General features: G+C 43.3%; 2 protein-coding genes across 2 annotated transcripts in view; both read left to right on the forward strand.

The window, feature by feature from the left end:
• The first annotated feature begins 31,407 nt into the window (after positions 1–31,407).
• On the forward strand, positions 31,408–78,670 carry LOC111971669 (ATP-sensitive inward rectifier potassium channel 12-like). The gene is made up of 2 exons (XM_023998520.2): positions 31,408–31,686; positions 72,323–78,670. Exon 2 carries the CDS (start codon positions 72,511–72,513, stop codon positions 73,810–73,812), a length of 1,302 nt encoding a protein of 433 aa, XP_023854288.1. The 5' UTR covers positions 31,408–31,686; positions 72,323–72,510; the 3' UTR covers positions 73,813–78,670.
• Positions 78,671–143,830: 65,160 nt separating this feature from the next.
• LOC111971487 (transmembrane protein 11, mitochondrial) overlaps positions 143,831–144,179 on the forward strand; it is a 2,762-nt gene continuing 2,413 nt past the window's right edge. Inside the window, exon 1 of the mRNA XM_023998285.2 lies at positions 143,831–143,915. The gene's annotated coding sequence lies outside the window, so the exon portion shown is untranslated. The remainder of the gene's footprint in view (positions 143,916–144,179) is intronic.

Here is a 144,179-nt window from a genome sequence, read left to right on the forward strand (position 1 = left end):
TAAAGCCCTGAAAGAAATTGATTTTAAAAAATCCCCTGGCCCTGATGAACTAGACCCCCGCCTCCTTACCTAGCCGCAGACATCATTGCTCCTCCCTTAACATGTATTTTTAACCTTACGCTTGATGTTAAGGAAATCCCCAAGTTATGGAAATCTGCTTTTGTACTGCCTCTCCTGAAAGGTGGAGATCCCTCGCTACTTGACAACTATCGACCCACATCAAAATTGTCTGTACTGTCAAAGGTACTGGAGTCCTTAGTTAGTAGGCAGCTAAAGACCTACTTCCAAGAAAACAACATCTTAAATGGAATGCAATCAGGTTTTAGGTCTGGCCACAGCACTGTTGTTTCAGCAACATTGAAGGTTTTAAATGACATCCACTGTGCTCTTGATAAGAAGTTACATTGTGTGTCTGTTTCTATTGATTTGTCGAAGGCTTTTGACACCGTGGACCATGCTGTGTTAGTGCAAAGGTTAAAATGTTGTGGAATTACTAGAGTGCGATTGCCTAGAGTTTAAACGTTTATATCAGAACGTGATCAATTAGAATATCAACAACCAAGATATGCTAAGCCGCGGAATGGTTGTAAATCTGAATCCATAGAGGTGTGCTCACGTGTTCCGCAAGGTCGCTATTTTGGGCCCATTGTGTTCATTTGCTATATCAACAACATTGGGATCTTATTGAACAGCGGTATGTTTCACTTTTTATGCAGATGATACTGTTCTTTATTCAAGTGGTAGTAGATTTCGTTTAGCTTTTTGAAAATGCACCCAAAGAGCATTTAAACCTCTAACGAGCCTCTACCCGGGTCCGGGAGCACCCCCCACCCCCCACACACTGTTAGTATACATACCTAGCATAGCTTCACAAGAGAGATAGTAGCATCTAAATATCATTAAATCACAAGTCCAAGACACCAGATGTGAAAGATACATGATCCTTAGTGAATAAAGCCACCCATTCAGATTTTTAAAAATGGTTTTACAGGGAAGACAAAAATATTGTATACATCTTATTAGCTAAACACGTTAGCAAAAATACAACCACACAAAACTTACACCTCACTACACACTAAACTCCATCAGTTTCTTAACTCCTTCATGTGCTATCACCAATCGGTTCAACTAAGATAGTATATCCACTAACAAGAAAAAACCTCTTCGATGACAGTCGTGATAACATATTCATGGTATAGGGATTATTTTTTGTTAGAAAAAAGTGCATTTTCAGGTAGAAATCACAGTTTACAATTGCACCCACCATCACAAATCGACTAGAATTACTAGATAGAAGCACACGGTGTATGACAATTTACTCATCATAAAAACATTTCATAAAAATAGAACAAAGCATAGCAATGAAAGACCCAAAGTTCTTGTGTATCCTAGACCATATTTCAGATTTTCTAAGCGTTTTTTCAGCGAAAACAATAAATCGATAGTTAGCATACACTGTGCAACATTACCAAGAGCATACTGATTCAAGCCAAAGAGCGGCTATAACGTAATACCGCCAAATATATTTAATTTTTTTCACTAACCTTCTCAGAATTCTTCCGATGACACTCCTGTAACATCATTTTACAATATACATATACAGTTTTGTTCGAAAAGGTGCATATTAGCCATACAAAACGTGGTTACACAATAAAAATACTAGGAAATCAAGCCTCATATTCTGACGTCATCTATCAGAGTGATCTAGTTTAATTAAGCTAATCATATACTTGACTAAAAAAATACAGGGTTGACAGCAATCGAAAGACAAATTAGTTCTTAATGCAACCGCTGATTTACATTTTTAAAATTATCCTTACTTTTCAATACAGGGTTGGCCAAGTGAAGCTATACCAAACCAAAATGGCGAAATATGCGTTTAAAATATTTCGACAGAAACACGATTTATCATATTAAATATTGCTTACTTTGAGCTGTTCTTCCATTCAGATTCTTGGGCAATGTATCTTTTCTATGTTATAAACGTCTTTTTGGTCGCGATGTCCTCTGTCCTTCGAAATTCCACCAACCAACGACACACCGAAAACAGTGGTCCAAAGTTTCAGAGTGCACAACAAATAATGAAATATAAATTCCTTCAAAATCGCAACTAAAACTGTGATAAATAAATATGCCTACTAAAACGGGTCCAAACTTAACTACATTATGATTTTTAACAAACTATAACGACTGAAAACATGAGCTCGGAGAAATATTGCTGGTTAGAAAACGATTTGGAACGAGGCAGGTCCGATGTCCTTTCACGCTTCACGGCCACAATGAGAAAGGGGGTCTCTGTACATTTTTGGTCTTTATTAATGGCTGTGAAATGTCCCATCCCCATTCGATTCATTGAAACGAAGGATGACGTACAGAGCACCCAGAGGAAGACGTAGGCAGTGTCGGTTTTCTCATAGACAATTCAACTGTCGCCTTAAAAACAGACCCCAGATCAGAGGTAAAAATTTCTGAAATCTGAACCCTGTCATGAAAAGTGCTGTAGAAATTGTTCTGTACCACTCAGAGACAAAATTCCAACTTCTATAGAAACTAGAAGGTGTTTTCTATCCAATAATAACAATAATATGCATATTGTACGATCAAGAATTTAGCACGAGGCAGTTTAATTTGGAGACACAAATATGCTAACAGCACCCCCTATAGTTGCAAGATTAACATCATACAACAGAATCTGTATGATTTAAAGCTGATTCTAAATTCAGGTAAAACAAAATGCATGGTATTTTCAAATGCCAGGCATGTTTCAAATCATGTCATTGCTAGATTTGCTGGACATACCAAAGAGCAATTTAAAGTGTACAAATATTTGGATGTGTGGGTTGATGATAAGCTGATGATAAGTCTCTCACAGTTGAAGTGTACCTATGATAAAAATTACAGACCTCTACATGCTTTGTAAGTAGGAAAACCTGCAAAATCGGCAGTGTATCAAATACTTGTTCTCCCCACTGTATATGCAGGCCTCAGCCACTACCCTGAGAGCACTTGATTCAGTGTATCATGCAGCCCTCAGGTTCATTACACATCAGAAATGTCTAACACATCATTGTGATCTCTACAGCGCTGTTGGCTGGTCGTCATTGACCTTGCGTAGGCTTAAACACTGGTATAAACTGATTTATAAGGCCATATTGGGTAAAATGCCATTTTATCTCTGTTCTTTTTTAGTCCGGTCAGTAAATAAATATCAATTACGGTCCCATTCTGATATGCTTCTAACAGTACCAAAAATTAGAACAGGTCATGGTAGAAATTGTTTTAGTTACTTAGCACCGTGGTCCTGGAATTCTCTCCTGAACATTTTAAAATGTGATGATTTAGTTTTGTTGGTGGAGTTTAAACACTTGATCGATGTATATATCATAGAAGAGTGTAATGTTTTTAGGCCAGCTGTTTTTAGTCAAGATGTTTGTGTTTTTAATGTAATATGTAATTGTTATACTGTATGTGTGTTTATAGTTTTGTTTAATGTTGTGTTAGTGTATGTAAGTTGTTTTGTCTGAAACGTTGTTCCCCCTGCTGCTATTGGACCAGGTCTCTCTTGGAAAAGAGATATTATCTCAGTGAGAAAAAACCTGTATAATTAAAGGTAAAATTAAAAAAAATTAAAAAATCTAACTAGGCAGCCATAAGTACACTGTACAAAAATACACTGAATTAAATATAAACGCAACATGTAAACTGTTGGTCCCATGTTTCATGAGCTGACATAACAGATCCCAGAAATGTTCCACATAAACAAAAAGCATATTTCCCTCAAATGTTGGACACAAATTTATTTACATCCCTGTTAGTGAGCATTTCTCCTTTACCAGGGTAGACCATCCACCTGACAGGTGTGGCATATCAAAAAGCTTATTAAACAGCATGGTCATTACACAAGTGCACCTTGTGCTGGGGAAAATAAACACCAACTCTAAAATGTGCAGTTTTGTCATAACACAATTCCACAGATGTCTCAAGTGTTGATGGAGCTTGCAATTGGCATGCTGAATGCAATAAATTCCACCACAGCTGTTGCCAGAGAATTTATTGTTCATTTCTCTACCATCAGCCGCAGCCATCCGGACAGCTGATGAAACTGTGGGTTTGCACAACCAAAGAATTTCTGCACAAACTGTCAGAAACAGTCTCAGGCAAGCTCATCTGCGTGCTCGTCTTCCTCACCTGACTGCAGTTTGGCGTCGTCAAAAACTTCAGTGGGCAAATGCTCACCTTTGATGGCCACTGGCACGCTGGAGAAGTGTGCTCTTCCCGGATGAATCCCGGTTTCAACTGTACCGAGCAGATGGCAGACAGCGTGTATGGCGTAGTGTGGGCGAGCAGTTTGCTGCTGTCAACGTTGTGAACAGAGTGCCCCATGGTGCCGGTGGAGTTATGGTATGGGCAGGCATAAGCTATAGACAACGAACACAATTTTATTGAGGGCAATATGAATGCACAACAATGGAGGCTGCGGAGGGGAGGACGGCTCATAATAATGGCTGAAACGGAGCGAATGGAATGGCATCAAATACATGGCAACCATGTAATTGATGTATTTGATACCATTCCACTGATTCCGCTTCAGCCATTACCACGAGCCCGTTCTCCACAATTAAGATGCCACCAACCTCCTGTGATGCACAGAGATACCGTGATGAGATCATCCGCCTTCACGGCAGATGAATGGCACATCTGCCGTGAAGGCATGATGATCTGCCGTGAAGGCATCATGTTTCAGCATGATAATGCACGGCCCCATGTCACAAGGATCTGTACACAATTCCTGGAAGCTGAAAATGTCCCAGTTATTCCATGGCCTTTTTGATTAAAACATAACCGCTATTAATTAAATATGAATAACAAACTTATTTTTGCGTGGATTCCGCGACGTGGTTAGCTTTAAACAGCTAGGACCGCTATTTCTTGTCCCGGAATACCACTTCACAGACAGATTGAAGGCTGCTTGACAGAGACGCTACGCTGTTAGCCATGAAGCTAACGAAGTTGGTACCAGATGAGTTTTGCAATGGAGCCCTCTTTGTCTGAATAAATAAATTAATGGTTCCAGCGCTGTAGGAGCTATATCTAATACACTTTGTTTTGGGACAAACCGGATCACTCAGAGTTTCAATGCGGCAATTGTTTACTTGTCGAGGATTATAGGCTTGAGGTGGCTTCCTTGATCACGCAGGTTGCCAGCCTATGCAAGAAAATGGGGAAAACGCAGAGTGGAATGTTTACATTTTCTAAGCCGGTGGTTGAACGATGTTCGCGCTTGTTGGATGCATGTCCGCCTTGTCGTTTGTTGTTATCCAACTGTCCGGTGTTGCCCGGAACTCCCCCGTCTGATAGCGGAGTCGAATGAGCACAGCACAAGGAGAAAGGCAATTAACGATGGCCGCATGTCACGAGCCGTGGAAGCTGAAGACAGCGGCCTCCTGCAAAGCAGTCTACATTCCCAACGAGAGGCCCGGAGCGGATACAAACAACAAATAGTCTTGCCATCCTGGAGCCTGATCTTCCTGCACCTTCATCTGTGGGGGTGCCTGTGTCTGCGGCCGCAGTGCTACTACGATTTTGAAGTCGACAACCTTCCGCCCCTGCTCTGAATCAAGTGGGGCTTCTCCATCTGTCGGAGGCCTGCACCAGGCATTGGGAGCAAAGGGTTCAAGTTATCCTGCCTTTCACCCATCCATAAAGAGTTCTCCGAATCCTGTGAAGCGTGGGAGTGGGCGGATTTTCTTGATTTTCTCGCCATTCGTGATTTTGGGCAGCTCCATGGTAAGAAATATGACCATTCCTGGTGCTAAAACAAGGGTCCTACCTCGGAGCTTGAGTAAATTACATTGCTAAGCTGCTCCCGAATGTATTACATCAGGACATGAAAATCGATTCTATCGTAGTCCATGTGGGTAATGATATTATGAAGGGCAGCTCTGAACAGTTGAAACTGGATTTTAAAGAGCTGATTGGCTCTCTGCTAAACACGAACAAAAGACTCATCATATCTGGCCCTGTGCCCTCACTGAATTGTGGCATTGAACGCTTTAGCAGGATTCTTTCTCTTCACAACTGGCTACGTGATTATTGCAGCTCAATGGGTGTACATTTTGTTGACAATTTCGAAACCTTTTGGAAACAAAATACGTTTTATAAGGGGGATGGGATACACCCAAATAATGTGGGTTCCTGGATCCTTTCACAGAATTATAAGGCTGCGTTGAGACAATGACTTATCAATGACCCAAGCCCAGCTCAGTTAATCCCTACCGTTATGATGCAGTGTTGTCATAATGCTTCAGCAAATGTACATTACACCAGGGGCATTGGTAGACACATTGTAAGTAACCTAATTTGTGACTCACCACCTGGATTTGGTCTTATGTAGCAACATTTTAATTTCTGTTTTTTTCCAGCTACTTCCAGACATCAAAGAGAGAGAGAACAGGTCACTGAACATTACTCGCCCTAGCAGAGCTGGTTAGGCTGTTATGTTATCCAGAGCGTTGGTGACTTCAACTGTGCTGTCAGTAAATTCATAGCGTTTCGCGTTCAGAGCGCACACTGGACGCTCTGGCCAATAAGTAGGGTTGTTCCCGAAAGCTCTGACCTTACAACGACAGTCAAGCACGCAAGCTAACTGGCTAACATTGGCTAGCTACTTCCAGACACATAATGAGAGAACACCCCACTCTGACCATTTTACTCTCCCTAGCTGAGCTGGTTAGGCTTTTTTCATGTTATCCGGAGCGTCGGACTAACTGTGCTGCTGGCAACAATTGAATTACGCTTTGTTACCGAGGTTTACTGACACCGGACATATTCAACCGGTGTTGAGTGTTCAAAAATGAATCAGTTATCTTCTTATGGCTGCAGGGCGGTGCCGGTACACTTATGACAACAGCCCGTCCAAGTGCAGGGCGCGAAATTCAAAATATATTTTTTAGAAATATTTAACTTTCACACATTAACAACTCCAATACAGCAAATGAAAGATACACATCTTGTGAATCCAGCCAACATGTCCGATTTTTAAAATGTTTTACAGCGAAAACACCACGTATATTTATGTTAGCTCACCACCAAATACAAAAAAGCACAGACATTTTTCACAGCACAGGTAGCTTGCACAAAACCAACCTAACTAACCAAGAACCAACCAAACTAACCAAGAAACAACTTCAGATGACAGTCTTATAACAAGTTATACAATAAATCTATGTTTTGTTCGAAAAATGTGCATATTTGAGGTATAAATCATAGTTTTACATTGCAGCTACAATCGGAAATAGCACCGAAGCAGCTAGAACAATTACAGAGACCAAATTGAAATACCTAAATACTCATCATAAAACATTTCTGAAAAATACATGGTGTACAGCAAATTAAAGACAAACATCTTGTGAATCCAGCCAATATTTCCGATTCTTTAAGTGTTTTACAGCGAAAACACAATATAGCATTATATTAGCTTACCACAATAGCCAAAAACACAACAGCATTGATTCAAGCCAACAGTAGCGATAACGAATAAACCAGCAAAAAATATTAATTTTTTCACTAACCTTCTCAAAATTCATCAGATGACAGTCCTATAACATCATATTACACAATACATATATTGTTTGTTCGAAAATGTGCATATTTAGCGGCACAAATCGTGGTTATACAATGTGAATACTAGGCAAAATGCAATAACAATGTCCGGAGAAATCTTGGAGAGGCACCTAATCTAATCAAATAACTATTCATAAACGTTACTAAAAAATACATGTTGGACAGCAAATTAAAGATAGCTTAGTTCTTAATGCAATTGCCGTGTTAGAATTCTAAAAATAACTTCATTACGACATGCAGCTTACGTTTATGGTGAGAGAGCGCCCATAACAAGGGGTCCTTTGTCGGGAACAATCGTTGTTTGGTTTTAGAATGGCATTTTTCCCTCTTGAATTAGCAAGCACACTAGCCAAGTGGCGCGAAGCTCTCCTTCCTGAACAAACGCAGAGAACGCACACGCCTAACCCCCGAAAAAATTTCAATAATATGATAAAACTATATTGAAAAAACATACTTTACGATGATATTGTCACATTTATCAAATAAAATCAAAGCCGGAGATAGTAGCCGTCTATAACGACAGCTTTTCAGAAGGCAATACCCGGTTCCTTCTCGCGCCTTCCAGAAAACAGGAAATTGGTGTCACGTCATGCCAAGAGCTCTTATTCGACCTCAGATCAAGATATACACTCCATTTCTTCTCTCACTGCCTGTTGACATCTAGTGGAAGGCGTATGAAGTGCATGTAACTAATACATATCAAAGCAAATGAATAGGGATGCCCTGGAACAGAGCATCGATTTCAGATTTTCCACTTCCTGTCAGGAAGTTTGCTGCAAAATGAGTTCTGTTTTACTCACAGATATAATTCAAACGGTTTTAGAAACTAGAGAGTGTTTTCTATCCAATAGTAATAATAATATGCATATTGTACGAGCAAGAATTGAGTACGAGGCCGTTTGAAATGGGCACCTTTCATCCAAGCTACTCAATACTGCCCCTGCAGCCCAAAGAAGTTATTCTGCGCTCTGGCACACTAAAACGAGAGTCTTTTGTTAAGAAATGTAGCTAGATAGCTAGCTAGGTAAACAATGAATCCCAACACATGTCGTAACATTAGTTAGCCAGCCAGCTAATGTTAGCTAGATAGCTAAACAATGGAACATAATCACAACTCGTGACGTTACTACCCTGCATGAATCTGCAGGTAGCTAACCAACCAGGTGCTATGGCTATAACTAGTCAAGCAAATGCGTCTGAGATACGAAGAATAAGATCATACAGATAACGTTAGCTAGCAACCCAGCCAGCTAACGTTAGCTAGCTAACAGTACACTTGAATTGAAACCACTTTCTGTCAAAATTAGAAACGTGTAACATCTGAAAATGTAGCTAGCTAAACTATCATGGTTGGATGCGTCTCCTGTCTGATGCCATGCATGGTTGCCCTTAGTTTGACGGTGTAATCCAGACTGGTGTTTTCTCCATCTTCTTACCGATCATACTCGAATTCCACTGATTTCAAAACTCAGTCCTCAAGAAAGTGGAGAGCATATACATAACATTAGCTAGCGAGCCAGCCAGCTAACGGTAGCTAACTAATAATACACTTTAACTTGACATTAGGTTTATGCAGATTTACTACGCAATACATTTGACGCGATTACCTAGACATGCTGACCAGCTCCAATAGACAGACGCGTGGCTATATGGCAGACCAATCCAAACTCAACTCTCGGCATGTCCAGCCCACCCAGTTTGATAAGGCCCTTCTCCTCCGATTGCTCAGTTTGGCCAGGTGGCCAGCTCTAGGAAGAGTCTTGGTGGTTCCAAACTTCTTCCATTTAACAATAATGGAGGCCACTGTGTTCTTGGGGACCTTCATTACTGCAGACATTTTTTGGTACCCTTCCCCAGATCTGTGCCTCGACACAATCCTGTCTTGGAGCTCTACGGACAATTCCTTCGACCTCATGGCTTAGTTTTTGCTCTGACATGCACTTTCAACTGTGGGACCTTATTTAGACAGGTGTGTGCCTTTCCAAATCATGTCCAATAAATAAAATTTACCACAGGTGGACTCCAATCAAGTTGTAGAAACATCTCAAGGATGATCAATGGAAACAGGATGCACTTGAGCTCAATTTCGAGTCTCATAGCAAAGGGTCTGACTACTTATGTAAATAAGGTATTTCTGATTTTCATTTTGAATTCATTCTAAAAAACAGTTTTTGCTTTTTTTTTTGTTTAATACATTTTAGAATAAGGCTGTAATGTAACAAAATGTGGAAAAATAATATTTACATATTTTAAATAGCACATTGAAACAAAGCACAATTTTTAAATATGTAATATTTCACAAGATAACATTTCATAAGATAGGATTGAATATTATAATTCATTTATATTATTTCATGAACCAAACTGTCACGATCGTGTGGAGGAGAGACGGACCAAAACGCAGCATGTGGAAAATAAGCCATCTTCTTTTATTTTTTCTACGAAGATGAACATGAAACGAAACACTATTACAAACTATACAAAAACAACAAACGACCGTGAAGCTATAAACGTAGTGCGCGCACACACAGGCTACAAACGTTCAACATAGACAATTCCCCACAACCAGCTAAAGCCTATGGTTGCCTTAAATATGGCTCCCAATCAGAGACAACAATAACCAGCTGTCTCTAATTGAGACCCAATTMAGGCAACCATAGACTTTCCTAGATACCTACACTCAACCATAGACACAGCTAGACTACTATACTAAACATAAACCCAACTACTCTAATAAACCCCCTAAACCTTACAACCACCCTAGACACTACAAAAACCACATACATTCCCCATGTCACACCCTGACCTAACCAAAATAATTAAGAAAACAAAGAATACTAAGGCCAGGGCGTGACACAAACAGTCCAAACATCAGACTATAGCCTTTCTGTTTAAATCTAAATAATTTATTTAGGAAATATCCAGCCTTTGCTATTTTCTTCATTACCTTGCTGATGATTTCAAGTTGTATTGGATTTATTTTGATCAGTTATTAAAGAATGTTCGCCACAAGTTTCCCAGAATTGTTTGCCAGAAGTTCACAAATTGCCGCAAATTTATCGCAACAGTTTTCCACAAAACTAATTTGCATGTGAAAATATGAGCTTGCTGCAAATTTGTGGCAAATTGGCCAAATATTTGCCACAACTGTTTGCCAGAAGCCTATTTTTTCGGTAAGATAACTTACAATATCTTGGCACCCAGAACCAAATCAGCTAGGCAGTCACTGCTAACCAACCTCTTGTTTGTACAAATTGCTACTGATTAATATAACCGTGGCAATTCAGGCTCTGTAAAATAAATAAAACCTACATCTTTGGGGTGTGTAGCTGTTCCTTGCAGACACAAATCTGCGCTCCCCGTACTCTTGGCATTCATATCTCACTTGCGTGTGCGTGCGAACGTGTGTATTTGTTTGAGTCTCGATTGTTTCTGCATTTCGTTCCATGGCCACAGAGGGATTTGTTTTTACAGACAGCACCTTTAACTCTTGAGTAAATAAAAGGGCTGGAAGTGGGGGCCATTCATGAATGAAACTGATCTTGAGGTCTATCTCTCTCCCAACCAGTGAATCAGAGGTGATCTGCCATGCAGGGAAAACCAAGACGTGGAGCGGAGAGCGACCCTTCAGTGAGTTTTAGAGAGAGACCTTGCCTGCCATACTGCACAGTCCGCTGCTGTCATCACAAACACCGACCATAGACACCACGCAGAGCGCTGACACACACCAGTAGGACACATGCGTCAGACACTCTATCCTGCCTTCTCCAACACACTCCTCACAACCACTCTGTCTGATGGGCTGCTGCTAAGAGAAGGAGATTAGAACAGCCAAAAGCCACTAGGGGGGATCTGTATAAGAGACAAGCACAAACACACACAGAAACTCACACACACTTGCGAATACGCACAGACATACACACACACTCAGGCTGATTGTTTTAACGATATATGATATTTTGAACAGACAGTAGTTTTGCTCTGTTTTGTCTGACACACTCAGTTTTAAGTTGCCCTCTCTTTCCTGTCCTGGTCGAGAACATGGCCTTGAGATAAACACCTCATTAAAAGCTGAGTTTCTGGGTGAAATCGGTTCTGGTATATTCCTGTAAAATTTGAAGTGCATGGTCATGGATGGGAATTTCCCATGCAATGTGTGGACTCCCACGCATCCCAAAACACTTGCGTGATATGGGAATTTCTGTGATAGTAAATTCCCAACTATTCATTAACAAGTTTCTGGAAATTTCCGGACTCTGCACAGCACGTAAACTCTCAATGGCTGCAATGTCCATGTCTCCTTATTTATCCTGTTTTCATGTTTGCTACATTTATAAGCATGGTTTTGTCAGAGTTCTCTGGACATTTAGATAATAATAGTTTTCACATTCATTGAGTGTAGCCAAGCTAAGCTAGCTAACTTTGTCTGTAACTTCATGAGAACAAGATGGCATCTCGGTAACGTATAGCTAGCCTCTAATGTTAGCTAGCTTAGCGGTAGGTGCTAGATAGCCTACCATTTTGCCGTACTACAGTGGTTCTTCCTTTAAAAGTTACAAGCTTAAGGGCCTCCCAAGTGGCGCAGTGATCTAACGCATTGCAGTGCTAGCTGTGCCACTCGAGATCTTGGTTTGAGTCCAGGCTCTGTCGCAGCCGGCTACGACTGGGAGACCCATGGGGCGGTGCACAATTTTCCCAGCGTTGTTCGGGTTAGGGGAGGGTTTGGCCGACAGGGATGTTCTTGTCCCATCGCGCTAGCGACCGCTGTGGCGGGCCGGGTGTAGTGCACGCTGGCACGGTCACCAGATGTACGGTGTTTCATCTGACACATTTGTGTGGCTTCAATGTTTCCATGATGGGCTATTAGCAGGACAATAGACTCTTCATAGCCCGGCTACTGTAGTTGTGAAAATCCCCCCAACTTGCAATTTGTTACATTGTTGTATTGTCAATTTCTCAAGCCAAAACGTCTTGATGGCCTTCACCAGTTCACCTTTGCTTGTAGGCTTGGCAGAGTTATGGATGAATGTTTTCAGTTGATGCCAAACAAGTTCGATCGGGTTAAAATCAGGAGACCTACATGTAGAGATGAAAAATATATATTTTAGATATATATTTTAGATATACTGTTGGCCTACCCGAGGTGACATGAGTCTCACTAGTGTTGAGTAATGTGCTGTTAAAAGTGTTGTAGGTCTTTTATTTATTTATTTATTTATTTGTATTTAACCTTTATTTTACTACATAAAGGTCTACTTACTCTGCTGGCGTCTTGACCCAGTTTATGCCCTCATTTACAATGCAAACCTGGGCGGCAGAGTGTTTTTGTCACGACTTCCGCCGAAGTCGGCTCCTCTCCTTGTTCGTGCGGCGTTCGGCGATCGACGTCACCGGCTTTCTAGCCATCGGCGCTGCATTTTTCAAATTTCCATTTGTTTTGTCTTGTTCCATACACACCTGGTTTTCATTCCCTAATCACACTGCATATATTTAGTCCTCTGTTCCACTCCATGTCTTTGTGTGAAATTGTATTTATGTTATGTGGGTATTGTTACGTGCCATACATTTTGTCTATTGTTCCGTGCTTGGGCACATTTATGTACTTTTGTGCTTTCGTTGGACCGGAATAAAAAGTGCGCCTGTTCACTACACTCTGCTCTCCTGCACCTGACTTCACCTCCAGTACACACTCTTAACAGAATTTCACACCACCATTGAGTCAGCAGGAGCAGGTACCCCGGTTAGAGGAGTCGAGGGGCGCGTCCAGGAACACTCTTGGTGCCATGATGGATCGCGTTGTCCAGACCATGGACTGCTGGGAGAGACAGGAGGTCTCTCCAGTGCCTCGACCAGCGCAACCGGGGTTACCTCTACCCGTCTCGTCCGGAGCCAGTCCCAGTGGGATGCGTCTCTCCCCTCCCAGGGAGTAAGATGGGACGGCAGCATAGTGCCAGGGGTTCCTTTTACAACTGGACCTCTACCTGGCCACCGTTCACCCAGCTCCCTCGGGAATGGAGAGAGTATCCGCCCTCGTCTCATGCCTCTCGGGGAGAGCTCTGGAGTGGGCAAACGCTATGTGGGGAGAAGGAGATGTGGCGTTGGACCACTTTGAGGAGTTCATGGGGAATGGCTCTTCCATTTGAGGCAGGGGACGAGGAGCGCCCAGGAGTTTGCCCTGGAATTCCGGACCTTGGCCGCCGGAGCAGGCTGGAACGACAGGACCCTCATCGACCACTACCGATGCAGCCTGGTGAGGACGTCCAACGTGTGCTGGCCTGCAGGGATGCCACCATCACCTTTGACCAACTGGTGGATTTGTCCATCCGGTTGGATAACCTGCTGGTCACCAGCGGACGTCCAGAGGGGGCTCTGTTGGTTCCATCTTCCAGCACCCTTTCAAACCCTTTGCTATGGCAAGCCTACATAAGTTCAGGAGTAAACATTTGCTTCACAAGTTACATAAAAGTTGCATGGACTTACTCTGTGTGTAGTAATAGTGTTTAACATGAGTTTTGAATGACTCTCTCATCTCTGTACCCCACACATACAATTACCTGAAAGGTACCTCAGTCGAGCAGTGAATTTCAAACAACTTTTTTTTCGAAGGTCTTGGCCGATTTCTTTTGATTTTCCCATGATGCCAAGCAAAGAGACAGAGTTTGAAGTTAGGCCTTGAAATACATCCACAGGTACACCTCCAATTGACTCAAAGGATGTCAGTTAGCCTATCAGAATTTTCTAAAGCCATGACATCATTTTCTGGATTTATGTAAACTTCTGACCCACTGGAATTGTGATACAGTGAATTATAAGTGAAATAATCTGTCTGTAAACAATTGTTGGAAAAATGACTTGTCATGCACAAAGTAGATGTCCTAACCGACTTGCAAAAACTATAGTTTGTTAACAAGAAATTTGTGGAGTGGTTGAAAAACGAGTTTTAATGACTCCAACCTAAGTGTATGTAAACTTCCGACTTCAACTGTAACTTGCTGTTTGGGGTTTTAAGTTACGTTTCTGTATAGCACTGTGACATCTGCTGATGTAAAAATGGCTTTATGAATACATTTAATTGATTATCGACTCAAGACATTTCAGCTTTTAAATTCTAATTAATTTGTAGAAATTTCAAAAAACATATAATTCCACTTTGACATTATGGGGTATTGTGTGTAGACCAGTGACACGTAATCTAAAAGGAATCCATTTTAAATTCAGGCTGTAACACAACAACATTTGGAAAAAGTAAAGGAGTATGAATACTTTCTAAAGACACATTTTGGCAAAAAAAAATGTCCTACTCTAGTCCACATGTGCACTGACAGTATCACATGCAAACAGTGTTTGTATAGTGTTTGTGGGTGATACATCCAGTGCATGGAGTAATGGCCTGTGGAGCCCTCTTCAACCAGGTGGATGGAATTCAACTATTCCTTTCACAATAGCCCAATCTTGTAACGGCTGTCGTAGTCGTTCTCCTCCTCAGACGAGGAGGAGCATGGATCGGACCAAGATGCGGATTGGTAAGTATTCATATTTTAATGGGAAAACAACAAACACTACAAAATACAACAACCAACAAACGTGACTAACCTGAAACAGTCCTGTGTGGCCCAAACACTGACACAGGAACAAACACCCACAAAACACAGGTGAAACCCAGGGTGCCTAAGTATGATTCTCAATCAGGGACAACGATTGACAGCTGTCTCTGATTGAGAATCATACCAGGCCGAACACAAAATCCCAACATAGAAAATCAAACCTAGACCAACCCACCCAACTCACGCCCTGACCAACTAAAACAAATACAAAACAAAGGAAAACAGGTCAGGAACGTGACAAATCTGTCATTTCACAATATATCCAAAATTGTTTGGGAGAACTACAATCAAGTTAAGAGTGATACATGTCAAAGGTTGAAATTCCCCTTTATTATCTCTTGAATTATATGAATATGCAAGACTTTGATACATTTGTTAACTGTGCTCTATTGTTTTCTTTGTTTTTGCTTCTAGATGCATGGTCGAGAGTGCTTGCAGAGGATGAGAGAGACATTTGGACAGTAGTTATTGTTGACTTGATGAGTGATAAGGAGGATGGCCTGCAAAATGGAGAAACAGTGTGGTTCGTCAAGCCCCCCTACTTCCAGAGTGAGGTGTTCACTGCCCTTTGTCAAGATCTAGAGTCGCTTGGAGAGGGACCAGAGCTACTTGGCGAGCCACAGCACACAGGACATGTCTGTGGAATTTTTGTCGAGGCAACCTAGATCCCATGGACCCCTTGTATGTATTGTGGTGGTTAATTTCTTTACTATCAAATGAGGAGAGACAAACGTATTCCACAAGTCAGAGTTATACTTAAACTTAATCTTTAATGACTTATTAATAAGGGAGCAGGTCAATACAACGCACACATATAAAGTGAATCGATTGAGTGCTCTACGATAATGATGGCTGGTCATGGCTGGTCTACGATTCACGCTCAGATGATTTGTTGAGAGCCCCGAGACAAAAGTACAAAGGAATTTTATAGCCAACCTACATGACAAACAACAGATATATAGAATGGGTCACAAGGTTAAGACTTGTATGAAAGATACCTATAATACATAGCAGACAGTATCTGCTGTGTCAACAGTTTTCATTGTGTAGAGACCAGTGTCTGGCCCTCCGACTCCAAACTGGAACCATCTCTCCCTGGTATGGTATAGAACAGAAACGTTAACTCATGCTCTGGAATGCTCTTTAGGTTTTATCATGCAAAAGACATTGTAAATCTCCTGTCAGTGTTATCTCCCAGAGGCACATCCTCAGGAGAACACACACACAATATATATAATACTCTATTCTGTTGCTTAAAACAACCATTTGATGCAATAAAAGTATTATAACATAATTTTGCAATTTGTCCACCATAGTATGTATGGAGCATAATGTATTTACTGTTTTATTCACAACTTTTCAAGTACTGGTGATGAATCATGCATTTAGATTCTTGCATAGATTGTAATGGACACATATATGTGTAAAATACTTTTTTGAAGGTTGTACTGATTATGTTGAGCTAATGCTAAGCCATTTGCCAGCTATGTGTGGCGCCATGTTTGTTGACATCATACAATGCATGCTGGTTGTCACGTAAACATCTGTCAGACCAAAGATGTTGTAACAAAACGAGGTGAAGGGATGGTTTACCTGACTGACGTATGGCTCTTTCAAGACAACTGGGAACTCTGAAAAATACGAGGTTAAATCATGACATCAGTGATCTTCAGGTCGGAAATTCAGAGCTCTAGAAAGAGGTCTGAGATTCCGAGTTGGAATTCCAAGTTGGATGACCGTTCAAAACAAACAGTCTGACATTTTTTCCCCCCAAGTTCCCAGATGTCTTGAACGCACTGAAGTTGGAAGTCTGAGATTTCCGAGTTCCCAGTTGTTTTGAACGCGGCATCAGATTGTATCTCAGGTTTGCCAGCTCAGACCCCCCTTTCCAGGGGTTTTATTTTTATTTAGCTTATAAACTTATCCTGTGTTTGCCCCCCATTTATTGATAAATCCCCCATCATAGTCATATTTCCTGCATCATATAGCCCCACGATACCTTCCCCCATGTTTACCCCCATGGTCTTGAAACCCCCCCCAAACATCCCTAAAATGGTTTCATCCAAATCTGTCAACCTTGTTTAGCTTTCACACTACGGTTAAGCTAGGCAGTATGCTTGTATTTGGGGTGATGATCTGTGAGGTGATAACATTTTATTTGCTTAGTGATTTGTCAAAAACTGTAAACGACTTGTCAAGTCATGTGCTCTGGTTATTTTATACACTGTACATCGAAGACTTGTAATATGCTGAAAAGTGGCCAAACTAAAATGATATTTTTCAGGCAATGGTTGAAGCTATCTTTGACTTTGTTTATTTGGATCTTATAGTGAATGTTATTCTGGGATTAGGGAGTTTTCGCTTGTCAAACATAAACAAACATGGCTGCCATCATAAAAAAAATTATAGATTTTCTAAACAATAATACATTTCTCTGTTGTACTCACCAGAGATGTGGTACATTGTAAACAAGTCTAGCTGTTAGGTTGCTAACTTATGTTTTGTTTTTTGTCAGCGCAACCTGTTATTTAGACTAGTTTATGGAATGAGTTTGGCTGTGGATGTGTTCCGTGTAATGCTTTTACAATAAAAGGTGAAATTGAGGAATAAAGTTGTGAAGACCTTTATTTCCCATCAGTACAAAACATTGTTTAGATAATTTTCAGACAACAATGGTGTTTATATGTGTTTGTTGCATCATACGTTCTGTTGCTACTGTTCCAATCACATATTTGCGATGGTACGCTGCAGGGACCACTCAACAATGATCACAAATATGTGATTGTACTTATCAAAGGGTTAAAAACAACACAGTCTGAACTGTCTGTCCCCTCAGCGTCCATCTACCTGTCAGGAATGATCCATCACTGAAGAGAAATGACCATTTGGTCTCAGGAGAGAAGGGAGAGACAGAGAGAACACTAAGACAGAAATTATTTTGTGAGACCTGAGCTTGACTCACAAGGAAGCGTATGTTACCTGGATATGTAAAATTCAAAAGGCACGCGCACATCTGAGCTATCTTTGTTGCATGTGCATGGTAACAGTTGAATAAGATGAGAGAAAAGGAGAAACCTGCACACTGCTCTTGCTAGTATCACTGCTATTTATTAAGCTTTACTTAACGGCCTCAAGGCCTTCGTCAGCTCGAGCAGTGTGCGGGTTTCTCCTTTTTTCTCATACCTGGATATGTAAACACACAAGCCGACAAACAAAATCACTTGGTACACGCACACAGACACTAATGTACAGTATTTTGTGTGGCAATTGTCAGTCATTGCTTTCTTTTTTGTTCTTTTCTTTTTTGTTGTTCTTTTCTATTGTGTTTTTTTCTATGAAGTATGTTGAGACCTATGTGAAATTATATTAGCTTAAAATAGTTAAATAGATTTCATGTATTTCGATTCCTTCTTCAGCATAGCCAGGATTCGATTGTTGAGGAGAGTGAGGTGAGTTCAGGTCAGATACATCAACACCAGCAGTTCTACATGAACCAAATCAGCACTGTAGGAGATGAGTGGACCTGCTATTCCCAGATAATCTAATAATCATGTTCATAAAAGAACAGGCATGCACACACACACACACACACACACACACACACACACACACACACACACACACACACACACACACACACACACACACACACACACACACACAACACACCCTAATAGGAGCCTGTGGGGATTCTCTGTACTTGTACTTAGTCTGGGTCCTTTTGTAGCGGTGGACGGCTGAGTGGCACCTCCGGGCCAGCTGTGGTCCTCGACAGTCCTGGGTCCTAGTTAGAGAAGATCAGGCACATGCATGGGCTACCATGTCACAAGGAGGCCAACCCAGTAGAACGTTACGCAACAGGACCTGACGGAGCAACCCCTGAGGGCCGGTCACAACAAACAAAAGTGATGGAGAAAGATAGAGGGAGAATTTGTGTTTTATATTTGTCACCTTTTATTATTTTATTTGTTAAGCAGCTTGAAATGCGTTTGTTGTAAGAAATGTGCAATATAAATAAAGTTTAATTTGATAGGGAGAGAGAGTGAGGTTGAGAGAGACAGGCAGTCCTCGTAATAAGTGTGGCTGGGCTGACTGAAGTGCTGCTTCAAACACAACGGGCTGCCGAGGCTTCAAAGCACCTAAGATTCTCTCTGCATGGGCCCAGGGATGAGGAAAGAAATATTGACACAAAACTTACATCTCTGTGTGTGTGTGTGTGTGGTTGTGTGTGTGTGTGTGTGTTGTGTGGTGTGGTGTTGGTGTGTGTGTGTGTGTGTGTGTGTGTGTGTGTTGTGTTGTGTGTGTGTGTGTGTGTATGTGGTGTGTGTGTGTGTGTGTGTGTGTGTGTGTGTGTGTGTGTGTGTTGTGTGTGTGTGTGTGTGTGTGTGTGTGTGTGTGTGTGTGTGTGTGTTGTGTGTGTGTGTGTGTGTGTGTGTGTGGACGTGTTCAACTATACTTATGAATAGTAACAAGATAGCAAACAAAATTTGACCAACTGGGGACATTTTGTTAGTCCTTAAGGTAAGGAGTTACTGTAGGTTTAGGGTTAGGGTTAATGTTAGGTTTTGGGGTTAAGGTTAGGTTTAGGGTTAGGTGTTAGGTTTAGGGTTAGGGAAAATAGGATTTGAATGGAAATCAATTGTGTATCCCCACAAGGTTTGTTAAACAAGAGTGTGTGTTGTGTGTGTGTGTGTGTGTGTGTGTGTGTGTGTGTGTGTGTGTGTGTGTGTGTGTGTGTGTGTGTGTGTGTGGTGTGTGTGTGTGTGTGTGTGTGTTGTGTGTGTGTGTGTGTGTGTGTGAATGGTAAATGAGTGAGTTAGTGGAGTGATATGATATCTTTATGTCACTCACGTGTGAATTAATGGTGATGCATATGTATGTACAATGTGTGTGTGTGTGTTATTGTGAATATGTTAGTATCCTAACATATCTGACCTCAATGAGTCATCAGCTCTGTAAAGTGTGTTATGGAATGGCAGGTTGGACCGGGGTAGAAAGTGTGCCATCAGGACAAACAGCCGAGAGCCGGGCTGGTACTGCACACACGGCCTGCATCCCAAATGGTACCATATTCCCTACATAGTGCACTACTTATGACCAGAGCCCTATGGGCCCTGGTCAAAAGTAGTGTACTATATAGAGAGTAGGGTGTAATTTGGGACATGGCCACACATCCCAGGAAGTTATTTAAAGGGCTCCCGTCCTCCCCAATGCACCATGCAGGCTAAAATGGGCCAGGCAGGACCAAGCCCAGAAGACAGAGAGAGAGAGTCACACTCCCCAACTCTTTTCAGCAGGGCTTACTGTTTCTAATGTATTTAGGACATATTATTTAGTAGGAAAGAATGGTAAGACAGGTACTTTCTGTTACATATTTGAAATAATTCTTTGAGAAAGTGGGAAGTGGGTGTGTCAGTAAAGGGAAGCCATGGTGGTCAGAAATGTTTGGGGAAACAAAGAAACTGTTTAGAATTTAAAAGTGAGAACTTTCTCAAGGGATATTGTATTAATCGTTATAAAACACAATTGTAAATACCTGGTACTAAATGGTGCCTAGTGGTGCAAATCACAGCAAATCTAGCATTTGTCAATGAGAGCAGTGCAATGGTTTGAGGTCACTGTAGTGGGGGTGGTAGGTAGCATAGTGGTTAGAGTGTTGGGCCAGTAACCAAAAGGTTTCTGGATCGAATCCCTGAGCTGACAAGGTAAACATCTGTCGTTCTACCCCTGAGCAATGCAGTTAACCTACTATTCCCCGGGCGCTGAAGCTATGCATGTCAATCAGTGGTGGTTCTATGAGTATGGCTCCCCCCCCCCCAAAAAAGCACCGTTCTGCGCTAACTGTAAATTCTATTCAGACATCTGAAACAACACAAATAAATAATCATAACATTTAAAAAACTATAAAACTATATATAAAAATAAGACTCAAAAAGAAGTAACAGAAACAAGCATCAATACATTACCCAATGCAACCAAGAGTCAAGACTAAACTAATTCACCTTGGTGGTGTGCAGACTGGTTTTATATTATTCTTAACGATTTCACACAAACCAGAAAAAATTGCAACAATATGTCTGTAAAACAATATATTCACAGTATTATGAATTGTGGTTTATTTGGTAGCAATTCGTAGTTTGACCGATTTTTTATTTTTTTATTTCTTTATTTCTTTATTTTTTTGCGCAGGCGCCCCGTGCCGCCCCCGGTAAGATGCTGCCCTGGGCGGCTGCCCATGTCACCTATACCTATATCTGCCACTCATGTCGATTAAGGCAGCCCCCCACACCTCTCTGATTCAGAGAGGCATTCATTTGTACAACTGACTAGCTATCCCCCTTTCCCTAGTGCTTCTGCCAAGGTTAAAGACCAAAGTGGTTGTCCCTACACACACACACACACACACACACAAGCAGCTGCTCCTCCACTGCGATGGATGATTTTGGGGACAGGTGTTTCTCCCAGGGCCTTAGCGTGTGGCGTGTTTGTGTGTGTGTGGACATCCAGATGTACGGAAGACACTGCTGTATAGGACTCCCACTGTGTATCACGACGATTTTCCTGGCGTATCCTACCACTGTTCTGACAACATGGCAGTATGCACCGTAGCCTTAATGTTTTATATTTCCAGCTCTCCCGGTTTTAGACTTTGCCTCAGGTCTCCTTGTGAGACACAATTAGGAATAACTGGCTGCTCCTGTCTGGCACCTGTACATGATCAGAGAGAAGTGTAGAGGAACCAAGAAATATTGGTGACTGAGAAATAATAGAATAGTGGTTACAGAGAATGAATGGAAAAGGGAGAGGGCGAGAAAGAGCGAGCATGTGATGGTACTGCAGGCCCTTGGCTGAATCTGGAACATGGTCACCCATGGCTGACTGTAGGTTGGTTGGGCCCATCCCATGGTTAGGCTGCCCCTGGCTAGGGAGCATATGTCTGCACTGGGCTATCAGGTGTCCATATGGAGACTTTGTTAAATAATTACTTAACAACTCTTCTGTTTCACCGCACGTTTGTTCACCACAGGCCCACAGAGCAGTCATTTTACCGTTAAAGCTATTGTGGAGAGTATTAAGTTTTCCCTATTTACTTTTATTTTGTGTCATGACATAGCAAACCTTACCAAAATATTTTAATATTTCTTGTCTGAGCTCCTCTAACATTTATTTCATGACCCAACACACACACACCGTACCCACAAACATCGTACACACACACACACTTGTGAGTGTCCCTCCCTCAGTAGCCCATTAGGTAATATCAAGGCCTCCCACACGGATGTCAGTAATGAACCACAAATGTGAATCTGGACGATCTGGATGCGATGAGAGGCCGTCTCATTGGATGTCTAACACATACTGTATGTTCCAAACCCTACAGCAGCCCCCTGTTATCCCTCTGACTTGGGGCCTTAGAGAGGGGATGGAGGAAGAGGTGGGAGGGGTTATCTCATATACTTCCACAGGTCAACCAACTGGACGTTTTGAGTTAATTCAATTTCTAGCTTTATGCTGTTAGTTGGGCCAGACAGGAAGCAGCTCCCAACGGATGTGGGTGTCTAGGCTACAAAAGAAAAATCACAAAAGGTCAGAGGAAGAAGGTTGTGTGACCGATATGTGAGCTTAGTAAACAAGTGATACTGGCAGTGGCAAGTGCGGTGAAAGATTTCAGATACATTAGAGCAGACTAACAGGAATTGAAGGAGAAGGCTACGCTGCCCTTTCTACACACCTGTGCCCCTGTTTCAACATCAGTAACTTAATAACTCATGGGAGACCAAACAGTGTGTATTATTTCCTGATGGCTCTGATGCGATGGTAGCCATTTCCTTGACAGCACATAGTATCCATTGTTTAGATATTACTCTCACAGAGTTGGCTCTGAGGACAACTGAGAGAGTAAGAATACATCTGACGAGTGGAAGAGATGTGAGGAAGCTTATACAGTTGAAGTCGGAAGTTTACATACACCTTAGCCAAATACATTTAAACTCAGTTTTTCACAATTCCTGACATTTAATCCTAGTAAACATTCCCTGTCTTAGGTCAGTTAGGATCACCATTTTATTTTAAGAATGTGAAATGTCAGAAGAATAGCAGAGAATCTTTTATTTCTTTCATCACATTCCCAGTGGGTCAGAAGTTTACATACACTCAAAAGCCTTCCACAAGCTTCCCACAATAAGTTGGGTGAATTTTGGCCCATTCTTCCTGACAGAGCTGGTGTAACTGAGTCAGGTTTGTAGGCCTCCTTGCTCGCACATGCTTTTTCAGTTCTGCCCACACATTTTCTATTGCATTGAGGTCAGGGCATTGTGATGGCCACTCCAATACCTTGACTTTGTTGTCCTTAAGCCATTTTGCCACAACTTTGGACGTATTCTTGGGGTCATTGTCCACTTGGAAGACCCATTTGCAACCAAGCTTTAACTTCCTGACTGATGTCTTGAGATTTTGCTTCAATATATCCACATCATTTCCTCCCCTCATGATGCCATCTATTTTGTGAAGTGCACCAGTCCCTCCTGCAGTAAAGCACCCCCACAACATGATGCTGCCACCCCCGTGCTTCACGGTTGGGATGGTGTTCTTCGGCTTGCAAGGCTCCCCCTTTCTCCTCCAAACAACACTGATGGTCATTATGGCCAAACATTTCTATTTTTGTTTCATCAGACCAGAGGACATTTCTCCCAAAAGTACAATCTTTGTCCCCATGTGCAGTTGCAAACCGTAGTCTGGCTTTTTTATGGCAGTTTTGGAGCAGTGGCTTCTTCATTGCTGAGCGGCCTTTCAGGTTATCGTTATACTGTGGATATAGATACTGTCGTACCTGTTTCCTCCATCTTTAAAAGTTCCTTTGCTGTTGTTCTGGGATTGATTTGCAATTTTCGCATCAAAGTATGTTAATTTTTAGGAGACAGAACACGTCTCCTTCCTGAGCGGTATGACGGCTGCATGGTCCCATGGTGTTTATACTTGCGTACTATTGTTTGTACAGATGAACGTGGTACCTTCAGGTGTTTGGAAATTGCTCCCAAGGATGAACCAGACTTGTGGAGGTATACAATTTTTTTCTGAGGTCTTGGCTGATTTCTTTTGATTTTCACATGATGTCAAGCAAATAGGCACTGAGTTTGAAGGTAGGCCTTGAAATACATCTACAGGTACACCTTCAATTGACTCAAATTATGTCAATTAGCCTATCAGAAGATTCTAAAGTCATGACATAATCTTCTGGAATTTTCCAAGCTGTTAAAAGGCACAGTCAACTTGTATATGTAAAGTTCTGACCAACTAGAATTGTGATACAGTTAAATAATCTGTCTGTAAACAATTGTTGGACAAATGACTTGTGTCATGCACAAAGTAGATGTCCTAACCGACCTGCCAAAACTATAGTTTGTTAATTTTAACAAGACATTTGTGGAGTGGTTGAAAAACTAGTTTAAATGACTGCAACCTAAGTGTATGTAAACTTCCGACTTCAACTCTAAGTCCCACACATGTATGGACTGACTGCTAATGTCTCCGGCAGTGCTGTTGTTGACACTGAGGATGATAAGTAGCCTGGCATCCAAACTGATTTAGGGCTAGATTAAATCCATAGCGAGGAAGATCTGCGTTGTAGCGCGATAAACATTTTAAGGGAATTTCCGATTGAGTTGACATATGCCGTGTTTACCATGAATGCGGTCTCCGCAAACGCAGAAACATTGCTTTTAAATTTCAAACGCACTATTGTGTGGGTCTTCACTGTTTCACTTACAACGCTGACATTACCGAAGTCAGAAGATCAGACAACCAGGTGGAGAATCATGTGAGCACAGGTGCAGCTGGATGTTCCTCACTGAGACTTTGGCTGTGTCTGAAAATGTTAATATCTGTCTAATCATTGCCTCCTTTGTCCATGTTTTTTCAAAGAACATTGTAGGATTCAAGGTCCCTCCCTAATACCTCCTTCTATGAGCTTTGAGAGGAATTGAGGAAACAAGAACAGAGGAACCAAGGATTTGACAGCTATTAACCTTTTTTTAGACACAGCAGTTCCCAAATTGTAGCATATTCCCTACATAGTGGACTACTGTTGACCTATGGCTCTGATGCCAAGAATGGCGCTGGAGAGCCCGTTTACGGGTTTTACGGGCTGTTTTAAGATCTTAACTTTTTTTCGTACAAAATGTGTCTGCCATTTCCTATGCCCGAAAACGGCTTCTGGACATCAGAACAGCGATCACTAACCTCGATTTGAATTAAGAGTTCTACTTCAATGACTCGGAAGCTCTGAACATTTGGCTTACTCCGGACCAAGCCCTAATCCCTGGGACTCGAAAGAGGAAGAGACAGCGAAAAAGAGGCATGCGTGGCGGTCTCCTAACAAGATTACGTTGGCAAACAAATAGATCACCATTGCTCTGTGTTCTGTTGGCGAATGTGCAGTTACTGGAGAACAAACTGGATTAACTCTTGATTGAGACTATTCTATCAATGTGTAACGTCCTGACCAGAGTTCTTATGTGTTGTGCTTGTTTTAGTGTTGGTCAGGACGTGAGCTGGGTGGGAATTCTATGTTGTGTGTCTAGTTTGTCTGTTTCTGTGTTCAGCCKAATATGGTTCTCAATCAGAGGCAGCTGTCAATCGTTGTCCCTGATTGAGAATCATATRTAGGTGGCTTGTTTTGTGTTGGGGATTGTGGGTGGTTGTCTTCTRTCTTTGTGTTCTGCACCAGATAGGACTGTTTCGGTTTTCACATTTATTGTTTTGTTGTTTGTAGTGTTCAAAATTATTCTTTATTAAATCATGTTGAACACTAGCCGCGCTGCGTTTTGGTCCTCTCCTTCATCCCAGGAAGAAAACCGTTACACAATGGGACCTGAAGAACTATAATATTCTGTTTCTCTGAGTCTCGATTGAACAAGGACATTGATAATATATACAGTATCTTGCAGGTTTTTCCATGCATTGTCTAGATTGGAAAGCAGCCTCAGGTAAGACAAGTGGGAGGGGTGTTTCTCTTTGTTAACAGCAGCTGGTGTGCGATCTCTAATGTTAAGGACGTTTCTAGTTTTTGCTCGCCTGAGTTAGAACAACTCATGATAAGCTGCAGACCAAACTATGTACAAAGAGTTTTCATCTATATTGTTCGTAGCTTGTCTATTTACCACCACAAACCGTAAGACCGGACTCAATGAGCTGCATAGGACCATAAGCAAACAAGAATGCACTTGTGTTCAGGGACTTTAAATATATATTTTTTTAACCATTATGTAACCTGTGCAACTAGAGGTGGCAAAACTCTTGACTCCACACACAAACACATACAAAGCTCTCCCTTGACTTCCTTTTGGCAAATATGACCACAACTCCATCCTTCTTTTTTCCTGCTTACAAGCAAAAACTCAAAGGAAGTACCAGTGAAGCGCTCAATATGGAAGTGGTCCGATGAGGCGGATGCTACGCTACAAGACTGTTTTGGTAGCACAGACTGGAATATGTTCCGGGATTCATCCAATGGCATTGAAGAGTATATCACCTCAGTCATCGGCTTCATCAATAAGTGCATCGATGACGTTGTCCCCACAGTGACCGTACGTACATTCCCAACCAGAAGCCATGGCTACAGGCAACATCCACATCGAGCTAAAGGCTAGAGCTGCCGCTTTCAAGGAACGGGACACTAATCCGGACACTTATTAGAAATCTATGCCCTCAGACAAACCATCAAACAAGCAAAGCGTCAATACAGCATTAAGATTGAATCCTACTACACCGGCTACACACTCATCAGATGTGGCAGGGCTTGAAAACTATTACGCACTACAAAGGGAAACCCAGAAGCAAGCTGCCAAGTGATGCGAGTTTACCAGACGAGCTGAATGCCTTTTATGCTCGCTTCGAGGCAAGCAACACTGAAGCATGCACGAGAGCACCAGCTGTTCTGGACGACTGTGATAACACTCTCAGTAGCCGATGTGAGCAAGACCTTTAAACAGGTCAACATTCACAAGGCTGCGGGGCCAGACGGATTACTAGGAAGTGTACTCAAAGCATGCGCGAACCAACTGGCAGGTGTCTTCACTGACATTTTCAACCTCTCCCTGACCGAGTCTGTAACACCTATGTTTCAAACAGACCACCATAGTCCCTGTGCCCTAGGAAGCGAAGGTAACCTGCCTAAATGATTACAGCCCTGTAGCACTGATGGCGGTAGCCATGAAGTGCTTTGAAAGGTTGGTCATGGCTCACATCAACAGCATCCTCCCGGATAACCTAGACCCACTCCAATTCGCATAATGCCCAAACAGCTCCACAGATGGCGCAATCTCAATTGCACTCCACACTGCCCTTTCCCACTGGACAAAAGGAACACCTATTTGCGAATGCTGTTCATTGACTACAGCTCAGCGCTCAACACCATAGTGCCCATGAAGCTCATCATTAAGCTAAGGACCCTGGGCCTAAACACCTCCCTCTGCAACTGGATCCTGGTGATAAGGGTAGGCAACAACACATCTGCCACGCTGATCCTCAACACTGGGTCCCCTCAGGGGTGTGTACTTAGTCCCCTCCTGTACTCCCTGTTCACCCATGACTGTGTGGCCAAACACGACTCCAACACCATCATTAAGTTTGCTGACGACACAACAGTGGTAGGCCTGATCACTGACAACACACCAAGACAGTCATGAAGCGGGTACGGCAATGCCTATTCCCCCCCAGGAGACAAAATATTTGGCATGGGTCCTCAGATCCTCAAAGTTCTACACCTGCACCATCGAGAGCATCCTGACTGGTTGCATCACCACCTGGTATGGCAACTGCACGGCCACCGACCGCAAGGCACTACAGAGGGTAGTGCGTACAGCCCAGTACATCACCCAGTACATCATCCAGGACCTCTATACCAGGCGGTGTCAGAGGAAGGCCCAAAAAATTCAGCCTCCCTAGTCAAGACTGTTCTCTCTGCTACTGCACGGCAAGCCATAAGACTCTTGAACAGTTCATCAAATGGCTACAAGGACTACTTGTATTGTCCCCACCCCTCATTTTACGCTGCTGCTACTCTGTTAATTATCCATGCATAGTCACTTTACCTCTACCTACATGTACATATTACCTCGACTAACCGGAGACCCCACACATTGACTCTTGTACCGGTATCCCCTGTATATAGCCTCGCTACTATTATTTTATTGTTGCTCCTTAAGAATTTTTTAATAAAAATGTACTGCATTGTTGGTTAAGGGCTTGTAAGCATTTCACTGTAAGGTATTCAGCGCCTCTGACAAATACAATTTGATTTTAAGTTATCGTTACTTATTGTGTATTTATTCTTTTTTATCTTTCTACAATTTTAGATTTTTCTCTCTGCATTGTTGGGAAGAGCCCGTAAGTAAGCATTTCACTTTAAGTCTACACCTGTTGCATGTGACAAGTAAAATGTATTTGACCTTATGGGCCTTGGTCAAAATAGTGCACTAAATATGAAATTGGGTGTCATTTGGGAAGCATCCTGTGTCCTACTTTCCCCAGCAGCATAGGTGTACCTCGTCATAGCAACAATCTGAGAATGACCTAGGCACAACTGAGTGATGAATGACGCAAGAGGACCATGCCTTGCTGTGTGCATATGCTCTCTGTGTAACCACTAAATCACTTTCACTAGTCTAACCCTGCACAGCGAGGGGAGGGGGAGCACAGGTGGGTTTTCTGTGCGTGTTAATGACTAATACAAATCTGTGCACCCACTAAAACCGTATTTCCAATTTCGGTAAAACATCTGTCTTGCTCCCATCAAATCTCAAAACATGCTTGATGGTTTATCATCCAGGATGCGCATTTCATAAAGGCTCAACATTCTCCAGTGAAGTCGTTAATGTAAAAGCCTCGACCAATTCTTGCGATTTCAAAATTACAATTCACTTGACTTTATCATAATGTTATTTGACACAAGAATTGTAATTGCAATGCTGCTTACCGCCACATGCTCTCCTTACCACATTGAGGCATTTTGAAAATGTAACTTTTTCAGGGACAATACTGGATGTGAAACCTTACTGTATTCTAGCTGGTGTTGTGCTCTCCAGCATTCCCTTTCACTCTTACATAAGGGGGGGGGGGGGGGGGGGGGTTGGTCAAGATTTTGGACACTGTTATTTTCGGTATGGTTATCGGCATACTAAACACCCCCCGTTGTTCGAAAGACTGCGTTGCCTAGTTGAACAACTCCTGGGCAGGCGGGGGGGAGGGGGTCAGAGGGGAGGACAGGGGGGGGGGGGGGGGGGGGGGGGGGGGGGGGGGGGGGGGGGGGGGGGTTGTGTAACAATTGTGAGTACATTTTTATTTGGGATATGGCCTCACCTCCCAAACACTCCCCACTGAGCCAGAAAGGTCAGATCATCCACAGAGATCGCCCGGACAGGGGGGCGGACAGGGGATAGGGAGGCAGACGAGGGTAAGGGGGGGGGGGGAGTTGGCAGGGGTGTGGGAGTAGACAGCAGGACAGGGGGTAGAGGGGTTGAAAGGGTATAGCTAGGGGTGGACACGGGCTAGCTAGGAAGCAGACAAGGAGAAGGGTGCAGGGGATTGGACGCACACGACTGGGCTTGGTTTTCCCCATGCAAAAAAGTACATGCAGTGAGCAAAATAACATTTGAAATAGCCGGTACGGCATATTATATTTTCCAAGGCAAGTTTGCACACACAATAGTGTCACAACTCCATGTCCTATACTTACGTAGATACCCTCTCACTCCTTCTCTCTTTGCCCCTTATCTCGCACACAGACACAAACACATGTGTGCGCTCACTTGCGCACACACCGTGATGCTCGAGAGATTATGATGAATTACGCTGTGAGATCAGGTATGATTTATTAGTCTCTCTTTGTGTGTGTGTGTTGTAGGGCCCTATTCTGTCAGTGGAACAATCTGCTCCTCACAGTATATAATCCAGACTACCAGTCAGTTGCCTCTCTGGGATTACTACCAGATACAGCTCTCCTAGCACTGACACACAAACACACCCATGCGCACACACACATAGACACACACACACACACTCACTCTCATACAGCGCAACCCCTCGTGTTTGATTACTGTAAGTTATTAATAGAACAAGACCACACCACCTTAACCCCAAGACAGTTTTCAAGGTGGTGGCATAACAAAAATGCATATGCACATGCACGCACACATACACAAACAAACATCTGCAATCTATGTAAGTTTAAACTGGCAACAAGAAATCAACCAACACATGTATGACTACAGCAGCAGGTAGTGCAGGTAATGGACTGCGTATTTTTTGTGTATAAACTTGTGTGTTTTGGACTCTGCAATATTATAATTAATGTCTATGTATGGTGTTAAGGTCATTGCAAATGTGTTACTTAATGTGTGTTCAGTTGTTTGTGTACACTGAGCATGAGGCTGCCTCTCAGTGCCAACGCAGTTCTTCGGGAGCGGACGAGCGCATAGTCTGCAAATGCCAACTACATTGACACAGACGGAAAGGGAGAGAAAGAGAGAGGGAGGTCGAGAGGGGGCAGTGAGTGCGCAAGAGAGAACTGCAGCAGAACTGGATCAGATAGCAGAGATAGACAGAAAGAAGCGGGGGGTGACTGTATGGATTGGACAAGGTTGGGGGAAACGTTGATTTAAACGAGTGGACCCCTCCAGAGAGGAAGAGATCCCCAAAGATTGTTCCGACTGGAATATTATGCTTTTTTTTGTTGCATAAAATTGTTACCTAGAGAGGTTACAATTGGGGGTTCTGGTCCTTTCCAAAGGGCTACTTCCCTTCCCAATTTTCCCATATACCTGAAAACGAGAGCACACAGAAAGAACCCAGGGCACCTATCGAGTGCGTCTTGGTGGAACAGGTGTTTTGTTGTGCAGCGATACGGTCCCTGTCCTGTCACTTCGTTGTGTAGACACATTTTCTGAACGGCGAAAGAGACCAGTGACGGCCGGGACTGATCGAGATGAAGAACCTCAGCGGGTTTCTCCGGTTCTGCCCCACTCGGATGGAGTGGTTCTACCCGTAAAGGATCTGAAGAGAATTAGCCAGAACCCAGCAGAGAACATGCTACAGTTTGGCTAAAGAACCTTAGCGAGCAGAAGGGGAACTGGAAAACCTNACAGGTGTTTTGTTGTGCAGCGATACGGTCCCTGTCCTGTCACTTCGTTGTGTAGACACATTTTCTGAACGGCGAAAGAGACCAGTGACGGCCGGGACTGATCGAGATGAAGAACCTCAGCGGGTTTCTCCGGTTCTGCCCCACTCGGATGGAGTGGTTCTACCCGTAAAGGATCTGAAGAGAATTAGCCAGAACCCAGCAGAGAACATGCTACAGTTTGGCTAAAGAACCTTAGCGAGCAGAAGGGGAACTGGAAAACCTCTGTACCAGAGCAGTTGGAGAAAGGGAACTTTAACTGGAACAAATAGGGATCATCACAAGGTAAGCAGCTGGACGATCAGACTGGCATTGATTGACACCTGTAATGGAATTAAATCACCACCTATTTCTTCAACAGCTGTCTAGTGCAGATTAGTTACCCTGAAAATCTGACAACTGACGTTTTGGATGTAGCCTACATTCTCTGCTAAAATAAGTTGTTGTACAGACATACACGTTTATAATCATGTTATGATAAACATGCATATTGTTCTGAGGGCCGTAAAGGGTCAGAGAGGAGTCTAAGAGAACAGTATGGATATTCATATCTCCGGTATGGTTCGCTGCTGGCATCCTAGCAACTGTATTGAGCAGCTACGGTGTGAACCACACCAGCAGGCACAGATGAGGTTGTCTACCTGCTGTTTATCTGGGACATAACGCATTGAACCTGGGGCAACATGCCAATGCTTAAGCTGTTGTAAAACTGTTCTGAACCTGCAAGGGACTAATGGGAACACACTGAGACCATTGACAAGGACAAAGCTTGAATTCATAGTCACATACAGGTACAGATATCTAGGCTATTAGTAAAGAGTCATTCTCCTCTCACTAAACAGTCTAAACTAGACAATTATACTAGGAATTAATGATTCAAAGGCAATCATTATCAGTAGCTGGAGAAATTATATTCTTCCTGGGAGAAATGTTTATATTTTTTGTGTCAAGTAAAATATATTGAACATTTATAACATTTAAATGTTTAAATTTTTGTTTAAATTTCTCCCAGGAACAACATTATTGAATAGTTCTCATGGTTTTGGAGCTGTTTGATCCAAATATTTTGAGTAAATAATAGTATATACTTGTTTTGTTTAGCGCCTTGAAAGATGAATAATCAAAATAAAGTTGATGTATCATGCATTTCCCCCCCCCACTATTAAAAGCAGAACGATTGTCACGTTCCTGACCTTATTTCCTTTGTTTAGTCTTTGTTTAGTTGGTCAGGATGTGAGCTGGGTGGGCATTCTATGTTTTGTGTTTCTTTGTTGGGTTTATTGTTTGGCCTAATATGGTTCTCAATCAGAGGCAGGTGTTTGTCAGTGTCTCTGATTGGGAACCATATTAAGGTAGGCTGTTTTCACTGTTTGTTTGTGGGTGATTGTTCCTGTTCGTGCGTTCATTGTTTTTTCTATGTTCACATGTTCAGGACTGTAGCGTCGTTGGTTTCGTTCTGTTTATTGTTTTGTTCGTTTTGAAGAGTATTCAAATAAATATGGATACATACCACGCAGCGATTTGGTCCTCCTCTCTTCCACATTACGACTGTCACGTTCGACTGACTATAGTCTGTTAGTTTGTTGTATGTGTTAGTTGGTCAGGACGTGAGTTTGGTGGGCATTCTATGTTGTCTGTTTCTATGTTGGTTTAAGGGTTGCCTGGTATGGCTCTCAATTAGAGGCAGGTGTTTGGCGTTCCTCTAATTGAGAGTCATATTTAGGTAGGTTGTTTCACAGTGTTCGTGTGGGTGGTTGTCTCCTGTGTCTGTGTATATGTTTGCACCATACGGGACTGTTTGCGGTTTGTTCGTTTATGTAGTCTGTTCCTGTTCATGCGTTCTTCACGTTATATGTAAGTTCGTCGTTCAGGTCTGTCTGCATCGTTTATGTTTTTGCTTGTTTATGCAAGTTTAGTTTGTTTTTCTCGTGTTCAATAAATCATGTCATTTCACTACGGTGCGCCTTGGTTCGATCACTACTCCTCCTCTTCGGATGAAAGGAGGAGAGAACGCCATTACAGAACCACCCACCAAATTACCAGAACCAAGCAGCGGGGAAAAAGGCAGCGACAGCAACCGCAGAGATCCCAGGCTAGTGACATGGGAGGAGATCTTGAACGAGAGGACCCTGGACGACAGGCTGGGGAGTATCGCCGCCCCAAAGCTGAGCTGGAGAAAGCGAAAGCTGAACGGGGCGATTGAGGAGGCAGCACGGCAGCGGGACAGGTACGAGAGGCAACCCCAGAATTTTTTTGGGGGGCTAGGAGGAGTGTGGCTAAGCCAGGTAGCAGACTGAGCGCACTCCTCGTGCTTATTATAAGCAACGCGTCACTGTCAGGCACCGTGTTATGCGGTTAAGCGCACGGTGTCGCCAGTGCGTCCCATAGCCCGGTGCGCTATAGAGCAGCCCCCGAAAGTGTCATGTGGAGTGTGGGCATCCAGCCGGGCATATTGTGCCTGCTCAGCGTGTCTGGTCTCCGGTCGCAGTTTCGGTCCAGGGTATCCTGCGCCGGCTCTGCGTGCTGTGTCTCGAGCGCTGGGAGGGTGCAGTGCGTCCTATGCCACGCTCCGCTCGTACCGGGCAAATTGTGTAGTGGAGCCTAAAGAGAAGTGCGCGTAGTAGGCACTAGATCTCCAGTGCTCATCCACAGCCCGTTCAACCTGTGCCTGCACTCTGAGGGTACGGGCTGGTGTAGTATTCCAGCCTGGGGGAGTGGTGCCAAGGCTGCGCACCAGAGCTCCAGTACTCCCCCACAGCCCGGTCCTTCAGGTGCCTTTTAACATCAAAGCCTCCTGTAGGTCTCTCCAGCCTGTGGGTCCTGTGGCAGCCCCACGCACCAGGCTGTCTCTCTCCGTCTCCCTCCACAGCCAGGTGTGCCCGCTCCTGCCCAGCGGCGCGCCTGAACTGCCCGTCTGCCCAGCGGCGCCTAACTGCCCGTCTCCAGCGGCGCTGAACTGCCGTCTGCCCACGGCGCCTGAATGCCCGTGCTGCCAGCGGCGCCTGAGGCCCGTCTGCCAGCGCGCCCTGAACTGCCAGTCTGCAACCACGGCGCTGAACTGCCCGTCTGCCATGACTGCAAAGCCGCCCGCTGCCATGAGCCTGCCGCAGCCGCCCGTCTGCCATGAGCCTGCCAAAGCCGCCCGTCTGCCATGAGGCTACAGAGCCGTCCGCCAGACCGGATCAGCCAGAGCCTTCCGCCAGACCGGATCAGCCAGAGCCTTCCGCCAGACCGGATCAGCCAGAGCCTTCCGCCAGACCGGATCAGCCAGAGCCTTCCGCCAGACCGGATCAGCCAGAGCCTTCCGCCAGACCGGATCAGCCAGAGCCTTCCGCCAGACCGGATCAGCCAGAGCCTTCCGCCAGACCGGATCAGCCAGAGCCGCAGCGAGCCATGACCAGCCACTCAGCAGGCCATGACCAGCCAGAGCCGTCAGCGAGCCATGACCAGCCAGAGCCGTCAGCGAGCCAGGACCAGCCAGAGCCGTCAGCGAGCCAGGACCAGCCAGAGCCGTCCAGCCAGGACCTGCCAGAGTCCCTCAGCCAGGACCTGCCAGAGTCCCTCAGCCAGACCTGCCAGAGTCCCTCAGCCAGTCCAGAGCCTAGCGGACCTGCCAGGCCCTCAGCCAGGACCTGCCAGAGTCCCTCAGCCGGAGCTGCCGCCCCTAGCCCGGAGCTGCCGCCCCTTATCCCCGGTGCTGCCCCCATCCCGATGCTGCCCTTCATTTAGGTGGGTTTAGTTGGAGGTGTTCATTGTGGGGGGGATACAGAAGCGGGTGAGCTATGGTGGTGTGGGGACAGCGTCCGGAGCCTGAGCCACCACCGTGGTCAGATGCCCACCCAGACCCTCCCCTAGACTTTGTGCTGGTGCGCCCCGAGTTCGCACCTTAAGGGGGGGGTTATGTCACGTTCCTGACCTATTTCTGTTGTTTGTTGTATGTGTTAGTTGGTCAGGACGTGGATTGGGTGGGCATCTATGTTGTCTGTTTCTATGTTGGTTTAAAGGTTGCCTGGTATGGCTCTCAATTAGAGGCAGGTGTTTGGCGTCCTCTTAATTGAGAGTCATATTTAGGTAGGTTGTTTCACAGTGTTCGTTGTGGGTGTGTCTCCTGTGTCTGTGTATATGTTTGCACCATACGGGACTGTTTGCGGTTTGTTCGTTTTATGTAGTCTGTTCCTGTTCATTGCGTTCTTCACGTTATATGTAAGTCGTCGTTCAGGTCTGTCTGCATCGTTATTTGTTTTGCTTGTTTATGCAAGTTTAGTTTTTTTTTCATCGTGTTCAATAAATCATGTCATTTCACTACGCTGCGCCTTGGTTCGATCACTACTCCTCCTCTTCGGATGAAGAGGAGGAGGAACGCCGTTACAACGACGATCGTTACAACGATAGCCTACTCATTTGCTATTACTGATATTTTACAAGATTTATTTACAGTATTTCTTTACCAAATATTATTACTCACTCACCACTATTTCGTTCGATCACTGAAATAAGCAAATGGCTGTCAATTACGTCAGAAGTTGAAATAAGTACCTTAAAATCCCTTATACCAGCACTATATGCACAATTGCGTCCTGTAATACACACGTTTTGAGGTCCAATCCTATAGTGCACGCATACTCATAATTGTGTCTATTCCTAGGTGTCAGCTAGTCTGAATGGGGATTCAGTTCAAATCAATGGCTCAACAGAAACAGCCATGCTTCTATTTAGTCATTTATTGTACTTTTTAGTTTTAGTTGTTCATCTGGTGAAAATGTATGATTACTGAATCACTGTATAGATTGAGATCAACAAGGTGGTTTATTTGGAGTGTATCTGATTCAGGACAAAACTTACTCCATGAGCTTTTTCTGAATGTCTTTCATTTACAGTGGCATTTGCAATAACACATTGTAGATAATGATTACTAGTTCGAATAGACAAGTATTTACTTGACAGGTTTTTCAGATACTCACAAACGTAAGTGGAATTCATTACATACAGCGACAAAATATTTGAGACCTTCACAGAAGTTAAAATCATTGTAAAATGTCTGTTTCTGTTTCATACAATTAACATTTAATGAGTTTGCCACCTCACATTTCTCCATATTCAATAGAATTTGTAGGTGTTTTTTTGGACAGTTAAATTAGCGTGTGTCTGTTACTATCTGTCATCACCTCACATCATCTGACAACATATCAAGACCAGTGCTGTGCTCTCTTTCCCTCTTAGTCTACAGCAATAGCAGCACACACATGTAAACCGCCTTTCTCCCTCCCTCCCGTTTCACAGTTTTTGCCCCAAACCTGCCAGTTTCCACACCAGCCGGCCAGTCACAAGCCTCCGAGCACCTTGGAGCGAACACCTTCCTAACGAACCAATCAGGTTTCTGTGCACGGCGGTGGAAAACCCAATCAATTAGACGATAATGCTTCCAAGCTATGAACTATGGGCACAACTGGATTGTACAATATTTGGACCCTATTCAGTCCCGCTTTTAATGACGTTCAGCTTATAAATATGGTGTCAAGTCAAATCAAATCAAATTTTATTAGTCACATACACATGGTTAGCAGATGTTAATGCGAGTGTAGCGAAATGCTTGTGCTTCTAGTTCCGACAATGCAGTAATAACCAACAGTAATCTAACCTAACAATTCCACACTACTACCTTACACACACACACAAGTGTAAAGGGATAAAGAATATGTACATAAAGATATATGAATGAGTGGTGGTACAGAACGGCATGGCAGATGCAGTAGATGGTATAGAGTACGGTATATACGTATGAGATGAGTACTGTAGGGTATGTAAACATAAAGTGGCATAGTTTAAAGTGGCTAGTGGTACATGTATTGCATAAAGATGGCAAGATGCAGTAGATGATATAGAGTACAGTATATATACATATGAGATGGGTAATGTAGGGTATGTAAACATAGTATTAAGTGGCATTGCTTAAAGTGGCTAGTGGTACATTTTTACATAATTTCCATCAATTCCCATTTTTAAAGTGGCTGGAGTTGAGTCAGTATGTTGGCAGCGGCCGCTAAATGTTAGTGGTGGCTGTTTAACAGTCTGATGGCCTTGAGATAGAAGCTGTTTTTCAGTCTCTCGGTCCCTGCTTTGATGCACCTGTACTGACCTCGCCTTCTGGATGATAGCGGGGTGAACAGGCAGTGGCTTGGGTGGTTGTTGTCCTTGATGATCTTTATGGCCTTCCTGTGACATCGGGTGGTGTAGGTGTCCTGGAGGGCAGGTAGTTTGCCCCTGGTGATGCGTTCTGCAGACCTCACTACCCTCTGGAGAGCCTTACGGTTGTGGGCGGAGCAGTTGCCGTACCAGGCGGTGATACAGCCCGACAGGATGCTCTCGATTGTGCATCTGTAGAAGTTTGTGAGTGCTTTTGGTGACAAGCCGAATTTCTTCAGCCTCCTGAGGTTGAAGAGGCGCTGCTGCGCCTTCTTCACAACGCTGTCTGTGTGGGTGGACCAATTCAGTTTGTCTGTGATGTGTACACCGAGGAACTTAAAACTTTCCACCTTCTCCACTACTGACCCGTCGATGTGGATAGGGGGGTGCTCCCTCTGCTGTTTCCTGAAGTCCACAATCATCTCCTTTGTTTTGTTGACGTTGAGTATGAGGTTATTTTCCTGACACCACACTCCGAGGGCCCTCACCTCCTCCCTGTAGGCCGTCTCGTCGTTGTTGGTGATCAAGCCTACCACTGTAGTGTCATCCGCAAACTTGATGATTGAGTTGGAGGCGTGCATGGCCACGCAGTCGTGGGTGAACAGGGAGTACAGGAGAGGGCGTTAGTTAGTCACATTACACCTAATCTCTTTCCCAGACACTTCTACCCAAATGCGCGAACGGTCTGGTGGACCAACACATCAAACTTGGCCTTCATTAGTTAGGGTTAGGTTTAAAATAAGTTTAAGAAGATAAACTGTAGAAATGTGCAGGGTTTAGCAATAATTAGGACTTTTGGACTGTTAAGTAGTGACGATGACAAATACTTTACTCTGTAAGGTCACTCCCATAGAAGTCTATGGTCCCTCCCACTAAGGCCAACTTTGAATGGTTGATATCCCAGGCTTATAAACGCAGCAAAAAAAAGAAACGTCCTCTCACTGTCAACAGCGTTTATTTTCAGCGAACTTAACATGTGTAAATATTTGTATGAACATAACAAGATTCAACAACAGACATAAACTGAACAAGTTCCACAGACATGTGACTAACACATGGAAAAATGTGTCCCTGAACAAAGGGGGGGTCAATATCAAAAGTAAGTCAGTATCTGGTGTGGCCACCAGCTCATTAAGTACTGCAGTGCATCTCCTCATGGACTGCACCAGATTTGACAGTTCTTGCTGTGAGATGTTACCCCACTCTTCCACCATGGCCCAACAGGAATGGCCCAACAGGTCCCAGGCATGCTCAATGGGATTGAGATCCGGGCTCTTCGCTGGCCATGGCAGAACACTGACATTCCTGTCTTGCAGGAAATCACGCACAGAACAAGCAGCATGGCTGGTGGCATTGTCATGCTGGAGGGTCATGTCAGGATGAGCCAGCATGAAGGGTACCACATGAGGGAGGAGGATGTCTTCCCTGTAACGCACAGTGTTGAGATTGCCTGCAATGACAACAAGCTCAGTCCGATGATGCTGTGACACACCGCCCCAGACCATGACGGACCCTCCACCTCCAAATCGATCCCGCTCCAGAGTACAGGCCTCGGTGTAATGCTCAATCCTTCTACGATAAATGCGAATCCGACCATCACCCCTGGTGAGACAAAACTGCGACTCGTCGGTGAAGAGCACTTTTTGCCAGTCCTGTCTGGTCCAGCGACGGTGGGTTTGTGCCTGCCTTACAACAGGCCTACAAGCCCTCAGTCCAGCCTCTCAGCCTATTGCGGACAGTCTGAGCACTGATTGAGGGACTGTGCGTTCCTGGTGTAACTCGGGCAGTTGTTGTTGCCATCCTGTACCTGTCCCGCAGGTGTGATGTTTGGATGTACTGATCCTGTGCAGGTGTTGTTACACGTGGTCTGCCACTGCGAGGACGATCAGCTGTCCGTCCTGTCTCCCTTTAGCGCTGTCTTAGGCGTCTCACAGTATTGCCCTGGCCACATCTGCAGTCCTCGTGCCTCCTTGCACGTTCACGCAGATGAGCAGGGACCATGGGCATCTTTCTTTTGGTGTTTTTCGGAGTCAGTAGAAAGGCCTCTTTAGTGTCGTACGTTTACTGTGACCTTAATTGCCTACCGTCTGTAAGCTGTTAGTGTCTTAACCACCGTTCCACATGTGCATGTTCATTAATTGTTTATGGTTCATTGAACAAGCATGGGAAACAGTGTTTAAACCCTTTACAATGAAGATATGTGCTGTTAATTCGTAAAAATCCAAATATCTCTGAAAGAGGGTCCTGAAAAAGGGACGTGTCTTTTTTTTGCTGAGTTTGTGCTGTGTGTTCAATAGCCTGCGGACAACGTTACACCAAGAAACACTTACCTTGAACCCCCAACCTAAAGAAATTGAAACTGTCTTTCTTCTGGAACCAAGGTACATGTTCCCCAGTGCACAAACATGCACACAACAAAAAGGAGCCATGCCGCGCAGTGTTGAGCCCAGTCGTGTCATTGACACATTCACCCACTCCCCTGCTGAAAGATCAGCCACAAAATATTGGCACCATTGTAACAGGTTGTAATCAATCTCTGGTCTCCACCATGGGAACAGAAGAGGAATATCTGGTGCGGTGGTACTCCAAATCAACTTGGTTCTGACACACACACACACACAAACGCAAGCTTTGCAGGTCCATCAACCCATTTAAATACCTCTCACACCCTACAGTAACCTGTGAATCATGAGAGAACCTTCATAAATCAGCCTAACATTAACTGCCTATTTATTGACACTATGTAGTGTCCTGTAATACTTAGTTTGAAGTGAGACCCCTTCGATCATTCACAACACATCCATGACGACTCTATATCGCATGATGCTGCACTTAATTTAAAGTCAGACCCCTTTGGTCATTTATAAGGCATTTATGTATGTGTTATATCATGTGATGCTGTCGTTACTATAAAGTCAATGTATAGTGCCAACTTTAAAGTTTGGTGGAGGAGGAATAATGGTCTGGAGCTGTTTTTCATGGTTCGTGCAAGGCCCGTTTAGTTCCAGTGAAGGGAAATCTTAATGCTACAGCCTACAATTACATTTTAGATGATTCTGTGCTTCCAACTTTGTGGCAACAGTTTGGGGAAGGCCCTATCCTGTTTCAGCATGACAATGCCCCCGTGCACCAAGCGAGGTCCATACAGAAATGGTTTGTCGAGATCGGTGTGAAAGAACTTGACTGGCCTGCACAGAGCACTGACATCAACCCCATCAAACAACTTTGGGATGAATTGGAACGCCAACTGCGAGCCAGGCCTAATCGCCCAACATCAATCAGTGCCCAACCTCGCTAATGCTCTTGTGGCTGAATGGAAACTAGTCCCTGAAGCGATGTCCCAACATCTAATGGGAAGCCTTCCCAGAATATTGAAGGCTGTTATAGCAGAAAAGGCGGGACCAACTCCATATTAATGGAATACTTTTGGAATGAGGTGTTCGATGAGCAGGTGTGCACATACTTTTGGTCATGTAGTGTACATTGAACATTACACTGTGAATAGTGCAGCTTGTCCCTGAGCTGGAGGACGAATGGTTCTTGCCTCTCTTCCTGCTGGAGGTACTGCATGTTGGTTCCAAGCTGGAGGTACTGCATGTTGGTTCCAAGCTGGAGGTACTGCATGTTGGTTCCAAGCTTAAAGTAACAACAAAGAAGGTTAGCAGGTCTGTTAGGAAATGCCTTTGTCACACCATCTGGATAAAGGCATTTCTGTGCTGTGCCAGAAACTCTACAGTACATGAGAAGATGGGTAACTCCATTCAATTAGTATATTCCTCTTTCATTTACAAATCTTATGTGACTGAGACATGGCTGTATCTAGGGGGATGTGTATTTAGCTGAGCTAGCTAGCAATTACTTTGAAGTCACAAATTATTAGAAATAACGATTGAGGTAGCTACAGTATGTAATCTAACTCAACTCTTAACTACTACAAACTCATTTAAATTACAATAAAGGTTAACAGCACAATACAGGACATTTGATTTGCGAACTCATCACATGATCAGTGTCTTGTTAGCAACGCTAAAAAAGTACTTCCGGGTCAGGAATTTCAGAAATGTTCCATATAAAAGCCTCCCACATAATAGTAGAAGTGTCTAACCATTCATGATAAAAAACAGTTGTGCCCTTGTATATTTACTTAAAGCAGGAACTATTCTGGGTGCAGTAGTAAAAGTATGTGAATACTCAGTAGGGTATGTAGAATGTATACATGGTGTCATTTCATGGAGCTCTGAATAATACTAATAATCTGAGTGTTGCTGACATTTTACTCCACCCATTCCACTGGCAGCAGCATCACATCACATGCACTAGCTGCACTACAGAAAACCTGCTAACCAAACAGTGCAGGGCATGCTCCCTGAATTACAGGGCAACTAAACTCTCTTAGACCTCAAAAGTCATCACCTGATGTGGTTTAAGCATTGTTGTGAACAAAGAATCCAAATGTGTTGTTTTTCTATTAAATGTTTGTGAAAAAATGGGGTAAACCAGAAAAAAATGGGGGAAATCCGAAACCTGGAGAAACTAAACCAAGAAAACGGAATTTGGGAAAAAACAGAAGTAGGCAAAAAATCTAAACAGATTTTAAAAGGTCCTCCCAATGTTTTTTTGCTGTGCATGACTGCACTTTAGTGTGTGTCATCCTGCAGCACAGCATTTTGGGGGAAGTTGAGGTCAGGTCCAATATTGACTATTTACCCAAGAGGGAAAGAGGTTGGGCCATCCTAGAAATGTTTTTCTGAATTATAAGATATACAATTTTGCAGACACTTTTATTCAAAGTGACTTACAAGTCATGCGTAAATACATTTTCACGTACGTGTGGTCCGTGAATCGAACCCAATGTCCTGGCGTTGCAATGCTCTACCAAGATGCATGACAGGGTTATGAATGCTTTGTGAAGCCTCAATTTAACATGATTTTATAAGGCCTTTATTAAGCGATGCATTTGCCACCCTTTATAAAGCACAGGTTTATGTCATATTTGACAAAGTGGGTTACGTCACACAGTTATGCAACATTTATGAACCCTTTAAAGCATGGCATACGATTATAGATTTGTTACACTTATATAGTATTTATGAAGACTTTATGAAGCCTCTATAAGCTGCATGCAATTTCATGCGGGACCCATTATTCTTTAAGAAATTCTTCAAGCGCTGTCAAGTTGGTTGTTGATCATTGCTAGACAGACATTTTCAAGTCTTTCCATAGATTTTCAAGCCGATTTACGTCAAAACTGTAACTAGACCACTTAGAAACGTTCATTGTTAGGCAACTCCAATGCAGTGGTTAGAGCGTTGGGACAGTAATCGAATGGTTGCTAGATTGAATCCCCGAGACAAGGTAAAAAAATCTGTCGTTCTGCCCCTGAACAAGGCAGTTAATGACTTGCCTAGTTAAATAAACTAAACTCCAGTGCCGTCAGAAAATATTCATACCCCTTGACTTATTCCACATTTTGTTGAGTTACAGCCTGAATTCAAAATTAACTGAATATATTTTTGTCTCACCCTTCTACACACAATATCTAACTCCATAATGAAAACATGAGTTTAGAATTTTTTTGCACATTTATTGAAAATACATAAATATCAAATTTTCATAAGTATTCACACCCTTGATTCAGTACATGTTATAATCACCTCTGGCAGCGACGACAGCTGTGAGTCTTTCTGGGTAAGTCTTTAAGAGATCTACACACCTGGATAGTACAATATTTGCACATTATTCTTTTAATTTCTGTCAAATTGGTTATTGATCATTGCTAGACACCTATTTTTAAGTCTTGCCATAGATTTGAAGCCAAATTAAGTAAAAACTGTAAGTAAGCCACTCAGAAACATTCAATGTCGTCTTGGTACGATACTCCAGTGTATATTTGGCCTTATTTTAGGTTATTGTCCTGCTGAAAAATGAATTTGCATCTCAGTGTCTATTGGAAAGCAGACTGAACCAGATTTTCCTTGAGGATTTTACCTGTGCTTAGCTCTATTCCATTTATTTGTATCCTTAACTCCCTAGTCCTTGCTGATGACAAGTATACCATAACATGATGCAGCCACCACCATGTTTGAAAATAAGAAAAGTGGTACTTAGTGATATGTTGTTTTGGATTTGCCCCAAATATAATGCTTTGAATTCAGGACATAAATTTCATTTGCCAAATTTTTCTGATTTACTTCAGTAGCAAACAAGATGCATGTTTTAGAATATTTTTATTTCATACAGGCTTCCTTCTTTTTAGTCTGTCAATTAGGTTAGTAACTACAATGTTGTTGATCCATCCTCAGTTGTCTCCAATCATAGGTATGAAACTCTGCAAAAGTCACCATTGGGATATCCCTGTGAGTTAGGAAGGACGCCTGTATCTTTGTAGTGCCTGGGTGTTTTAAAACCTCTTAGGGTTCTGTCGACAACATCCGGTGAAATTGGAGAGCGCCAAATTCAAATTACAGCGTCGTATATTAAACATTCATGAACTTACAAGTGTCTTACATCATTTAAAAGCCTAACTCCTTGTTAATCCAACTGCGTTGTCAGATTTCAAAAAGGCTTTACGGCGAAAGCATATCATGCGATTAACTGTGGACAGCGCCCCACATCAAAATATTTTTTCAACCAGCACAGGCTTCACAAAATTACAAATAGCAATTAAATTAATCACTTACCTTTTGAAGATCTTCTTCTGTTTGCAATCCCAAGGGTCCCAGCTACAACATGAATGGTCGTTTTGTTCAATAAAATCCTTCTTTATATCCATAAAAAGTCTGTTTAGTTGGCACCATTGACTTTAGTAATCCACTCCTTCAACATGCAGATAAAGAAATCCAAAAAGCTACCGGTAACTTCGTCCAAATAAGTCAAACAACGTTTCTGTACAATCCTCAGGTACCCTAATATGTAAATAAACAATAATATTTCAGACGGAATGAACGGTGTTCAATAGGAAAGGAAAATAACAAAGAGCGCGCCCTCATTCACGCGTGCCAAAAGCCTACTTTTCCTGTTGAGCTCCCTTTGGAAAGACTACTATTACTTGTTTGTATAAAGGCTGTTGACATCTAGTGGAAGCCATAGGTACTGCAATCTGGGATGATTTTTTTTATATATAGCCCATTGACTGGCATTGAAAAGACCTGTGACCTCCAAAAGAAAAGATTTCCGGATGGATGTTCCTCGTGTTTTCGCCTGCCATATCAGTTCTGTTATACTCACTGACATTATTTGAACAGTTTTAGAAACTTCAGAGTTTTCTATCCAATGCTACAAATTATATGCATATTCTAGCTTCTGGGCCTGAGTAACAGGCAGTTTACTTTGGGCACGTCAGATAGGTGGAAATTCAGGATACTGCCCCCTAGCCTTAACAAGTTTTAATACACCATCCAAAGTGTAATTAAATAACTTCACCATGCTCAAAGGGATATTCAATGTCTGCTTTATTGATAACCATCTACCAATCAGTGCCGTTCTTTGCAAGGCATTGGAAAACCTCCCTGGCATAAACACGGGAAGTAGGGGTGCTGAGGGTGCTCCAGCATATGTAGCCACCCTTTGCCTTGATGACAGCTTTATACACTCTTGGCATTCTCTCAACCTGCTTCCTGAGGAAGGCTTTTCCAACAGTCTTGAAGGAGTTCCCACATATGCTGACCACTTGTTGGCTGCTTTTCCTTTCACTCTGCTGTCGAACTCATCCCAAACCATCTCAATTTGTTTGAGGTCGGGTGATTGTGGAGGCCAGGTCATCTGATGCAGCACCATCACTCTCCTCCTTGGTCAAACAGCCTGGAGGTATGTTTTGGGTCATTGTCTTGTTGAAAAACAAATGATAGTCCCACTAAGCTCAAACCAGATTGGATGGTGTATTGCTGCAGAATGCTGTGGTAGCCTTGCTGGTTAAGTGTGCCTTGAATTCTAAATAAATCAGTGTCACCAGCAAAGCACCGCCACACCACCTCCTCCATGCTTCACGGTGGGAACCACACATGCGAAGATCATCCGTTCACCTACTCTGCGTCTCACAAAGACACGGCAGTTGGAACCAAAAATCTCAAATTTGGACTCCAGACCAAAGGACAGATTTCCACCAGTCTAATGTCCATTGCTCGTGTTTCTTGGACCAAGCAAGTCTCTTCTTCTTATTGGTGTCCTTTAGTAGTGGTTTCTTTGCAGCAATCAACCATGAAGGCCTGATTCACACAGTCTCCTCTGAACAGTTGATGTTGAGATCTGTCTGTTACTTGAACTCTGAAGCATTTATTTGGGATGCAATTTCTGAAGCTGGTAACTCTAATGAATTTATGCTCTGCAGCAGAGGTAACTCTGGGTCTTCCTTTCCTATGGCGGTCCTCATGAGAGCCCGTTTCATCATAGCGATTGGGTTTTGTGACTGCACTTTACTGTCATCATTGGCAGCTCTATGGTGAGAAACATATCGGATCCCGGCGCAAAAACCTTGTGCTTTCCTAGAGGATGATTACATTACAAGGCTGCTTCCTACCATTCTACGACAGCTGCTGGGGGCTGACGCTGTCATAGTTCATGTGGGGTCAGATTACATTAGGAAGGCTACCTCGGAACTGCTGAAACTGGATTTTAGAGAACTGATTCTAGCTTTAAAAGACTCCAAAATAGGCCAATTATTTCAGGACCTGTACTATCGCTGGCTACGAAAGATTCTGCAGGCTACTAGCATTACACATCTGGCTAAAAGACTACGGTAGCTCTGTTGGCATAACTTTTACAGAGTCCATCCAAATCATCTTGGTGCCTGGACCTTGTAAGCACATTTCAAGACCTCGTTGAGACAATTATTTATCAGTGAGTCAAGCCCTGCTCAGATAATCCCTACCATTGTGTCGCTGGGTTGTCGTTCACCCTGCACCATCAGCACCATCCAACATAAATATCACTGTCACGTCTACCTGTGATAAAAGAAATTGACTAGGCAAGTCGGATTCAAATTCTTATTTACAATGACAGCCTACCAGGGAACAGTGGATTAACTGCCTTGTTCAGGGGCAGAATGACAGATTTGTACCTTTTCAGCCCGGGGATTCAATCCAGCAACCTTTCGGTAACTGGCCCAATGCTCTAACCACTAGGCTACCTACCGCCTCCTAGTAAAGCAATAAAAACTATCAAGAATCCCTGAAAAGTGCCCACATGTAACATATATATGTAGCCTAAGTATCAAGGTTCATGAAATCGATAACTTGCTGGTAACATAACATTCATATACTGACCATCTCTGAAAAGCAATTAGATGATACCGTGGTAGCAATACATGGTTACATCTTCAGAATAGACACGAATGCCAATGGGGGTGGGGTTGCTGTTTATATTCAGAGTGATATTCCTGTAAAGCGGTCCCGTGTAGCTCAGTTGGTAGAGCATGGCACTTGCAACAGTAGGCTCGTGGGTTTGATATACACGGAGAACCAGTGTGAAAAAAAGTATCAGTGTATGCACTCATAAGTCGCTCTGAATAAGAGCATCTAACTGACTAAAACGTAAAGCTTAGAGAGGGTATCATGTAAAATCCTGTGGAAGTAATATGGCTTCAGGTTCACCTGCCTCACCTAAAGCCTATTCTTGTGGGAAGTTGCTAAGCCCACCAGGTGCTAAGAGTCAGTATCTGGATAATATGTGTGAAATGCATGTGATATCAACAGAGGGGTATATATTCTGGGTGACTGAAATATTGACTGGCTTTCATCAAGCTGTCCACTCAAAAAAATGCTGAACTTCAAATCAGTGCCTGCAACCTGGTTCAGATTATCAGTCAACCTACCAGGGTATTTACAAACAGCACAGGAATGAAATCATCCACATTTTTAATGCTCACATCTTTACTAATGCTGCAGAAATATGCTCTGAAGCAGTATCCACATCAGTCGGATGTAGTGACCATAATATGGTAACCATATCTAGGAAAACCAAAATTCCAAAGGTTTTGTAGTGATTCCTGTGTTGACGATGTAAATAATATTTGCTGGACTCTGTGTAATGAGGAGCAACCAGACACTGCACTTGACGCATTTAGTTATTATCAGTTAGTTATTCCAGCTACTAATAAGCATGCACCCATTAAGCAATTACTGTGGATCGATGAGGCATTGAAAAATTGTGTGGTTTAGTGAGGTCAGGCACTGATGTTAGGCTGACCACACTGCTCGCCTCGCGTGCCCGAGTGTTGCAAAATAAATGTAGAAATCCATGTTATTCAATTATTGCACCCACACTGCTCGCACGTGTCAACGAGCGTCTGCGTTGCCAAGGGATAACTTAGAAGTCATTTCTATTTCTGACGCAGAGCGCGCTGCAGGTCCTGCCTCTCCCATCTCATTGGTAATACTATGAAAGTTTAGATGCCAATCAGCATATAAGTTAAACGATGAAAAAGCCCGTAAGGAGGAGAGATGACTAGAAACAATTCGGTTGACCGTTTTTATGTGTGGATTAATTGTCGGAGTAGAGGACCTTGTGCATTTCAGGTAAAATAACAACCAAATGTTTATATCCCAGGACAAATTAGCTAGCAACAGCAAGCTAGCTAAATAGGACAAATTAGCTAGCAAGTGCAAGCTAACTAGCTAAATGTTTAATGCTTTTCGGCCTGTCCCCAAATTAATGTCATTGGTTCAGAGTTTGTTTTGATATTTTAACCTGTGTGTCGCCTGGTTCAATAAAAACACCAGTCTCAACTTCAACAGTGAAGAGGCGACTCCGGGATGCTGGCATTCAAGGCAGAGTTGCAATGAAAAATCCATCTCAGACTGGCCAATAAAAAGAAAAAATTAAGATAGGCAAAAGAACAGACACTGGACAGAGGAACTCTGCCTAGAAGGCCAGCATTCTGGAGTCGCGTTGAGACTGGTGTTTTGCGGGTACTATTTAATTAAGCTGCCAGTTGAGGAATTGTGAGGCGTCCGTTTCTCAAACCAGACACTCTACTGTACTTGTCCTCTTGCTCAGTTGTGCACCAGGGCCTCCCATTCCTTTTTCTATTCTGGTTAGAGCCAGTTTGTCCTGTTCTGTGAAGGGAGTAGTACACAGCGTACGAGATCTTCAGTGTCTTGGCAGTTTCTCGCATGGAATAGCCTTCATTTCTCAGAACAAGAATAGATTGATGAGTTTCAGAAGAAAGTGCTTTGTTTCTGACCATTTTGAGCCTGTAATCGAACCACCAAATGCTGATGCTCCAGATACTCAACTAGTCTAAAGAAGGACAGTTTTATTGCTTCTTTATTAAGAACAACAGTTTTCAGCTGTGCTAACATAATTGCAAAAGGGTTTTCTAATGATCAATTAGCCTTTTAAAATTATAAACTTGGATTAGATAAGACAACGTGCCATTGGAACACAGGAGTGATGGTTGCTGGTAATGGGCCTATGTAAATATTCCATAAAAAATCAGCCGTTTCCAGCTACAATAGTCATTTACAACCTTAACAATGTGTACACTGTATTTCTGATCAAATTGATGTTATTCTAATGGAATTTTATTTAGCTTTTTTTCAAAATCAAGGACATTTCTGTGACTCAAAATTAGGGTTAGAGTTAGACTCAACATTTAGCACAGGTGCATCCTGTTTCCATTGATCATCCTTGAGATGTTTCTACAACTTGATTGGAGTCCACCTCTGGTAAATTCAATTGACTTGACAAGAACACCGTGGCCTCCATCATTCTGAAATGGAAGAAGTTTGGAACCACCAAGACTCTTCCTAGAACTGGCCACCTGGCTAAACTTAACAATCAGGGGAGAAGGGCCTTGGTCAGAGAGGTGACCAAGAAGCCAATGGTCACTGACAGAGCTCCAGAGTGCCTCTGTGGAGATGGGAGAACCTTCCAGAAGGACAACCATCTCTGGCGCACTCCACCAATCAGGCCTTTATGGTAGAGTTACCAGACGAAAGCCAGTCCTCAGTAAAAGGCACATGACAGCCTGCTTGGAGTTTGCCAAAAGGCACCTAAAGGACTCTCAGACCATGAGAAACAAGATTCTCTGGTCTGATGAAACCAATATGGAACTATTTTGCCTGAACGCCAAGCGTCACATCTGGAGGAAACCTGGCATCATCCCTACCGCGAAACAGAGTGGTGGCAGCATCATGCTGCGGGGACATTTTTAAGCGGCAGGGACTGGGAGATGAGTCAGAATTGAGGGAAAGATGAATGGAGAAAAGTACAGAGATCCTTGATGAAAACCTGCTCCAGAGCGCTCAAAACCTCAGACTGGGGTGAAGGTTCACCTTCCAACAGGAAGCACACAGCCAAGACAACGCAGGAGTGGCTTCGGGGCACGGTCTCTGAATGTCCTTGAGTGGCCCAGCCAGAGCCTGGACTTGAACTCGATCTAACATCTCTGGAAAGACCTGAAAATAACTGTGCAGCAACTCTCCCCATCCAACCTAACACAGTTTGAGAGGATCTGCAGAGAAGAATTGGAGAAACTCCCCAAATACATGTGTGTCAAGCTTGTAGCGTCATACCCAATAAATATTGAGGCTGTAATTGCTGCCAAAACAGCTTCAACAAAGTACTGAGTAAAGGGTCTGAATAATTTTGTAAATGTGATATCTGTTTTGTTTTTTTTTCAAAAAATGTGCATTTGTCATGCTTTGTCATTATGGGGTATTGTGTGTAGATTTTTGGGGGATTTCCCGCCCCCTCATCAATTTAATACATTTTAGAATAATGCTGTAACAAAATATGGAAAAAGTCACGGTCTGAATACTTTCTGAATGTATTTCCAAACACTGTGGTGACTGCATCATTTTATGGGTATGCTTGTCATCGGCAAGGACTAGGGAGTTTTCTAATTTAAAAATAAATGCAATAGAGCTAAACAGGCAAAATCCTAGAGGAAAACCTGGCTCAGTCAACAGACACTGGGAGAAAAATTCACCTTTCAATAGGACAATAACCTAAAACCAAGGTGAAATATAAACTGGAGTTGCTTAGACGACATTGAATGTTCCTGAGTTGCTTAGTTACAGTTTTGACTTAAATCAGCTTGAGAATCTATGGCAAGACTTGAAGATATCTGTCTAGCAATGATCAACAACGAACTTCATAGAGCGTGAATAATTATTTTAAGAATAAGGTGCAAATATTGTACAATCCAGGTGTGCAAAGCTCTTAGATTTACCCAGAAAGACACAGCTGTAATTGCTGCCAAGGGTGATTCTAATGTATTGACTCAGAGGTGTGAATATTTATGTAAATGAGATTTCTGTATTTAATTTTACATACATTTGCAAAAAGGTCTAAACATGTTTTCACTTTGTCATTATGGGTTATTGTGTGTAAATGGGTGAGAATAAATCTATTTAATCCATTTTAAAATCAGGTGGTAACAATGTGGGGTATGAATACTTTCTGAAGGCAATGTCTGATTTGTTCTTGTTACCCATTTACCAAAAACTGCCCTTTATGAGGCTTTCGAAAAGCTCCATGGTTGCTGAATCTGTGCATGAAATTAAATACTTTACTGAGGAACTTTACAGATATTGTATGTATGGGGGACAGAAAGGTGTAGTCACTGAAAAATCAGGTCAACCCCTAATATTAGAGTGGGTCCATATAACTTATGTGATTTGTTAAGCCACATTTTACTTCTGAACTAATTTAGACTTGCCTAAACAAAGCGGGTGAATACTTATGCTACGACTATTTGTCATTTAATTTGTATTAATATGTAAACATTTGTAGAATTTTCTTTTCACTTTGACATTATGTAGTATTTTGTGTAGATCAATGAAAAAAACTAAATCCGTCAGTCCCACTTTGTAACTCAACAAAATGTGAAAAAAGTTCAAAGGGGTACACTCTTAGAAAAAAAGTGCTATCTAGAACCTAAAAGGGTTCTTCTGCTGTCCCATAGGAGACCCCTTTGAAGAACCTTCTTTGAGTTCCATGTAGAACCCTTTCCATACAGGGTTCTACATGGAACCCAAAAGAGTTCTACCTGGAACCAAAAAGTGTTCTCCTGTGGTGACAGCCGAACTCTTTTGGAACCCTTTATTCTGAAAGTGTAGGCACTGTAGATATGTACATCAGAACTTGCTTTTGTCAAAGACACAACATGTTAACGTACCGTTCCACCTACGCAATGAGGGTAGGATGGGAGGCAGGGATGCATAGGAGTAATGTTCACTTAACACTTAATTAAGGGATGGTGTTTATAACACCTTTAATTTCACATTTGAGTGTTGCCACAGCTTTGTTAAATACGCGTTCATACAACATCAGTCTAATTTCTAACATTACAGCTTTTTGAACATTAATTTATTCTATATTTATTTTACTGCGATGAAAGGGGGTTAGCAGATGTTAATGCGAGTGTAGCGAAATGCTTGTGCTTCTAGTTCCGACAGTGCAGTAATATCTAACAAGTAATCTAACAATTCCACAAAAATTACCTCATACACAAATGTGAAGGGATGGAATAAGAATATGTACAGTACATATAAATATATGGATGAGCGATGGCCGAGCAGCATAGGCAAGATGCAATAGATGGTAAAATTAGAGTATATACACATATGAGATGAGTATTGTAAGATATGTAAACGTTAAAGTGGCATTATTTAAAGTGACTAGTGATCCATTTATTAAAGTGGCCAATGATTTGAGTCCGTATGTAGGCAGCAGCCTCTCTGTGTTAGTGATGGCTATTTAACAATGGCCTTGAGATAGAAGCCGTTTCAGTCTCTCGGTCCCAGCTTTGATGCACCTGTACTGACCTCGCCTTCTGGATGGTAGTGGGGTGTCTGTGTGGGTGGACCATTTCAGTTTGTCCGTGATGTGTATGCCGAGGAACACACTGTCTGTGTGGGTGGACCATTTCAGTTTGTCCGTGATGTGTATGCCGAGGAACACACTGTCTGTGTGGGTGGACCATTTCAGTTTGTCCGTGATGTGTATGCCGAGGAACTTATAAAATTAAATAAAAACTTTCCACTTTCTCCACCACTGTCCCTTTGATGTGGTTAGGGGGGGTGCTCCCTCTGCTGTTTGCTGAAGTCCACGATCATCTCCTTTGTTTTGTTTTGTTGAGTGAGCCGTTGTTTTCCTGACACCACACTCCGAGTGCCCTCACCTCCTCCCTGTAGGCTGTCTCGTCGTTGTTGGTATTCAAGCCCACTACTGTTGTGTCATCTGCAAACTTGATGATTGAGTTGGAGGCGTGCTTGGTCACACAGTCATGGGTGAACAGGGAGTACAGGAGGGGGCTTAGCACGCACCCTTGTGGGGCCCCAGTGTTGGGGATCAGCGAAGTGCAGATGTTGTTTCCTACCTTCACCACCTGGGGGCGGCCCGTCAGAAAGTCCAGGACCCAATTGCACAGGGCAGGGTTGAGACCCAGGGCCCCAAGCTTAATGATGAGCTTGGAGGGTACTATGGTGTTGAATGCTGAGCTGTAGTCAATGAGCAGCATTCTTACATAGGTATTCCTCTTGTCCAGATGGGATAGAGCAGTGTGCAGGCGATTGCATCATCTGTGGACCTGTTGGGGCAGTATGCACACTGAAGTGATGCATAATGTATGCACACTGATAACAGAAGTGAGTGCTACGGGGCGATAGTCATTTAGTTCAGTTATCTTTGCCTTCTTTGGTACAGGAACAATGGTGGCCATCTTGAAGCATGTGGGGACAGCAGGCTGGGATAGAGAGTAATTGAATATGTCCGTAAACACACCAGCCAGCTGGTCTGCGCATGCTCTGAGGACGCGGCTCGGGATGCCGTCTGGGCCAGCAGCCTTCCGAGGGTTAACGCATTTAAATGTTTTACTCACATCGGCCACGTCAGTATTATCGTCAAAGCGGGCAAAGGTGTTTAGTTTGTCTGGAAGCAAGACATCGGTGTCTGTAAGGTGGCTGGTTTTCTTTTTGTAGTCCGTAATTGCCTGGAGACCCTTCCACATACTTCTTGTGTCTGAGCCATTGAATTGCAACTCCACTTTGTCCCTATACTGACATTTTGCATGTTTGATTGCCTTGTGGAGGGAATAACTACACTGTTTATATTCAGCCATATTCCCCGACATCTTTCCATGGTTGAATGCGGTGGTTTGCACTTTCAGTTTTGCGTGAATGCCGCCATCTATCCACGGTTTCTGGTTAGGGTAGGTTTTAATAGTCACAGCGTATTCAACATCTTCAATGCACTTCCTTATAAACCCACTGAGGCTTCCAATGACATTTCCCAGTCCGCGTGATCAAAACCATCTTGAAGCATGGATTCTGATTGGTCAGACCAGCATTGAATGGTTCTTGTCACGGACCCATCTGCTAACCATGTGTATGTTACCAATAAAATTTGATTTAATGTATGTGATATCAACAGAAGTATATTTTCTGGGTGATTTAAATATTTGACTGGCTCTCATCAAGCTGCCCACTCAAGAAAAAACGTCAAACTTTAACCGGTGCCTGCAACCTGGTTCAGTTTGTCAGTCAACCTACAGGGTATTTACAAACAGCACAGGAATGAAATCATCAGCATGTTTTGATCACATCTTTACTAATGCTGCAGAAATTTGCTATAAAGCAGTATCCAAATCCATTAGATGAGGTGATCACAATATATACAATAGCCATATCTAGGAAAACCAAAGTTCTAAAGGCTGGGCCTAATATAGTGTATAAGAGGTCATTTAAGAAGTTTTGTAGTGATTCATATGTTGATGATGTAAAGAATATTTGCTGGTCTGTGGTGTGTGATGAGGAGCAAGACGCTGGGCTAGACACATTTTATGAAATTGCTTATTCCAGTTACTAATAAGCACGCACTCATTAAGAAAATGACTGTAAAAACAGTTAAATCCCCTTGGATTTGAGTAAATATGAGTAAATATAAAATTGAATGGTTGAGGGATGAGGTGAAAGGTATGGCAAATAAGTCTGTCAGCCCAACTGCAAATGTACGGCAAATTAAGAAATCATGTTACTAAACTAAATAAAAATAAACTATACTATGAAACAAAAATAAATTATATAATCAGATTCATCACAAAACCCACTGATATTGCCAACTACTTTGCTTATCTTGCCAAAGAAAAAGTAATTAAACTTGGGTATGACATACCAGCAACAAATGCTGACACTTCACATCCACGTATATCTGACCAAATTATGAAAGACAAGAATTGTACCATGTACCATGTAAAGTCAGTGTGGAAGAGGTGAAAAAATTGTTGTCTATTAACAATGACAAGCCACCGGGGTCTGACGATCTGGATGGAAAATTGAGGATAATAACGGACGATATTGCCACTCCTATTTGACACATCATCAATTTAAGCCTACTAGAAAGTGTGTGCCCTCAGGTCTGGAGGGAAGCTAAAGTCATTCCGCTACCCAAGAATAGTAAAGCACCCTTTACTGGCTGAAATAGCCGACCAATCAGCCTGTTACCAACCCGTAGTAAACTTCTGGAAAGAATTGTGTTTGACCAGATACAATGCTATTTCACAGTAAACAAATTGACAACAGACTTTCAGCACGCTTATAGGGAAGGACACTCAACAAGCACAGCACTTAGACAAATGACTGATTGGCTGGGAGAAATGATTGATAAAATGATTGTGGGGGCTGTCTTGTTAGACTTCAGTGCAGCTTTTGACATTATCGATCATAGTCTGCAGCTGGAAAATCATATGTGTTATGGCTTTACATCCTCTGCTATAATGTGGATAAAGAGTTACTTGTCTAACAGAACACAGAGGGTGTTCTTTAATGGAAGCCTCTCAAACATTATTCAGGTAGAATCAGGAATCCCCAGGGTAGCTGTTTAGGCCCCTTACTTTTTAAAATCTTTACTAACGATATGCCGCCAGTGTGTCTATGTATGCGGATGACGACACTATACACGTCAGCTACTACAGCTACTGAAATGATTGCAACACTTAACAAGGAGTTGCAGTTTGTTTCGTAATGGGTAGCAAGGAATAAGGCCGAAATATTTCCAAAACTAAAAGCATTGTATTTGGGACAAATCATTCACTAAACCCTAAACCTCAACTACATATCGTAATGAATAATGTGGAAATTCAGCAAGTTGAGGTGACTAAACTGCTTGGAGTAACCCTGTATTATAAACTGTCATGGTGAAAACATATTGATACAACAGTAGCTAAGTCTGTCCATAATGAAGCGCTGCTCTGCCATCTTAACAATACTACCAACAAGGCAAGTCCTACAGGCCCTAGTTTTGTCGCACCTAGACTTCTGTTCAGTAGTAATATCAGGTGACACGAAGAGGGACTTAGGAAAATTGCAGTTGTCTCAGAACAGGGCAGCACGGCTGGCCCTTCAAAGTACACGGAGAGCTAACATTAATGACATGCATGTCAATCTCTCATGGCTCAAAGTGGAAGAGATTGACTTCATTACTACTTGTTTTTGTAAGAGGTGTTGACACGCTGAATGTGCCAAGCTGTCTCTTTTAAAGTACTTGCACACAGCTCGGACACCCATGTGTAACGGATGTGAAATGGCTATCTAGTTAGCGGTGGTGCGCACTAATAGCCTTTCAATCGGTGACGTCACTTGCTCTGAGACCTTGAAGTTGTGGTTCCCCTTGCTCTGCAACGGCCGTGGCTTTTGTGGAGCTATGGGTAACGAAGCTTCGTGGGTGACTGTTGTTGATGTGTGCAGAAGGTCCCTGGTTTGCGCCCGGGTTGGGGCGAGGGGACGGACTAAAATTATGCTGTTACACATGCGTACTCCACAAGACATACCACCAGAGGTTTCTTCACAGTCCCCAAGTCCAGAACAGACTATGGAAGGCGCACAGTACTACATAGAGCCATGACTACATGGAACTCTATTCCACAGGTAATTGATGCAAGCAGTAGAATCAGATATAAAAACCGGGTAAAAATACACCTTATGGAACAACTGGGACTGTGAAGAGACACACAAAGGTACAGACACATGCATACTCATTGATTTGCGATATTGTTGCATAGTGGTATCAAACATTTTGTATATTGTCTATATGTAGTAGTGTAATAATGTTATATGATGTACTGTTTTATCTTTGCGATTTAATGTAATGTAAGTGCTTTAATATGCTTGGACCACAGCTAGTGTAGCTGCTGCCTTGGCAAAGGGATCTTGTGTACCCATCTACTCCCCTCCCTCCCTCCCTCCCTCCCTCCCTCCCTCCTCCCTCCCTCCCTCCCTCCCTCCCTCCCTCCCTCCCTCCCTCCCTCCCCCCCCTCCTTCCCTCCTAGTGGTTAACAAACACCTGGCTCTTAACAGAGACCGGGGTTCGATCCATGTGCCTACTCTTCATGTGCCTACTCTACTATCTCCTCCTCATTCATCTTCCATTCTGTTTCCATCCTGTCTTATAAAGCATAAAACAACTCTGAGACCAGATTTCTCTCCAGACCATCTCACAGACCAGATAAGAGGTCCTAAACTGGCTGTACAATATTGCGTATAACATTCTGCTGTTCAGGCAAACGGCCAAGCAAACAAGCAGCCCTGACTGTTCTCCTGTTGCCGTGGTGATTCTTTGAGAGTGCCGCTGGGTCTCATGGGAGCAGGTTTGGTGATTGGCATGTCGGCAGTCTGGTCTGCCAGGGACCTGCCGTCCTTTGCCTTCCCCGATCAGCACGTGTCATGATGTCCTCCTCCTCCAGCACTGTTCGTCAGGAAGTTTTACATTCAGGTTGCATCCCATATGGTACCCTTTTCCCTATAAAGTGCAGTATGGGCCCTGGCCTAAAGTAATGCACTATTGGGAATAGGGTGTCATTTGGGACGCAACTTCAGAGTATGAGAACAGTAAGATGACAGCTGTCTCATCTGATTGGGCACAGGTAAACCTGAGATGAATGGGACGTGAAATTATGTATTCATTTCCTTTTATAGCCTTATTATTAGCATTATGTTATGAGGGAGACCTGGACTGGGACAGATGGAAATAGGACAGTTGTACAGAGTGAATGTCCACGTTCAGTCTGTGGTTCTCTGGCTGTAATTTGTTTGAGTCTCTCCTTGATCTCATCCCTTTAATTAATCTCTGTCTCATTGGTCTTTGCAGCCTGTCTGTGTCTCCCCTAGGCTCATACGTGTCATACGGTTTTACCTGCCTCGAGTTTACCCACATTTTTGATGCCTACATTCCTGCTGTTGATGTTATTGTGGACTAAAGAGGAGATCTCGATTGACTAACAGATTGGCTGAAACTAGTAATAGTTATATGGCTAGAGAGGAAGCGAAGAGAGAATTTGAGGGTCGGACAAAGGAAAGACTTTGAGATTCAAACCTTTGAGAGTTGGATTCAGGAAGCGCAGAGGACACAAAGGACTGAGAGAGGAGTGAAGTCCTGACCAGCCAGAGAGAGCCCCGTAATTAGAGAATAGCACAGTAAAGCTCCTCTAGTCAGATTATTATATACCGTACATCACTGGAGTCTGGAATAACCTAATCTGGACTCAATCCACCCAGCTTAAACACACACACACAGACACACACACACACAAAGTCTTGTATAACTAACCTTGTGGGGATACACAATTCAGTCCCATTCAAAATCCTTTTTTCCCTAACCCCTATCCATACCCTAATTCGAACCCCAAAACCTAACCTTTATGGCTATTGTAATTAATTACCAAATTTACTTTTCTAAACTATGTAGAATATTGCTTGCTTGCCCCGGTCTGCTAACTACTAGGTTGCCTGCCCTGGTCAGCTAACTGCTAGCCACTGCTAACTGCTTGCTTGCTAACCCGGTCTGCTAACTGCTAGCTTGCCAGCCCCGGTCTGCTAACTGCTAGCTTGTTTAGCCCCGGCCTACTAACTGTTWRYKTGTTAGCATCGGCCTGCTAACTGTCTGAATCGCCGTGTCCCSAGYCAGCCCAACCACTCACTGGACCCATATGTTCACTTGGCTACGCATGCCTCTCTCTAATATCAATATGCCTCGTCCATTACTGTCCTGGTTAGTGATTACTGTCTTATTTCACCGTAGAGCCTCTAGCCCTGCTCAATATGCCTTAACCAACCATGTTGTTCCACCTCCTACATATGCGATGACATCACCTGATTTAAACGTCTCTAAAGACTATATCTCTCTCATCATTACTCAATGCCTAGGTTTACCTCCAATGTACTCACATCCTACCTTACCTTTGTCTGTACACTATGGCTTGAATCTATGCTATCGTACCCAGAAACCTGCTCCTTTTACTCTCTGTTCCGAACCTGCTAGACGGCCAGTTCGTATAGCATTTAGCCGTACCCTTATCCTACTTCTCCTCTGTTCCTCTGGTGATGTAGAGGTTAATCCAGGTCCTGCAGTGCCTAGCTCCACTCCCACTCCCCAGGTGCTCTCATTTGTTGACTTCTGTAACCGTAAAAGCCTTGGTTTCATGCATGTTAACATTAGAGGCCTACTCCCTAAGTTTGTTTTACTCACTGCTTTAGCACACTCTGCCAACCCGGATGTCTTAGCCGTGTCTGAATCCTGGCTTAGGAAAACCACCAAAAACCCTGCAATCTTCATCGCTAACTATAACATTTTCCGCCAAGATAGAACTGCCAAAGGGGGCGGTCTTGCAATCTACTGCAAAGATAGCCTGCAGAGTTCTGTCTTACTATCTAAGTCTGTACCCAAACAATTTGAGCTTCTACTTCTAAAAATTCACCTTTCCAGAAACAAGTCTCTCACTGTTCCTGCTTGCTATAGACCTACCTCTGCCCCCAGCTGTGCCCTCGATACCATATGTGAATTGATTGCCCCCCATCTATCTTCTGAGCTTGTGCTACTAGGTGACCTAAGCTGGGACATGCTTAACACCCCGGCCATCCTACAATCTAAACTTGATGCCTACAATCTAAACTTGAAATCTCACATAAATTATCAATGAACCTTCCAGGTACAACTCCAAATCCGTAAACACGGGCACCCTCATAGATGTCATCCTAACTAACTCGCCCTCCAAATACACCACTGCTGTTGTCAATCAAGATCTCAGCAATCACTGCTTCAGTAATGGGTCTGCGACCAAACGACCACCCCTCATCACTGTCAAACGCTCACTAAAACACTTCTGTGAGCAGGCCTTTCTAATCAACCTGGCCGGGGTATCCTGGAATGACATTGGCCTAATCCCGTCAGTAGATGATTCCTGGCTATTCTTTAAAAGTGCCTTCCTCACCATCTTAAATAAGCATGCCCCATTAAAAAAATGTAGAACTAGGAATAGATATAGTCCTTGGTTCACTCCAGACCTGTCTGCCCTTGACCAGCACAAAAACATCCTGTGGCATTCTACATTAGCATTGAATAGCCCCCGTGATATGCAACTTTTCAGGGAAGTTAGGAACAAAGATACACAGGCAGTTAGGAAAGCTAAGGCTAGCTTTTTCAAACAGAAATTTGCATCCTGTAGTACTAACTCAAAAGTTCTAGGACACTGTAAAGTCCATGGAGAATAAGAGCACCTCCTCCCAGCTGCCCACTGCTCTGAGGTTAGGAAACACTGTCACCACCGATAAATCCACTATAATGGAGAATTTCAATAAGCATTTCTCTACGGCTGGCCATGCTTTCCACCTGGCTACCCCTACCCCGGTCAACTGCCCGGCACCCTCCAAAGCAACCCGCCAAAGCCTCCACCATTTCTCCTTCACCCAAATCCAGATAGCTGATGTTCTGAAAGAGCTGCAAAATCTGGACCCCTACAAATTAGTCGGGCTAGACAATCTGGACCCTCTCTTTCTAAAATGATCTGCCGAAATTGTTGCAACCCCTATTACTAGCCTGTTCAACCTCTCTTTCGTATTGTTAGAGATTCCCAAAGATTGGGAAGCTGCCGCGGTCATCCCCCTCTTCAAAGGCGGAGACACTCTAGACCCAAACTGCCACAGACCTATATCTATCCTACCCTGTCTTTCTAAGGTCTTCGAAAGCCAAGTTAACAAATAGATTACCGACCATTTCGAATCCCACCGTACCTTCTCCGCTATGCAATCTGGTTTCAGAGCTGGTCATGGGTGCACCTCAGCCACGCTCAATGTCCTAAACGACATCATAACCGCCATCGATAAGAGACAATACTGTGCAGCTGTATTCATCGACCTGGCCAAGGCTTTCGACTCTGTCAATCACCACATTCTTATTGGCAGACTCGACAACCTTGGTTTCTCAAATGATTGCCTCGCCTGGTTCACCAACTGCTTCTCTGATAGAGTTCAGTGTGTCAAATCGGAGGGCCTGTTGGCCGGACCTCTGGCAGTCCTCTATGGGGGTGCCACAGGGTTCAATCCTTGGGCCGACTTCTCTGTATACATCAATGATGTTGCTCTTGCTGCTGGTGATTCTCTGATACACCTCTACGCAGACGACACCATTCTGTATACTTCTGGCCCCTCTTTGGACACTGTGTTAACTAACCTCCAGACGAGCTTCAATGCCATACAACTCTCCTTCCGTGGCCTCCAACTGCTCTTAAACGCAAGTAAAACTAAATGCATGCTATTCAACCAATCACTGCCCGCACCTGCCCGCCCGTCCAGAGTAGTGATGCTGGACGGGCGGGCAGGTGCGGGCAGTGATCGGTTGAATAGCATGCATTTAGTTTAACTTGCTCTGACTTAGAATACGTGGACAACTACAAATACCTAGGTGTCTGGTTAGATTGTAAACTCTCCTTCCAGACTCACATTAAGCATCTCCAATCCAAAATTAAATCTAGAATCGTCTGCCTATATTGCAACAAAGCATCCTTCACTCATGCTGCCAAACATACCCTCGTAAAACTGACCATCCTACCGATCCTCGACTTTGGTGATGCCATCTATAAAATAGCCTCCAACACTCTACTCAACAAACTGGATGCAGTCTATCACAGTCTATCACAGTGCCATCCGTTTTGTCACCAAAGCCCCATACACTACCCACCATTGCTCTCGTTGGTTGGCCCTCGCTTCATACTCATTGCCAAACCCACTGGTTACAGGTTATCTACAAGTCTCTGCTAGGTAAAGCCCCGCCTTATCTCAGCTCACTGGTCACCATAGCAGCACCCACTCGTAGCACACGCTCCAGCAGGTATATCTCACTGGTCACCCCCAAAGCCAATTCCTCCTTTGGTCGTCTTTCCTTCCAGTTCTCTGCTGCCAATGACTGGAACGAACTGCAAAAATGTCTGAAGCTGGAGACTCACATCTCCCTCACTAGCTTTAAGCACCAGCTGTCAGAGCAGCTCACAGATCACTGCACCTGTACATAGCCCATCTGTAAACAGCCCATCTATCTACCTACCTCATCCCCATACCGTATTTATTTATTTATCTTGCTCTTTTGCACCCCAGTATCTCTACTTGCACATTCATCTTCTGCACATCTACCATTCCAGTGTTTAATTGCTATATTGTACTTACTTCGCCACCATGGCCTATTTATTGCCTTAACTCCCTTATCTTACCTCATTTGCACTCACTGTATTTAGACTTTTTGTTTTCTTTGTTCTACTGTATTATTGACTGTATGTTTTGTTTATTCCATGTGTAACTCTGTGTTGTTGTATGTGTCGAATTGCTATGCTTTATCTTGGCCAGGTCACAGTTGCAAATGAGAACTTGTTCTCAACTAGCCTACCTGGTTAAATAAAGTTGAAATGAAAAATGTATCATTTGACCAGTGCCCATCGCTGCCAACAAGACCAACCATATACGCTACGGTACATAACAATACTTAATTTGCACGTCAATAGTCAGTGTTGAAAAGCTCAATTGGTAGAGCAGGGCACTTGTAACGCCAGGGTAGTAGGTTTGATTCCCAGGACCACCGATACGTAAAATGTATGCACGCGTGAGTCATGAATGGCAAATTAGTCTGGCGGCACAACTGATTGGCTGCAAATTTAGAAATCATGTCACTAAAGGGAATATAAAGAAGAATAAACTGTACTATGAAACAAAGATAAATTATATAAAGAATGATAGTAAAAAGCTTTGGAGCCCCTTAAATACATTTTTGGTCGAAAAGGCAAACTCAGCTCCATCATTCATTGAATCAGATGGCTCATTCATCACAAAAAACACTGATACTGGGAAAGGGGGGTACCTAGTCAGTTGTCCAACTGAAAGTACTCAACTGAAATGTCTTCCACATTTAACCCAACCCCTCTGAATCAGAGCGGTGCGGGGGGCTGCCTTAAACGACATCCACATTTTCAGCGCCTGGGGAACTGTCTTGCTCACGGGCAGAACAACAGATTTTTACCTTGTCAGCTCATGGATTCAATCCAGCAACCTTCCAGTTACTGGCCCAATGCTCTAACCACTAGGCTACCTGCCAACTACTTTTAATGATTTCGTTCAATGGCAAGATTAGCAAACTTAGGCATGACATGCCAGCAACAAACGCTGTCAGTGTAACCAAGTATAACTGATCAAATTATGAAAGACAAGAATTGTAATTTTTTATTCCGTAAAGTGAGTGTGGAAGAGGGGAAAAAATGATTGTTGTATGTCAACAATGACAAGCCACCGGGGTCTGACAACTTGGATTAGTCAGGATAATAGCGGAAGATATTGCCACTCCTATTTGCCATATCGTCAATCTAAGCCTACTAGAAAGTATGTGCCCTCAGCCTGGAGGGAAGCAAAAGTAATTCCGCTACCCAAGAATAGTAAAGCCCCTTTTACTGGCTTAAATAGCCGACCAATCAGCCTGTTAGCAACCTTCCACATTAGCAACCCTAAGTAAACTTTTGTAAAAATTGTTTGACTAGATTCAATGCTATTTTACTATAAACAAATTGACAACAGACTTTCAGCACGCTTATTGGGAAGGACATAAGCACGGCACTTACACAAATGACTGGCTTGTTAGACTTCAGCGCGGCTTTTGACATTATCGATCATAGTCTGCTGTTGGAAAAGCTCATGTGTTATGGCTTTACACACCCTGCTATATTGTGGATAAAGAGTTACCTGTCCAACAGAACACAGAGGGTGTTCTTTAATGGATTCTCTCGAACATAATCCAGGTAGAATCAGGAAATCCCCAGGGCAGTTGTCTAGGCCCCTTACTTGTCTCAATCTTTACTAATGACATCAATTGGCTCGGAACAGGGCAGCACGGATGGCCCTTAAATGTACATGGAGAGCTAACAATAATATGTATGTAAATCTCTCATGGCTCAAAGTGGAGGAGAGATTGACTTCATCACTACAATAATTTATTAAAAGGTACATCAAAACAACTGCTACTGAACTTGAAGTAGGCCTTCAATTTGAACACTGGCTTGAAAGTCTGATATAAAATTACAGATCCCTGTCATGTCTGTTCCTGCTCCTCCCCTCCCCTCCGGCGTACAACGTCGCCAGAGTACTAACCACCGGTCCTGGGATTCGTCATTACGCACAACTGGCACTCATCATCATTATGATTCACACCTGGAGTCCATTACCTTCATAATTTTCTCCCCTTTATATGTCACTCTCCCATGTTCACTCACCAGTTGGTATTGTTCTTGTGTATCGGCATTCTGCCTGCCTTAAGTTAATGTTTTGTTCTTGGTTTTGTTGTTTGATTAAACACGTTGCACCTGCTTTGGACTCAACACCCAATCATTACAGAATACCAACTCAAAATAGGTGAAGGTGAACTTCTTCGTCAACACCATGATCAGCTGGCTCAACTGGGGACGGCCATGGAAGATGTTCTCCTCAGTCTACAACGTCTCAACAGCGGAGGATATTCTAGAGCCAGTCTACCCAGCACACCAGCCCATTCAGCAACCCGCTCAGGTCAGCGATGCCCGTCTATACCTCCCTGAGAAATATGACGGGACATCATCCAAATGCCATGGCTTCCTCCTTCAGTGCTCCCTCCATTTCGCACATCAGATGGGAGCCCCCACCACCGAGAGGTCTAAGGTTGCCACGGTTATTTCTCTGCTGACTGGGCGGGCATTGGAATGGGCTATGACCGTCTGGGAGAGAGGAGAGGATCTGGAGTCTTATGAGGGGTTCATGGCTCTGTTTAAATGTATTTTCAATCATCCCGCAGAGGGCAGAGAGGGAGGTGAGCTTCAGCTCCAGCAGGGGAATCAGACGCTTACCTTCTGGGCAGTAGCAGCTTCCAGTGGATGGAATGAGCCGGTGATTAGCACACTATTTAGAAGGAGGAGGTCCAGACGGAACTGGCCTGCCAAGATGACAACCTCACCCTGGACACACTCATTGCGATGGCCATCTGTCTGGATAGCCTCTTCCGGGAGCGTCGGCATCTTATCGCTTCTCTCCCTCTTCGGCGCATGTTCGGGATCAGAGCCTGAACCCATGGAGGTAGGAGTCACATGCCTTCCCACATGCCTTCCAGAGCTGGGGCTCTGTCTGTACTGTGGCCAGGGAGGGCACAAGCGCCAGCGGTGTCCGTTACTAAAGAATCCGGGATCCACTAGAGCAGAGGGACGGTCACGTGATGTTACATCCCCTGGACCAGGAGTGAGTATTCCATCTACTGCTCTTCCTGTTACTCGTTTTAGTACCCATCACTCTGGCTGACTGTCCCTCATGCCTTTTGTCTACAGCTTTAGTGGATTCCGACGCCGCTGGGAGCTTTATGGATCAGACCCTTGCCTCCTCTCTCAATATTACTACCTACCCGCTCTCCTCTCCTTTTTTTGGTTCAAGGTCTCGACTGTCGGTCTCTAGGATCCAGAACCATCACACACATCACCCAACCGCTCACCCTCACCGTGGAGCCCAATCACCAGAAAAACATTCCCTTCATCACATGTGCACCAGTTCACAAGATCATCCTCGGCCTACCTTGGCTTCAGAGCCATAACCCTACCATCTCATGGTCGAGGATGAGAATCATTGACTAATCACCTGAATACCGGAAGACCTGCTTCCCTGTCCCCTGTGGTTCCACGTTGGTTGAGAGTCCTGTGGTTGCCCAACATCCCAGGGGAATATCAGGATCTAAGGGAGGTATTCTCCAAGACCCGCGCTACCTGTCTCCCTCCTCATCGCCCCTTGGGACTGTGCCAATGACCTGTTTTCCGGTGCCACACCTCCGCGCAGACGCATCTACCCTCTGGCGGTGGCTGAGACCCAGGCCATGGAGGACTACATTCAAGAGGCGCTTCAACAGATGGGAGATTACGTGTGTGTGTAATGCATAAACAATTTTTTAAAATTCTCTTATCTCAGGGCCCTATGATGCATTGCATTTGCAAAAGACCAAATTTGATAGTCTGTCAGTCGTTGATTTTAGTACAGATCAAAGCTGGGAATTATGATGTCCTCTCATTTCAACTCAGTACATTCAAAATATGAAATATAAATTTCATAAATATTCTGTGGAAATAATATTAGATTCTCTAAATCATGAGATTCACTTGACTATATAACTTTGCTGTGAATATTCAGATAGCAGATGACATAAACCAAACCAACAGGTAGCCTAAATGTCTGTAACTACATGTCAGTCAAGCCAAAGTACAGCAACAATATCATCTTGGCATGGACTTCATTCATTGGACTTTAACACCCTCTTGAAATATAATAGTCATAAATACCAAGGAGATACTCATGGAAGGTCTCTAATTTCGGTGTCTGTCTGTCTTTCTGTCTCTCTGTTTGTATTTGTTTCTTTGTTTGAACATACAGTATGTGTTGTTTTGAGAGTTCGGACTTCAGAGTGCGTTTGTTAGCTAGTCACATAAGTGGGTCACCTAAGTCAAGGGTGGGGGGGTCAAATATACAGGTCTGATTACAATTGGCTATGTGCTGAATCATCTCACTGTACATGTCTCTCTCTACAGTGCTCTCTGACTCACTTAGCCTGTGTCTCAAATAGCACTTATTTTGAGCAGGGCGCTCTACCACTAACTCTGTGAAAATTTCATTGCGATTGGACCCAGCAGGCTTTTAATAATGACATGAATTTTTAAGTGTGTTATTAATACATGCTCAGTGTACTGTACATTATAGACAATATTCAGCCCCACTTCATCAGAAAACCCTTAAAGAGAAGAGTGACATTAAGTACAAGGCCTGTTCTAAACTAGTCTAGCCTGCCATGTTTCAATGGCCAGACAGAAACTAATATATTTTCCAATGTCCAGCCATAGACTAATATACAGTATATTCCAGTGGCCAGCCATAGACCAGCTCCTGTCCTGTCCCTCTACTGTGCAACATCTAACACCGCTGTGTGTCTATTCGTGGCATTAAAACACTCATATGATCTGCGAGTTATCTGGCAATAGTGCAGCCTCTGCATATAGCTACGTGTGACTCTGCCATCCCATACGGCTGATCAGGTTCAGATGGCAATTATCTCACGGTTTCACTGTCGAAGAAGAGGCAAGTAAATGTTGGGTAACATTACGTGTTGCACAGGAACAGTGTAATGGACTTAAATTCTCACTCTGTAAAATGTGCGTAATGCATTACATTTAAGGGTGGGCCTTTGAAAAATAATTATTTTTGTCAGAGGCCCACCCTTGAGTACTATTTTATATCTGTAGAGAGCAACATTACATTCTTTAAGCATGATTTCAAGCTATAATACATAACTTGTTTACCAAGTCTCCTATGACAACAAAAACATAATTTGTTTCTTATGATTCTAAGACATTTAACGGGGTCACACCGGGATCATAACAGAAGGTGCAGGTTAGTCGAGGTAATTGAGGTAATATGTACATGTAGGTAGGGGTAAATTGACTATGCATAGATAATATAAAATAAACAGCGAGTAGCAGCAGCTTAAAAAACATGGGTGGTCAATGCAAATAGTCTGGGTAGCCATTTGATTAGCTGTTCAGGAGTCTTATGGCTTGGGGTTAGAAGCTGTTAAGAAGCCTCTTGGACCTAGACTTGGCGCTCCGGTACCGCTTGCCGTGCGGTAGCAGAGAGAACAGTCTATGACTAGGGTGGCTGGAGTCTTTTTTTTATTTTTAGGGCCTTCCTCTGACACCCCCTGGTATAGAGGTCCTGGATGGCAGAAAGCTTGGCCCCAGTGATGTACAGGGCTGTACGCACTACCCTCTGTAGTGCCTTGCGGTCGGAGACCGAGCAGTTCCCATACCAGGCAGTGATGCAACCAGTCAGGATGCTTTCGATGGTGCAGCTGAAGAACTTTTTGAGGATCTGAGGACCCATGCCAAATCTTTTCAGTCTCTTGAGGGGGAATAGGCATTGTCGTGCCCTCTTCACGACTGTCTTGGTGTGTTTGTAGGTGTTGTGGACAACAAGGAACTTGAAGCTCTCAACCTGCTTCACTACAGCCTCGTCGATGAGAATGGGGGCGTGCTCGGCCCTCCTTTTCCGGTAGTCCATGATCATCACCTTTGTCTTGATCACATTGAGGGAGCGGTTGTTGTCCTGGCACCACACTTATGGATCTCTGACCTCCTCCCTATAGGCTGTCTCATCGTTATCGGTGATCAGGCCTACCACTGTTGTGTTGTTGGAAAACTTAATGATGGTGTTGGAGTCGTGCTTGGCCACTCAGTTACAGGAGGGGACTAAGCACGCACCCCTCAGGGGCCCCTGTGTTGAGGGACAGCATGGCAGATGTGTTGTTGCCTACATTTACCTATCGTTACCACTTGGGGTGGCCTGTCAGGAAGTCCAGGATCCAGTTGCAGAGGGAGCTGTTTAGTCCCAGGGTCCTTATCTTGGTGGTGAGCTTTGAGAGCACTATGGTGTTGAACGCTGAGTCAGGTTTGAGGCAGGTTTGTCAGGTTTGTAGGCCTCCTTGCTTGCACATGCTTTTTCAGTTCTGCCCACAAATTTTCTATGGGATTGAGGTCAGGGCTTTGTGATGGCCACTCCAATAACTTGACTTTGTAGTCCTTAAGCCATTTTGCCACAACTTTGGAAGTATGCTTGGGGTCATTGTCCATTTGGAAGACCCATTTGCGACCAAGCTTTAACTTCCTGACTGATGTCTTGAGATGTTGCTTCAATATATCCACATATCCTTCCTCTTGCTGCCATCTATTTTGTGAAGTGCACCAATCCCTCCTGCAGCATGATGGTTCATCAGAGGTTATAGTGGGATTTCTTATAAGCATCCGGGTTAGAGTCCCGCTCCTTGAAAGTTGCAGCTCTACCCATTAGCTCAGTGCAGATGTTGCCTGTAATCCATGGCTTCTGTTTGGGGTATGTACGCACACTCACTGTGAGGACAACATCATCGATGCACTTATTGATGAAGCCGGTGACTGATGTGGTATACTACTCAATGCCATCGGACGAGTCCCGGAACATATTCCAGTCTGTGATAGCAAAAAACTCCTGTAGCTTAGCATCTCCGTCATCTGACCACTACCGTTTTAAGCGAGTCACTGGTACTGGTACTTCCTGCAGGAATCAGGAGTATAGAATTATTGTCAGATTTGCCAAATGGAGGGTGAGGGAGAGCTTGTGTGTGGAGTAAAGGTGGTCTAGATTTTTTTCTCCCTTTTGTTGCTGGTAGAAATGAGGTAAAATGGATTTACGTTTCCCTGCATTGAGTGCTGTCTTAGTGCCAGCACCGGTTTGTGGTGGTAAATAGACAGCTACGAAAAATATAAATGAAAATTACTTGGGTAAATAGTGTGGTCTACAGCTTATCATGAGATACTCTACCTCAGGCGAGCAACACCTAGAGAATTCCTTAATATTTGATTTCACGCACCAGCTGTTATTGACAAATAGATATCGACCGCCACCCCATATATTACCGGAGGCAGCTGTTCTGTCTTGCCGATACATGGAAAAACCAGCCAGCTGTATATTATCCATGTCGTCGTTCAGCCACGACTTGGTGAAACATAGGATTTTACAGTTTTTAATATCCCGTTGGTAGGATAGTCTTGAACTGGGTGCTCATCCAGTTTATTCTCCAATGGTTGCACGTTGCCCAATTGGACAGATGGTAGAGGTGGGTTACCCACTCGCCGACGAATTCTCACAAGGCACCCCAACCTGCTTCCCCTGGCTTGCTCCGACACTCCCCGGCGCTTTGGGAACAAGACCTAGCAACCCTACAGTGTGGGAAGAAGACCTGCCAACCCTACTGTGTAGTGTGGGTGTATCCGCGTCTTCTCTTCATGCGAATGATGGGATTTGGGCCTGGTCGGGTATCTCGAGTGAATCTTTCGCATCTGACTCATAACAAAATATATATTTGTCCAGTTCGAGGTGAGTAATGCTGTTCTGATATCCAGAATCTCTTTTCGATCATAAGAGACGGTGACAGAAACATTATGTACAAAATGAGTTACAAACAACGTGAAAAAACACAGAAAATAGCACAATTGGTTAGGAGCCCATAACTCTCCTCCGGCGCCATTCTATTCATGCATACTGGCATCATAGTACATTGTACCTGTTGGCTGTAGCCCTATTCCTGCAGTCAAATGACCTAGTGGCCTCATGGGTCTAATGTTATTCATATTTTTCCTAATTAATACACTTTTAAATGTTTTGTGTTGCAGAAAATCCAGTGTTTCTATGTTAAACAGTTTTGTTATATTTCAGTCTTCTGTGATGCATATAAAATGTAATATTAGGATCCAAACTCAAAATTGAATACATTTCAACTCTATATCTGACATGGTGTCTTTTTTTTTGTAATGCCCATAAGCATGTGTGTGAGGTGTATACTTTTGTGTCAAAGTAGATTTGTTTAAGACTACCAAGAAACACTGTGCGACCCTGATTTCGCCCACTGCAGCAAAATTTATAAAATGATACTGAAATGTCTATCGGCAGGTAGGTACAGAACAAGAGGAGAGCAATAACCGCGGTGACAGCAGCAGAGGGTTTTTCTTTGGTTATTGGAGAGATAGCGGAGTGATTTGTTGACAGACGTTTGACAAAACAGACAAGCTCTATTTAGACCAGTATCCATTTCTCCCTCTCCCTCCCTTCTACAGTCCTAAGGGTCCCCCCTGTTTTCTGCCTCCTTCTCTTCCCTTTCTTCTTCCTTGTGTCCTTCCACAGTGCCTCCCTGTCTTCCCTGACCTCTATCCTTTTTTAATCCTTTCTTCTCACCTCTTCACTCTCTCTCTCTGGTTTCTCTATGTTCCATTACAGTACTTCACTCTCACCATCACTCGCCCTCTCCAGCTTATCTTCTTCAGTCTGTCTCGCTGTTGGTTGGTTTCTCTGTACATGGGCTGCGTTCCAAATGGCATCCTATTTTCTATAGAGGGCTCTGGTCAAAAGTACTGCACTATATAGGGACTGTGATGCCATTTGGACACAACCATGCTCACAGGAAGGGGGCAACTCTTCCTGACTGTTCTGCCACCTGGAGGGAACCAGAAATACTTCATTTAGGGTGGCAAGACACCAAGACGGGCAAGGCCAGTTACTCCTGTTAAAAATAATCGATTTATAGCCATATTCTAGGAGAGGAGGAGATAGTGAAGAGGGAGGAAAGGAAAGTCTGCCCCCGGATGATTTTACGTTACCTGTGTACTGAGACAACACCAATTAGGAAATTACGAACCACCTCACACCTGCGATCAAACCAGCCCCCAAAGTTACCACATCTTAGATATAGCTACAGAACGCCAGGCACCCAATCTCAGCAGCCCTCAGTCTTGGTGTGGTGACCTGTTTCCATGGTGACTCCTTTAAGCACTCTCTTACATTGAGCCGTCCCACAATATCTCAGCAAATCAGGTTCCCTTTCAGTGACTCCTGTTTACTGGTTGGTCGATAATAGAGAGAGAGAGACTTGAGAGAGGGAGAGAGAAAGAGAGTAGGAGAGGATACGACAGAGAGAGAGAAAGAAAAAGAGAGTGAGAGAAAGAGAGAGAGAGAGAGAGACTACGAGAGAGAGAGAAAGAGCGAGAGAGAGAGCAAGAGAGAGAGAGAGAGACTACGAGAGAGGTCAGTCAATAACGATGTGGTCCTCCTTACTGAGAGGTCAGTAAGGAGGTCAGTCAATAACGATGTGGTCCATATGCCATAACCTACTTTTTGTGTCGCTACACATTTCACTGCAATATGGTATCAGTTCTGTTTCCGTATTCAGCACCTGATGAACACCTAAAGGTCAAAACATTGTTTCACTGAAATGATCTGCTTAGCTGCGTTGACATGAACTGTGCTGGAGATGCATTGAAATAAAATGGTCTGTCCAGTTCTTGTGTTGAAAATAAACGCAATCAGAACGCAGTGAGCTCTCAGAGTCTGAGCTGTGGAAAAGGGGGCTCAATGTGACTGGCAGCTATTATTAGAGCGACAAATCACACTGCTCAGCCACTAGACTACAGTACAGGCAGAGCCAGACCAGGGGGTGCTGATGACGTGGTGGTGGTGGTGGGAGGTTACTATAAAGGGAATAGGGTTTCATTTGGGACACAGACTAGTCTACTGGGGAGTTTAATAACTACTATTATAAGCCTCAAGACCAGGATCCCAGCTGAATGGCTGCTTACAATTTTCACAAAAAAGAGTGTGAACTTGATTTAATTAGCAACATCTGCTGCTACTAAGGCGCACCAAGCCCAAAGTGATCGAGTACTACGCACCACACCATTGTAGTGATAAAACACTTAAAATAATGCCGCTGAGTATATGAGTCTTTGAGGCAGAATGGGAGAGGTGTTGTTTAACATGGCCTATTTCAATTGTTTCATTTTTTATCATACAAACAGTAGATAATATCAGGATCCTGTGTGTAGTAGACTAACCTCTGGCTTCTCTCCTCTCCTCAGGTCAGGAAGGGTGTGTCTAGGACCCATTTGGCCCACTTGGACAGAGATCTGTTTTGGCAGAAGGGGGGAGCTGCCTGTAGCCATTTCCTGTGATCCCCAGTGCTATTTCCCGCATCTCGACTACCACTCTGTCTGTTGAGTTGGAGCAGCGACTCTCTGGTGCCCCACTAGCTGAGTCTGGCTCGGTTATGAGTGTGGTCGGGGCACACAGCTACTGCATTGTGTCCTCGGAGGAAGAAGGCCTGCGTCTCGGTGCCATGCCGGCTGTCACAATGGGCAACGGCTTCGGCAACGGCAAGATCCACACGATGCGCCGCAAGTGCCGCAGTCGCTTCGTGAACAAGAACGGCCAGTGCAATGTGCGCTTCTCGCACATGGACGAGAAGTCGCAGCGCTACATGTCAGACATCTTCACCACGTGTGTGGACATCCGCTGGCGCTGGATGTTCCTGATGTTCACACTGGTGTTCGTGGTGTCCTGGCTGGCATTCGGCCTGGCCTTCTGGGTCATCGCATTGCTTCACGGGGATATGGACAACCCGGGTGGTGGAGACGATAACTTCAGCCCCTGCGTCCTGCAGGTCAACAGCTTCGTGGCCGCTTTCCTGTTCTCTGTGGAGACCCAGACCACCATTGGTTATGGCTTCCGCTGCGTGACGGAGGAGTGCCCCTCGGCTGTCTTCATGGTGGTCTTCCAGTCCATCTTTGGTTGCATCATCGACTCCTTCATGATCGGCGCCATCTTAGCCAAGATGGCGCGGCCTAAGAAGCGTGCAGAGACGCTGCTGTTCAGCAACAATGCAGTGATCGCCATGCGTGACGGGAAGCTGTGCCTTATGTGGAGGGTGGGAAACTTGAGGAAGAGCCACATGGTGGAGGCCCACGTCCGGGCCCAGCTCATCAAGCCTCGCATCACCGAGGAGGGTGAGTACATCCCCCTGGACCAGATCGACATCAACGTAGGGTATGACACGGGCATCGACCGCATCTTCCTGGTCTCCCCGCTCACCATTGTGCACGAGATTGATGAGGAAAGCCCCCTGTTTGGCATCAGCAAGCAGGACCTAGAGTTGTCCGACTTTGAGATAGTGGTGATACTTGAAGGGATGGTGGAAGCCACAGCCATGACAGCGCAAGCTCGCAGCTCCTACCTGTCCTCAGAGATCCTGTGGGGTCACCGCTTTGAGCCTGTCGTCTTCGAGGAGAAGAGCCAATACAAAGTGGATTACGCTCACTTCCACAAAACCTTTGAGGTGCCGTCCACCCCCCAGTGCAGTGCCAAGGACATGGCGGAGATGGAGGACGAGGACAAGGATCCTACGCCCACCGCCAACTCTTTCTGCTATGAGAATGAGCTGGCTTTTATCAGCCGAGACGAGGAAGAGGATGAGGAGGGGAAGGAGGATATGGACAGGGTGCCAGAGCTAGAGAGACTGGAGGCCACAGTCGGCCTAGACAAGAGGTCATATCATAGAGAATCAGAGATATGACCTTAGACCTTTGACAATATTTTTCTTGTAACTCAGTTCTAGCGGGTTGTTTTCCATGTGAATACATGCAGAGTAATGCAAGTGCCATATAAAAACCATGACTTGTTAGCATCACGCTACAGCCATAAGGAAAGAGGAAATCCCTCTAGTCAGACTAGAAACAGCCAGGAGTGGAGACAGCAGTTCTGCTTCCTCATAGCATGGAATAACAGGAACGGTCATAAAAAGACCCCTCTCTCTTTAGGAAAACTTGAAATATTTTGGTCATGAGATAGTTTGAGGTAGGAGCTTTATATAATGCAATATTCATTGTCTATTAGGAAATAATATCTTAGCTATAAAAAAAATTATATAGATTTCTTAGTAAAGTGTGTGAAGTATTTCCAACAGATCAAGAGGGTATTTTAGGGGATTCTTATAACTGCCCTGTATTGTAGTTTACAGAGTCTGTCAAAGAGGGAGAGTGTGTTGGAAATAGAAACACTGGATACCTACTGATATTTAGCTAAACATTTTCTATATGCACACCTGTAGTTTTAAAGGTGCTTTCCATAAATGTTGCCTGCAGCAAATTAGCTATTTGAAATATATATGAAACATAACCTTCAAATTGGAAGAATACAGTGATTAAATGCATAAATGTGCATTGTGTATTTTGCATTTCTATGCAATTTGAATCACTTAGAAAGTAAACAATTGATATTATGAAAGTAGCTTCTGTTACATTTCTAAGTGACCCCAAACTTTTGAATGGTAGTGTAGATAGAAAACAATTAGTGGGCACAATTCACTATCAAGTGAACAAAACACAATGTTTGCTGTCTAAATCACTCTCTAGCAATTTATTTGTTTTGAACAGGGAATCTGATTGATTTAGACAGCTCCAGTTATTGCACCCAGCTGAACGGCAGACCAGGCAGCAACATTGACAGTTACAGGTTAGCTCGCACCAAAATCTAGCACAAATAGAACAAAGCACTGCATTAAGGGGCTACACTCGGCTACACTTGAAAGTCAAACAAATTAACCCATTAGCCACTGCCCAAAATCTAAAGATTGGCTAACAAAAGAGCAGTAGCCTTAGCTGTATATTAGTCTACATTTCCGCTGATAATACTACAATGGGAGTTGGCTGGATGACTGAGTTTAAAGACCGGATAATATAGAACTGTAGTATTGACCCACTGAAAGACAGTCTTACCAAAAACCTTCAAACATTGGAAATAAGTGAAAAGTGGGAAGAAAAGAGGAAGGAGAAAAAAAGAAGAGAAGAGATCAAAGTTGGCCGGTAAAGTAAATCAATCATCACGTAGATAAAGTACGGTACAGTACTAAAAATGGGTATATAATTTGCACTGTTAAAACTCCTTCCAGTCATCACATTGGCTGAGGAGACATCAATCAAGACATGGGTCATGTTAATTAGGCACCAAAAGAGAATAAAAACAGACAAACAGGAACAGCAAATGTTCGTTTACCATTGCATATGTTTTGAAACGTTGAGTGCCCTAATGAACACGGCCATGAGTTTGCTTAAAGAAGAGATACCATTGGACATCCCTAAACAGACCCAAAGGAGGAAATAGTGAGAAATAGAATAATGGAGAGAGACAAAGGAAGATTACATTAGCGACCTGTTCTCCCACAAGGGCTCTTTGCAGACAGACAGCACTTGGAGAAATGTCTAATTACAGTACGGAGGGGATTATGTAACATCATTTAAATGAATGAAATGTGTTGTAGAAATAGATTACTGACTGCAAAACTTGTCACCACAAAGTAAAAAAACTCTGGGTGGGAAATAGAGTGGATGGATCATGGTTACGTCCCAAATGGTACCTATTCCCTACATCAGGGCTGTCCAACCCTCTTCCTGGAGATCTAAAATCCTGTGGGTTTTCAGTCCAACCCTAATTTAACACACCTGATTCTACTAATTAGCTGCTCAACAAGACCTTAACTAGCTGAATCAGAACTGCTAAATTAGGGTTGGACTGAAAACCTACAGGACAGTAGATCTCCAGGAAGAGGGTTTGGCAGCCCTTCCCTACATAGTGCACTACTTTTGACCAGAGCCCTATAGATGTGTAGGGAATAGGATGCCATTTGTGACGCAAGCCTTGTTCCTTCTGCTTTTCATATCTGAACTATGCACATTAGATACAGTTTTAAGAAAAGACGAGTGAAAACTAATAATAACAAGAAAACAATACCATAGTCAAGACATGGGTCATTCAGTTAGGTTCAACACAACAGGAAGTGTACACCTGAAAGAATTGGACATATATCAGTAATACGATAGTAGATCAGACCCTCTCTTAGGTTAGGTTGTGTTACTACTGTTTTACTTACACCGATTTATGCCACTCCGGTTTTGAACGGAAATCAAGAAGTGTATGGTGGTAGAGACTATACTACAGTGGTTTATGTTCTTTTTAAACTGTATTGTACAGTCCTGCTATCCAGAATTAGCCACATCTATCAAGGTCCATTCATATAAGCATTATTCTCAAGGTGGAGCTTGCTGTTGGCTTTTGAGGGTGTGTAACAGAACCTCTCATGTTGTATCCAATCCAATCAACTGACTCTTATTATTCAGACCCCGATTGGCTATAGACAGAAGACAGGCCCAAAATAGACCTCCTGATGCTTCTATTCTTTCAACACTTTCAAAGCAACACAAAACTTTGGCTTCAAGCCCTAACTACCCGTCGGGACTCTTCTTCCCAAATGAAACCTAAACCAAAGTTGTGTACTGGACTGTGCAGTCAGAGCCAGATACGGCTGGTATTAGTGCATGCGCTTGAGCAATACTCGTCCATGTACTGTACTGTATGTGTCAGGTTGCGATATCCGAAACGGCACCCTATTCCGAAATGGCACTCTATTCCTTATATAGTGCACTATAGTGCTCTAGCTCTGGTAGAGTAAAGTAAAATAGAGCACTACAGTACATAGGGAATAAGGTGCAATTAAGGACGCACCCTCAGTCCTCCCTACAAACCCAACAGAGTCCCAGGACACTGCTGTATGGAGGATCCACAGACAGGTCAAACAGGTTACGTTTTTCTAGTATATTTTTGTACCAGAATTCCTTGTCCCTCCTACTGCACAAAGTAACTCACTATATAGCCCTATATGACCTATAATAGTTTTGGTGACAATCTTTCATAGAGTAGGAATGAGGGACATAGATGTATTGTATAGAATGGCCATCAACTTTTGAAAAGCAATGTTGGATGAATGCCAGTCAGATGGCTAATGAACTTGGAGGAGTAGTGGTTTGATGAAATATTTAAGTACTTGTAAAAAAAWTTTTTTGTTTCAGCACTTTGTATAATTCACACACTATCTGATCTGTTCAATTGTGCGGCTATATTGTTTTGTTCATAATAATTCACGTGTAATGGAGAGAACAGAACATTGTAATTCTAAACTAGCTCTTACAGTCTCACGTCAGAATTAGACATTCATCCATTTGATGCTCAAACGTAAAATTTCTAAGTTCTTCCAAACGTCAAATGTTGTACCTTAATTAAACAGTGTTTAAGGTACTTAGGCATAACTACACATTTTTAAGGTTGGGGTTAAGTTTAGGCATTAACTCCGAAATCTTAAGGTTAGGCATTAAGTCCGAATGGTTAAGGTAAGGGTTAAGGTTTAGGATAGGCTTAAAACAAAAATATCAAAAACAACCTTTGACACCAGAGGCAGACGCCTATGCCTACCCACCATCCCTGTCTACAATGCCTAAGCAAAAGCAAAAGCCACTAGAGTAACAGCGCTCACTGTAGCCCCTAGTGGCCAGTTTCCACGTCATATCAGATATTGATGGATGTCGAATACTAACTTGTATCACAGGTGACCTGGCTGGTAATTCTACAGCATCATATTGCTTTGTCTTCTAGGAAGGTTAATGAAATACATGGCGAGAAAGATTATCTGTGCACAACTTTGGGCCCTGGTCAAAAGTAGTGCACTTTGAAGGGAAACGTGCCTTTTGGGACATATACATTTACTTGCTGCTACTACAGTACAAGGTGTCATCTCTGTAATAATGATGGCAATGGGCGATCATAGAGATGCAAAACCATCATCAACATCTGCTTTATCTACGGCATCATGGGGTAGTGGATGACCATTGATATTTAATGAGACTAATTAACACTTTTAATACCCAATTCCCTATATAGTGCACTACCTATGCCCTGGTCAAAAGTATTTCCCTATGTAAGGAATAGGGTGCCATTTGGGACTTAGACTTAGTTGTCCATGACTCTTAGTAATGCTCCCATATGGGTCCGTAGGTAGGACAGTCTGTCTATGTGCAGTGGAAACTTACTTGCTCACTATTTTCACAAATCAACACTACTCTATTTTTATATCAATCTTGCTGAGCTGTTTCTTTTCTTAATATCTCTGAATATGCTTGGAGGACGAGGAAAGGGGTTGGGTTAGCTTGATACTAGAGCACAAACTGAAACTGTAAACCTGGGGATGAGTAGAGGGAATTGGGGGGGAAGATAAAAACTGAAACTGCATTCAAACCGAGCTCTGAGATTTTAGCACGTCATAACTACTGATCTATAATCTCTAGATCTAGGTATAAAATACCAATAACATAAGCCACAAGATGATACCAATCGGAGATTTGTGGAGATATAAGAGACGTCCGAGCTGCTTGCTAAGCCTCTGACGTAAGAAAGGAGAAGGGATACTGTAACTGACTCGACGGACCGGTTGAACTTTGACCACAATCGGACGTCTTCCACTGACTGAACGAGCCCGAGATGCTGACTTACTGGGTTGTTCTTGATACATTTTTCTCCTACCTTTTGGTTTATTTCAATGAACATGAATGATGAAAACTTTAATAAATCATTTAAAAAAATCTGATTACAAGACTTAGCTGCGTTTTAAATGTCTATTTTCTCAATGACATAATGATTTGTGATGTGACCGAAGAAAAGATGTGTGGGAGTTAAGAGGACAGAAGAGAAAAGAGGGAAGAGAAGAGAAAAGGAGTGAGAGATAGAGAATAGAAAAGAAAGAGAGACCGGTGGGATTTATGATTGGCAATTTGTGGTACGGTGTCAGAGACCCCTACACACACACAAGACACACTTGCAACTGGAGAGGATCCACAGTTACAGTCTAGATTGATGTGTCAGTCCTTTTAAGGTCCCTGATCCTACAGGACTAATCAACTTTGGGTCAACTTTGGGAAATAAATGGAAAGTGTAATCTGCTCTGGGATAAATAGTGTGTGTGTGTGGAACATGTTATGTTGTGTGTACACTACCATTCAAAAGTTTGGGGGCGCTTAGAAATGTCCTTGTTTTTTAAAAAGAAAATCATGTTTTTTGTCTATTAAAATAACATCAAATTGATCAGAAATACAGTGTAGACATAGTTAATGTTGTAAATGACTATTGTAGCTGTAAACGGCAGATTTTTTATGGAATATCTACGTAGGCATACAGAAGCCCATTATCAGCAACAATCACTCTTGTGTTCCAATGGCACGTTGTGTTAGCTAATCCAAGTTTATCATTTTAAAAGGCTAACTGATCATTAGAAAACCCTTTTGCAATTATGTTAGAACAGCTGAAAACTGTTGTCCTGATTAAAGAAGCAATACAACTGGCCTTATTTAGACTAGTTGAGAATCTGGAGCATCAGCCTTTGTGGGTTCGATTACAGGCTCAAAATGGCCAGTAACAAAGTATTTTCTTCTGAAACTCGTCAGTCTATTCTTGTTCTGAGAAATGAAGGCTATTCCATGCGCGATATTGCCAAGAAACTGAAGATCTCGTACAACACTGTGTACTACTCCCTTAACAGAACAGTGCAAACTGGCTCTAACCAGAATAGAAAAAGGAGTGGGAGGCCCCGGTGCACAACTGAGCAAGAGGACAAGTACATTAGAGTGTCTAGTTTTCAAAAACAAGGACATTTCTAAGTGACCCCAAACTTTTGAACAGTTCTGTAGATATCCCAAAAATTTAACATTTCTTATTTTTCAAATGGCTATGTATCATGGTTATGTATCGATTCCTGAAAATATGGGGGGGGAAATGGCACAGCTGGGCCAACAAAAAAATAACACATCAGTCGCATCCCAAATGGAACTCTACTCCCTACATAGTGCATACATTTGACCAGAGCCTTATGCGCCCTGGTCAAAAGGGATGTACAATATTGGGAATAGGGTGCCATTTGGGACGCTGACAATTACTTAGCAACCAGTACCCACCCACTGGGCACAGACGTCAATTCAACATCTATTCCACGTTGGTTCAACGTAATTTCGATGATTGAACCAGTGTGTGTCCAGTGGGCAGTTACCAGCTGCCAATTTAACCACCTCTCCATTAAGCTCTGTGGCTTGACCCTTGACTGTGGTGTTGTGTTGTGTGTGTGTGTGTGGTGTGTGTGTGTGTGTGTTGGTGGTGTGTGTGTGTTGGTGTGTGTGTGTGTGTGTGTGTGTGTGGTGTGTGTGTGTGTGTGTGTGTGTGTGTGTGTGTGTGTGTGTGTGTGTGTGTGTGTGTGGTGTGTGTGTGTGTGTGTGTGTGTGTGTGTGTGTGCGCGTGTGTGTGCGTGAATACAGAGACACAGCAGTGACAGCAACATTTGCGGTTGAAATATTTGGTCCATTTTGTGTGTGTGGCTGGGATTCAATCCGATCTCGGGTTATAGGAATTGCGTCTTTTAAAGGCAATTTCCAATTGAGCCGACATATGCAACATTTACTGTGTATACGATCTCCGCAAAAGCAGGAACATTGCCTTTAAAAGCTGAAATTCCTATAACTTGGGATTGAATCCTGGCCACTGTGTGTGTGTGTGTGTGTGTGTGTGTGTGTGTGTGGTGTGTTGTGTGTGTGTGTGTGTGTGTGTGTGTGTGTGTGTGTGTGTGTGTGTGTGTGTGTGTGTGGTGTGTGTAAACATGTTACGTTGTTGTGTGTATTCAATCCAGCATGTACAGAAGGATCAATGGAATATTATTCTCTCAAAAAAAAAACATCTTGGGACCAATCAGATTAGATTAGTGATGATGATTTATGTCACCTCCATAGTTCCCATGACAGTCAGAGTGCGGCGGTGCCATGGCGTCAGCGTGAAGCCTAATCTGGTGCCTAATCGGCTGGTGCGTCCTGCCGATTACCCTGACAAGATCAGAGGCCAAAAGTCTGTGCCACTATTCCCTTTATAGTGCACTACTACACAAACACACCAAAAACCACCACGCACACACACACAGACACGCACACACACACAGACTAAAAAACACCACACAACAACACACAGACAGACAGACACGCACACACACACACACACACACACACACACACACACACACACACACACACCACACACACACACACACCACACACACACACACAACAACACACACACACACACACACGACGAAACAACAAGTGGTTTGCACGGCACTCACTGCCAGGGGAAATCAACGCTCAGACTCATTAACATGACTCTCTCTCTCTTAGTTTGTACAATACCAAAAAGACAAAACGTAGAAATTTCATCCCATAGTGTGAATGTGGCAAAGGTGTGTTTTCAACCACGTGTTTCTATTGAAGTCTTTACATACCCTCACGAAGGGACAACATCCAGTGTATTTGTGTGTGTGTCTATGAGTGAGTGTCTTGTTTTACATCTGTGTGCGTGCATCATGCGTGTGTGCATAGCTGTATGTGTGTTTCTAGGTGCATGTGCCTGTGTCTGTGTCATGAGTGTGTGCCTGGTGTGTGTGCCTGTGTCTGCCTGTGGTGTGTGTACCTGTTTGCAGAGCAGGTTGTCTGAATTGAAGGTCACATCACTGCTATTGGTGGTCAATAAGAGTTCATTAACACCATATCAGACCGACGCTATTCCACTTGGTCATCCAGTCACAAAACCTGTTTTTTAGAGAGGTTTCGACACACACGCATACACATGCACGCGCCGCACACACACAAATACATACACACACAGGCACAGACAGACACACTGACTCAGGCTAGATTAAATCCGAAACGTGGACGATCCGAGTTATTGCGGTGATAGAAAATTCAAGTTTCCAGTTGAGCCGAAATATGCAGCGTTTACCGTGAATCTTCCTTTGTCCCGATTTAATCTAGGCCTCAGATACAGAAACAGATACTAATCTAATCTGATTGGTTTGAAGATTTTTTTTGAGAGAATAATATTTCCATTGATCCTTCTGTACATGCTTGGATTGAATACACACACACACGTAACATGTTCACACACACACACACACACACACAACACACACACCACACACACACACACCACACACCACACACACACACACACACACAACACACACAACACACAACACACACACACACACACACACCACAACACACACACACACACACACACACACACCACACACAGAGACAAACAGGCACACTAACACACACACTCATCCTACAGAAACACACTCTCTCTTGTTAATCGTGAGCAGCACAAATGTGTGCATAAATTGTTTGTTCTGATGATGCCATAGGGCTCTGTCAAAAGTAGAGCACTAGTAGGGAATAAGGTGTCATCTGGACACAGTCAGAGAGTGGGTCGGTCATTGTTAGACCAACTCCGTCTTTAATTGCTGTACTTCTGTTCTGTACCGGTTCTCCTTGCCTGCGGCTCAGTATGGGAGAAGAGAAGAACGAGGCGAGGGAGGGATGGAGGGGAGGGGCATGTCGCCACGCTAAAAGCCTTCCCTTTCCTCTCTCATTCCCTTTGGAGAAGTGACCTCTCTTTGGTGTGGAGGAGTCACCTTTTCTTCTTCTCCTTCTCTTCTTTCTCTCTTTCTCTCACTCCCTCTCTCCCTCTCGGCCCCCCCTCTTCTGACCACACTGTAAGGGCTGTGATTACTGAACTGCTAAATTGGGTTCCTAGAAGTGGACATGCTAACCTCCAAAAACATTTGTGAGGTTGCACAGAGGTAACAGTAGCTTAGCTGAGGGTTTATGTATGCATCTGCAGGAATGAGATGATATCGGCTTACTGTATGTTGTTAATATCATCACATGCTTTTTTCCCTCTCTCTCTCTCTCTCCCTCACTCACTCACGCTCTCACACATACACACACTGAGGATTTTCACATGCCCATCAGCTAAACTACACTGATAATTGCTTGAGTCCAACTTGCTACTGTAGAAAAACAAGACAAGCTATAGTGAATGCAATCTCTCCCACACTCACACACAAGAACACGCCATCCCACACACACGCACCTTAATGAAAACACAGACACCATACACACTCCTACATGGTAGTGGGAGGAGAACGAGAGATTCAGATTGACTCCACTCAGTGCTGTGTTCCCATGGGGACGGAGGTGACATAACGCCTAACGGAAAACAACCAAACTCGATGACAAACACCGAAAGAAAACCACTTGAACACTGTGTGCGTCTGAAATGGCACCGTATCCCGAATTTACCGCATTCATTTTGACCAGGGCTCAAAGGGCTCACATTTACATATACATAAGTACTGAGACCCTTTACTCAGTACTTTGTTGAAGCACCTTTGGCAGAGATTACAGCCTTGAGTCTTCTTGGGTATGACGCTGCAAGCCTGGCACACCTGTATTTGGGGAGTTTCTCCCATTCTTCTCTGCAGATCTTCTTAAAACTTCTTGAGGGCCGGTGGCAGTATTCGGTATTTCGGATGACTGATGTGCCCAAAGTAGACTGCCTTTTACTCAGGCCCAGAAGCTAGGATATGCATATAATTGGTAGTATTGGATAGAAAACAATTTTCTAAAACTGTTAAAATAATGTCTGTGAGTATAACAGAACTGATATGGCAGGCAAAAACCCGAGGAGAATCCATCTGGAATTCTTTTTTTCTTGAGGTGTCTGCCCATCCAAATCCTTGTTTATGGGAAAATCAAAGGAATACCTCCCAGATTGCAGTTCCTGGGGCTTCCACTAGATGTCAACAGTCTTTAGAAAGAGTTTCAGGCTTGTTTTTTGAAAAATTAGCTAGAATTTGTAGATTTCTAGGTGGCTCCCATTTTGACTGTAGTATTGTGGCGCGCTTGGATGAGGGTGCGCACTTCGTTATTTATCTCCGGTAATGAACATACTATTCTCAGTCTTAATTTTATAATTTATTTACATATTAGGGTAACTGAGGATTGATTAGAAATGTTATTTGACTTGTTTGGACAAAGTTAATTGGTAACTTTTAGGATTACTTTGTATGCATTTTGAACGAGGGAAACAGGTGGATTACTGAATCAAGCGCGCCAACTAAACTGACTTTTTAGGATGGGATATAAAGATGGACTTTATCGAACAAAACGACCATTTGATGTGTGGCTGGGACCCTTGGGATTGCAAACAGAGGAAGATCTTCAAAGGTAGGTGATTTATTTTAGCGCTATTTCTGACTTTTGTGACACCTGTGCTGGTTTGGAAAATGTTTTTAATGCTTTTGTGTGTGGGGCGCTGTCCTCAGATAATTGCATGGTATGCTTTTGCCGTAAAGCCTTTTTGAAATCTGACAAAGCAGCTGGATTAACAAGAAGTTAAGCTTTTAAATGATGTAGGACACTTGTATTTTCATGAATGTTTAATATTACGACTTTGTATTTTGAATTTGGCGCGCTCCGATTTCACCGGATGTTGTCGAATTTGATCCCGCTAGCAGGATTTCCGCACTAAGTTAAGCTCTGTCAGGTTGGATGGGGAGCATCGCTGCACAGCTATTTTCATGTTCGATCGGGTTCAAGTCTGAGCTCTGGCTGGGCCACTCAAGGACATTCAGAGACTTGTCCCGAAGCCACTCTTGCGTTGTCTTGGCTGTGTGCTTGGAGTCATTGTCCTGTTGGAAGGTGAACCTTCACACCAGTCTAAGGTCCTGAACGCTATGGAGAAGATTTTCATCAAGGATCTCTCTGTACGTTGCTCTGTTCATCTTTCCCTCGATCCTGACTAGTCTCCCAGTTCCTGCCACTGAAACACATCCCCACAGCATGATGCTGCCACCACCATACTTCACCGTAGGGATGATGCCAGGTTTCCTCCAGATGTGACGCTTGCATTCAGGCCCTAAAGTTCAATCTTGATTCTTGACCAGATAATCTTGTTTCTCATGATCTGAGAGACTTTAGATGCTGTTTGGCAAACTCCAAACAGGCTGTCATGTGCCTTTTACTGAGGTGTGGCTTCTGCCTGGCCACTCTACCATAAAGGCCTGATTGGTGGAGTGCTGCAGACATGGTTGTCCTTCTGGAAGGTTCTCCCATCTCCACAGAGGAACTCTGGAGCTCTATCAGAGTGACCATGGGGTTCTTGGCCACCTCACTGACCAAGGCCCTTCTCCCCTGATTGCTCAGTTTGGCCAGGCTGCCAGCTCTAGGAAGAGTATTGGTGGTTCCAAACTTATTCCATTTAAGAATGATGGAGGCAACTGTGTTCTTGGGGACCTTTAACACTGCAGAAATGTTTTGGTACCCTTCCCCAGATCTGTGCCTCGACACAATCCTGCCTCGGAGCTCTACGGACAATTCCTTCGACCTCATGGCTTGGTTTTTGCTCTGACATGCACTGTCAACTGTGGGACCTTATACAGACAGGTGTATGCCTTTCCAAATCATGTCCATTCAATTGAAATGACCACAAGTGGACTCCAATCAAGTTGTAGAAACATCTCAAGGATGATCAATGGAAACAGGATGTATCTGAGCTCAATTTCGAGTCTCATAGCAAAGGGTCTGAATACTTATGTAAATAAGGTATTTCTGTTTTTTAATTAGCAAACATTCCTAAAAACCTGTTTTCTCTTTGTCATTATGGGGTATTGTGTGTAGATTGATGAGGAAATGTATTATTTAGTAAATTTTAGAATAAGGCTGTAACGTAACAAAATGTGGAAAAAGTCAAATGAATACTTTCCAAATGCACTGTATCTGCAGGTAGGTGAGTGACAAGGACTGTTGAGGGAGGCTGACCCTGTCTTGTCCTTGTCTGTGTTGTCCATTAATCTATATTCATGTATTCCTTTGGGCTGATTTGCTTATGGAATCCAAGTAGAGCACATCACTCATACAGTATTGAAAGCCTCCTCTGCCTCCAGCCCGGGATAAATATTAAATTACACCAACAGACCAATTCAATTACCAGACGTGCTGACGGGGGCCTGCGGGCCACACACACACACACCTTCACACAGTCACACAAGCCTATACACACACACACACACACATCTTTTCACATTGAACACATACCATACAGACAAACACACATCTGAGAAATGAGGCACACACATACACATACTCACACACACCTGAGCGACAAGGCCCCCAAAACACACACATACACACACACAGACATACACACAATCACAGGTGAGCGCCCTCATACTAGTCTCGGATATTTCTGCTTCTCGCTGACATTTCGAAAGGGGAAGAAAAAATGATTCCACCAATAACATCAGACTTCTCCAGACAACACCTCCTGAACAATCTCTGTCTGTCACCATCTGAATAGCTGTCCTCATTCTAATATGGCCAGTTAGTCTAGACAGAGACATATCACTGCCCCACATATAGATGGCGAGGTCTGCATCCCAAATGGCATCCTATCCCATTTATAATCATATGTAGTCGATTTTACTTCATAATCATTTATAGTCGTTTTTATTAGTTGTGGGCGTAGTAGTAGTTTTTATGCTGTTAAAAATGTGAGTAAAAATATATACACTACCGTTCAAAGGTTTGGGGTCACTTAGAAATGTCCTTGTTTTTGAAAGAAAAGCACATTTTTTTGTCTATTAAAATAACATCAAATTGATCAGAAATACAGTGTAGACATTGTTAATGTTGTTAATGTTGTAAATGACTACTGTAGAGCCCTTGGTTCTCTATGGTGTTGTAGGTCAGGGCGTGACTAGGGGGTGTTCTAGTCAATTATAGCTCCATGTTTGGGTTAGAGTATGGTTCCCAATTAGAGGCAGCTGATTATCGTTGTCTCTAATTGGGGATCATACTTAAGGTGTCCCTGTTCCCACCTGCATTGTGGGATATTGTTTTTGTGTTAGTGTGTTGAGCACTACGACTTCACGTTCGTTGCATGTTTGTTGTTTTCTTAGTTTCACTGTATATTAAAGATGTGGAACTCAACTCACGCTGCGCCTTGGTCCGTCCTTTCCGACGAGCGTGACAGAATATCCCACCACAAATGGACCAAGCAGCGTGCATTGGAGGAAAAAGTGAGTTAGACCTGGGAGGAGATCCTGGGAGGACACGAGACCCTTCCTTGGCGGGAGTCGCCAAGGAGCATAGGGGGACAGCGACGACGCCGGGGACCGCGGCCACAGAAACCCCAAGATTTCTTTGTGGGGGGGCACATGGGGCGGACGGCTGTGCAGCGTAGAGTGCCAGAGCCCGAATGGGAGTCTCTGGAGGAGTTCAATGAGGGATACCGGAGAGAGGTTTTGGCTAGGAGTATGCTGCAGTGCAGGCGTTTGGAAGAGCGTGATACCAGTCCGGTGCGATCTGCGCCGGCTCCACGCACCAGGCCTCCAGTGTGCCTTCTCAGCCCGATACGTCCTGTGCCGGTTCCTCGCACTCGCCCTGAAGAGCGGGTCATCATTCCGCTGCCACAGAAACCCCAAGATTATTTTTTTTGGGGTGGGGGGGCACATGGAGCTGGCGGCTGAGCAGAGGGAAGAGCCAGAGATTGTCAGGGAGGCGATGGAGAAGTTGGAGGAGAGAGATGTTGGTCAAGTGTGTTCTGCTCAACATTCGACCTGAAGAGCCTGTCAGCAGTCTGGCGAAATCTGTGCCAGTTTCACGCATCTGGCCTCCAGTGCGCCTCCCCAGTCCGGTACGTCCTGTGCCAGCTCCCCGCACTCGCCCTGAAGTGTGTGTCACCAGTCCGGTGCCACCTGTGCCGGCTCCACGCATCAGAACTCCAGTACACCGGTGCCCAGTCCAGGCACGGTGTCCAGTCCCGCTCCAAGGCAGGAGCCTTCCTCGGCACCGGTGCCCAGTCCAGGCACGGCGGTCAACCCAGCTCCATGGCCGGAGCCTTCCTCTGCGCCGGTGCCCAGTCCAGGCACGGCGTCCAGTCCCGCTCCAAGGCCGGAGCCTTCCTCTGCGCCGGTGTCCAGTCCAGGCACAGCGGTCAACCCAGCTCCATGGCCGGAGCCTTCCTCTGCGCCGGTGCCCAGTCCAGGCAMGGCGGCAACCCAGCTCCATGGCCGGAGCCTTCCTCTGCGCCGGTGYCCAGTCCAGGCACGGCGTCCAACCCAGCTACATGGCCTGAGCCCTCCTCTGCGCCGGTGCCCAGTCCAGGCACGGCGTCCAACCCAGCTCCATGGCCGGAGCCCTCCTCTGCGCCGGTGCCCAGTCCAGACACGGCGCCCAGTCCCACTCCAAGGCAGGAGCCTTCCTCTGCGCCGGTGCCCAGTCCAGGCACACAAGACACACTCCTTTGTTCCAATGGCACGTTATGTTAGCTAATCCATGTTAATAATTTTAAAAGGCTAATTAATATTAGAAAACCGTTTTGCAATTATGTTAGCACAGCTGAAAACTGTTGTCATGATTAAAGAGGCAATAAAACTGGCCTTCTTTAGACTAGTTGAGAATCTGGAGCATGAGCATTTGTGGGTTCAATTACAGGCTCAAAATGACCAGAAACAAAGTACTTTCTTCTGAAACTCGTCAGTCTATTCTTGTCATGAGAAATGAAGGCTATTCCATGCGAGAAATTGCCAAGAAACTGTAGATCTCGTACAACGCTGAGTACTACTCCCTTCACAGAACAGCGCAAACCAGAGGAATAGAAAGAGGAGTGTGAGGCCCCGGTGCACAACTGAGCAAGAGGAAAAGTACATTAGAGTGTCTAGTTTGAGAAACAGACGCCTCACAAGTCCTCAACTGGCAGCTTCATTAAATAGTACACGCAAAACACCAGTCTCAACGTCAACAGTAGGTTAACGACCTGACAGGTCGCTCCTACCAGGTGGCGTGGCGAGAATCTGTCTCCGCACCACGTGCTCTCACCACTGGTGTCCCCCAGGGCTCTGTTCTAGGCCCTCTCCTATTCTCGCTATACACCAAGTCACTTGGCTCTGTCATATCCTCACATGGTCTCTCCTATCATTGCTATGCAGACGACACACAATTAATCTTCTCCTTTCCCCCCTCTGATAACCAGGTGGTGAATCGCATCTCTGCATGTCTGGCAGACATATCAGTGTGGATGACGGATCACCACCTCAAGCTGAACCTCGGCAAGACGGAGCTGCTCTTCCTCCCGGGGAAGGACTGCCCGTTCCATGATCTCGCCATCACGGTTGACAACTCCATTGTGTCCTCCTCCCAGAGTGCTAAGAACCTTGGCGTGATCCTGGACAACACCCTGTCGTTCTCAACTAACATCAAGGCGGTGACCCGTTCCTGTAGGTTCATGCTCTACAACATTCGCAGAGTACGACCCTGCCTCACGCAGGAAGCGGCGCAGGTCCTAATCCAGGCACTTGTCATCTCCCGTCTGGATTACTGCAACTCGCTGTTGGCTGGGCTCCCTGCCTGTGCCATTAAACCCCTACAACTCATCCAGAACGCCGCAGCCCGTCTGGTGTTCAACTTTCCCAAGTTCTCTCACGTCACCCCGCTCCTCCGCTCTCTCCACTGGCTTCCAGTTGAAGCTCGCATCCGCTACAAGACCATGGTGCTTGCCTACGGAGCTGTGAGGGGAACGGCACCTCCGTACCTTCAGGCTCTGATCAGGCCCTACACCCAAACAAGGGCACTGCGTTCATCCACCTCTGGCCTGCTCGCCTCCCTACCTCTGAGGAAGTACAGTTCCCGCTCAGCCCAGTCAAAACTGTTCGCTGCTCTGGCACCCCAATGGTGGAACAAACTCCCTCACGACGCCAGGTCAGCGGAGTCAATCACCACCTTCCGGAGACACCTGAAACCCCACCTCTTTAAGGAATACCTAGGATAGGATAAAGTAATCCTTCTAACCCCCCCCCTTAAAAGAGTTAGATGCACTATTGTAAAGTGGTTGTTCCACTGGATATCATAAGGTGAATGCACCAATTTGTAAGTCGCTCTGGATAAGAGCGTCTGCTAAATGACTTAAATGTAAATGTAAACAGTGAAGAGGCGACTCCGGGATGCTGGCCTTCTAGGCCAGCACACGTCTTTTTTTCATCATAAAATCCCACCTTTACAATAAATTATTGCATGCATCTATCATCGCATTTGCAGAGTAATGTAAGATAGGCTAATATTCCTCATGTGATGAGTAGATTGCATAGTTATAATTTAAGCTAATAATATAACTCAAATCACTGTTAGCAAAACAAACAGCTCATAACAATGCATGCCTGAACGTGTAGTGACATTTGTCTTTTATAAACCCAAGCTCTGACAAAGGCCGTGTGGCCGATACGTAAAGCTTATTAAATATTGGTGATACTATCAAGAGCAGTGTGCGGTTTCCTTTTTTCTTCATCTTGTTCAATTGTTGCCATGCACCTGCAAATAAGATTGCTCAGATGTGCGAGTGCTTTTTTGAATTTGTATAAACCCATTTCATGAAATTCTACTACACTTTCTATGACTGGAGACAGTAATATATTTATTTATACGACACAAATTATTAGCCTACTCTGCTGACAGATCAATAAAAATTATTACAACCATCTAATCTAGGCCTACGAAAAGGTGAGACGCAAATTGTACAATATGACGTCCATCTAGCCTGTAGGAGAGAAATATTGTCCCCATCAAAAAATTCCAATGATTATGCCAGTGAATATCGGGAATATACTCTCTGCTGGTGCAAATAAGATACCGGTAAGCTACCGTTTTCTCAATTGGGAGTTGATAATTTTTATAACTAAAGACAGATTAGAGTCTTTTCTTGGTCTTCTCTTTTCAGCAGTAGCCATTTGCTTTCTAAAATATGTTTTTACGATCAAATTAGCTAATTTTGCAATAGTCCTAGGCCTATTTAACTGATTTTCACTGACATTTGCAAGTTAACAATCAGCTATTTGGAAAGCTATTTGCGGGGTCTCTGCCCAAATTTCCTGCTTAAAACAATCCACAGCTCATTTTAAAACAAGCTAATGATCCTCTGTAGCCAAATCATGCTCTTTGGTATAGTATTTTGAAATATTTTATTTATTTATGTATAGGTATGAGTAATTATAAAAGCTAATTTTGGCTAATTTAATTCAATTTACTTTTCTTCCCCTAGCCTATTGGACACACTGCCTATGCCGACATCAATGTGAAAATAACCTGTGAATAAAACAGCTGGCCACTAGGCTTACAATGCCGAGTTCAAATGCCGACATTAAATTCAAAGAAATCAGCGCACTGCCTAAATGGCTGACCGGCAAAGCAAACTGATTGGCACTGTCTGCTCTCTTCTGAATGAAAGGCACACAGGTTGTCAGCTTCTCTCCGAGCGACACGCCGTATGGTGCTAAAACCAGCCAATCAATTTTCTTTTGATTGGGATTGGAATTATTATTATTTTTATTTTTTTTGGAGCTAGCCTGCCATACCCAACTGACGCCCCTGCAGTAGTGCCATATTATTGTTATTTTATTTTTTGGGGACACTATTGAAAAGAGATTTCAGACTGCAAAATTTCAAGAAAATAAATATATAAAATAATGCATTACTTTTAACCAAAGCCCTCGTCAACATTAGTGCACAATAAAAGGGTTCCATTTGTGATGCATCCCAGGGGTGTCATGAATCTAATATAATTAAAGGGGCATTCATGGAAAAATTCGATATCTACAAATTCATTTTTTCTAGGTTTCCATCCAATTGGGAACAGATTTTCATGCAAATATAAAAAATCCAACCGAAGATGTGTTTCCGTCAAATTGACTTGTTGTGGATAAAAGGCTGTGCGTGATGACATAATGCACATAAAAATAACTTCTGTGATTAAATTCCCATGTAACATAAAAGATAAATGGGTTTCCATCGCATTTTCAACTCTACTGATGGTTTTGTCACAAAAACATTTGCGTTATATAGCGAATGTGCCCAGGTCTTGGCACCTGCGCTCCTTCTAATAGCTCGCAGATACAGTGCGGGTAGGCTAGCATACATGATGAGATGATAATGTACTAAAGAGTGTGATTATTTTTATTTGTCAAACAGTAGCCAAGCTTCAATCATCATGTCACCAGAATAAGACCCTCAATATTTCATCACCGTGCACGTTCAGCACCCTGTGAAGTTCATCATAACTTATTTCATCTGTAGCCTATATGCATGAGTCGTAGTGGGAGGACCACACAACATAGCATCGCGTGATATGTTTACTTTGATATAATAGTTATTAGATCAATATTTGCACATAAAGGAGTTTTCACCACCATTTCTCGCATAATACATTTTACAGACACAAAAAGATCCCACCTTGTCTAGCGTATTTTGTTTTGTCGGCATTTGGAAAGTTTACCGACAAATTTCCTTTTCCATCAGGCCTGTCGTGATTATATATATTTTTTTTTACATGTACTTTACTCGCATACAAAGGTTGGATGGAAACCAGGTTCATTTAAAAGAAAGAAAACCATGATATTTTCATCTTACAAATAGATCAAATTCAAATATAATGGACATGATGTCTCTGGAGAGTGGGTTGATGAATGGTGACCTATCCACATCTGGCACGTTTGCCCAAACAAGGCCTCTCTCTCCTGGGGTAAAGCCATCCGCAAGCACCCTGCCATAGAGCATAGAACATCTGTGTCCTGTTTGGACCATCTCACTTTGTTTGGTGATGTTTTATGGGGTCCACTTGAACACTCTGGGTGCAATCCATATGGCACCCTATTCCCTATATAGTGCACCACTTTTGACCTACACACACCTTTACATAAACACACACCAGACAAACAGACACACACCTTAGAAATGGGGGCCACAGACTGTCGCACACACAGACACAGCGCATCTGTTTTAGGAATGAATAGATGTTGTGTCTGTTTAGCATAATAAAGGGCTCCCTGTCGACTCACAGAACCATGCATTATTCATACATTATTATTCATCAGTCTAATCAAATCGACGAGGCACAGGCAGACACCTGCAACTCAGAGACAGTCGTGCAAACACACACTTTAGAAGTAGGTGCCACGTGCTGTCGCACACGCACCTTAGAAGTGGGGGTCACAAGTGGGGGCTGTCACATACACACCTTAGAAGTGGGGGCCGGGCCTCCCGGGTGGCGCAGTGGTCTAGGGCACTGCATCGCAGCGCTAGCTGCGCCACCAGAGTCCCTGGGTTCGCGCCCAGGCTCTGTCGCAGCCGGCCGCGACCGGGAGGTCCGTGGGGCGACGCACAATTGGCCTAGCGTCGTCCGGGTTAGGGAGGGTTTGGCCGGTAGGGATATCCTTGTCTCATCGCGCTCCAGCGACTCCTGTGGCGGGCCGGGCGGTGCGCAGTGCGTGCTAACCAAGGGGGCCAGGTGCGCGGTGTTTCCTCCGACACATTGGTGCGGCTGGCTTCCGGGTTGGAGGCGMGCTGTGTTAAGAAGCAGTGCGGCTTGGTTGGGTTGTGCTTCGGAGGACGCATGGCTTTCGACCTTCGTCTCTCCCGAGCCCGTACGGGAGTTGTAGCGATGAGACAAGATAGTAATTACTAGCGATTGGATACCACGAAAATTGGGGAGAAAAGGGGGGGGGAATAAAGGGGGAAAAAAGGGGAAAAAATAAGTGGGGGCCACAAGTGGGGGCTGTCGCACACACACCTTAGAAGTGGGGGTGACAAGTGGGGGCTGTCGCACACACACCTTAGAAAGGGGGGCCACAAGTGGGTGCTGTCGCACACACACCTTAGAAGCGGGGGCCACAAGTGGGGGCTGTCGCACACACACACCCGAAGGCCCGTTCAGGAGTATGTAATATTACTGTACTTTCAGATACAAATGTATTAAGTAGATTGAACAGTGTGGAAAACAGTGTGATGGTCTCCCTTTGTGAACCTGCTGCTTCATCAAAGACACACTCACAGAAGTGTGAAGAGAGCCTTACACTGTAGCAGGGACTGACAAATGCACAGATGAGAGGAATATACACAGTAGTGAAAAGAGATGGTAGAGGAGAAAGAGACAGTAGTATAGAGTGGACAGACACACACAATAGTATAAAGAGACAATAGTCTACAGAGACACAGATAAAAGGGATACACACACAGTAGTGTACATATATATACACTGTGGTTGAGAAACAAATAGTACTGTAAATACACACACCAACGGAGAGAGAAGCAGAATACATTTTATGAGAAAGAGACACAGTTGTCTACATAGGAACATAGTATAGAGACACACATAGTATAAAGACAGAATAGTGAAGAGAAACACACTAGCATGAACAGGGAGACAGTACTCGAGACACACTGTAGCGTAGACACTTAACTGGCTGAAGTACTCCTCACTGCTACTAGATGGGAGTGTTGCATCAAGAATGAAACCAATGGCAACAGTGCTGAAGTCAATGGATGCAATACTTTTTCAAAGAAAATCTAGAGGGTATTTAGGGGATATTTGGAGAGCCAGAGGGGGGAATACCGCTAAACTACCACTAGATATCGCAATTTCCAAACATAATTCAGGGTTATTTATATATGTTGAGACAACTCTTTCAACACCAATGAGATATCAAGTATTTAGTATGTCCCGCCTTGTGGATTACAACTGCAACCTGTCTTCCGCTGGGAGCCCTCTGGTACGCTCACCCTGAGGGCATCTGAAGATTGCCAGGACCATCCAGAAGTAGGAGGGTACCAGTGTCATCAGGGTGCAGAAGAAAAGACTTGTGAGGACAAAGGCTGAGAAGGATGCAACTGCGGCCTGCAATTCAGGGCGTTCCTGCGTGTGGGCATTCATGCATCTGCAGGAACCCCTATTTATACTTCTATTGGTCAAGTTTTAAGCTAGGACAGGCGGGAGGCGGGGTCGCTCCAGTACAGTATGTGCTGTTAATGCATAATAAAGTTGGATGCCAGCTGCCGAAAAACCCCACTGAAGAAGAGGAGGGGGCAACAATGGTAACTAGCTAGCCTTACACCAGTAGACAATGTCCTTCAACCCCGTCTGCCGGGCACCGTTTTCACGCACGTACACACACAGACAGAAATCAGTACCATGGGCAGCCACATGCGATTTAGCAACATTAATTGGACTAAATTGTTTTTGGTATCTTTAAGTTTTCAGTGTATTAAACAGAGCATATATAGCCTTGTTGAATTGTTGATGTTTAAATGTTTAAGTTAAACTGGTGCTGGAATAGAGGAGGCAGTGCTCCTGTTGTCTTTGTGCTGACTCCGTTGTTCTAAATCAGTTGCTGTTTTGTAAACTGTTGCTTACATTAACTTGCTTGACCATCCTGCAGGTGATATAACTGTTGCTTACATGTAATATTTGCTTTGTGGACTTCACGGGACAGATGTTGCTCTACGGTTTTGTGATGAAATAAACGTACAGTATATGTTGTTGAATTTATTCCGCCACTGTGTGACTGTTGTCTTTTTGTTGTCACTGCCTTATTGTATAATCACAGTGGCGTATGAACTAATGGGTTATTGAGAAAACAACATAATTATCACAACATAGGTTGTAATATGGCTTTTTTACTGTCTTGGCTTGCTCAGTGATTTTAACCCACTCACCGCTACTGTGTGCGAATTGTTTAGACTAGGAGGCATGTGACAGGCTTAAGCCACAATGTCGGCTATGCTGTGAGTCTTGGCTTCTCACCAGCAGAAATTATATTTAGAGGATGATACTGCATGGTTTTCACTGATAACGTTAACAACTTTATTACTTGTTAAAAAGCATGTATGAGCCCTTGTTTTATACATGAACTTACAACATGTTATGTTTTTGTAAGTCGCTCTGGATAAGAGCGTCTGCTAAATGACTTAAATGTAAATGTAAATGTTTTGTTATGTGGTAGATCTTCTACCAGCTCAAAATGGCTAAGGGCTCTTTTCAATCTGGATAACGGAAATTCACCTCTAAAGCCCAGTCAATGTTCATGGTAAAACATTGCATGTCTATCTTTACATATCTATCGAAAAATCTATAACACTTCAGATATGCGTATTGAATATAGCCCAAATAAATCCCTCTTTTCATTGTAAGATAATACTTAAAGCTTCATAGCTTCATACCCAAGAAGATTTGAGGCTGTAATCGCTGCAAAAGGTTCTTCAACAACATACTGAGTAAAGGGTCTGAATACTTATGTAAATGTGATATTTCAGTTTTTTATTCATAATACATTTACAAAAATGTCTAAACTTTTTTTGCCCTGTCATTATGGGGTTTTGGGTGTAGATTGAGTGTGGATTATTGTGTGTAGATTATTTTAGAATAAGGCTGTAACATAACAAAATGTGGAAAAAGTGAAGGGATCTGAATACTACGAGCATCAAGGCTAGACAGTTTCTCAGTCCAGAATGTGCATTATTGTCACACTCTGATCTGTTTCACCTGTCTTTGAGATTGTCTCTACCCCCCTCCAGGTGTTGCCCATCTTCCCCATTATCCCCTGTGTATTTATACCTGTGTTCTCCGTTTGTCTGTTGCCAGTTCGTTTTGTTTGTAGAACCTACCAGCGTTTTGTTTCCCTGCTCCTGCTTGTTCCTTGCTCCTGTTTTCTAGTTTCCCGGTTCTGACCGTTCTGCCTGCCCTGACCCTGAGCCTGCTTGTCGTCCTGTACCTTTTTCCCACTACTCTGGATTACTGACCTCTGCCTGACCTGACCCTGAGCCCGCCTGCTGTCCTATACCTTACACCCTCTCTGGATTATTGGCCCCTGCCTCCCTTGACCTGCCGTTTGCCTGCCCCTGTTTGAGGAATAAACTTTTGTTTCTTCAACACTGTCTGCATCTGGGTCATACCTGAAACGTGATATATATATATATATATATATATACACTGCTCCAAAAAATAAAGGGAACACTAAAATAACACATCCTAGATCTGAATGAATGAACTATTCTTATTAAATACTTTTTTCTTTACATAGTTGAATGTGCTGACAACAAAATCACACAAAAATTATCAATGGAAATCAAATTTTTCAACCCATGGAGGTCTGGATTTGGAGTCACACTCAAAATTAAAGTGGAAAACCACACTACAGGCTGATCCAACTTTGATGTAATGTCCACAAGTCAAAATGAGGCTCAGTAGTGTGTGTGGCCTCCACGTGCCTGTAGACCTCCCTACAACGCCTGGGCATGTCCTGATGAGGTGGCGGATGGTCTCTGAGGGATCTCCTCCCAGACCTGGACTAAAGCATCCGCCAACTCCTGGACAGTCTGTGGTGCAACGTGGCGTTGGTGGATGGAGCGAGACATTGATGTCCCAGATGTGCTCAATTGGATTCAGGTCTGGGAACGGGCGGGCCAGTCCATAGCATCAAAGCCTTCCTCTTGCAGGAACTGCTGACACACTCCAGCCCATGAGGTCTAGCATTGTCTTGCATTAGGAGGAACCCAGGGCCAACCGACCAGCATATGGTCTCACAAGGGGTCTGAGGATCTTCTCGGTACCTAATGGCAGCCAAAACCGGTCATGCTGGAGGATGTTGCAGGCAGCAGAACGTTCTCCACGGCGTCTCCAGACTGTCACGTCTGTCACATGTGCTCAGTGTGAACCTGCTTTCATCTGTGAAGAGCCAAAGGCGCCAGTGGCGAATTTTCCAATCTTGGTGTTCTCTGGCAAATGCCAAACGTCCTGCACGGTGTTGGGCTGTAAGCACAACCCCACCTGTGGACGTCTGGCCCTCATACCACCCTCATGGAGTCTGTTTCTGACCGTTTGAGCAGACACATGCACATTTGTGCCTGCTGGAGGTCATTTTGCAGGCTCTGGCAGTGCTCCTCCTTGCACAAAGGCGGAGGTAGCGGTCCTGCTGCTGGGTTGTTGCCTCTCTACGGCCTCTCCACGTCTCCTGATGTACTGGCCTGTCTCCTGGTAGCGCCTCCATGCTCTGGACACTACGCTAACAGACACAGCAAACCTTCTTGCCACAGCTCGCATTGATGTGCCATCCTGGATGAGCTGCACTACCTGAGCCACTTGTGTGGTTGTAGACTCCGTCTCATGCTACCCACTAGAGTGAAAGCACCTCCAGCATTCAAAAGTGACCAAAACATCAGCCAGGAAGCATAGGAACTGAGAAATGGTCTGTGGTCACACCCTGCAGAACCACTCCTCTATTGGGGGTGTCTTGCTAATTGCCTATAATTTCCACCTGTTGTCTATTCCATTTGCACAACAGCATGTGAAAATTTATTGTCAATCAGTGTTGCTTCTAAGTGGAAAGTGGACAGTTTGATTTCACAGAAGTGTGATTGACTTGGAGTTACATTGTGTTGTTTAAGTGTTCCCTTTATTTTTTTGAGCAGTGTATATATATATATACGCAACATGTAAAGTGTTAGTCCCATATTTCATGAGATGAAATTAAAGATCCCAGAAATTTTCCATATGCACAAAAAGCTTATTTCTCTCAAATGTGGTGCTCAAATTAGTTCACATCCCTGTTAGAGAGCATTTCTCTTTTACCAAGATGATCCATCCACCTGACAGGTGTGGCATATCAAGAAGCTGATTAAACAGAGGGGCGCCCATAGGGTGGCGAACAATTGGCCCAGCGTCGTCCGGGTTTAGCCGGGTAAGACCGTCATTGTAAATAAGAATTTGTTCTTAACTGACTTGCTTAGTTAAATAAAGGTTACACAAACAGAATGAGCCTTAAGCAGATGTTCCCCAGATGCTCCCCTTCTCTTGAGTGTCAACGCATGTGCCCTCCTCCTTCACCATAGATCTGTGGAACTCTGTGAGCATGGCAGGCTGAAAGATGACCATCCTGACCAGCTGAGGTGTGTTTTGGGACCCACCACCTCCACAACAGCATCCAACATGGCATCAGCCACCTGGCCCGCCTGTACATTGCCCTGGCCTTCAATGAGAGAACAGGCTATTTGCCACACCTAGCAAGTGTGGATATGAAGTTCAACAACATGCAACATTTATATTATATTGTTGCAAGAAATTGCTCAGCAATGAGACAATATGTTAACTTAACCATGATATAGAATGCTAACTTTTGTGTTGTATAGTTAAGCATTATATACTTGTATGTATAATTCTATAAAACATTGATTTCACATACACTAGTGGTTATCAAAATGTTGTACTGGGACCCATTTAACCCTTTCAAAATGTTATTATTGCGAACAGACCAATAAATGAAAAAAAATACATTCTGACCACAATCTGGTCTTCAGATGCAAAGACCCTCCACCATTTAAAAATTACTGTCACGGCTGTGTAAGAACGGGACCAAGGCGCAGCGGATGTTGAGTTCCACATATTTAATTCAAAGAGAAACTTAAACAAAACAAAATATATCCATAAACGAACAACTAAACGTGACTACGTTATGCACATGCACAAACACAAAACAATATCCCACAGGCACCGGACTGGTTACACGCACTTCAGGGCAAGTGCGAGGAGCAGGCACAGGACGTACTGGACTGGGGAGGTGCACTAGAGGCATGATGCGTGGAGCCGGCACAGGTGGCACCGGACTGGTGACACGCACTTCAGGGCAAGTGCGAGGTGCAGGCACAGGACGTACCGGACTGGGGAGGCGCACTGGAGGCCTGATGCGTGAAACCGGTGCAGATGGCACCAGACTGGTGTCACGCTCTTCAGCACGCCTGTACGGCAGCATTCTCATCGCTATCACCTCTCTCCGGAATCTTTCATCAAATTCCTCCTCCGACTCCCAAACAGGCTATGACACTCTCCACTGCTCGACCACCAGCTCCTTGTGCCCCTCCCCCCCAAAAGAATCTTGGGGTTTCTTTGGAAACGGACTGACGACACGCTCCTCATGGCGAGTGCGAGGAACATACCGGGCTGAGGAGGCGCACTGGAGATCTGGTGCGTGGAACCGTCACATATGGTGGTGTACATGCACAAACACAAAACAATATCCCACAAACACAGGTGGGAAAAATAGCTACTTTAAAAGGATCCCCAATTAGAGACAACGATTACCAGCTGCCTCTAATTGGGAATCATACAAAACACCAACATAGAAAATATAAACTAGAACACAACATAGAAATATTAAACTAGAATAACCCCTAGTCACAAAGAATATCTCAGTAATTGTCACGCCCTGACCATACAGAGCCCTTGTTTCTCTATGGTGTAGTAGGTCAGGGCGTGACAATTACTGAGATATTCTTTGTTTTATACACTCAGTGTATGTTCTTACATGCTTACATGTTTTAAAGCATGACACCTGCAGGCTTTAAGTAAAGTGTTACCCATAATTCAGCAGGTATTAGGGAGCCAATTGACAGCTAGCTGATGGTGTCAGCTAAGAGGAGGCAGAGGCTAATGCTCCTCAGCAGGAATTACTAGGCTTCGAATTAAAGCTGTTGGTTAGTAGGTTAATGTTAAACCTAAAATAAATCATAACTTCCTAATACACCCCCCCCCCCCCCCCCCCTTTGCCCTCAAAACAGACTCAATAAGTCGGGGCATGGACTATACAAGGTGTCGAAAGCGTTCCACAGGGATGCTGGCCCATGTTGACTCCAATACTTCCCACAGTTGTGTCAAGTTGGCTGATGTCCTTTAGGTCGTGGACCATTCTTGATACACTGATGAGCGTGAAAAACCCAGCAGCGTTGCAGTTCTTGACGCAAACCGGTACGCCTGGTAACTACTACCATATCCCGTTCAAAGGCACTTAAAACTTTTGTCTTGCCCATTCACCCTCTGAATGGCACACATACACAATCCAAGTCTCAATTGTCTCAAGGCCTAAAAATCCTTCCTTAACCTGTCTCTTCCCCTTCATCTACACTGATTGAAGTAGATTTAAGGGACATCAATAAGGGATCATAGCTTTCACCTTGATTCACCAGGTCAGTCTATGTCATGGAAAGAGCAGGTGTTCTTAATGTTTTGTACACTCAGTGTCTATGTCATGTCCTATAATACCACCATTTCTTGTAATAACACAAATATTTGCATAGCATGGCATGTTGAATAGTTTAATATGAGTGTATAATATTGCCTGCCTTGTTTAGCTGCCAAACAACTCTGGACATTTATTTTTTTTAAAGTAATGTTTTGTACTTGCCTGAGGTGATAGGAGACTGAGTTTCCTAAACATAAAAAAATATTGTGTAATGTATTATGTTACAAACAGTTGCCTGTTGTGTAAAGTCATGTTTTGGTACAGCATTGAGATTGGCCTACATAGTCACATTATTGGCTATAAAATTGTTACTGTTAAATCTTTGAAACATTCAGAAAAAAAATACTCAGTGGGGGAAAAAAGGAAACTGGTGGTACATCTGTACCATCTAGCTGTAAGAGGGAGCAATGTTTCACATAATCAGGACACTACTGACCTGTACACTCTTTGTGACCTCATCTGATGGCAGACCTATAGTCAGTTTCAACACCCCTCAATCCAACCTGATCTCATGCTCCTGCTTCTCAAGAACTTTCTGCCTGACTGAGCACTTCTACTGACGCAATGTTCAAAACACATTCAGCTATGAATACAAGGCATTTGTGACAATGTAAGTTAACAATGTAAGGGACAGTTCATCATTTACTGGGGGGGGGGGGGAAATAGGGGAAGGTTGTCAAACTTTTTGCTTTGCTTTGAGGAGGGTTGTGTGTTTTTTTTATTGGGAACAGGGGAGGGTACTGCGTTTTTCGCCTGGTTTACATTCGCCCTTTTGCAGGTTTTACGATATAATTTCTTCCATCCTAGCTAGATTTCTTCATCTGCTTGCATGCGCCTCTCCTATATCAAGGTGTTATGGTACTTCCCTTATGCACTACGCTTTTTCACACGCTTACTGTTACTATACCACAGGTCAATATAGTATACCAGTCTGTCTATCCTGCCCTCTATCCACCATTCATAGTGACAATAGTGGTACAGTGGATCCTCTTTTAAAGTTGCGAGCTTACACTGCGGGACATAGAGGTACCCAGCTTCACAGCTTCATTGCTCCATACCGCCGCAAGGGGGAGTTAGAGCAATCATTATGCATTTGGGTCCCAGGGTTTTTATATTCCCAATCATATCGAGTGGTTCCAATGACGAATTTGACGCGAGCCACCCATCGCTGGTGACTTTCTTCAGCAAAGATGGCTGACAAAACATGTGGAAGTAAATGTAAGTAATTATAACATCATAACTGGTCAAGCAAAAAATGTACAATTGAGAGGAATATGTTAGTTAATGTAGAGACAAACGATTGTGCCAATTTTTTTGTCATAAAGTTCATTTACGAAAATCGCTATTTAGCAAGTTTTTTTTCAGTCATATCCAATACCAGGTGTATCAAACTCCATTCTTTGAATTATGCTGTGTCTGCATTTATGTATTACAATTATGTATTACAATTATACACTTCAACAGTGTTTACCACTCCTGCGCCTGGGACATCAAAATGATTACACATAAAAACTATGCAATAGACCACAAACATGATTTAAGTAAAGGCTGATTTGTAATTCATATATACAGAAAAAAAACAGTACACTACACTTCCTATGCATATCTAACCCCTTTCATCTGCATTAATCTGAGGAGGTTCTCCCAGCCATGTGGTCGATTGAAAACAGGGCAGCAAAGTTTGTTTGTCACCAGAGCGGTTTAGAGCATATTACTATTTTCCTGTGAATAATCAGACCTTCATACAAACTTGCTATGCTGAATTCTTGACGCACAACCGAAGGTGCTGCCATATCCTGCCAGCACGCCCACAAGCGAGCCACTCAGGCAGAGAATGACGCGTGGAAGAGGGCGAGGAACGAGATGGAAGTAACAATCCAGGCTATTTGCTCTGAGACCGGCATAATAATGAAATGAAACAAGCAGGGTGCAGGTTTCGAACCCTCAACATTTTAGCCCGAAGTCCAGCACGCTATCGACTGTGCCCAAATGTAGTAATTGGGGTTGGGGCGGATTGTGGCTAAAAACACTTTATCAATTGGAATCTTTAAAAAGTGGAAAAATTATTATTATTAGTTTTTCACAAGCGTAGCAGGCTGTGAATTTTGCTAACAACGTTTCTAGAATGGGTTATTAGCTGAACAATAGACTATTCATGTAATGATTGTCGTCGGGAGAAGGAGAAGAGGACCAAGTGGCGTGGTAGTGTCCATATTACTTTTAATAAATACGAAACACTTGAACAAAACAACAAAACGACAAACGAACAGTTCAGCAAGGTGCAATACACAAAACAGAAAACAACTACCCACAAACACAGGTGGGAACAGGCTACCTAAGTATGGTTCTCAATCAGAGACAACGATTGACAGCTGCCTCTGATTGGGAACCATACCAGGCCAAACACATAGAAATACAAAACATAGAACAAAACATAGAATGCCCACCCCAACTCACGCCCTGACCAAACCAAAATAGAGACATAAACAAGGAACTAAGGTCAGGGTGTGACAATTCAACCTTTACTAAAGAATTGTCTAAAAGCCGAGCTAGGTGTGAAACCCCCCTCCTCCCCAACTTGAGCTAGGTGTGAACCCCCCCAACTTGCAACAAATAATTTGTACAGTGCCTTGCGAAAGTATTCATCCGCCTTGGCATTTTTCCTATTTTGTTTTCTCACAACCTGGAATTAAAATTGATTTTTGGGGGGTTTGTATCATTTGATTTACACAACATCTCTACCACTTTGAAGATGCAAAATAGTTTTTATTGTGAAACAAACTTGAGTGTGCATAACTATTCACCCCCCCAAAGTCAATACTTTTTAGAGACATCTTTTGCAATAACAGCTGCAAATCTCTTGGTGTATGTCTCTATAAGCTTGCCACATCTAGCCACTGTGATTTTTGCCCATTCTTCCAGGCAAAACTGCTCCAGCTCCTTCAAGTAGGATGGGTTCCGCTGGTGTACAGCAATCTTTAAGTCATACCACAGATTCTCAATTGGATTGAGGTCTGGGCTTTGACTAGGCCATTCCAAGACATTTAAATGTTTTCCCTTAAACCACCCGAGTGTTGCTTCAGCAGTATGCTTAGGGTCATTGTCCTGCTGGAAGGTGAACCTCCGTCCCAGTCTCAAATCTCTGGAAGAATGAAACAGGTTTCCCTCAAGAATTTCACTGTATTTAGCGCAATCCATCATTCCTTCAATTCTGACAAGTTTCCCAGTCCCTGCCGATGATGCTGCCACCACCATGCTTCACTTTGGGGATGGTGCTCTTGGGGTGATGAGAGGTGACATAGTGTTTTCCTTGATGGCCAAAAAGCTCAATTTTAGTCTCATCTGACCAGAGTACCTTCTTCCATATGTTTGGGGAGTCTCCCACACGCCTATTGGCAAACACCAAACGTGTTTTCTCATTTATTTCTGTAAGCAATGGCTTTTTTCTGGCCTCCTTGCCTGGTCCGTGAGTTTTGGTGGGCGGCCCTCTCTTGGCAGGTTTGTTGTGGTGCCATATTCTTTCCATTTTTTAATAATGGATTTAATGGTGCTCCGCTGGATGTTCAAAGTATCTTTCTTTTTTTCTTTTTTTACCCAACCCTGATATGTACTTCTCCACAACTTTGTCCCTGACCTGTATGGATAGCTCCTTGTTAATGTTCTGAAAWWWTTTTTATTTTTTTATTTTTTATTATTTCATTTTTCCCCAGAACATTAACCATGTGTAGGTAGATGCGTGTGTAAGTAGATGTGGAAAGGTAGCTACAGCGCCTTGCAAAAGTATTCATACCTGTCACACCCTGACCTTAGAGAGCTTTTTATGTCTCTATTTTGGGTTTGGTCAGGGTGTGATTTGGGTGGGCATTATATGTTCTTTAGTTCTATTATTTGTATTTCTATGTTTTGGCTGGGTAGGGTTCTCAATCAGGGACAGCTGTTTATCGTTGTCTCTGACTGAGAACCATACTTAGGTAGCCCTTTTTCTCACCTGTCTTTGTGGGAAGTTGACTTTGTTTATGGCACATAGCCTTTAGCTTCACGGTTTGTTTTGTAGTGTTTATTGTTTTGTTCGGCGTCTTTTCAAATAAAAATACAAATGTACGCTCACCACGCTGCGCCTTGGTCCTCTTCTTTCAACGGCCGTGACAATACCCCTTGGCGTTTTTCCTATTTTGTTGCATTGCAACCTGTAATTTAAATAGATTTTTATTTGGATTTCATATATATATATATATTGGTCATGGCTCCCGAGTGGCGCAGCGGTCTAAGGCACTGCAATTTTGGTGCAAGAGACTTTACTACAGTCCCTGGTTCGAATACAGGCTGTATCGCATCCGACCGTGATTTGGCCGGGGTAGGCAGTCATTGTAAATAAGAATTTGTTCCTACCTGACTTGCCTAGTTCAATTTAAAAAAATAACTGGTGGCAACCGCAGCACAATCAATAGGAGGTGAACAGTGACTGATGCTATAAATACAGCTAACTTGTTATGCAAGTGTTGCACACCAACAGATGTAGAAAAACTACACCAGTCGAGTAATTAATTTCAACAATAATCTTCATTTTAATTTGACTTTACAAACAAGAAGAGGGCTTAATTGGAGTCTATTTCTTCGGAGCCTAGACCTATATAAAATAACCTAACTGGCTGAGGTAGGCTATGAGGCTTAACAACCTAATAGAAGTAGGATTTTTTTATTAGACCTACTTACAATAGCAACTGGTCAAAAATGTTGCATCCTACATAAAACAATAATTTAAATTTAAAAAGTCTGGAAGTTCGAAATAAAACAATGTAATAATGAAAAGCGCACATTTGTAAATCCCAAACTCTAAAAGTAATTGGAAAGGTAGATACAAATTATTTGTGACATTGTGGTTACAATAAAGATTGTAAACAAGATGTAAACAAGATGCTGTATTTTTATTTACAGTAGTGATGGACAACTGGAGGCATTTTGAAAACAGGTTGTTTTTCACAACTGTTGCAGGTGTAGCCCATCATGCAAACATTTCCTATTAGCAGGACAATATACTTTTTATAGCCCGGCTACTGTTGTGAAAATCCCTCAACTTGCAATGTACTCGAAGTACTCTAAAGTGTTACATTTCCAACTCAAAACAACAGTACAGTATTTCTTCATCAACATCTTTATGCTTTGGTTAATAAAATAACAAGAAAAATACATTCAAATGCAGATGTTAATTTAAATTACATTTTAGTCGCACTTCCACCCAGCTCCACGGCCACGGTAAAACCTTGCTGAGATGATCAATGTATTTGTTGCATTGTTGTATCGTCAATTTCTCTAGCCAAAACATCTTGATGGCCTTGACCAGCTCATCTTTGCTTGTCGGCTTGGCATAGTTAAGGATAAATGTTTTCAGTTGATGCCAAACAAGTTCGATTTGGCTTAAATCAGGAGACCTACATGTAGAATTGAAAAAAATATTTGTAGATATACTTAGATATACAGCCGACCGTATGTGTTGTAGGTCTTTTATTTATTCATTTTTATTTTACCTTTATTTTACTACATGAAGGTCTAGTTACTCTGCTGGCGTCTTGACCCAGTTTATGCCCTCATTTGCAATGCAAACACAGGCGGAAGGGTGTTTTGGGTCATTGTCTGCATTTGTAGAAGACAAAAAGACATTTAGCCTAACAGCCAACATTAGGTACAATAATAGAAATATACATGTAAATAGGCCTAAACATAACAAAATATTGCTATAATCCTACCTTGAAAGAAACAATGTGGTCCCAGAAACACCTCTCTGACATAGGGTCAAGCATATCGCTTGATGATTTCTTCCCCAAAGAAATCTCGAGCCATGATACCTGAAAAAGGAGGCAAGAGTGAATTATTGTGGAACACATAACAGTCCGTGAGGTGTAGGCTACAATATTTTATATACCTTTTGCTTTGTAAATAGACAAACTTACCAACAAAAATCAAATATGGGCCCTGTCCCTGGCGAGAAATTGCCCCCCACACATGGAGTTTGAGCGGATGCTTGGGACTCTGCTTGCTTGATCTTCCTTTTTTCCTGTAGCAATTTTGAGCAAATTGCTCAAGGGCCACGGTTGATTAGTCTGTGAAGATGACGTCATTAAATGTCTCGCCAGCTTTGATCCATGCTTGGGCCTGCAGGGTCGAAACTACAGAGCACTATGGCTATTAGCAGGGCTATATTTTGGCATTTATAAATGTTATTTTGACCTTTATTCAGATTACAATCACTCGCTGTCATTTTTTTTTTTTTTATCTCCAAATTATCGTTATATATAGCCTTCCCGCTGTGGACGTCTATTTCAGCACCGTTTCGCGCTGCTCTGAGACAAGCATGGAGAAACATAAAATGTTCAATTATATTCCATGATATTCTTAAGATATACAGTGGGGAGAACAAGTATTTGATACACTGCCGATTTTGCAGGTTTTCCTACTTACAAAGCATGTAGAGGTCTGTAATTTTTATCATAGGTACACTTCAACTATGAGAGATGGAATCTAAAACAAAAATCCAGAAAATCACATTGTATGATTTTTAAGTAATTAATTTGCATTTTATTGCATGACATAAGTATTTGATACATCAGAAAAGCAGAACTTAATATTTGGTACAGAAACCTTTGTTTGCAATCACGAGATCATACGTTTCCTGTAGTTTTGACTAGGTTTGCACACACTGCAGCAGGGATTTTGGCCCACTCCTCCCTACAGATTTCTCCAGATCCTTCAGGTTTGCGGGCTGTCGCTGGGCATTACGGACTTTCAGCTCCCTCCAAAGATTTTCTATTGGGTTCTGGTCTGGAGACTGGCTAGGCACTCCAGGACCTTGAGATGCTTCTTACGGAGCCACTCCTTAGTTGCCATGGCTGTGTGTTTTCGTGTCGTTGTCATGCTGGAAGACGGACCCATCTTCAATGCTCTTACTGAGGGAAGGAGGTTGTTGGCCAAGATCTTCGCGATACATGGCCCTCCTCCTCCCTCAATACGGTGCAGTCGTCTGTCCCCTTTGCAGAAAAGCATCCCAAAGAATGATGTTTACACCTCCATGCTTCACGGTTGGGATGGTGTTCTTGGGGTTGTACTCATACTTCTTCTTCCTCCAAACACGGCGAGTGGAGTTAGACCAAAAAGCTCTATTTTTGTCTCATCAGACCACATGACCTTCTCCCATTCCTCCTCTGGATATCCAGATGGTCATTGGCAAACTTCAGACAGGCCTGGACATGCACTGGCTTAAGCAGGGGGACCTTGCGTGCGCTGCAGGATTTTAATCCATGGCGGCGTAGTGTGTTACTAATGGTTTTCTTTGAGACTGTGGTCCCGCTCTCTTCAGGTCATTGACCAGGTCCTGCCGTGTAGTTCTGGGCTGATCCCTCACCTTCCTCATGATCATTGATGCCCACGAGGTGAAATCTTGCATGGAGCCCCAGACCGAGGGTGATTGCCGTCATCTTGAACTTCTTCCTTTTCTATAATTGCGCCAACAGTTGTTTCCTTCTCCACAAGCTGCTTGCCTATTGTCCTGTAGCCCATCCCAGCCTTGTGCAGGTCTACAATTTTCTCCCTGATGTCCTTAACAAGCTCTCTGGTCTTGGCCATTGTGGAGAGGTTGGAATCTGTTTGATTGAGTGTGTGGACAGGTGTCTTTTATACAGGTAACGAGTTCAAACAGGTGCAGTTAATACAGGTAATGAGTGGAGAACAGGAGGGCTTCTTAAAGAAAAACTAACAGTCTGTTGAGAGCCGGAATTCTTACTGGTTGGTAGGTGATCAAATACTTATGTCATGCAATAAAATGCAAATTAATTATTTAAAAATCATACAATGTGATTTTCTGGATTTTTGTTTTAGATTCCGTCTCTCACAGTTGAAGTGTACCTATGATAAAAATTACAGACCTCTACATGCTTTGTAAGTAGGAAAACCTGCAAAATCGGCAGTGTATCAAATACTTGTTCTCCCCACTGTATGTGTTGACTGAATATAATATAAGCAAGTGATGTCTGCAAAATTAGGTTAGGTTTCTAGGTTAGGTTAGGTTTCTCCAGAAATAAATAATTCTAAATAACAAACTGGCTTTATTTACAAATGAGTGAGAACGTCTCACCCCATGTTGAAGAATTGCCTTTTTCTCACTCTAGGTTAAATGAAAACGAAATGTCCAAAATATTGTTACTTTTTAAACAAAGTGATTATTATTATTATTGTTATTATTAATTTATTTACAATGATATAAAAGCTCCTTAGATATTCTCAGATATTCTCACAGATTCTTGCGGAAAATGCCCCTTAGATATTAATTTAGAATCCTCCAATCCTCTAAACGTAATTATTGGCGGCTTTATTTACAAATTAGTGAGAATGTCTCACCCCATGTTCAAGAATTGCCTTTTTCTCGCTCACTCTAGGTTAAATGAAAACAAAATCTCCAAAATATCGTTACTTTTTAAACAAAGTTATTATTATTATTAATTAATTTAGAATGATATAAAAGCCCCTTAAATATTCTCAGATATTCTCACAAATCCTAACGGAAAATGCCCCTTAAATATTAATTTAGAATCCTCCAATCTTCTAATTATATTTACTGGCGGAGAGTCTATTCATTGAAAAAAGTATTTTTAGATATACTGTAGGCCTACAATAGGCGAAATGAGTCTCACTAGTGTTGAGTAATGTGCTGTTAAAAGTGGTGTAGGTCTTATTTATTTAAAAAGCATATGGAAGTTAGAAGCAATAGGATTTGAAGCAACAAGATTTTTGAAGCAATAAGATTTCAGTATCATTTCGCACTGCTCTGAGACAAGCATGGGTACTGGTCTTGATAAATCAATGAGATTTTTATTTTCACTGAATCTCCGTTTGGGTATTGGTTAGACTACAATTAGAAAATTAGAGTGCAGAAATGTTATGCTCTTAGTGTAACCTTTATTTAACTAGGCAAGTCAGTTAAGAACAAATTCTTATTTACAAGGATGGCCTACGCGTCGGGGAATTGAACCCCGTTGTACAGCTCCATATTTTCCATTCCATCCTAACGGAAACACAGAGGGTTTTTCATTTTTCTTGGAATAGAAACACCATAGTATTAATAAAATGAATTAAGCAAGTACAGGTCAAAATTTTGGACACACCTACTCATTCCAGGATTTGTCTTTATTTGTACTATTTTCTACATGAGTAGAATAATAGTGAAGACATCACAACTATGAAATAACACATATGTAATCCGTTAAGAACAAATTCTTATTTACAAGGTCAGCCTACTCCTTCCTCCCCGTTGGGGAATTGAACCGCGGTCTCCCGCGTGCACGCATTCTCTAGTACAGACATGGCCTGCTCTCCCTTATGTAAGGAATTACGCACTTTCCCATGTTTACTACAGTATGTATTGTAGGCTATGTTTACTTGTCAGACTGCACAGGAGCCTAATAAACAAATGCAGGTGGCTTATATCTTCAAAATGCTTTAAATGCCTTATTAACCAAATGTAAAAGCATATACTGTACGGTACTGTATTTATTCATCAGCATCTTTATGCATTCGTTAATAAAATAATGATAAAAATAGTCTTTCAAAATGCAGATGTTGATTTAGTTATGGATCCATAACGAATTACTGTGGGAATAAATATCATGGATTTACAGAAATATTGAAACAAAGTTGTCTAATAAAGGCAAACAATTTAGAATCCTCTTATGCTGTAACCTATTCCCAACCGTCACGCTGTACAGCGCCATAACCCTGAGAGTTTCGTTTTTCTCGGAATAGAAACGCCATAAAATTAGATAAAATTTATTAAGCCAAATTTATTACAATCAATCCCATGTACTATGTTATTACAAAAAAGGTTTTAAATTCTCTAATAATGCCAATATGGGAGACTATCAAATGCTTCTCAAAGATGCCCTCTGGTGGTCAAACTAGCACTAACTTCAATTAACGTAAAAAATGGCTGACAATTAAATAACGTGCCATAGAATGCTGCAGCAGCCCGCAAGGTGTGCTGCAGTATGACGCAACTTTTAAAGGAGGAACCACTGTAGGTGGATCGTTTGTCCAGATCTGCATGAATAATTGCATTACTGTTTTCAAGTGAGTACAATATTCTACTCTAGGTTGCAGTGAAAACGTAATTTGAATAACGATTTTTTTCTTGAGCGGATGGTTGGGGGCCGGAACATAATTACAATTTATTTGTAGTTTGGAAATTGACCGCAAGAAGCCCGAACAAATACAATATTTGATTAAAACATAATAATTTCAAACGTTTCTTACATTTGTATACGATCACATGTAAAGAGATCACTCTCTATTATTGGTGGAAATACTTGGGAACATATTTCCTAAATTAAAATGCCTTGGAGCTGATTTCCTGGTGTTTAATGAAAATGTAAAATATATTTTTTGGGGGCTCTGAAAACATGGGCCGGCCAAATATAACCACTCGCGGGGCGAATTCGGCCCACTTGCTGCCAGTTGGGGAACCCTGGTCTATTTCATTGGGGTGTTGAAAATGAAAACGCAAACCATGATATTGAACAGTGGAGGCTGCTGAGGGGAGGACGGCTCATAATAATGGCTGGAATGGAGTTAATGTGTTTGATACCATTCCATCGATTCCACTCCAGCCATTACCATGAGCCTGTCTTCCCAAATTAAGGTGCCACCAACCTCCTGTGATATTGAATCGCCGGATGTCGGTATGCTTTGATTATTGGTTGTATGGTGCATTGGCACAGAAACCTGTCCGTGGAAAATTTGTTGCATATATATCATATATAATAAAAAATGTAACATCAAAATGTTGAAAATCTTATTTCCCCGTAGCTGATCATTGTCGGGAGCTGACTCTTATCATAGTGTAATGAAAAGGCCAGGAAGAGTGAGCTAGGCCATGGTGTTCTGCGATCCCTCAACCTTCTGGGCCGTAGCCCTGCGTGTCATCGACTGTGCCACAAAAAAATGTGGCACAGTCAATGTGTAAAAAAAGTGGAAAATTCGATATCCACGTTTATAAACACAGGGTCGCTACAGTTATTATTTGTGGATGTAAACATTTTGAGTTAACCCTTTTGTTGTCTTAAGGGTAAAAAATTACCCGCCACTATGTTTAACAGCAGAGAAAACCCCCTAAATTATATTTTTTCAACTTGAAATTTGATGACTTTTCCTAGTGACCCCAATATTACAAAAAATTAAACATAGCCTTTGTTCATATTTCTATGAAAGCTGTACACCACCAGGGTACGAAGATTGTCTTAGGGTCATTTTTGACCCAGCAGTTATAAAATCATTTACACATCACAAAGACACACACACACACAATGAGAAATTGAGATTATGTGTGCTACTGATTGAACTCAGCCAGCAGCTCCTAAAGAGGAAGATCACCATGGTTGGCAGAGTTAGAAAATAACAGACTGAGCTCCCCCCACCCTGCATTCCTCGCAACAACGGGGAGAGAGGCCTTCTCATCAAAGTTTGTCTTCACCCCCACCACCACTCTAGTTTCTTACCTCCCAAAAAGGAACAAGAATGTGGTCCTCCTGAGCACACTGCACAAAACGGCAGAGATCAGTGATCATGAGGAGAGGAAGCCAGCCATCATTCTGGACTACAACCACAACAAAGGGGACGTGAACAACATGGACAAGGTGATTGGAACTTACAGCTGCAGGTGGATGACTGCCCGCTGGCCCCTGGTCATCTTCCATAACATCATTGATGTGTCCTCATACAATTCCTTCGTGATATGGAACAAGATCAACCCTACCTGGATGCCTGATAAGCGGATCAAGAGGTGGGTGTTCCTGGAGCAGCTGGGAAAGGCACTTGTAATCGAAGAAGAGAGCGCCTCTGCCTCACAGCAGCCTTTGCAGCGGCACTTGTGAAAGCTGTTCAGGGGGCTGAATCTTGTCCTGATCCACCTGAGGCTGCAGCTGGGGCACGCAAGAGGAGGAGATGCCAATTCTGCCCATCAAAGGACTGTAAAACAAATACTATGTGCTGCACGTGTGAGAAATACATCTGCAAAGTCCATGCACACACTTGCATACTGTGTGCTAATTAGAGTTGATTGATTTATGTTCTTCAAGTGTTTGTTTAGTATCTATTATCTTATTTTATTATTATTTATTGTTGTTGTTTATACACCATGTGGGTGGGGGCAATGGTTCAAAAAGGGGAGAAGACTGGTATTTTGTAGTTTAATTCCCAATTGTACAGTATATAAGAATATATCACTATGTTGCCAAAAAAGTTCAAGACTGTTATTGTTTCCCTTCAATAAAATGCATTCAAAACATTCTGCAAATTTCTGCTACTTTCTTAGGCTATACAAGTGCTAGCTCTTGCTAAAAAAATTATGATTACACCTATGCTGTACCTTCAGCAATAATAATAATAAAAATAGTAAACCTCTACTTTAGTAATAAAAACAATTATGACAGGTGTGTTGTAATAAAAACGAGTGGTGTCCACTGATTAAATGCAGTCTTTCTGCATTGTGTAGAGGGAAAACCCAGATATTCACAAAGTTTGTGATGAATGACAGGTTGTTTCTTCATGCAAAATAGATTTGGGGTTTAAAAGTCAATTAAGCTGTTTTATTGTAGTTTTTTTTTGAAGGCGGGTAATTTTTTACACTTGGAACAAGGGGAGTATACAGAATGTTAAGACTACACAGGGGTTAATTCTATGAGGGACAGGGTATGCTCAAGTACATTTTGAACTGTCCCTAACAACATTGGTTGAATGTCATATCTAACCAATAGGTGATACAGGCCATTTAAAGGGCTAGGTGTCCCGCTGAAACTGGAGGGCACGCAATTCAAATAAATAATGATAAAGATTATGGATATTTAACATTTAGGTACATACAAGTGTCTGATATCGGTTGAAAGCTTAACTTCTTGTTAATCTTACAGCACTGTCCGATTTACAGTAGCTATTACAGCAAAAGCATGCCATGCGATTGTTTGAGGACGGCGGCCCACATCAAAATATTTTTCCACTGGCACAGGTTTCATAAATTCACAAATAGCAATTAAATATTCACTTACTTTTTGAAAATCTTCCTCTGATTTGTCATCCAAAGGGTCCCAGCTCTAACATGTAGTGTTGTTTTGTTAGATAAAATCCTTATTATCCCAAAAAGTCAATTTAGTTGGCGCCGTCGATTTGAGTAATCCACTCATTCAACAGGCAGAGAAAGGAATCCAAAAATCTACCCCTAAATTTTGTTTCAACAAGTCAAAATACGTTTCTATTTACTCCTCAGATACCCTAAAATGTAATCAAACTATAATATTTGTTACGGAAAGAAGTATGTTCAATAGGAAACCGATTTTAGCAGGTGCGTCTTGTCTTCATGGCACGCCCAAATATGAATTTCCAAGACTGTGTCCCTGTCCTAAAACTGTCCTAAAAATTTCTTATTTACAATTAATTGTAATTACAAGCCTGAAACCTTGAACATAGACTGCTGACACCCTGTGGAAGCCATAGGAATTGCATCATGGGAGCTAGAATTCAGTATGCCCCTATACTTTTCATTGTAAGAGCATGGTCTTACAAACATTTCCGGTTGGTTTTTCTTTGGATTTTCTCCTACCATATATACTTTTAAAAACTCTTAAAAATAAATATGGATTATTATTATAGAAACTGCTTGAAGTACTGTTTGGCACATGAGACCATATAATTGATATAACCCATATAACCTTGATGCTCCCTCCACCATACTTTATAGTTGGGATGAGGTTTTGATGTTGGTATGCTGTGCCTTTTTTTCTCCACACACTATGTTGTGTGTTCCTTCCAAACAACTCAACTGTAGTTTCATCTGTCCACAGAATATTTTGCCAGTAGCGCTGTGGAACATCCAGGTGCACTTTTGAAAACTTCAGACGTGCAGAAATGTTTTTGTTGTTGTTGTTGTTGGGGAAAGCAGTGACTTCTTCTGTGGTGTCCTCCCATTCTTGTTTAGTGTTTTACGTATCGTAGACTCGTCAACAGCGATGTTAGCATGTTACAGAGATTTCTCTAAGTCTTTAGCTGACACTTTAGGATTCCTGGACTCCTGACTCCAATTAGCTTTTGGAGAAGTCATTAGCCTAGGGGTCATATACTTTTCCCAACCTACACTGTGAATCTTTAAATTATGTTTTCAATATAGACAAGAAAAATACAATGTTTGTGTTATTAGTTTAAGCACACTGTTTGTCTATTGTTGTGACTTGTGTTGAAGATCAGATCACATTTGATGACCGATTTATTTATTTTTATGCAGAAATCCAGGTAATTCCAAAGGGTTTACATACTTTTCTTGCCACTGTATTTCTTCCAACTTTTGAGCTAATGTATGCTTTCATTTCTTTGAATCTGCAAGGATTTGGGCACACAACTGATCATTATGAGTCCAGAGCTACAAATGAACGCCGATATCCAAGAGGAGGTGCATCACCGTATATCGAGCTCAGCAGTGCCCACAGTGACATATTGAGGGAGGCCAAATGCTGGCTCACTTATGCTTTCATGATGCCCTCTGAGAACTTCACCATTCTCAACGGTTTCATTCAGCACTTTGGTCAGAGGGAATTTGACAAGCTTTCCCTTCAAACCAAGTGGAATGTTTCCATTGAGGAGTTCTTTAAAGATGGTTGTCCTGGTGTGATCATCCAGGGGTCTTCTAGAGGTGTCAGAGCTTCTGTGTTAGAGTTGGAAGCCATTTTCTGCAAACTCCAAGAGGATTTTGCAAAAAAAGAGGAGAGTGACATGGGCCTCAAATCGTCCAACAATTTCTCAAGGAAGCCTGTAGAGAACAATAGCTCAGACGATTTTTCCGGGCTTGAAATTGTCAGGGTCTGTGTTAACAAAATAAACTACAGATTTAACATTAAAGGTGCAATCTGTGATATTTACTGCATGATGACTGATCAAATATGGCTGAATCTTATGTTACAGGTTGAGAAGGTGGAGAATAGCACTCTGAAGCATCTCTTTGAGCTAAAGAAGAGACCATTGCAGTCTGCCTCTTCACAACGAATGTACCAGCGCCTGCCAGCGCAATACTGTGACCTGGTCAGCCGAGTGGGCTTCAAGAGGGAGTTTGCACCACCTGACGGTAAGAGAAGCCACCTATAGTCTAGAAATTGAATTACATTTTCTAATCACAAGGCTTTTTGAGGCAAATGCCTGTAGCTACTTTGCAGCTAAAACATAACTCAACCTTATCACACAATGTTTTTGTTTCAATTGAGTGACAGCGTGGAAGGGGGCGTAGACACCTGTGTCATTTTCAATGGTCACCAAGCCCTACCTGAATATCTGATCATCTGCACAAACAAAAACTTCAACCCATAAGTTCTGATAACGATGAAGTCCTATGAAATATAGATCTTCATTTCGTTCAGTGATTGTCTACTCTATAGTCTATGCAGGAAAACTGGATTTGATACACCAATATAGGAAATTCTGACAATTGCATCACATGTGTATTGTTTTTTGATTTGCCATGGTTTAGTTTAATTATCTGCCTCCGTATTAGCACTACGGCTTCAGTTTACAGCCAACTAAATTTTATTGCAGTGGGTTTGCATGTATACTGAACAAAAATATAAACGCAACAATTTCAAAGATTTGACTGAGTTACAGTTCATATAAGGAAATCAGTCATTTGAAATAAATAAATTAGGTCTGAATCATCTACAGATTTCACATGACTGAGAATACAGATATGCATCTGTTGGTCACAGATACCTTAAAGTATGGGGATGGATCCGAAATCCAGTCAGTATCTGCTGTGACCACAATCTGCCTCCAGCAGCGCGACACATCTCCTTTGCATAGAGTTGATTGTGGAATGTTGTCCCACTCCTCTTCAATGACATGTTCCCCCACCCAACAACTAGCAACCGCAAACTATGTGATACAGGTTGGAAAGTCAACACACTTTCTGTACAGATGAAGCCAATGCTTCCATGCAAAAGAGGTTTTGACATTTAAATCCAGTCAATGTATATACAGTGCATTCGGAAAGTATTCAGACCCCTTGACTTTTCCCACATTTTGTTACATTACAGCCTTATTCTAAAATTGATTGAATTGTTTTTCTCATCAATCTACACACAATACCCCATAATGACCTGAAGTATAACATTTACATAAGTATTCAGACCCTTAACTTTGTTGAAGCACCTTATGGCAGCAATTTACAGCCTCGAGTCTTCTTGGGTATAACGCTTCAAGCTTAGCCAAGTTGTATTTGGGGAGTTTCTCCCATTCTTCTCTGCAGATCATCAAGCTCTGTCAGGTTAGATAGTAAAATAGCTGTGCAACGATGCTCCCTGTCTCTCCCGAGATGTTTGATCTGGTTTAAGTCTGGGCTCTGGCTGGGCTACTCAAGGAAATTCAGAAACTTATCCCGAATCCACTCATGCGTTGTCTTGGCGGTGTGCTTAGTCCGAGGTCCTGAGAGCTCTGGAGCAGGTTTTCATCAAGGATCTCTCTCTACTTTGCTCCGTTCATCCTGACTAGTCTCCCAGTTCCCGCCGCTGAAAAACATCCCCACAGCATGATGCTGACACCACCATGTTTGGTTCCAGGTTTCCTCCAGACGTGATGCTTGGCATTCAGGCCAAAGAGTTCAGTCTTGGCTTCATCAGACCAGAGAATCTTGTTTCTCATGGTCTGAGAGTCTGTAGGTACCTTTTGGTAAACTCCAAGCGGTCTGTCATGTGCCTTTTACTGAGGAGTGGCTTCCGTCTGGCCAGTATACCATAAAGGCCTGATTGGTGGAGTGCTGCAAATATGGTTGTCCTTCTGGAAGGTTCTCCCATCTACACAGAGGAGCTCTGTCAGAGTGACCATCGGGTTGTTGGTAACCTCCCTGACCAAGGCCCTTCTCCCCCGATTGCTCAGTTTGGCTGGGCGGCCAGCTCTCGGAAGAGTCTTGGTGGTTCCAAACTTCTTCCATTTTAGAATGATGGAGGCCACTGTGATCTTGAAACGTCAATGCTGCAGAAATGTTTTGGTACCCTTCCCCAGACCTGTGCCTCGACACAATCCTGTCTCGGAGCTCTACGGACAGTTCCTTCAACCTCATGGCTTGGTTTTTGCTCTGACATACACTGTCAACTGCGAGACCTTATATAGGCCGGTGTCATGTCCAATAAATTGAATTTACCACAAGTGGACTCCAAGTTGTAGAAACATCTCAAGGATGAATCAATGGAAACAACTGGATGCACCTGAGCTCAATTTTTTGTCTCATAGCAAAAGGTCTGAATACTTAGTCCCAGTCAAAAGTTTGGACACACCTACTCATTCAAGGGTTTTTCTTTAGTTTGGAAAAGCATTTCAATTAACAGGTGTGCCTTAAGTTAATTTGTGGAATTTACTTCCTTCTTAATGCATTTCAGACAATCAGTTTTGTTGTGACAAGGTAGCAGTGGTATACAGAAGACAGCTCTATTTGGTAAAAGAACAAGTCCATATAATGGCTTAGGAAGTGGGCACACCACCCACCGCTTCCGAGGATATTACTCGCTAATGTTCAGTCCCTGGATAACAAAGTTGACGAGATCAGGGCAAGGGTTTCTTTCCAGAAAGACATCAGGGATTGTAACATACTGTTTCCCGGAAACATGGCTCGCTCGGGATATACTGTCGGAGTCGATCCAGCCATCTGGATTCTCAGTTTATCGCACCAACAGGAATAAACATCTCTCCAGGAAGCAGGGCAGGGGTGTATGTTTTCACGATTTAACGACACATGGTGTAATTGTAATAACATACAGGAACTCAAGTCCTTTTGTTCACCCAACCTAGAATACCTCACAATCAAATGCCAACCGTAATTCTCTTGGGAGATAATATCTTCGGTTATAGTCACAGCCGTGTATATCCCCCCTCAAGCTTATACCACGACGGCCCTCAAGGAACTTCACCGGACTTTATGCAAACTGGAAACCATATATCCTGAGGCTGCATTTATTGTAGCTGGGGATTTTAACAAAGCAAAATTGAGGAAAAGGCTACCTAAATTCTATCAGCATATTGACTATAGTACTCGCGCAGAAAAAACACTCAACCATTGCTACTCCAACTTCCGGGATGCTTACAAGGCCCTCCCCCGCCCTCCTTTTGGCAAATCTGACCATGATTCCATTTTGATCCTCCCTTCCTATAGGCAGAAACTCCAACACAAAGTACCTGTGCTAAGGACTATACAACACTGGTCTGACCAATCGGAATCCACGCTTCAAGATGGTTTTGATCACTCGGACTGGGAAATATTACGGGTAGCTTCCGGGAATAATATTGACGTATACACTGAGACGGTTACTGATTTCATCAAGAAGTGTATCGGAGATGTTGTACCCACAGTGACTATTAACCTACCCTAACCAGAAACCGTGGATAGATGGCAGCATTCGTGCAAAACTGAAAGTGCGAGCCACCACATTTAACTAGGTCAAGGTTACTGGGAATATGGCAGAATACAAACGGAGTAGTCATTCCCTCCGCAAGGCAATCAAACAGGTAAAACGTCAGTATAGAGACAAAGTGGAGTCGCAATTCAACGGCTCAGACACGAGATGTACGTGGCAGGTTTTACAGACAATCACAGACTACAAAAGGAAAACCAGCCATGTCGCGGACACCGTCTTGCTTCCGGACAAGCCAGATGCAGCCAGCTACCAAGGACTGTGGGCTCTCCTTCTCCGTGGCCGACGTGAGTAAGACATTTAAGCGTGTTAACCCTCGCAAGGCTGCCGACCCAGACGGCATCCCTAGCCACATCCTCAGCATGCACAGGCTGGCTGGTGTGTTTACGGATATATTCAATCTCTCCCTATCCTAGTTTGTTGTCCCCACATGCTTCAAGATGGCCACCATTGTTCCAATACCCAAGAATGCAAAGGTAACTGAACGAAAAGACTATCGCCCCGTAGCACTCACTTCTGTCACCATGAAGTGCTTTGAGAGACTAGTCAAGGATCATTTCACCTCTACCTTACCTGACACCCTAGATCCACTTCAATTTGCTTACCGTCCCAATAGGTCCACAGACCCAATAGGTCCATCACACTGCCCTATCCCATCTGGACAAAAGGAATACCTATGTAAGAATGCTGTTCATTGACTATAGCTCAGCATTCAACACCATATTACCCTCCAAGCTCATCATTAAGCTCGAGGCCCTGGGTCTGAACACCGCCCTGTGCAATTGGGTCCTGGACTTCCTGATGGGCCGCCCCCAGGTGGTGAATGTTGGAAACAGCATTTCCACTTTGCTGATCCTCAACATTGGGGCCCAACAAGGGTGCGTGCTCAGCCCCCTCCAGTACTCCCTGTTCACACATGACTGCGTGGCCATGCACGCCTCCAACTCAATCATCAAGTTTCAGATCACACAACAGTAATAGGCTTGATTACCAACAACAACGAGACAGCCTACAGGGAGCAGGTGAGAGCTTTACGAGTGTGGTGCCTGGAAAACAACCGCTCACTCAAGTCAACAAAACAAAGGAGATGATCGTGGACTACAGGAAACAGCAGAATGTGCACCCCCTATCCACATTGATGGGACAGCAGTGGAGGTGGAAAGTTTTAAGTTCCTCGGCGTACACATCACAGACAAACTGAAATGGTCCTCCCACTGTGGTGGAAATTCTACCTTTAACCAATAATGAGGCAAAATCAATCAAGGTATTTACTTTTATTAAACGTATTATAATGAGGCTGGTCCCACCCACACAGGTGAGTTGCAGTGAGAGCCTCCTGTACACAGAGTACAGGATCATTTATATAGTCAAGCATTTATATAGTCAAGTGACCCTATGTATGTGTGTGGGGGGGGGACAACTGGGTGAAAAGGTTGCCTCAGTCTGTCACAACTGAGTGAGGACAATAGGCGCCAGAATGACATGAAGTCACTCCAGACATACTTCCTCTAATAATAGCTCAAGGGTTCCCCCAAGTTTGGCATGCAAGTGCCTTTGACTGTTGGCCCAGATGGTTGTACTGGACCCACACACACACACAACATGAATCTTTCGCCCAGAAACAGGCTCCAAACAGAACAATAGTTTCATCATTGGTGTGCAGGATATAACATTTACTCTGTCTACAGTTATCTTAAGAGGAACCAGTCAGTTGATTATCAAGTTCTTGGCTGAGTGCCCAGACATCATGGGGTCATTCTACACACACACAAACAGTTAGAACAGGCCTCTTAATAATGCGCAAAGGTACATGAAAGTTCACATGTTCAAGAAGGCATTTTGATTAATATTTTTTTTATTATTGTTTACGATGAAACGGCTCTCCTGTGAAGAAGTGATATCCGACGTAGGCCTAGTTTCCAGAATCAGGTCACATGTTTATTTTTTTACTAAATTTAACCTTTATTTAACTAAGCAAGTCAGTTAAGAAGAAATTCTTATTTACAATGATGGCATACTGGGGAACAGTGGTTTAACTGCCTTGTTCAGGGGCAGAACGACAGATTTATTTACCTTGTCAGATCAGGGATTCGATCCAGCAACCTTTCGGTTACTGGCCCAAGCTTGTGTAACAAGCCATCATATCTTGTCAGTCCACTAGGAACTTTTGTCTCATATATGTGTATTCTGGGTTTATAATTAAATCAATTTGTGTACTGAATAAACAGAAAAGGCTGGGGTTCTTGCGGATTCAAGAAGTCTGCGACGTTCAGAATGAGACTGATATGAGGTAATGATTTAATAGATGACTTATCGATTTATACATATATATATCTATCGATGAGTTGAATTTGGGTGATGGTAACTCTATAAACAACTTCTTCCATGATGCCCACAATTCCTAATGAGTTAATTGTTACATGATTAATTTAATCTGGTAACAATTAAACATAGTGTTTCGATAAATAATTACGTTATACACCATTAGAGCCGTAGCAAGATTTGTTGTTGGTGGTGTGTGTGTATTCATTTGAGCAAGATACTAGAGGTTGCCTACGGTGTTGTTTATCTGACGAAGTCGGCGTGTAAGATGAATTACTGAATGTCTACGAGCCATGACATGGGGGCCGGTCGATTTAGGAATTCTGAGAAATTGACTCGTTGGCCATAACGTAGGACTATTTCTGTCTCTCGCATTTCATGAGTAGACTCGGTCATTATTAATTTATAGAGTGAGGACATATGGGCCGGCCGATTTATAGAAATTTGAGTAGATATATTCGCTTGATCGAGGTGCAGTTATCTCTCGCGTTTCAGTAGCGTGAGTAGGTCACTGTGTATTTCTTTGTTACCGCGTTTTCCGGTAAAACATTGCTAGCGAAGGAAAGGCTGATGGGGTTTGAACGTGAGACGTCATTAGTAAACCCGTTGCCGTATTATAGGGGACCATGTTGTGCTTGGAAGTGAGATTCCTGTACAAGTAAGGCTAGCTGTACATTAGATGCTAAGCTAACAAAGGGAGAGCAGCCATTTTTTTCCTTTGTTTAAAGTGGAATCCTGTTTTGATTTTAGCTTTCTGGGATCAATGACCCCTGGTTGTGAAGAATGCCAGTATAAAAATAAAAAAATATTGGGAAGAACGTGTTCTTACATCTGTTACAACGGGTTACACTTGATAATATCCAGCCACTCTCAACTGATTGGATATCATTGTCTCATTCAATTTAACAAGGAAGTTAATTTGCCAAACAAACCTTTTCAGGTTGATCATTTGGATAAGGTCCAAATTGATTTGTTCCAATCCATGAGACATTTTAAACTTTTCCACTTTAACCTAGATACAGCAACACTTTCAGGTTAATTCAAGTTGAATTCCCAGATAGGCTATACAGAGATTAATCAATTAAATTGCTTTTGCAAATTCATTCACGTCCAACTCCCACATTACTGATCCAGTATTGATGGTTCATTAACGTCTGTAAATAGATGAAAATCATTTTTGCAGCTTCCAATGACTCAAAACACAAGCTATCAGAGGGGGTGGTCCCCAGTCCCCCGCTAATTAGTGAACCCTCACCCATTAAAGGATTGATCGTTGACCCCAGCAGTGATACAAACCCTAACTTTGCCATTAGCGGAAAAAACTGAAATTGCGACAAACGCGCTCCAAAATCAAGCAACGGGCGCAGGCCTTAATGTTCTCTCCAGTTTAGCCCTGATGTATGGCCATCAGAGATTGGCATCGGTCCAGTACCGCAGTGCACAGTAGAAGCATGAGCAAGAAACGGTTGATATGAAGGGACAGGTGGAGAGAACCAGGAAACGAATGACAAAAGCAGAACAACTTCTACAGGAACAACTCGATTTAGCCAAAACTAAATACGATGAAGTCCATGCCAAACTAGATAAATTTGACGAGTTATCTACAAACAGGAGCGCACAACTTGATAACATGCATGCAGTTTTGATGAATGTTACTCAAAGCAATAATGTTCTAGTCCAAATGCTGCAGACCAAAGACGATCAGTCAATTAACACAATGACCAAGTTAGATGACAAAATCAGCGGAACTCATTGAAGTCGCTGACCAAAGGAATTATGAGAACTCAGGTGATGAAGATGGAAATATTGATTTTTAAGCAAGGGGAGGAAATCTTATCTCTGAATCTCTCGTGCCGCACTCAAGACCTCTATCTGCAAACCATGACCTGGCGGCAGGTAGCCTAGTGGTTAGAGTGTTGGACTAGTAACCGAAAAGTTGCAAGATCGAATCCCCGAGCTGACAAGGTAAAAATATGTTGTTCTGCCCCTGAACAAGGCAGTTAACCCACGGTTCCTAGGCTGTTAATGAAAATTAGAATTTGTTCTTAACTGACTTGCCTAGTTAAAAAAAGGTCAAAAAAAAAAAAAAAGACAATTATGAGGCTGATCATAGCAAGTGCGACACTCACGTGTCTAAAATAAGTGCTCTACGCACCCAAGTGGTCTCTGCTATGCAGCAGAATACCATCTGGAGGAATTACAGAACAGATGCATGACTACCCAACCAAGGAACCTAGCTCACAACCGGAGCCCGGTACACAAAGGAGTGAAGACGATAGAAGGTTTCAGACTTTGCCCCTCTCAAGTGTCCCTTAGTCTTCTCCTCTTAGCCATTCGGCATAGAATAATATTGCGCCGCCAACGCTTGGCTTCTCCTCTTGGCCTTTTCGGCCCACAATTCCCCACAGGATGAAGAGCCAACCCTCTTACTTGGCACGGAATGCCTTGACAAACTCATCAAAAACTTCTGCACCTTTGACCCCGTTCCAGGTAAGCCAAACGACACTGAGACGTTCTTAGCTGACATAGAGGATGCCTTGGATGGCTACCCGAACGCTTTGTGCCCTGATAGGCTTTACCTGTTGAAGCGAACGTCGAATAGACTTGACAAGGTCCATTCGTCTACAATAGCAACTCGCAAACACGACAGCTCGCTGGCTAACACTGTCAAACAAGCTCGGAATGAACACAAGCTTCATAGGCTTCGTTCAGCTTACTTTGGCCTACTCACTGAAACAGGAATGGAAGAGCTATTACCATGTTTCTGTTGAACATCTATCCCAACTCCGTTACCTACTTGGGCCCTACATCCCACGTTGGAGGCAGCAAAAGTGTGCAACGCTAAGAACCCTGAGATCTTGGGTTTGAAGATTGAACAGGAGCAATAACTGGAGCATTCACTCTAGTTAGAGGGTGCGTTATCAGGTATTGGAGCATTGAGAGATGACACACAACAACGGTTTCTACCACGATACCAATCCCCACCGCTGTCGAAATGCCTGTAAAGTGCATAGCCAGCGAAACGACTATCACTACAATCAACCTGATCGCTACGTTCCTGCACCCAACCCACACAAAGTGTCAAGGCACAAGGCTAACAAAAGGTTCAATGACAATCAAAACGTAGACAGATGTTCTCTAGAAGTTCTACTACGTGAAGTACTAATGCGAGAAAAAATTGAGAAAGGGGAAAAAGACAAGTCACTATGACTAGACATTGAATTGCTGGACAGGTTCGCCAGAATTAACACACTTAACAAGGATGTAAACAATCAAATTACTCCCACTCTCACTCGAGACCCTATCCAGGGCCTGCTCGATCAAGAAACAAGCCCACAGGCGTTGTCTACAGACTCTGATACAAATGTTGCGTAGAAAAAGGTCAAAAACATCGTAATAGCCAATTCCACTCAAACCCTGATGAGTCGATCTGAGTCAATCTGCAAGCACTGAGGCTGTTTCAGGAAGAAAAGCATCGATAAGCCGAGTGGACTGTTGCTTCCGATGATACATTTTCCGCTTTGAGGAGGACTGAAACCCCTTACAATGACACTACCGGCGTCAGTCCCGCAACTGACCCGATGACTCCCATTGGTGAAACACTGTGCGATATCACAGAAAGATATCGTTGTGTCGGTTCGCAGGTACTGGAACGGTTGCCACACGGACGCTGTAATTACTGGCAGGCCACGACAACCACTGAGTGTTTTGAAGCACAATCACCGGGATATTTGGTTGAAAGGTTACAGCCTAATAACATCTAATAACAACGTGGCTGCTGACAACTCGTACAAAGGGTCAAGCGACATTTTTGTCGGGGGGGGGGGGGGGGTCCCGAGACACAAAGGGGGGAATACTAGCCCAGACCCATGAGGTGCCCTTCGAGGCCGGTGTGGGGGGGAGGGGGTCGAGACTATGTGCAACACTGTATGAGGCTGCCCGATCAGGAAACAAATCTAGTTGAAAACTTCCCCACGAGAATAGAGAGGAGTGGACAAGCCCCTCGATGGGGATAACCTTAGAATACATCTGAGATATCACTGAGGTGTACCACACTGGTCGTAAAATAAGTCCAGTGGAATTTCCACCTCCAAAAACAAATAGTAACAATAATCATTCCTTGCCATGTGTAGTCTCAACTACAATGCAACTAGTAAAATGCTCTAATCATGTGTTTCGGTAAGATAACATTTCAGAATGAATTGGTAGGATAGCTGGTCCCCTTGGGTACCACTACCAATGCCAGCAACAGCCAGTAAAGCCACAATCAGTAAGGTTAGAGACCTAACAATTTGAATTGCCATTGATAACAGCGACAGTGGCGATAGTAGTCACTAAGATTGCAACACGTGGAAGGGAATCTCCAAAACACTCCTGATGGTTAACACACAAGGCACTAATACATAGAACCCTCCATTCAGGAGGAAAGTTATTAGAAGTCATGAACCATGATCACACCGCGTACGACTGGTTCAGTGCTTATAGAGCACTTCCGTCGTGAGGTTAGCTCCTCCATGGATGACATAGCTATGAAATAGCTACATTGACTTGTAGTAAAACCACTACAGGTCCCCTTGGCATATGGCTTGAGGTCGACACCGATTCTTACTGACCTCCAGTCATTGACATGGAAATTATCTGATGACGTCAGACTCATTCTGGACAGGTTGCAGCCTACCAGGATACTTGGCTTTCTTTCCCTTGGTGTGTGCTCTTGTGTACGCATAAATGCACATGTACAACGGAACATTTAATGAGGATTTACGCTAGGATCACTTAAGGGTCCGAGCAAAATACCAGCCTTGGTAAAGTTGAACATTTACCCTGAAGCCTTTGACTCTACAGCTACAGTACTCACCAGTTTCTCCCCAGAGGTCCATAGGTCATCCCTGTAGACTGTCCGAAGCTAGTGCCTTACAGCTGTTGATGTATCATGTAGTCATCAACTTAGGTTAGTGCCCTAAGCTACACACCACTAAGTAGGAATGCCCTAGATATGACATAAGACACAATGCCATCATAGGATCATTTAGCCAAGACTGTGGACATATATAGAATACAGTCCAATTAGATGGTTACGGTGTGGTTACTATATTTTGTATATCTTTTGTTTGTGTTTTTATTCATTTTTGTTTCATTTTATTTGACACTTAGGTAGCCACAAACAAGTTCCCCATACAGTTACCAGTTAGTGCCACAACGTCGCTCATTTGGGGAAGAAATGTAATGATACATTTTGTGAGTGTTGTGCGTTGTTAACATCTGCCTAAGTTACTGCCTAGATCTACCAACTTGGACAACAGGATGACAGGTCCAGAACAGCGATCCACAACCAGGACATCCCATGGCCATTCTTATGGTGGTCTGCAGCTTGCAGAAATCCTACCAGGGTAATCCACCAGAGGGGGACCGCAACGATGATCCACAACCAGGACATCCCGTGGTAATTTTTATCGTGGGTTGCAACTTGCAGAATTCTTTTACGGTCGAACCCACGAGAGGGGGACTGTCATGACTCTCCTGGTCGAGGATCCAAGGCCTCAAGCCTTGGCAAATGGCTGACAGATAGCCAGACCCCCTCTCTCCCACAGGAGAGGAGAGGGGGGGCCGTGACGGTTTTATGACACCTCACGCCAATCGTAAATCGTTTGCAGCAGAGAACCCTCTCTTGCTTTTTAGTATCAAGATTGGAATGACTCTGTTACAGAGACATTTTGCAGCCCAAAAACTCTTAACGTCCAAAGAGTGAATTTTGGAAGAATATTTCTAAGATAGGAATATTAAGAATAGTTAGTGGGGATCTAAAGAATAATCATGTCATATTGTTTTTCATTTTGTGATGTCATTAACCCCTTCCCTCTCCCATTAACATACATTTTATACATACCTGGCCTTGGTACATCAGGTGAGCAGGAGCTCTAATTAAGGTTATACGACATACAATTAGTATGATAACAATGGAAAAAGGTAACYTAGGGTCCATACAAATACTATAGGTTACCACCATCTTCACTGGTCTGACAAAATGCAGGTGGAAAAAAAACTATTAGGAAGAGAATGTGTTTTTACTTTCCTCTTGTCTTAGATCTGCAAAGGTGGAGGGAAGAAATAAGCAGATATTAATAAACAAATGAAACAACTGACTATGAAAACAGTAGAATTTAATAATTCAAGTACAGGAAAGAACATGACAGGTATGTTGTAAAAATTCTACAAAAAATAAAAACTATTGAAAGAGGTGTGTGTGTGTGTGCGTGCATGTAAAAATACAACAATTTATGTATAGCCTGTAATCTGTAAGAGAACAACAAGAGCATGTMTTTTTGGCACAACTGCAGTCAGACAGAGGGACTACTCATAAAGCCTACACGTAGTAGGGGAACATCAGACATGGCCATAAAGAGAGAGAGGGCAGGGCACTGGAGATCTAAAGTACAGATAGGAGTGGAGGAGAGGTGTGTGTGTCTGAAACAACTAAAAGTGAATGTGTAGCCACAATACAGGTAAACACACATTTCACCTTTAGTCTTGTAAAAGAGCAACAAGAGCATCTGAATTCTCCGGTGTGTCAGTTTCATTTCAGTTCATTTTCATGCAATCTATGTAAAACTAATAATGAATGCTATCCTAAGTATTGAGAAACTATTTACTTTATGAATTCCATGAATTTTATACTAAAAAAGCCTACTAACAAGGACATAGTAACCAGAATAAGGACAGTTGGAAAATCTCAATTGAGGACAGTTGGAAAATCTATTGCATGTCCTTGATTCCTTGCATCCTCTCTCCTCACCTCCTGCTCAAAACCCATTGGAGGAGAAGATCAAAACAACAACCAGACAACTCTCCTCTTCCTGTCCTTCCTGTAATCTGGTCGGCTACATTGACTCCATTTCTGGAAGRGAAGAGAAAAAAACACATACAAGCAATACATAATATAGCACCATAAAAGGTCAGATTTATGTTAACTTAATACTGCTTGTATAGTGCAGTTAATGGCATAAATATTGGTGCAGTGTGGTAAAGTTGATAATTCTTGCTGTTTACTTATGGAATTTGTATTTCAGATCAAAAGATGAATATGACAGGCAAATATTTAGACAGCAAACTGTTGTTTAGGATATTTTCTAACCCAGAAACAACAGATATACAGGATGCCTCATTAATCCTTTGATCTGAAATACCAATTAGTCTACATGAGTATACTGTAGAAATGACCTACTTTACTTCACTGTCGCAATACTTATGACACTACCTGTGATGTGGAGGRAAAAAAAYGTACCATTGAACTCAGCTGATGAATTTTACCTTGACTGCTGCTTTTCTTTGCTGAGGCAGCCTCTTCAGGGTTGGAACCAGACTCATGGCAAATAGGGTCTCTTCATCCTCCTTCCTGTGAGCATCAGGTTGGGCTGCATCCTTCTCGACGGCTTGGAGGAGCCTCTGCTGAAATTAGTTGAATGGATCTGGGGGCTGGTACCTCCGATGGCGCCTTGTGTGACATTGTTCCTCTTCGTTTCTCTCCTGGTTTGTCTCCACGGCCATCATCCTGTTCAACAAGGTCCTCAGTGGTCACTTCCATGAGGGTCATAATAATGTCAGGTGGTCCTAGATCCAGAGGTGCTTCCTCCATTTCATGATCTTCCATGGCTGCACCGGTGGTGGTCATACTTGTGGATGATGTAAACGTTGTAGAGGGTTTCGCTGCACCGGTGATGGTAGCACTAGTAGATGACATAGAGGGTCTCGCTGCACCGGTGGAGAAGGTGGTCTCACTTGTAAATGACGTTGAGGGTCTTGATGCACCGGTGGCACCCACACTTGTGGATGACGTAAAGGGTGTAGCTGTAAAATTGCCACTCATTGCCCTAGGCACAATAAATGGATCCAAAATGTTATGCAGCATTGATGCAATGACGCAGTCGGTGTGTTCGAAGCATTAGACCGCTGTGCCACTCGGGAGCCCTATTAAGTTATCTGACCCCAATATCAAATTCACTGCAGAAAGAAGTTAAGAAACAATAGTTTCTTGGATCTTACAATCCACAAAAATAGGTTGGTTGTAAATATGTCATTATGACTCTGATTCTGGTTGATTTTTGAAAGGTTTTCAGATGTCTTTTTTAGACGTAAATGTGACCTATGAAGCCAGAATCTGACCTGAATAAGACGTCTTATTTCTGACGTCCTCATAACTCATATCCAACCGAACTAGTTTCTGACCTCCCAATATTACTATTGTAATGCTGTGCTCATGCATCTCACAGCAGCAATGTTCACTGAAAATCCATCTATATATATATCTTACATTGCAACACTATATGACAATGTCCAGCTACTATGACAATGGTAAGATGATCTACAAAGATGAAATTGCCTATTTAAAATAGCTCAAATATCCTAGGCTCCCATTCACAATAACTGTTGAACATTTATTTTGTACCACCATAAAAAAACATCAGTAAGGATATACAATTTCTAGGTCAAATAACAGTGAATTCGGAAAGTTTTCAGACCCCTTGACTTTTTCCACATTTTGTTACATTACAGCGTTCTAAAATTGATTAGATTGTTATTTTTCCTCATCAATCTATACACAATATTCCATAAGCATAAAGCAAAAACAGGTTTTTAGAAATGTTTGCAAATGTATGAAAACATAAGTACTTAGTACTTTGTTGAAGCACCTTTGGCAGCGATTACAGCCTTGAGTCTTCTTGGGTATAACACTACAAGCTTGGCACACCTGTATTTGGGGAGTTTCTCCCATTCTTCTCTGCAGATCCTCTCAAGCTCTGTCAGGCTGTATGGGGAGCGTCGCTGCACAGCTATTTTCAGGTATCTCCAAAGATGTTCGATCGGGTTCAAGTCTGGGCTCTGGCTGGGCCACTCAAGGAAATTCAGAGACTTGTTCCGAAGCCACTCCTGCATTGTCTTGGCTGTGTGCTTAGGGTCATTGTCCTGTTGGAAAGTGAACCTTCGCCCCAGTCTGAGGTCCTGAGTGCTCTGGAGCAGGTTTTCATCAAGGATCTCTTTGTACTTTGCTTCGTTAATCTTTCCCTCGATCCTGACTAGCCCCAGTCCCTGCCGCTGAAAAACATCCCCACAGCATGATGCTGTCACCACCATGATTCACCGTAGGGATGGTGCCAGGTTTCCTCCAGACGTAACGCTTGGCATTCAGTCCAAAGAGTTCAATCTTGGTTTCATCAGACCAGAGAATCTTGTTTCTCATAGTTTGAGAGTCCAAGCTTGTTTCTCATAGTTTGAAACTCCAAGCTGGCTGTCGTGCCTTTTACTGAGGAGTGGCTTCCGTCAGGCCACTCTACCATAAATGCCTGGTTGGTGGAGTGCTGCAGAGATGGTTGTCCTTCTGGAAGGTTCTCCCATCTCCACAGAGGAACTCTGGAGCTCTGTCAGAGTGACCATCGGGTTCTTGGTCACCTCCCTGACCAAGGCCCTTCTCCCCCGATTGCTCAGTTTGGCCGAGCCGGCCAACTCTATAAAGAGTCTTGATGGTTCCAAACTTCTTCCATTTAAGAATTATGGAGGCCATTGTGTTCTAGGGGACCTTCAATGCTGCAGACATTTTTTGGTACCCTTCCCCAGATATGTGCCTCGTCACAATCCTGTCTCAGAGCACTATGGACAGTTCCTTCGACCTCATGGCTTGGTTTTTGCTCTGACATGCACTGTCAACTGTGGGACCTTATATAGACAGATGTGTGCATTTCCAAATCATGTCCAATAAATTTAATATCACAGGTGGACTACAATCAAGTTGTAGAAACAAGGATGATCAATGGAAACAGGATGCACCTGAGCTCAATTTTGAGTCTAATAGCAAAGGGTCTGAATACTTATGTAAATAAGGTATCTGTTTTTTATTTTTAATACATTTCATACCCCCAAACCTGTTTTTGCTTTGTCATTATGGGGTATTGTGTGTAGATTGATGAGGGAAAAAATTTATATAATCAATTTTAGAATAAGGCTCTAACGTAATAAAATGTGGAAAAAGGGAAGTGGTCTGAATACTTTCCGAATGCACTGTTTTAACTGGGGGGGAGAGAAGGGGAGGAGATGATATCATTACAAGATTAACAACCAAACAAGAACAGCAACTCATTTTCATGGCCGTCCTCCACTCCCTCATCTGTCTGGTACATACTTCAGCACCAGTCCGAGGTCCCTTTACAACTGCACCTCCAGAGGGGTCGGGTCTTTTTGCTGCCCGCACAGGTACTCAGCCATGTTGGTTCCGACCTGTCTATTAGAGAATATGCTTATGAAAATGTTGAACCAATAACCATAAGACACATGGCAAGCTCACCCATGTGTGCAAGCGCGCGCACACAAAATGTGACCTTTCCTATTGCTCAGAATATGAATGAATCCAAGATGGCGTAGCAGTCAGATGTCCTTTGTCCTCGTCCTGTCCCGTGTATATATTTTTTATATATTTTTCTTCGCATTTCCTTTTATATATATATTTTTTCTTCTTAAAAACTCAACTTCAAAACACTCTCCTGCAACCTACCTCACCAAATGTGGTGCGGATCTGCTTTTTTCTCCTCAAAGGTATTATTCACCTCGTATCCGAAATCTACAACAGAAGCTAGCCAGTAGTTAGCCAGCTCACAAGCTAACGTGAGTAGTTCAGCTAACCACAGCTAGCGCTTATCAGCTATCCTTTAGCTCTGAAAACTATTGCCAGTTTTGTACAACGCGACTCAGACCAGAGCATACCAGACCTATTTTCTCTCCATTATCCCCGGATTTTACCGCAAGCTCTGGACATTTACACCTGGATCTTGCAGCTAACTAGCTGCTATCCGAGTGACTATTGGCTAACATCAATTCCGGAGCAAACACCAATTATCCCGGAGCTAGCCACTGAAGAGTTCCATCAGCCACTCCTGGGCTACTATCACCTATCCGGACCCGTTTTACTGCCGATGCGGAGCCCCGCCGGGCCTTCACGACTGGGATACCGACGTTATCTGCCCGAGGGAGTTATTCATCTAGCCAGAAGTTAGCCAGCTCACAAGCTAACGTGAGTAGTTCAGCTAACCACAGCTAGCGCTTATCAGCTATCCTTTAGCTCTGAAAACTATTGCCAGTTTTGTACAACGCGACTCAGACCAGAGCATACCAGACCTATTTTCTCTCCATATCCCCGGATTTTTACCGCAATCTCTGGACATTTACACCTGGATCTTGCAGCTAACTAGCTGCTATCCGAGTGACTATTGGCTTACATCAATTCCGGAGCAAACACCAATTATCCCGGAGCTAGCCAGCTGAAGAGTTCCATCAGCCACTCCTGGGCTACAATTACCTATCCGGACCCGTTTTACTGCCGATGCGGAGCCCCACCGGGCCTTCACGACTGGGATACCGACGTTATCTGCCCGAGGGAGTTATTCAACTGGCCCCTCCATCGCGACGTAACCTGAACGCCCATATGCTAACTGCGGCCCGCTATCGTTAGCTGTCTTGAGCATATCGGCTGCTATCTGAACAGGTCTATCGAACAATCTTACGCCGCGGGCTAGCTTAGTGGAGGCCTCACTACTCCATCTACGGCTGCCCCCTGGACACTATGATCACTTGGCTACATAGCTGATGCTTGCTTGACTGTCCATTAATTCACGGTACTCCATTCCGTTTATTTGTGTTTTATCTGTCGCTCTGTGCTTTAACTCAGGATCTGTGTGTAGTTAATCCGACCCTCTCTGCCTAGCCGTCGCCATTTTTACCTGCTGCTGCTGTGTTAACTGACTAGCTGCTGTTATCTCACCTGTTGTTTTAGCTAGCTCTCCCAATCAAGACCTGCAATCACTTTATGCCTTATTGTATGTCTCCCTCAAATATCAATATGCCTTGCATACTGTTGTTCAGGCTAGCTATCATTGTTTTGGTTTGCAATGGACCCCGTAGTTCCACTCCCGTACCTCTGATACCCCCTTCGTCCCACCCCCCACACATGCGGTGACCTCACCCATTGAGACCAGCATGTCCAGAGATACAACCTCTCTTATCATCACCCAGTGCCTGGGCTTGCCTCCGCTGTACCACGCCCCACCATACCCCTGTCTGCACATTATGCCCAGAATCTATTCTACCACGCCCATAAATCTGCTCCTTTTATTCTTTGTCCCCAACGCTCTAGGCGACCAGTTTTGATAGCCTAGCCGCACCCTCATCCTACTACTCCTCTGTTCCTCGGGTGATGTGGAGGTAAACCCAGGCCCTGCATGTCCCCAGTCACCCTCATTTGTTGACTTCTGTGATCGAAAAAAGCCTTGGCCTCATGCATGTCAACATCAGAAGCCTCCTCCCTAAGTTTGCCTTAATCACCGCTTTAGCACACTCTGCCAACCCTGATGTCCTTGCCGTGTCCGAATCCTGGCTTAGGAAGGCCACCAAAAATTCTGAGATTTCCATACCCAACTATAACACTTTCCGTCAAGATAGAATTGCCAAAGGGGGAGGAGTTGCAATCTACTGCAGAGATAGCCTGCAAAGTTCTGTCATACTTTCCAGGTCTATGCCCAAACAGTTCGAACTTCTAATTTTAAAAATTAATCTCTCCAGAATAAGTCTCTCACTGTTGCCGCCTGCTACCGACCCCCCTCAGCTCCCAGCTGTGCCCTGGACACCATCTGTGAATTGATCGCTCCCCATCTAGCTTCAGAGTTTGTTCTGTTAGGTGACCTAAACTGGATATGCTTAACACCCCGGCAGTCCTACAATCCAAGCTTGATGCCCTCAATCTCACACAAATCATCAAGGAACCCACCAGGTACAACCCTAAATCCGTAAACATGGGCACCCTAATAGACATTATCCTGACCAACCTGCCCTCCAAATATACCTCTGCTGTCTTCAATCAAGATCTCAGTGATCACTGCCTCATTGCCTGTATCCGCCACGGGTCCGCGGTCAAACGACCACCCCTCATCACTGTCAAACGCTCCCTAAAACACTTCTGCGAGCAGGCCTTTCTAATCGACCTGCCCGGGTTCCCTGGAAGGATATTGACCTCATCCCGTCAGTTGAGGATGCCTGGTCATTCTTTAAATGTTACTTCCTCACCATATTAGACAAGCATGCTCCGTTCAAAAAATGCAGAACCAAGAACAGATATAGCCCCTGGTTCACTCCAGACCTGACTGCCCTCGACCAGCACAAAAACATCCTGTGGCGAACTGCAATAGCATCGAAGAGCCCCGCGATATGCAACTGTTCAGGGAAGTCAGGAACCAATACACGCAGTCAGTCAGGAAAGCAAAGGCCAGCTTTTTCAAGCAGAAATTTGCATCCTGTAGCTCTAATCCAAAAAGTTCTGGGATACTGTAAAGTCCATGGAGAACAAGAGCACCTCCTCCCAGCTGCCCACTGCACTGAGGCTAGGTAACAGGTCACCACCGATAAATCCGTGATAATCGAAGACTTCAACAAGCATTTCTCAATGGCTGGCCATGCCTTCTCCTGGCGACTCCAACCTTGGCCAACAGCCCCGTCCCCTCCGCTGCTACTCGCCAAGCCTCCCCAGCTTCTCCTTTACCCAAATCCAGATAGCAGATGTTCTGAAAGAGCTGGAAAACCTGGACCCATACAAATCAGCTGGGCTTGACAATCTGGACCCCCTATTTCTGAAACTGTCCGCCGCCATTGTCGCACCCCCTATCACCAGCCTGTTCAACTCTCCTTCGTATCATCTGAGATCCCCAAGGATTGGAAAGCTGCCGCGGTCATCCCCTCTTCAAAGGGGGAGACACCCTGGACCCAAACTGTACAGACCTATATCCATCCTGCCCTGCCTATCTAAGGTCTTCGAAAGCCAAGTCAACAAACAGATCACTGACCATCTCGAATCCCACCGTACCTTCTCCGCTGTGCAATCCGGTTTCCGAGCCGGTCATGGGTGCACCTCAGCCACGCTCAAGGTACTAAACGATATCATAACCGCCATCGATAAAAGACATTACTGTGCAGCCGTCTTCATCGACCTGGCCAAGGCTTTCGACTCTGTCAATCACCATATTCTTATCGGCAGACTCAGTAGCCTCGGTTTTCTAATGACTGCCTTGCCTGGTTCACCAACTACTTTGCAGACAGAGTTCAGTGTGTCAAATCGGAGGGCATGTTGTCCGGTCCTCTGGCAGTCTCTATGGGGTACCACAGGGTTCAATTCTCGGGCCGACTCTTTTCTCTGTATACATCAATGATGTTGCTCTTGCTGCGGGCGATTCCCTGATCCACCTCTACGCAGACGACACCATTCTATATACTTCCGGCCCTTCCTTGGACACTGTACTATCTAACCTCAAACGAGCTTCAATGCCATACAACACTCCTTCCGTGGCCTCCAACTGCTCTTAAACGCTAGTAAAACAAATGCATGCTTTTCAACCGCTCGCTGCCTGCACCCGCACGCCCGACTAGCATCACCACCCTGGACGGTTCCGACCTAGAATATGTGGACATCTATAAGTACCTAGGTGTCTGGCTAGACTGCAAACTCTCCTTCCAGACTCATATCAAACATCTCCAATCCAAAATCAAAGCAAGAATCGGCTTTCTATTCCGCAACAAAGCCTCCTTCACTCACGCCGCCAAACTTACCCTAGTAAAACTGACTATCCTACCGATCCTCGACTTCGGCGATGCATCTACAAAATAGCTTCCATAACTCTACTCAGCAAACTGGATGCAGTTTATCACAGTGCCATTCGTTTTGTTACTAAAGCACCTTATACGACCCACCACTGCGACCTGTATGCCCTAGTCGGCTGGCCCTCGCTACATGTTCGTCGTCAGACCCACTGGCTCCAGGTCATCTACAAGGCTATGCTAGGTAAAGTGCCGCCTTATCTCAGTTCACTGGTCACGATGGCTACACCCACCTGCAACACGCGCTCCAGCAGGTGTATCTCACTGATCATCCCTAAAGCCAAAACCTCATTTGGACGCCTTTCCTTCCAGTTCTCTGCTGCCTGCGACTGGAACGAATTGCAAAAATCTCTGAAGTTGGAGACTTTTATCTCCCTCAACAACTTTAAAAATCTGCTATCGAGCAGCTAACCGATCGCTGCAGCTGTACATAGTCCATCTGTAAACTACCCACCCAATTACCTACCTCACCCCCATACTGCTTTTATTTATTTACTTTTCTGCTCTTTTGCACACCAGTATCTCTTCTTGCACATGATCATCTGATGATTTATCACTCCAGTGTTAATCTGCTAAATTGTAATTATTCGATTTATTGCCTACCTCATGCCTTTTGCACACATTGTATATAGATTCTCTTTTTTTTTTCTACCATGTTATTGACTTGTTTATTGTTTACTCCATGTGTAACTCTGTGTTGTCTGTTCACACTGCTATGCTTTATCTTGGCCAGGTCGCAGTTGCAAATGAGAACTTGTTCTCAACTAGCCTACCTGGTTAAATAAAGGTGAAATAAATAAATAAAAAAATATGCTATACTCATAAGTCTATCGCTGTGTGCAGGATGTTAATCTGCATGGTGTTGAGTCTCTGCCACTTTGTCTGTGGTTTACAGTTTAAGACATACTTAATATTTCACATCTATACTTACCGGCTGCAAGTCAATGAATTACTTTCTGTCCTTGAGGATAGCTGAGCAAACATTCTTTTTCCCAACTCTGTACATTGGTACATTGGTGGTAGGAGCAGCATTGGCAGCACCATCGGGCCATGTCACCTTTTTTTATCTGAGGGAGAACTTCATAACAAGGTTTGGTGGACAGTCAAAATTGATAAAAGTTGATGAATATTTGAGGTACTTGTATTTATTTCAATAAATTCCTGCACTAATGCTAATCATGTCTGCCTCCAGCTCTGACAGCAGATTCTCGGCATGAATATCCTTGCAGCCCAGACGCAGTATCTTTCCGGTGAAAACTGTTTTTGGTCAGCGTTGATGAACATCCAAAGTTGAGTGAATCAAAATCTGGAGCAATCCGGAGAACAGGTAGACAAACAAATCTATGAATTTGTTTATCTTAATGAGACTCCTTACATTGTGTAAATGTCTTTGTCTTATGCAGCTGTGTGACCCAGTGGGTGAATAAACTTGGTTTGAGCTTTACTAGTCATTTGTGAGTTTTTATTCTGTTTATTTAAAACTTAACAGTTGGTGCTGCGAGCAGGGTTGACCACGATATATAGTTGAAATGGAGAGCCCGAATCAGTGGAGCAGCAGCCGGCACAAAAAACTCACCATTGACGAATAGACTAACCCTCGGCTCCTCACGGAGGTTTGAAAAAATCTTTAAATGCTGTCCAAGAGTGTCAACTGTCTCTACCTCGCGTCAGTCCATATATGGGTTGTAAAAAGGGTGGTTTTCGGTGGAGGTCCGTTTTTCCAACCTCCCCCCGCTGCCCCTGGCTCACTTGGGTTTGGACACTTTCTAGTGAAATTTCCCTCTTTTCCACAGTTGTAACAAGCAAAGTTATTCTCCTGTAGTGCTTGTTGTCCCGCCCTGTAACTTCTTTCTACATTCTGCTAATAAAACTTCCCTCAATGTGCCTTTTAAAGTAAAATCTGCTTCTTTGTGCCAGAGCGGTACCTGTTCCAGAATGTCCCTGCCCCCTTTATCTGCCATTATTTTCACCGGTCCAGTCAACGGATCAGGCAGACAAGGGTCTCCCTTACTGCTTTTAGCTCCCATTGTGAAACTCTGTCTATACACACACACTCAGACACAAACACACGAAACCAATAGTTTCTTATAATTCAATTTCTTATAATTCAAATGAGAGTTATTATTTATTTTTWATTTATTCTATGTAATTTTACATTTCATACCCACATGGTAGTTATGCAAATTTCCCAAGTAGGTTTAAATTTATAGCTGGTTTCCCAATCATAACCAACTGTTTTACCAGTACACTGATTAAAACATTTTTATATTTTTCTAACCTGCAGGAATATTTTTGACTTGTACCTCAGGATCCTGTCCTGGAATCACATACAGTGGGGCAAAAAAGTATTTAGTCAGCCACCAATTGTGCAAATTCTCCCACTTAAAAAGATGAGAGAGGCCTGTAATTTTCATCATAGGTACACTTCAACTATGACAGACAAAATTAGAAAAAAAATCCGGAAAATCACATTTGTAGGATTTTTCATGAATTTATTTGCCAATTATGGTGGAAAATAAGTATTTGGTCACCTACAAACAAGCAAGATTTCTGGCTCTCACAGACCTGTAACTTCTTCTTTAAGAGGCTCCTCTGTCCTCCACTTGTTACCTGTATTAATGGCACCTGTTTGAACTTGTTATCAGTATAAAAGACACCTGTCCACAACCTCAAACAGTCACACTCCAAACTCCACTATGGCCAAGACCAAAGAGCTGTCAAAGGACACCAGAAACAAAATTGTAGACCTGCACCAGGCTGGGAAGACTGATCTGCAATAGGTAAGCAGCTTGGTTTGAAGAAATCAACTGTGGGAGCAATTATTAGGAAATGGAAGACATACAAGACCACTGATAATCCCCCTCGATCTGGGGCTCCACGCAAGATCTCACCCCGTGGGGTCAAAATGATCACAAGAACGGTGAGCAAAAATCCCAGAACCACACGGGGGACCTAGTGAATGACCTGCAGAGAGCTGGGACCAAAGTAACAAAGCCTACCATCAGTAACACACTACGCCACCAGGGACTCAAATCCTGCAGTGCCAGACGTGTCCCCCTGCTTAAGCCAGTACATGTCCAGGCCGTCTGAAGTTTGCTAGAGAGCATTTGGATGATCCAGAAGAAGATTGGGAGAATGTCATATGGTCAGATGAAACCAAAATAGAACTTTTTGGTAAAAACTCAACTCGTCGTGTTTGGAGGACAAAGAATGCTGAGTTGCATCCAAAGAACACCATACTACTGTGAAGCATGGGGGTGGAAACATCATGCTTTGGGGCTGTTTTTCTGCAAAGGGACCAGGACGACTGATCCGTGTAAAGGAAAGAATGAATGGGGCCATGTATCGTGAGATTTTGAGTGAAAACCTCTTCCATCAGCAAGGGCATTGAAGATGAAACGTGGCTGGGTCTTTCAGCATGACAATGATCCCAACACACCGAGCCGGGCAACGAAGGAGGTGGCTTCGTAAGAAGCATTTCAAGGTCCTGGAGTGGCCTAGCCAGTCCCAGATCTCAACCCCATAGAAAATCTTTGGAGGGAGTTGAAAGTCGTGTTGCCCAGCAAACAGCCCCAAAACATCACTGCTCTAGAGGAGATATCTGACTGGAGGAATCGGCAAAATACCCAGCAACAGTGGTGTGAAACCTTGTGAAGACTTACAGAAAACTTTGGAGTCCTCTGTCATTGCAAACAGAAGGGTATATAAACAAGTAATTGAGATAAACTTTTGTTGTTGACCAAATACTTATTTTCCACCATAATTTGCAAATAAATTCATAAAAAATCTTACAAATGTGATTTTCTGGATTTTTTTTTCTAATTTTGTCTGTCATAGTTGAAGTGTACCTATGATGAAAATTACAGGCCTCTCTCATCTTTTTAAGTGGGAGAACTTGCACAATTGGTGGCTGACTAAATACTTTTTTGCCCCACTGTATACTTTCTCTTCCAGGAGAGGAGGGGGTGTCATTATCTCTCGCTTTGAAATGTTTCCAGAGACTGTGTCTTGGGAGAGCAGTTACTGGAATTCTGCAGTTTTATAAGTATAAAGTTACCTGGATCCGGCCGTAAAAGGAGCGCCCAGATAAGTAAGGTCTTGCCATTTCTTAGTTTTTTGCCCTACGTTTTAACACACACATTGCTGTTGTTTTTGGAGAGAAAAAAATTACGTTCACTACGACCTTCTTTCACCACTCCTACCTGTGATCTGAGTCCAAGCCAGCAACCTGTGTACGAGCGGCAGGAGTGCGGCATGAGTCCTGAGACCGTGCATGTGGTGTGAGCATGGAGAGAGATCACATCCAAACTTCGCTCATGCTGCTGGTGTGCTGGTGGGAAAAAGGACCAGACAGAATTGACTGTATAGAATGACAGCTCAGGTGAGAGATTTGTGTGCTTGGGAAAATGTGATTATCCCCCAGATATTGTAATTGGGACATTATCAAGGGCCATCAATTGTGACAGGCATGCGTTACATATGTGCCGTTGAGAAGATGAACTGTAACGCTATCTGAAGAAGAAAATGAAGATACGTACAGACACCAGTGTTTCAGGTCAGGCAGTTTCTGTGCCCTCAAAAACACCTTTTAAGCCCAAGTCCACTTTTTGTCCCATTGTCCAGAATGCCACACTAAATACATTTGCCAAGAAGGTGAAATTTGATGTGGAGAATCTGTTTAAGGGTAAAATTGACTCTAACCAAACACAACGTAACCTTTCTAAGACAGAGAGAGATGCAGTTGAATCATTATCCAAAAATGGACGGATTATGGTTAAAAAAGCAGGAGTAAAGACAAATATGTGACAGAAGCCTACCGTCAATTAGACAATGATGAATTCTACCAATCTTTTACCTTCAACCCTACAGAGGACCTAAACACTGAATTGAAAGGGATCCTCACAGAAGCTAAGGAGAATGGCTACATTTCAGACAATGAGTTCAAATTTATTTTCAATGACAGTCCGCATATGGCTTCTTTTATTTTTAATCTTCTTCCAAAAGTCCACAAGAATCTTGAAAACCCCCCAGGCAGTAAAAATGGCAAAGGTAGTTTGTATTCATCAATCTTTAGGAAGCCTACAGATGGTTCCTCTCTAGGTTTCTTCCTAGGTTCTGGCCTTTCTAGAGCGTTTTTCCTAGCCACCGTGCTTCTACACCTGCATTGCTTGCTGTTTGGGGTTTTAGGCTGGGTTTCTGTACAGCACTGTGACATCAACTGATTTAACTTCTCTGGGATATGTGGGACGATAGCGTCCCACTTGGCCAAAAGCCAGAAAAAAATGTAGCACGCCAAATTCAAATATATTACTATAAAAATAAATATTTCATGAAATCACACATGAAAGACACCAAATTAAAGCTACACATGTTGTGAATCCAGCCAACGTTTCTGATTTCAAAAAGGATTTACGGGGAAAGCACACCAAACAATTATGTTAGCTCAGTACATAGCCACAGAAAAACACAGCCATTTTCCCAGCAAAAGATAGTAGTTACAAAAAGCAGAAAGAGATAAAATTAATCACTAACCTTTGATGATCTTGATCAGATGACACTCATAGCACATCATGTTACACAATACATTTATGTTTTGTTCGATAATGTGCATTTTTATATCCACAAATATGGGTTTACATTGGCGCCATGTTCCGAAATGCCTCCAAAATGTTTGGAGAAATTGCAGAGAGCCACGTCAAATAACAGAAATACTCATCATAAACTTTAATGAAAGATACATGTTTTACATAGAATTAAAGATACACTTGTTCTTAATGCAACCGCTGTGTCAGATTTCAAAAAAACTTTAAGGAAAAAGCACACCATGCAATAATCTGAGACGGCGCTTAGATTTAACAACATTTCTCCGCCATGTTGGAGTCAACAGAAATACGAAATTACATCATAAATATTCCCTTACCTTTGATCATCTTCATCAGAATGCACTCCAAGGAATCCTAGTTCCACAATAAATCGTTATTTTGTTCGATAATGTCCATTACTTATGTCCAAGTAGCTACTTTTGCTAGCATGTGTAGTACACGTGTCCAAACGCTCGCACAGATGCAGGCAAACGTCGGCCGAAAACTTCAAAAGGTTATATTACAAGTCGAATAAACTGGTCAAAGTAAGTAGAGAATCAATCTTCAGGATGATGTTATCATATATTTCCAATAACGTTCCAACCGGAGCATTCCTTCATGTCTGTAGAAGTTATGGAACGCAAGGCGATATCATGAGGAAAGCGCATGACCAGGAACTGGAAATCTGCCAGACCACTGACTCATTCCCCTCTCATCCGGCCCCACAACACAGTATAAACTTCATTCAACGTTCTACCGACTGTTGACATCTAGTGGAAGGCGTAGGAAGTGCAAACAGCTCCATATATTACAGGGAATTGGCAGAAGGAAGGGAACAGCTTTCTGGAGTGAAATGCAACCCTGATCAGTCAGGTCTTTAGTTTCAATGTTTGTCCTCTCGTCAAAACCGGAAAGACCAAAAACAGCTGTTCATCAGGACCTTGATTAGCTGAGTCAGGTGTGTTAGAGCAGGGTTGGCGCAATAGTGTGCACATCCAATAGCACTCCATGGGGGGGGGGGTGGAGGGTTGGCCACACCTGGTTTACTTTAGACCATCAACTTGTGGGCTATATCCCCTACATGCAGTCAGCCTGTTCTGGGCTAGTGAGGTGCTTCCCTCTATTCCTGCTATGCTGCCTAAGACTGTCCCCATGTTCATCAGGACAACCACTCCTCAGTAGGCCTACATCTCACCTTAAAATGTTACTGTACAGAAAGCTGCTTTGCTATCTGACATGAGACATTGCCATAGAACCTTCATTGACAGTGGGGGTGATCTTCTACTGTCTATAAAAGCACTAATTCAGGGCTGTTCTACTACAGTTCAAATCTTGTGTGACATTTTGTCTATACAGTTTACAAGCATGGCTTAAGAAAGCAGAAAACAAAATTCCAATATCAAGTGACAGGTTTTACCCTTTGTATTTTTTATTTGCTGAGTATCTTAAACTGCAGTAGGGATTCTCTGGCTTTGACCTAGGTGAGATATACTATTTGCTAGGTGACTGAATGTATACTGGTCAGGTAGGCTGTAAAACTGATGACAGTCTTCAGAGGTTGGCTCTGTAGGTCTACTGTCTGACAGAGATGGGTATAAAGTCTGCAGACTGTCTGATATTATTTTCTATGTCCATCTTATTTTAAACTAGCTAATAATTGAAATGTTGATTTACAATCATTTAGAAGTGCCTTATACATTTAACGTTTCCTAGTATACTTCACCTCTGAGCTGCAGAATACCAAGGTGATTACATTTTAAAGGTGCACTTTATTAAATCAATCTATTGGAGAGGGAGGCAGGGAGTAGGCTAAAGAATTGCACATGTTACCTTGGTTTACACTGGCTTGGTTACAACACACTTCCAAGTGTAGAGTTCTACACCATGTGTGCGATTTAAACCAGAGATCAACTCACTAGAGAAGCTTGGATAGAGGACAGGACACAATATGGGCGAGTATACCAACCCGAGGCAGGTAAATATCACACCCACTTCAGTGTGACAGTCAGTTGCAATGAAGCTTGAGTGTTTTATTTTTTTAATTTTAACTAGGCAAGTCCGTTATTAAGAACAAATTCTTATTTACAATGACGGTCTACCGGGGAACAGTGGGTTAACTGCCTTGTTCAGGGGGCAGAACGACAGATGTTTACCTTGTCAGCTCGGGAATTCGATCCAGCAAACTTTCGGTTACAGGGCCAACGCTCTAACCACTTGGCTACCTGAGTGTAGCCCGTAA

Source organism: Salvelinus sp. IW2-2015, linkage group LG13 (assembly GCF_002910315.2).
Source record: "Salvelinus sp. IW2-2015 linkage group LG13, ASM291031v2, whole genome shotgun sequence".
Lineage (NCBI taxonomy): Eukaryota > Metazoa > Chordata > Actinopteri > Salmoniformes > Salmonidae > Salvelinus > Salvelinus sp. IW2-2015.

Coding starts and splice junctions, on each gene's coding strand:
- LOC111971669 (XM_023998520.2), top strand. CDS start 72,511: ATGAGTGTGGTCGGGGCACACAGCTACTGCATTGTGTCCTCGGAGGAA.